Genomic DNA, 144,179 nt, shown 5'->3' with positions numbered 1-144,179 from the left:
AAATCCTTGTGGATTCCCCTTTATAAGTAAAGCAGGCATTCCTACTCTTAATGGTAAAGGCACCAAGGTGAGGTAGCGAGAGAAAACAGCTTCCATCGGCCTCCGTACCTTTAGAGGAGGCTACGGTGTAGGTGGCGGAGAAACATTGGAGGTGGAGGGGGCAGTGGCAAGGGCTCCTCCAAGCCCCCTGCCAGCCTCCCAAATGATAAACTGGGCCAGCTAAGTCCTGGTTCAGGCCTCTGCGCATGTACAGAGGCCATTTTTGTGACCTCTGTGAATGCACAGAGGCCATTTGCATCACCACAAATATAGTCTGGATTCCCATGTCTAGAATACTGCAGTGCAGGGAATATAGCTGAAAGCCTGACTAATGGAGCATGGTGAGGGCATGGGCGGGGGGCAGGGGAAAAGAAGAAAAACTGTGGATTTCTCAGTGCACATAGGAGGGAATCAATACATTTTTCAACTCCAAGAGGAAAAAAAGGAAGATGACCTTGAGAGCTATGCTAGTCCTATTTTCATTAGTTCCTTCCACCGTTCTGCTTTTGCTGTGAATCCTTTGATTTTTGTCACAAAGATGAATTATATTAGTGTCTCGCCCCTGCATGCTTATGCTGAGTCTGTTAGTTCACCAAATAAGTTTGCAAAGTAAGCTAGCTTGGCATTTCATTGGGGGCTTTGAAATAATCAGCAAATAAAAGATTTCCTCTCCACCAAAAAATTAGTTGATTCCATTTGCAGATCAAACACTCTTTTCAATACAGATCTACAAAAACCCCAGCATGCATAGGGGGGCTGTGGTACTCAGCTCACATTTCATTGCACAGAGCAGCAAAAATTTGTGATGGCTTTAGCTGGATTATTGATTATTATACTGCACTGAAGCAGGGATGCGCTTTCTTGCACTTGTAATTATGAGTGATATGAGAGATGAAGCCTTCAGAGCACTTTCACTTATTTTAATGCTAAGCGTAAACACCCCTTTCTGACAATTGAAGCTTTCAAGCTGACGTTCAAGGTATACAGTTGCTTTCCCAACCAAGCTTGCGTGCTTTGTTTCCAAGTATCTTTTTAACCAAGATAGGAACATAGGAAGCTGCCATATTCTGAGTCAGACCATTGGTCCATCTAGCTCAGTATTGTCTACACAGACTGGCAGCAGCTTCTCCAAGGTTGTAGGCAGGAATCTCTCTCCACCCTCTTGGAGAAGCCAGGGAGGGAACTTGGAACCTTCTGTTCTTCCCAGAGTGGCTCCATCCCCTAAGCGGAATATCTTACAGTGCTAGTTTTTGTCTTCTTCATATTCATTCAGACTATGCAACATGTTGTCATTGGTAGCACTAAAAGATGAATCCCTGACCCAGTCCTGGTCAATTTGTAGTGACCTTTCCATTTCACCAACATACATATTAAAGTGAGCAAGAAGCCCTGTGAGATGGCTACAAATTACCTCAGAAATGTCAGTTAATTCTGATGCACCATCATTGAAGTTGTTAGGCAACTTCCCACAAACATACAAATTTAAATGTTACCTTTATAAGGCAGGCTTCTACAGTCCTGGCTCACATAAAGAATCTGTTTTTCATGAGTAGTCTTATTGAAATCAATAGGCCAAGTTTCTTGTCCTGTGTTTAGTGGAAGTACTCATGAGCAACATTGTCTGTGAGCCCGTGACTATAGCTGTCTCATAAGTGTGTGTGTGTGTGTAGAATTATGCTAGCTTTGTGATAGTAGTGATGCATAAAGTACTTGGCTAACTCGCAAGTTTATAAAGATCCAGAAATAAGAAACAATATATTAATTTGTAACAGTGAAATACTTGGCTGAATCGCAAGCTTATAATCATCTAGAGATAAGAAACAATATACTAATTTGTAATAGCTCATTTCTGTAACCCTATGAGCCATGTGATCTTGACAAATTAAGAAACTTAGGTAGTGCTTACAAACAGTATGTATGGAGGAATGCATGAGGGAGCAACATCAAGTGTGCCCCAGCCCCTCTCTCTCTCGAACACGAACAATGTTGGGAAAGATGCCAAAGGCCTGAAGAATCGGTGAAAACCGGGGAGAACTGACAAAGACATTGTAAAGGAGAAAGAACTGGGAATAGAACAAAAAGATAAGATGAGTACATCTTGTGATCTGGGAAATGGAAGTGGACTGCAGATGTACTAGCCGGAGTGGAAATATCCCTTTACAAGTAAGGCAGGAAACCAGAAGATCCCTGAGAAGCATCACCACCCAGAGTGAGGCCTCCACGCTTCTTCCAACACCTCTTTCAAAGACTGATCATCTTTGGAGTGGGGCTGGTGAGTGTGTGTGTGTGTGTGTGTGTGTGTGTGTGAATTAGGAGCTAGCTTGCTGTTTGACTATAATAAACATGAATCATTGATTGACTAAAACCAGCTGGTGTCTGTGTCCGTTTTCCTGGGGCTACCTTGTTGTTGGGCCGTGCAGTGCTAGAGGACTTAAGAGTAAATGAAGGGTCCCACATGTGTGTGTGTGGTACCTAAGCTGAAGCTTTGTGACAGAAGGGATATATTTCAAAAAAGGTTGAATCTGTCTGTCCTTAAAGATCCATCTAGTGTACAAACCACTAAATAAATGAGCAAATGGGCTTTTTGCAGTTTACATTTCCCCCCCTTGTATTTACTTCCTGTATGCTCCCAGTGGCATCTGGTGGGCCACTGTGGAAAACAGGATGCTGGACTAGATGGGCCTTGGGCCTGATCCAGCAGGGCTGTTCTTATGATTCTGATCTACCTTCTTTCATTCTCCTCTCTCTCAGCTTCCTCTGTTCCTTCTGCCCTTGGCTCCCCTTCTCTGTCTGCTGACTATTACATCTACTGCTGACTATTACATCACAATCAGGAGAGGTTGGTCTCTCAGGGCTCCATCTTGTCTCTGATGTTGTTTAACATCTGCCAGTCTGTGAAGACAATACTGAGCTAGATAGACCAATGGTCTGACTCAGTATATGGCAGTTTCCTATGTACTTTCAGACCCTTCCGCCTCAACCCCTTTCTCTTGACCCTGCTTCCTTCTTTCCTAGAGTCTCAGCTGCTCCTGCTTTGGCTTTCCTTTCCTTACCCTCCATAGAGTTGCCAACTGCTTTTCACTGATCCTGCTCCCATGCCCTTTAAAGAGCAGCAGAGAGGGACAGCAGATTCTCATAAGCTCCCTGCCCAGTTTCAGATCCTATCTGAGCAGGGGCTCAGAAATTTTGGCTTATTTTATTTTTTTTACTTCTGTGGGAGAAAGTAAAGTGCTATATTTTGTGGTGAGTGATAAGCTTGTCCTCTATCCTAGACACTGGACGCTAATGGCAGTAACTGGACCCTCATTTATAGGAATCTGATTGGGGGTTGTAGTCTTTCTCTGTGCCTCCCAAGTGTCCTTGCAATATATAAAAAATCTCCTGCCACACACAGCTTGCCTGTCCTAGTGATAGGCTTTTTGCTAATATTCATTAACGCCAGATATGGCTTATACTATCAGGCAGGAGGGTTGTTGTAGAAGACTTGATAGAGATTATAAATGCTGAGGGAGGGCAGGATGCCTCCTTGCCTTAAGGAGGCAATCATTAGACCACTTCTGAAGAAGCCTATGCTGGATCCCTCAGAGTTAAGTAACTACAGGCCTGTCTCCAACCTTCTGTGGCTGGGCAAGGTAATTGAGAGGGTGGTGGCCTCCCAGCTCCAGACTGTATTGGAGGAAACATTATCTGGACCCATTTCAGACTGTCTTTAGGAAGGCTATGGGGTGAAACTGCCTTGGTCGGCCTAATTGATGATCTCCGCTTGGGAAGTGACAGAGGGAGTGTGACTCTGGTGGTCCTTTTGGATCTCTCAGAGATTTTAAATACTATTGGCCATAGTATCTTTTGGAGCATCTGAAGGAGTTGGGAGTGGGAGGCACTGCTCTGCAGTGATTCCGCTCCTACCTCAGGTTTCAGATGGTGTCCCTTAGAGACTCTTGTTCTTCAAAATCTGAACTTTTGTATGATGTCTCTCAGGGCTCCATCTTGTCTCTGATGTTGTTTAACATCTACATAAAACCACTGGGAGAGATTATCAGGAGATTCAACGCAGGGTGCTATCAGTATGCTGATGACACCCAATTTTTTTCTCTCCATGTCAACATCCTTGGGAAGGGGCATAACCTCCCTAAAGGTCTGCCTGGAGGCGGTGATGCGGCAGTTGGTCCAGAATGCGGTGGCCAAATTGGTCTCTAGCTCATATCCGAGAGACCAGATTACTCCCATATTGAGACCAGATTATTCCCATAATGGCTTAGGCCCTGGGTATTTAAGAGCATGTCTTATTTGCCATGAATCCCACCGCCCATTGAGATAATCAGGAGAGGTTGGTCTGCAGTTGCCACCTGCTCATCTGGTGGCTGCTCAGGGATGTGCCTTCTCCACTGATGCCCCAAAGTTTTGGAATGTGATCCCTGCTGAAATAAGACCCTCCCCATCTCTGACAACCTTTCAAAAGTCCTTAAAGACACATCTGTCACCCAGGCTTCTAATTAAATACTGTTTTAATAGTTTTTAACATTGTTTTAAAATTTAAAATTGTTTTAATGCTTTAACTTTTTCTGTTGTCATTTGTGTTGTGATGCAAATTTTGTGATGCAATTTTTGTGATGCACATTTGTGATGCAAATTTTGGGCAGTATAAAAATATGTTAGTCAAATAAATAAATAAATAAATACATAAATACATAAATACATAAATAAATAAATAAATAGTGCCAGCAAGCCTACAGTGTCTTGGTTGCCAGCTAAGAACTGACTTCATGTGAACAATAGGTTGGACCTTAGAGAACAAGTAGAGTGGATTTATTATACTAGAAGCAGGGAAACCCAGGTTCAAATCCCAACTCATCCATGATGCTCCTTGGTAACCTTGGGCCATTCACTATCTCTCATAATAACCTACCACACAGGTAGGTCATTCACACAATAAAAAATTGTGTTCTATCTGAGTTTGGGAGCTGTGTGTGCTCCCAGTTTTCGGTTGTGTGGAAGCAAGATAAGAGGAAAACCTGGGTAGAAGTGATTGTGTGGAAACAAGGTAGGAAGAAAAGCTACCCAGGTTTTCCTTCTACTGTGCTTCCACACAGTCAGTTCTACCCAGGTTTTCCTCCTACCTTGCTTCCACACAATCAGAAATTGGGAGCACACACAGCTCCCAAATCTGGGTAGAACACAGTTTTTGATTGTGTGAATGACCTCACTGTTATGTGGATAAAATTGGGGGAGTGAGATAACTTTGTATGCCACCCTGATATCCTCAGAAGAAAGCTAGAATAGAAATGTAAGAACAATATCAATTATATGAAAGTGACATGTAAACTAAATTAGGGAAAGGTGCAAGTTTTTGCCTATTAAATGGGCAGATATATATAAAGTGAGGCAGTAATGACTATTTGTTTATTTAGGTGTAAGCTTTATTCTAATTGTTCAGTGCCAGAAACTTGATGGATCACCTAATTTGTGGTTTAACATCACATCTGGGAATAATGTCAAGCGGTTATTGTAGCAACTTGTCAAGATTAACAGACTCAAATAACATTTTTTGTATCAAGCCATAATTCATTCCCTTGAATTATGTTCATATAAAACGTGAATAGAACGGGATGAGAAAATTTATTTTGTATATATACTTACATGTCACTTACAAAGTAACAATGATACTTAGTATTTATATAGTGCTTTAGTGTTCCAAAGTGCTCCACGTATATTCAGATATGGAACTGTAATAGGGCGGATGGTATCAAAGAACCTGAGCCTCCCAGTTCCTGGGGAATGTCTGATGCACCCTTCCCCACAAACTCCAGCTGGTCCTCATTCCCCAGCCATGTTTGTTGCTGGGTGCGCGAACAAAATGTGCACCCAGCTCCAGAGGGCTCGCATTACCCTTCTGGGGCGCTGACCATGCCCCCTTGCATGTGATTTGCACATAAGGGTGTCTCTGGTATGTGCATGCTGTGCAACCCCCCCCCCCAAAAAAACACCCAACAGGACCACCGGGGATTAACATGAGCCTCCATTCCCCGACTATGCCACTGATACTATTGTAAGGTATTTTCCATTATGGACTTGGACATCCCATGGGAAACCATTTGTGACAATTCTGTTTCTCTTTATTAGTCAGAATACTAGACTTCCAGATTTCTTCAGTAAATTTTCAATGTTGCCCATATTTGTAACTCTTTGGTTCATGAGGGATACCTCTGATGATGCCTCCCTTGTCCTTTCCCTAGTGTTCACACTGCAAATTCGTGACATTCTTTCCCTTAGCTAGTAGTGCAGTTGCTGTCAGAAAAGTGTGCATAACATGATTGTATAGATGGTCCTAGGGATCTTTGGGTTACTGCTCATGACATGCCTGACAAGAAGAAGAAAAATTATATTTGGGGGATCCCCATCCCACATTCCTACTGACTTATCACTGTAACATTTAACAGAAGTTTCTTAATTCAGGGTTTCTTAACCTTGGGCCTCCAGATGTTATTGGACTACAACTCCCATCATCCCCAAACATGGCCTTTGTGACTGAGGATGATGGAAATTGTAGTCCAACAACATCTGGGGGCCCAAGGTTAAGAAACCCTGCCTTAATTTATTCCCAATGTTGTGCCATTGGTGAGTGGAGAACCTGAAAAGCTTTTGAGAACCTTTGTCAAAAGGTTTTAAAAAGTGGGGCAAAATGTCTAAATGGTGGGGCATTCTCTCTCTCTCTCTCTCTCTCTCTCTCTCTCTCTCTCTCTCTCTCTGTGCGCACACGCACGCACACAATTTGAATGAAGTGGTTGATGACTATGTGTTCTTAGTCTCTACCAAACACTGAGGCTATTCTCACGATTGCAGGAAAGCAGGCTAAGGGAGCCCAGCCCACTTTCCTGCGGTCGTGGGAACTGCTGGGAGCCATGTGGCTCCCAGCGGTTAGCCTGCTTAAGTTCCCTCCCCTTAAACGAAGTTAGTGGAGTGAGCGCACCACTAACCCCATTCTACTGATTGTGGCTACAACCAGGCGGCTACAAGCAGCCTCTTGGCCTCAGGGGTCTCCCCAGAATGCCCTGTGCACTCACACAGGGCATCCTGGGACTTCTGCTGCCCCTACCGGCTCAGTGACGGAGCTGGTAGTCATGTGGGTGGCCAATCTGGCCACCCAGGGATGGCTCCCAGATCATCTGTGGGGAGAGTAGGCTAAGCCTGCTTTCTCCGCAGAGTCTGGTAAGGCTCTCCACACTGCTCATGTGGAGAGCCTCACTGAGTTCTTACTGTAGCCCTTTAAACTCTCTTAAATGGGGTTACACTTACACACATGCATGTGCATGCACACACATACACACACCCATGCCCTGCCTTTTTAGAAACTTTGCCCTGACTTCTTTTACCTTTCCAAAACTTTCCTCAGAAGGCCTTTATTTCCCCTGCAGGAAACAGAAGTGCTTGTCTTTCCAAATGACCAAAAACGAACAAAACCCCACCAAAACCCCTGACAAGTTAGCCCAGCAAGCATCTCCTTCACACAGGGGTTCCCAGCCTTGGGTCCCCAGATGTTGTTGGGCTACAACTCTCATCAACCCTAGTCACAATGACCAAAGCTAATATGGCTGAGTAAGATTGGAGTTGCAGTCCAGTATTACCTGGGAACCCACATGTGGGAACACCTGTCCTAGCACGTGAAGAAAGATTACTACCTAATAGTAATAATAATGCTTAACACTCGTATAGCATTTTTGAGTGTTCAAAGTTCTGCACACATATTTTGTTGTTATCCTTACAGCAATCCTGTAAAGCAAGAAACTGCTATTGGATCTGTATTGGGCTACTGTGAATAAAATGCATAGAGAAAGAACAGGGTTGATATTTTTGTTTGCTGCCTGGATTATGGAGAATGCTAGGAGTATGTGTTTCTGAGGTGCAGAGAGCTCTTCTTCAGGTGTAGATATTCAAAACAAAAATATAATAAGTAAAGTGTTGGTGTTATGTAGCAGGTGATGCTAACCTGGTACTGTTGAGTGTTTTTCAAACCAAGAAAAAGTAAGGCTGAACAGTCTTTTCAACCAGCTTACATATTATCTTGGAAGGATCCATTTATTGGAAGGGTCAGGTTATACCTCATCCACTAACAATCTAGCAAAAGATGATAACCAAATTATTCTTCTTTTTATGTAGTACGCATACAGAGAAACATCCCAGCAAGGTCAAGTTACTAGATTGCACAACATCTGTCCATCTCCTGGACTATCTAGACATCAGAATGTCACTAAGACATTTTTCTCCATGAAATACATTGAGATTGGATCTTGTTTCTAGAAGATGCCAAATCCTAAACAGGGCTGCACTTATGAAGCACATGAAAAGCAGAGAATATATGCATATCACTTTATTTATATAGAATACAATTAATGTATCAGGGGACATGAAAAGGTAAAACTCAGGACTGGGTCTCACGATCCGTGAGACCCAGTTTGGGGTGATGAGCGGGAAGGGAGCCCTGGGCGGCCGGCTTGGCCGCCCACACGATTGCCAGCTCTGAGACGGAGCCAGCAGGACTGAGGAGCTCGGGGGCTGCACGGCCCCCGGAAGCCCCAGTATGCCCTGCGCGAGCACACAGGGCATACTGGGGAGACCCCCTGGAGCTGGGAGGTGGCTTTTTGTCTCCCCTCCGGGGGTCTACTCATGAGTAGGCATGGCACGAAGCCGCATTGCAGCTACTCACAATTACAAAAATCAGGTTTGCGGAGTGCTCGCTCCGCACACCTGGTTTGGGGGCAGGGGTTCTTGAGCGGGTTACCCGCTCCAGAGCTATTGGGCTCGCAGCCGAGCCCGGTGGTTCTGACGATCGGGAAAATTCGGGCTAGGCTTTCCTAGCCCAATTTTCCCCGATCGTGGGAATAGCCCCACAACGTAAGTAGCATACTTGTATATATTATTTATGATAACATGACAGTAGAGAGAGGCATAAGCTGTCCTTGTAAAATTGTCTTTAGCCAGGGCCAAAAAATGCAAGAAGCAACACTTTCCAGGCCCAAAGGTCAAGGTCTCTGCTGCAAGCCTTTAATCATGAGGAAGAAGATAGAGCTAAATTGTAGACCCTGCTTGATAATGTTATTCCTATTGTCAGACTCCCAGGGGACAGGGTGGGTTCCTAGCCCTTCGAACTCCAGAATGACTGGAGCACCCCAAAAAAGGTCAGCCTCAGGAACAGCCAGGGGAGGAGGTTAGCTTGTCACCTGAGTGCTCCTCCTAGCTTGCTACGTTGAGCCAGTTCCCTCTCCTGGAGTACTCCCGGCACCCATACTCAGAAGTAGCTCCTCATCGGCAGCTGCCTTGTCTTTAAATAGTAAATACCCCAGTGCAGAGCTGACAGGGCTTAAAGCCTACTTCCAGCCCTGCCCACTTCCTGATCTTGCTTCCTGTTTCCTGCCACACCTAACCCAGCTGTCTCCCTAGAGCTATTTCCTGCAGCTCTCCCTGCCTGGCCCTCTCAACCTCACTGGGATCCAACCAGCCTGGGCCCTTCTCATTCCTATTGCCCCCTGAAGGAATTGGAAGCCTCACAGGAGGAATGCTACATCCTTCTCCAGACTCCACAGGGCCACCCCAGCAACCAGGTAACATGGCATCCCGACACCTTTTCCCCTGTAACCATATGAGCTGTCCAGATCTTCTGAGATGCACTAGAGCCAATCAGAAGCAACAGTAGAAAAGAACAAGCAACATTCTGAACCGTGCACTGATGGCTCAGGGACAGAGAGAGGGTGAATATGTATGCTTGTATAGAAAATTCTAGGACCGGCAATTTTAGAGAAAGAGGTGTTCCTCCCTATGGCACATGCTCTCTACAAGTCCCAGAGTTCCTTTGGGCATTTCCTCTTACAGGCAAAAGGAGCCAAGACAGTTTGACTTCTGACTGGCTTCAGGAGGCAGGGCAAGCACTGTCATAATCGTGGACATTGAGATCCTAAGGGACACTGAGCACCCGTGCTGATAATAGGCCCTGTCCTATGTCATATCAATGCAGCTTCTGATCTTCAGAGTGCGTAGCAGAACCGACACTCTCAGGGTTAGGAAACAGTCTAAAGGGCAGTGGTCACTTGTGTATAATTAATATACATATTGTACATGCTCTACTGACATGTCTGGCTATGCATATAAAGCAGGCAGCCACAAACATAAGGAGCTTTAAGCAAGGGAGCCAAACAAGCTAAGGACACCAGTCAAGCTTTCAGTCTTTCAAAACAGACAAGGCCTTCTGTGGTTGGCGGTGTGCCAGGCCCAGAAAAATGTGTGCCTCAGCCTCTTCCCCGGAGACTTTAGTGCCAGCTTTTGGTTTTTGTGGAGCAGCAAGTTCCCCCACTAGAATTAGCCACAGGAGCATAGCCACCGCTGTTAACATTTGTTCTGCGAACACCGGCTGCCGCATCACCAGGAGCCACTGCTGCCTCCTCCACAGGGGTGTAGCTATAATTGAGCGGATGGGTTCAAAGAACCCGGCCTCCCAGCTCCCTATTTTCTTCATTATCTCCCTCACTCCAAGAGGCTGCATAGGGGATCCTCTCCCCTAGCTATGCCCCTGCTCCTCCCCCTGGCCTCCGCGGGCCCTCTTTGCTATTGCCACTGCTGCCGTCACCGCCTCCTTCCACCGCCACCTCCTTCCTCCTCTTGCTGCCCTGCAGCCATTAAGCTGCTTGCTGTTACAGGGCACCCGAGGTTTCCTCTCTCACGCCAACGGGGAAACCTCTCATCACCTCACTGATCATCTCACTGGTGGTGAGTGAGGGGAGAAGATGGGCGCTCCCAGTGGGCTCTTAAAGTATCCAGTGAGGGGACGGGAGGTTTACTCCCTGGCGTGAGAGAGGGAAACTTGCATGACTGAAACAGCAGGCAGCAGCAAGGCAAGGCATGGGGCGGCACATCCCATATACAAGCAGCGAGAGGGTAAGCAGGGGAAATCATAGGGTTTGCTATGCCCCTGAGTAGCTAATCCAAAGCATTAGCCTTGCTTGTTAAGAAATGTTTGCTCACTCATTTTTATGTGGAAAATTTCAGTGAAGATGGTACTGTTCTCCCAGCCTACTTAGTCTTCTTTCAATGATTCATGGTCAATTAGATATTTCTCCTCACCTATGAATCTGCCTTTAAACACTAATTATTAGTATTACTCTGTACTGTGGTGTGCAAAGAAAAACAATCTATCTACCACTCTGAAAAATAACTGGATTTGAGTTGTACTCAGGGGGATATTGTTTCAGAGACAGAGTGCAATAGCTCCAAATTAGTTTCTACAACCTTGTTTTTATCTCAATAGTATTCTTATTGATGATATTTTTTAAATGCAAACATCTGTGATTATTCCCTTGCGCTCAGCAGGAAGGTAGCTTGTAGCACAATATTGTTCTAAAATTATAAGAATAAAACCAATGTTTTTTATTTATTGGTAACTTTAAGGGAGTATTTTTCAGAGGAATGTTCCACTCAAGTAATGAATCTAAAGGAAAATGCTTCAGATGCCAGGATACAATCATAAGAGAAAGACACAGAGAAAGAGAGAGAGAGAGAGAGAGAGAGAGAGAGAGAAATTCCAACAGAAAGAGATTATGCCTTACTTCAAAGAAATGACAGAAACATTTTGAATAAAAGAAAATTGCATTTGGGAAATTCTGGGGCAACAGTAAAATCTTCATGCTCTGAATATCAGCTGTCAAATTATTATTTATTTCAGTCATGTTTCCAGCATACAAATTGCTTTACTATTATGCTGTATTTATTCCCAGAAAAATTCTGTGAGATGTGACAAGAAGGCAGATAGGTCTAGTGCTTGAAAACAGCTTGAGAAAGCAGAGGAGGCCTTGTTCTCAAAGCTAAATGACATAAGCAGACTAAACACTTTGGCTGACATAACAGGCAACCCTTTGAAGGCAGAGCAAGAGTTCATCCTCACAAGGAACCTAATAATAACAATTTCCATGAAAAAGCCCTTTTTATTGCCAGGAATATGTCCCTGAAGGTTATGCAGTCATATTCCATATATCTTCCAGGACATATTCCTCACAACGAAAAGGGCTTTTCTAGGGAGGGAGCAAAAATAATCTCACAAGCTCTCTCCTCCTGTGCTGCAAGGCAAACCTTACCCATAGCTAGTTTTCAGTAGGGGTGTGCGCAAAACCACCTGGCCTGGTTTGGTTTGAGTTCAAACTGGACCTGGACCAGACCAGACCAGTTTGGTTTGCCCCCCATCGACCCCCCCCCCCGTTTGGCTCGGTTTGGCAGGGTTCAGCAAACATTTCTTAAAAAAAAAAAGGTTCCCCCCTTTTTTAACTTACCCGCTCTGGGGGGCTTCTCCAAGGTGGCAGTGGGGTCTGTGGAGGTTTTTTGGGCCTATTCCCCATTGCAATGGCCACTTTGGAGGCTGCCACACCTGTGCAGTGGGACAGTGAAACTCAGTGTCATGACCTGACCGTGGCAGCCTCCAAAATGGCCACCACAGCGGGGAATAGACCCAGAAAGGGCCAAAGATGCCTGAACCTGGCAATTTTTACAAAAACTCAGAGCTCTGTCATAAAAAATTATCAACCCTACTCCATTTAAATGGAAAGAAGTCAATACAGTTCTATTTTGAAAGTTTCCATTCCTTTTGTATCAGATAGTTCTGTGTATTTTTATAGTTGCCCTCAAAGTGATCTTTTTAGTTGTTATTGCTTAAGGTTCTTGATTTACCCAAAGGTTTGGTCTTTCTAGGAACCGTAGAGTGGGGGAAAACAATCTCAAGGCTCCACAAACATTTTCTTTTGTCAAGCGGTAATAAATACCTAATAGTTATATAATGATAATCTCTCTGTGGAATACTTCTCCGGGGTCAGGTGGGGGGAGAACAAATGTGAACTTTTGTGGGAAGAAACAGTCTGACTGAGAGCCACCTAGAAAAAGAAGCACTGTTATTGCATGCAAATCAGACACAGGTAGTGTTCATCTACATCAGGGGTGGGGAACCTTGGCCATCCAGGTGTTGTTGAACTACAACTCCCATCACCCCTAGCCACAATTATTGTGGCTGGGGATGGTGGGAGTTAAAAACCAGCTGGAAGGACGAGGTTCCCCCCACCCCTGATCTACATACTCAGAGGGCTTACAAAAGAACCATGGGAGTTGGATTAAGTAGCAGTGGACTGATTGAGTTGTAATTTTTGTTTTAGAAAATTGTGTTAGGGATTTTGGAATGTGGCCCCACTTTCTGGAGAGGGATCTGTCTGAGGAAGACCCCAAGTCAGGGGCGTAGCAAGGTTGGAGTGGGCCCAGAGACAAGATTTTAAAATGGGCCCCTCCCCACACTGAAGCTCAGCTCATGAAGTAAAGAAATCTTAAATAAGGCTGAATAGTGGTAACAAAAAGCAGAGTAAAATTTGATCTGTGTGTGTGTGTGTGTGTGTGTGTGTGTGTGTGCCACAATAGAACATCATCCTAAATTATTATTTTTTAAAAAAATATTGTAAATTGTGGATGATGCAAGTCATTTAATGGTACTAGAGAAAGGTAGCTCCAGGTCTTAAAACTCACATCAGTTTCAGATGATAAATACAACTGAAGGAAGCCCGGGCGGGTGCGTGGCTGGGGGAGTCAGTCATGTGACTTGCTTCTGGGGGGGCCCCAAGGCAGTGGGCCCCCAGACAACTGTCTCCCCTTGCCCTATGATAGTTACGCCCCTGCCCCAAGTACTTCCACATAAGCTGAACTAAATATTATTGAAAGGATTTATTCTTAGCTCACAGACCTACTTGTAGAGTAAGGTATAAGAATTATTAGTCTGGGAAGTAAATAACTCTTCACAGAAGATTCAGTGAGCTTATCATTGATTTTTCAAGAGCCACTAATAGATGCTAGTCAAACTGCTGACAGAGTAAAGATGGATGGTGGAAGACAGCTCAATTGGAACTGTCTCTGGAAAACAAAAAAAAGTTCTGAGACTTTTATTCTTAAAAAAAAACCTATAGCCTGGTTCATACAGTCCTCAAAACCAGGGTACAAACTGGGCTGCTCACATTTTAAACCTCTCCTTAGGTGTAAATTGCATTTAGAATGCAATTAGTCTGGTTGCAATCAGAACTAGTTCTTTGTTAGAAATTACAATAAACCATGTTTCACGTCAAGTCCATCTTTATTACGGTCAGTGACCAGCAAGGCAATACAATAAAGGCTTGACTTAACTTGACAGTAAACCATGTTTCACAATAAGCTTTCAGAGTTCTCGAATTACATTTGGAAATAGGCTAGTCAAGCTTTAGCTTGGGTTTTGTGCTCTAAGTCAATGACACCTTTTACAACTTCCAAATACAATTCACCATTTGAAAAGTGCTTGGAGAAAATAATGGAGGTGTTACGAAAAGGGCACAAATTCTATTGAACCATCTTATTCTCAATATTTTTCCCCCAAGGAGTATTTCATAAATGAGCAAAATGTTGAAGCACTTCAAGGTTGAATCTAATTTCTTAGCTGATGAAATTCTGAAGAATGTGGTACCCTTTGGCCCTTCTCAATGGTATACTTCTTTATGAGCCAGACTGTCTAAGAAAACAACTCTTCATTCTATTCTGGAAGTTCAGAAGGTGTTGAAATATCAATAATCCAGAGTCCTCCCTTAGGCATGGTCAAGCACTTGGAAAGCAACCATGCTCAAACACAGACTGTTTTTGAAACTTGCACTTGTAGTCCAGAAGAATGGTAAGAGAAGGTACAAATAATTGTTATAAAGTTGAAAATTAGCATATAGATAAAGCACTAATACCATTATTATTTTTTTTTTAAATCTCATTAAATCCCAATGGATCCTAATGTGATATTCCAGTGACTAACAGTTCTTATAATATTTGGTTGGTTGTTTTCATGACACCCTAGACATGTGAATTAAGCCAATACAATAGCAATTAATACTGAAGAAACCCTTTTTAAATAATCTGACTGTGTACCTGTAGTGACCAGCCTCTCCTCCCTCTTTAGCGTTAACAGGGAGTGAACCCTTGTCTTGACTGACATGCTGGTGAACTCCAGGGCAGCCAATCAGTACACCAGGTGCGTGGGACCTGGAGAGCGGTTGTGGGGAATTTTGGGAACAGGAAGTGCAGTCTTTGTTGAAGAGAAGGCATGCGGAAAGGCTTAGTGAGGGGCAATGGAGTTTGCTCCTTCATGGTCAAAGCCAGCATGGAGGTTTCTCTCAGGGAATAAATCTGTAGATCCTTAAAAGAAAGAGTTGCAGGAAGCTTGATTCTCCTCCAGAATTGGGTGAGGAAAAGGGAATTCAGCATAGGAAAAATTTTGTTTAGTCAGATTTTGTATTAGAAGTTATATTTCTTTGGTGTGTGTGCTTTTGCATATTCCTGATACTGTTTTATTATAGTTTACCTGCAACATAATTGAAATAAGAAACACTAGCCTATGCCCACCCTACCTAGGGCATTGCAAAAGACTATATAAACATTTAAACATGTCTAAGGCAACCTATTTTTGTAATCTACTAAGTATTCTTAACTGTAATTAAGAAAGCTAGAAAGTCTCAGACAGAAGCACTATGTAGTAATTGAATAAACTTGGGTTTTTTAGTTCTTTTCTTTTTACAAGCCTCTCTGGTTGGTTTTTAACTCAGGAAAAAGGTGGGCAGAACTGGGATTTTTCTCTGGTGCAAACACATCCTCAGGTGTTTAGCAGCTATCTGTTTTCTCACCACATGTAGACTTGAACGTGGAAGATTTTTCATACTTGTCCAAGAGTCAAATTAAGAGAGATTCTTTTCTTTCTCGGTTATCCCACCCAAAGCCCAGAGAGTTTCTGTAAATGAAAGGGAGGTGGCGGCAGCCTTTAAACCTACCGATAATACAGAAGAGTTTTAGGAGAAGCCTAGTTAAGCAGCTCAGCAGGGATGATTCAGGATTTCTTTCCCTCGCGTGAGCTTGCTCTGTGACATAGGCTTTAATCCGCTACAGTACCACTATGCTTATTATGTTTAAGTAAGGACAGGAGACTAAGTATTTGACAATTATGAGTTCTCATAAAATATTTTGGGCAACTGTAAATATCAAATGAGTTGGGGGAAAAGTTAGGTTTGCGAGACAAGAAATTTGCTAGTCTTTAAGGTCCCACAAGACTCTTAGTTGTTTTAACAAGTATTAGTGATTGTTGCATGTTGAATTTATTTTGAAATTTATTTGAAAAAAAATGTATTTGGATTTTATTTGAAATGTATTTATACAAGTCTTGTATGTACCTTTCAGAACAACCCTGTGAGATAGATTGGATTGAGAAATAACTGGTCCAAGGTCACCTAGAGAGTTTCATGACTGAATAGGGGTTCAGTGGGGGCCGGTGAGGGCTGTGCTGGCAAGGCCATGAGAGGTCCTTTTAGAAAGTGATTACCGCTGGTACCTCTGGCAGCTGCAAGTTTGCTGGCATCCCGCACAGCAGTTGCCATGACTGCTGGTGGGCATCTAGTGGGCCGCTGTATGAAACAGGATGATGGACTAGATAGGCCTTGGGGCTGATCCAGCATGGCTATGCTTATGTTTTCCGGCACTCACCTTGCCTCTGTGCATGAGCAGAGGCCATTTGTGTGGTCAGTATGGTGTCTCACCATGTAAATGGCCTCTGTACACACAGAAGCCAGGTGAGTCATGTTGGAGCCATGGCAGTCACCGCTAGGGGTGTGCACAGAACCGGCTAGCCTGATTTGGTTTGAGTCTGAACTGGATCAGGCCAGTTCGGTCTGGCACCCCCTCAACCCACCCACCCACCCCCGGGAGTTTCTTGTCTGGGGAAGTTCATGGACCTTTTACTAAAAAAACTTTTAATATTTTTAAAAAACTTACCCCCCTCTGGGGGGCTTCGCCGAGGCTAGAGGTTCACCCTTCCCCCCACTGGCCTCTCAAAAACAGCCCCATTCTGGCATTCTTTGGCCTGTTTGGGCCTTTCCCCTGGCATGGTGGCCATTTTGGAGTCTGGTCATATTCAGGCCAGGCAGAGCCTCATTGCGCAGGTGCAGCGGGTGGGGGGAAAGGCAGAAGAATGCCCGAATGGGGCCGTATTTGAGAGAAGGAAGGCCAGCGGGGGAGGGGGAACCTTCGCTGACCGCTCCGCTGCCTCGGAGAAGCCCCCTGGAGGGGGTAAGTTTAAAAAAAGCTTTTAAAAAATCTTTTTAATAAAAGGTCTGCAACACCTCCCCCCCCCGAATGGGCCAGGGTGGTGGTGGTTTCAGTCTGGGGTCAAGCTGCACTAGGGGTGGTTAGGCTTGACCCTGAGCCTTCGAACTAAGCTGGTTAAACTTTGAACCAGTTTGGTTCTTAACCTGATTGCACATCCCTAGCCACCGCATGAGATGCCAGGCAAGGTACCGGTGCTCGTGGAGGCTTGCAGGTGCTGGCGGTACCGCCCCCACCCCACCCCCCAGTGCATCCCTCACTGGCCGCCACTGTAAGTTTGGCACTCTAACCACTATACCACTCTGGCACTTCAGTGGCTATGAGCTGAACTTTCTTATCTTGTCTGGGCTTTTGTGATAGCTTTTTAATAGCTTTTATTCATATAGCGACCTCATTATACAGCGGATCTGAGAATTTGAGTACATGTCGAGATTATAATCTAGATTTTTTTAAAAAAAGGATAATACACATATGGAGCTGGATATAACTTGATGGTTTGATAATTATTATCTTCCAAATCTGCTGCCAGTAAATGTGTTTTGTTCCTCAAAAAAGAATGCAAAAAAAAGAATGTTCCTCAAAAAAGAATGTTACTAATAAGAAAGCTTTGTGTTGTATATTAACTTTTGTCTCTGTTTTGCACTCAGAGGAGTTTAATGGGTGTCATTTAAGCATTTTACAATACAGTGGTGTTCTCCTACTGATGTTGCTTTCATATGATTTTTACAGTCATCCAACAAAGATTTTATGAGAACTTATTTGGGCAACGTGCTGAACTTTGACTTGACACCTGTCTGAGGTTTATGTCCTCTGTTTGATTTATGCCTATATTGGTGCTCTCTCTTCTTCAGTGCTGGCCTTTGGTCTGATCCAGCAGGGTTCTTATCCTTGTGTGCAACAATGGGCTTTTGTGTAACCACAGGCAACAATCTGTGTTCACAGACTGAAGTGCTAAAGGAGCACTCACAACAACAGTGCTGGTCAGGAGGGGATGGATTCAGTCTCCAGAAAAAGTGCTTGAAGGATCAAGTGATCACTTTTTCAGGTTGAAAAGCAGTATATAAATAATAATAATAATACTCAACACCATAAGGGCCACAGAAATCACCACCAGCCAATTACAAAAAACCAACAGCCTATATTTTGCGATGATATCTATAATAATAACAATATTGATAACTCAAACCAATCCCCAGGGACTCTGTTCTGCTCTGATGCTTTTAATTGGTTCTTTGTGGACAAAATCTCCTGTATTCGGGCTGACTTGGGCTCCACTGTTTCTGCAGAATCTATTAAGGTGGTGTCCAGCAATCCCTCTTGCAGTATTAGATTGGATCAGTTTCAATCTGTGATGCCTGATGACGTGGGCAAGCTGCTTGGGGTGGTGCGGCCTACCACTTGTTCTCTGGAACCTTGCCCGACTTGGCTGCTTTTATCTAGCAGGGAAATTGTTGGGGATGGCTTAGTTAATATCATTAACTCATTGCTGAGGGAAGGTAGGATGCCTCCTTGTTTGAAGGAGGCAATTATTAGACCACTTCTTAAGATGCCTTCCCTAGATCTCTCAGTGATGGACAGTTATAGGCCGGTCTCCAATCTCCCATGGTTGGGTAAGGTGATTGAGAGAGTGGTGGCTAACCAGCTCCAGGCGGTTTTGGAGGAAACCAATTATCTAGACCCATTTCAAACTGGCTTTAGAGCGGGCTATGGGGTTGAGTCTGCCTTGGTCGGCCTGATGGATGACCTTTACCGGGGAATCGACAGAGGGAGTGTGACTCTGTTGGTTCTTTTGGATCTCTCAGTGGTGTTCGATACCATCAACCATGGTGTCCTTCGGGATCGGCTGGGGAAATTGGGGATAGGAGGCACTTCTTTGCAGTGGTTCCGCTCCTATCTCTCAGGCAGATGGTGGAGGTTGGTGACAGTTCCTCTTTAAAATGGGAGCTATTATATGGAGTCCCTCAGGGCTCCATTTTGTCACCAATGCTTTTTAATATTTACATGAAACCGCTGGGTGAGGTCATCAGGAGATTTGGTGCAGGGTGTTATCAGTATGCTGATGACACCCAAATCTATTTCTCCTTATCATCATCTTCATAATCAGGAAATGGCATTTACTCTCTAAATGCCTGCCTACAGGCACTAATTGGCTGGATGAGGGATAACAAATTGAAGCTGAATCCAAGCAAGATGGAGGTGCTCATTGTGGGGGATCGGAATTTAAGGGATGAGTTAGATCTTCCTGTGCTGGATGGGGTTACACTCCCCCAGAAGGAATAGGTTTGCAGCTTGGGAGTGCTCTTGGATCCAGACCTCACCATGGTATCTCAGGTGGAGGCTATGGCCAGGAGCACTTTCTATCAGCTTCGGCTGATTCAACAGCTGCGCCCATTCCTTGAAAAGAATGTTCTAAAAAAGGTGGTGCTTCAGCTGGTAACCTCCAGGCTCGACTACTGCAATGCGCTCTACATGGGGCTGCCTTTGTACATAGTTCGGAAACTTCCGTTAGTTCAAAATACAGCAGCCAGATTGGTCTCTAGGGTAACCTGGAGAGACCATAATATCCTTGTCTTAAAACAGCTGCACTGGCTGCCAATATATTTCTGGGTGAAATACAAAGTGCTGGTTATTACATTTAAAGCTCTGAACAGCTTGAGTCCGGGTTACCTTAGAGAGCGCCTTCTTCAGTATGATCCCCATCGCTCATTGAGGTAATCTGGAGTGGTCCATCTCCAGTTACACCGGTACATCTGGTGGCAACTTGGAACCGGGCCTTTTCTGTAGCTGCTCCTGGTCTATGGTATGCACTCCCGGCAGTTTAGGCTCGCTGTCGGCCTTTAAGAGAGCCCTAAAACCCTATTTATTTGGCCTCGCCTTCCAAGGCTTGTAAAGTGTTGTTGTTTTTAAATGTATTTTAATTGGTTTTAAATAGTTTAAATCATTTTTGAATTGTTTTTATATTGTTTTTAGCATTGTTTGAATTGTGGGTTTTAAAAAAGTTGTACACCACCCAGAGCCTCTGGATGGGGGCAGTTTAAAAATGAAAGAAATGAAATGAATAAATAAATAAATAAATATTCTGGCATCTCAGGTCCTTGGGAAGGACTCGATGTCTGGATAAAACGAACCAGTCAATAACACCTGTCTGACTGTGCAAACAACAACAACAATAATAATAAATAGTTAAGGACCAACTGATGCATCATTTGACATAATGCATGCTCACATATACATATCTCATAGCAATTTCATACAATTAAATGTCCAATTGTAAGTAATTTTTCACTGATAACTCTGGAGGATTTTTCCTTTCCTTCATAGATCTCGTTTGGATTGCTTTGCATTCAGCTCTCGACTGTCCTACTCTCTCTTTCTCCTGAATGACAAAATGACCATGCACTCTCCCTTCACTTCTTGCTAGCTGATTACCAAAAGAGCTGCTTTGTTTTGAGCAGGTAATAGTGTTGCCAAGAGCCCCTAAACCAGGCGTCCCCAAACTGCAGCCCTCCAGATGTTGCTAAACTACAACCCCCAGAATACCCAGCCACAATAAATTGTGGCTCGGGATGCTGGGAGTTGTAGTTCAGCAACATCTGGAGGGCTGCAGTTTGGGGACGCCTGCCCTAAACAGACAATTCTAAGAGACTGAATGAGATAGATGAACGGAGATATCTAGTGCAAACTTTTTCATCTTTTTTGATTTTTTAAAGCACATTTTGTGGAAATCTGATACAGATCGAAATCCAGTATGTTCTTCAACATTCTGTCTGGACTTATTGTCTGTAAAAGTATATGAGAAAACTGCCAAAGTTTGTCAGAAGCCATCATTTCCCATGCATTTCCAATAGGGGAAAATGCATTTTCTGGAGGAAATTGATGACCCCCCCCCCCCGATTTTTTTTCCTGGGAGTGTAGGTTAGGTCTAGAACCTACTTGAGAAATGACATGTTTCCATCTTTCATGGCTTGGTCCAGGAATTTCATCTTAGTGAGTGAGTGAGACCCAGGTAGCCTTATATGTAGATTTATAAAAATACAATTAGTGTCATCATGGTCATATTTCTGATGAGCTGAATCCATGTGTGTAACATTCAGGGTAGGGAGATCATCTACAGTAGTGGTCTGGTGATGTTACATATGGGTCAACCCAAAGAATTCAAAAATACATATACAAAGAATTTAGATTCTGGGTTTCATGGTGTGATCACAGCTATGGAGATGCCTAGACTCTTTGGAAACCAGCCTTTTCTGATTTTAGGGGTTACAAGGTTCTCCTCAGCCTTAACCGTCTCTATCTTATTATTTGAACTTAACACACATGTGAGCTTCCACTGGCATACATAGAGGATTGTAAACTGCTTAGAGGCATCAAATCGCTAGGTAACTACATTGGGTATGTTTACCATTTAAGAGGCACTCAACTGACAGCTGTGGTTGTTACAATAAATGTAAAATAAGTGCTTACCAAAGTGGGTTTTTATACCCTTCTTCTCTCTTAAGGGAGTGGCTATATTTTAAATTGCCCTCTTTATTTTTAATCACTTGTTCTGGACCATTATTTTGATAGAAGCTTGGATGTTTGTGCTTCCCACTGCTTAGAAAATGTGTAGGATGCATGAGACTGAGGAGATGCTAAACAGAGGGTGTACTTCTTTGTTCAAAACAAGACAGAATAAACATGATTCTTTCATCTTCTGATCTTGCACAGTTTAAACCTATGCAGCCTAATGCCAAGAGAAAATAAAACACTGAAAATGGAGATTACTCCTTGTTGCCTCAACTCACTGAGCTGCCAAACTTGGTTAAAGAAATGGAGGCTGTCTGATAAAATAATGTTTCTCTGTCTGACCTTCTCCTATGGTATGTTCAGTGAAACTGTAGAAATGTCTGTCACAACAACTTCATAGGCCTCATCCCTTCTTTATCCCACCCATTCTGCTGCATGTAGAAGAAAATCAAATCCTTATGGAACTTGGTTTGGCACTAACTATAACTGGAATATTGATCCTGACTGCAGAGTAGATAGCATAATAAGGTCAGTCCGCAATGTCAGCCCTAAACCTAGTTTATTCTCTACCAAAGCTCTGAGCTTGATAATTCTCCCTTCCCCACCAGAGTAATTTGACAACAGTCAAAGAAGATGGGATGGCACTGTACACAGTGTTGGTTACAACTGTGTAGCATTTAGGCACAATGAATTAACTGGGCATTGTCCCCTTAAGTGCAACCTAGCCACCAGCCTTCTTACTCCACTTGACCTACAAGAAACTCTGCTGCAGGACTGTTAATAAGCCTCTTTAGTAACCAACATCTGTGTAGGGCCTGAACAACAGTCAAGGCAGTGGTTAACAGATAACACAAGGCTCTCCAGTGGTTAATTAGAAGAGGTGCTAGACTCTATTATGAGTGGAAGCCATGGCCCCCTATCTCAGATGTGTCAGGGTGGATAGTGTTTACTTAGCTGTGCAAGAAATGCATAGTGAACATATTCAGAGTAGGGTTGTCAGTTCAAACTGGAGGAAAGGTATGTGATGTGACCAGTTGAGGAGCAGGGTCAGTGTGAGGTGCTACAGCTGCATGCTCTTTTCCTGAGGCGCTGAGATGTTAAAGAAGTAGACAGGATCCCTTGATTGTGACTTGGTCCATCTAGTTCAGAAGCATTTCTTCATAATTATTATTCACATGTATCAGAGTCAAATTTTGCCAGAAACATGTCCTACAACTGACTGAAGATTAAGCTAGGTGTGACCTGGACAATCTAGGGCAGGATCCCCTTTAATAATTACTTTAAAAGCAATCAAGGGGTTACAATACTGGAGCCCACACCACACAGTAAGCTTATGGGGGTGGCCAGGAAGGCATGAGAGCTCCTACCCTATCTCCTCCAGAAGAGTAGAACCTCCATTTGGATTTGTGGACTCACAAAACTTATCAAGGTAGCCATAGCATACATTACTCAGTTTGGGAGCTTTAAGCTCCACCCCACCATGGAAGGTCCTCCGATGGCCCCTCAGCTTTCCCAGCATGCTTTGCCACCAACAGAAAAGGGAAACCTCATTACATCAACAACTGCCCTCTGATTGGCCATGGAGGAGCAGGAGGTGAACCTAGCACTGCTGAAGCTGCTGCAGACTGGATCATAGAGTGTGCTTTGCAAAGTGACACTTCCATGGCAGGAGTCTCTGTAGTTACAGCTCTCTATTGTTGCCATGGCTGCAAAGCCCTGATAGCTGGGTACAAATTGTGAGTGAGTTCAGCCAACCAGCAGAGGAAGGTAGGAGGGTTCTCTTTTTGTCCTACCTTGGTTAAGAACAGGGTAGAAAATCTGGGTTACTCTGGTTTGTGCAACCTGGGCTGAAGGGATTTTTGTGAGTTCACACAAGCATTGTGAACTTACAAAATGTGGGTAGCCTTTTAATTTGCATTTGATAATTGTATGAACCAGCCGATTATGTTCAAAGCACACACAATCTGTGTACAGTGTAGTCACATACAGTTATTCACACACTAGCCCTACTCACTTGTTATGTTCAATGCATATACAATCTGAGTACAGTATATGCACATAAAGATCTGTATGCACACACAGTTATTCATGTATTATGTTGACTGCACATAAAGCAGTACACTCTCTATCTGATTTCAGGGGGCCAGTACCCAGGTTTACATTTCAAATGAATGCACCTAGAGTCATTAACCTAAAAACATGTACATGTGTACAGACACCTGAATGCACATATAAGATATGTCTGAATAGGGCTGCTACGTTCAATAAACATGCAGTAGTACATTGCCTGTCTGTACGTTGCATTTGTGAAGGCTATATCCAGGTTCAGTTTTCAAATGAACGCATGTACACTCATTCACAGAAAAACATGTATACAGACATTCAGCACAATGTATGAATAAGGGTTCATATCTCCCCCTTTGGGGAGGTAAGCCAATTTCCTAATGTTACTCCCTCTTGAAGTTGCTATTTGCCCTTGGTGGGGTGTGGGGGAGAGCATGCAAGTGCAATACAGGCATCCAGACAAGGTTACTCAATAGTGCTACTCAGGAGTTACTCTAAAGGACTACTTAATTTCAATAGGACTTCCACTTAGCAATTTAGTCAGGATGCAAGTCAGTAAGGCAATTCTCACAGGCAGCAGAAACTGAGCTAAGGGGGTCCAGACCAGTTTCTGCTGCTTGTGTGCAACAATAGGAGCCATGAGGTTCCTGGCGGCACCGCAGCAGCAAGCCCACTTAAATATCCTCCCCCTTAAATGAGGTTAATGGAGTGAGCACTGCATTAATTCCCTTTTCCTGATTGTGTTCAGCTGAGGCTGCTTGCAGCCACAGCGGACACACTCGGGGAGGGGGGGAAGCAGACCCCAGGAATCTACTGCACACTTGCAGCGGTGCTTCCCTTTGCCTGGCCCCTGGAGGTGCTGGGCAAGCCACGGCCGGGCACGGGAGCACCGGAACCAAGCTGCCGCTCATCTGGGCAGGCGATCTGCCCACCCGAGGAGGGGTGATTGATCGTCTGCGGGGAGAGCGGTCAAGCCCGCTCTTCCCTCGGAACCCCTTTCAGCTCTACACATGATCAGTTACACTATAGCAGTTTACTATAGCAGCTTCTGCTATAGGGGAAACTTTGCTGGAGTGAGTTAATTTCAGAAAACAGTACAAGAGTACAAGTCAACAGTCATTGCCATGGTCCCAATCTGAATCAGTGTCCTTTGGCTGCTTATAAACAAACAAATGGTGGGAAGTTTTGTTCATGGCTCTTTCATGTAACATTTACTTTGACCCTCAAACTAAGCTTTGAAGATCTCTAACCAGAACTTTCCTGCTTAATAGTTTGCCAATTTTCCCCCAGCAGGCTCCTGAATTTTTACTTGCATGACACACAGATTCAACAGATTATCCTGTTCTGATTACTGCATCTCCATGTCAGGAAATGATTCAGTTGCTTTAAAAACTGCTGTTAAGCAGGTATTCATGCATTGCATTTTATTTGAATATTCATATATCTATTTGGTGAATTTGGGAGACCGACAAACTCTGAAAACTAAGGACAAGGACTTAAATGCATTTGTCATTACTGCTGTAACCTCAGCTACATAATAAAATGTATTTGAAAATGGTTTCCCCAGAACTGTACTATTTTTTTAAGAATCTAAAAAATCTAAACTGCAAGACTCAATTGATACATTTATAAGCACTATATTTTCCGCTCCTTAACTGACATGCTTTTGATTTGACAAACAGTATTTCTAGCAGTGAAAGCAGTTTTATTGTCTATAATGTTCACAGGAAACAACCCAACCCCAAGAACATGAAATAAATCTCTACCGTGCAGCCATCATTTCTCAGTGAATGAATGAATGAGCGTTCATGCATTTAAGCCAATGACTACTGGAATAAAATCAGTAGCAGTCAGTTTGAGTAATAATGGAGTACATGAAAAATCCTGTTTTAGCCTGAGAGTTCATGTAGCAGAGAATCAGAATTCTTTTCAGAAATAATAATATAGTACAAAAGGAAAAAGGAAGTTGCAGTGGTTTCCTAAGCAGAAACAAATTAAAGCTGAGCATGTCATTCTTCATGATATACATGATATTTTAGAAAGCACAGACTGTGGGCAGGGTAGGGTGAGGTGGGGTTGAGACTTGGAGGGGTGGAGTGGGAGATTTGATCAAATGACTATGCTATAGAAAGGGCCTCAGAACTAGAACTGTTTTCAAGGCACCCAAACATGACTCAGCTGTTGACTCAGGTTGCTGAAAGACACTAACTTCAGTCTAGGATTGAAACAAATGAGTGTATCTGGATAACTACAAGCAGTCTTTTGAAATATAGAAGAAGGAAAAAGAAAGAATGCTAGACTAGAATGTTGCAAATTCCATTCTCTGTTGGTTCGTAATCCCAGGTGGTACAGAGGATCAGGATGCTGTGTCAAGAAAAGTTTCCCTTCTATGTGAGTCATGGGTCTCGGCAGCTATTTAAAGGCTGATGAAGAAAATCCAAGCAAATCAAGCTGCAGGGTGATCCAAAAGTACATTCCAGCCAATGGCTAGGGTCCAGAATTTGGTCTAGATGGAGCAAGACAGGAATCGAAGCCAGAGGAACTGGACAGAAGCAATAAGCTGGAAGACACCAAGGGTAGAAGCAAGGAGGAGTGGTCCCAGGAATGGACAGCAAGATCTGTAGGCAGAGGATAATTCTGTTGTTCTGGCAAATTGTAGAAGAGACCCAGAACCCTAATGCTGCCAAAGTCCTAAAACTGATTTGTAAGAAATTACTGGAACTGAGAACACATCTTATGGTGATTTGCTTCAATTCCAGTGATTTCTTACCAATCAGTGATGGGCACCTCTGCTGTTAGCCTAGGCAGACACTAGTTTTGTAAAGATGGGCCTACAGAATCAATTTTTGCATCGGCAGCCAGAGAAGAACAAGAAAGGAAGGAAGCATTTTAATGATACATCTGAATGTTATATTACAAACTTACAAAGCTGTTATATACCAAGTCAGACCCTTTCGCCCAGTATTGCCTAATCTAGCAGAGTTTATTCCAAGGCTTTAGGCAGAGGTCTTTTAAAAACCAGCTTCCTCAAACCCTTTAACTTGAGATCCCAGGAATTAAAGCACACCTGTATTACTAAGCTATAAACTCTGCCAATATAGCAAGCTTGTATACTGCTTGAGGTAACTTTACAAAATATTGCAGCTGAAGTTAACCAAGGTTTTTACACAGTTATAGTGAAGAATGAATGTTAACAGTTCCTGCACATGATAAATAATACACTGTTTATTTGAAGACAAAAATTGTAGTTATAGTAATAACAAAAACATCAAAGAAAGGAGTTGCATAAAATTAGAGTTATAGTAAGAATTATAAAAACAACAAAGAAAGGGGTTGTATAGAGTCATATTTGCTGCTTGAAAACTGAATTCATGTTCAATGAATCATGTTCAATGAATCTATTGTACTTATTGACACTGGTGATCCAAACACTATCAATTTTTGTTTACTCTAGTACCATCTGGTACCAAAACAAAGTATACATTAAAGAGTTTTAGGTGAGTCATTTTTAACAAGTGTTTTACTATAAGGATATTTGGTATGAACAAGAATAATAATGACTGTGGTGAGTTTAGCTATGACGAATACAAGGGGCTGGTGTGTGGATTCAGCTACCTGATGGGCCTTCTGTGTGATTACGTACATGCAGCTCTTAATCAAATATAATGCTGACATGTTAATTATGTCCTAGTCCAAACAAAAATGATGTCGTTAATCCCTTACGTAATCAGGGGCGTTACTAGGGGAGAGGGTGTTCATCCCTCTCTCTGGTGGCCCCCCAGAGTGAGGGAGATAATGAAGAAAACAGAGAGGAGTGGACCTGGAGGGCCCTCAGGAGCTGGGGGCCCGTGTTCTTTGAACCCTTTCGCTCAATGATAGCTACGCCCCTGTATGTAATGTAATGCCATTAAAGAATGTTTTCACAACCAGAGAAGACAAGAACAATGAACTGAGCTGGAAGTTATTCATCAACTGTCTTCTATTTCTTTCTGTTAAGTTGTGCTGCCAGCCTTGTTTCAAAGACAAAGACAAACTAATCCATGTGGTGTCATTAATCATACTTCAGTTCACTGCTCTTTCCTAATGGACTTAGCTCTGTGCATTTTGAAATTCTCTGTGGTTTTCTTAGTTCATTATATGCAATGGCATTAACTACAGAAATTGTGTGTCTCTTCAGAGCTGTCCCAGGAACACTGCACTGGTGGTTTGTTGGTTTGTTTTGCAAGAGTATAGAAATGCCATAGTTCACAAACTATTTCTTGTATGAACTCCACACCAGCTTGATTTCTGTCTCGGTTGATTATGAACAATTCTTCCAGTTATGATTAGTGCTACAGTTGCATCTGAACTTGAGCATCTGAACTTTTAGACTGTGCTATTTCTTCATGTGATAATGTGGTGGTAATGAATGGCATTTTACTAGTGTTACGTAAACACAGAGTAAAATTGACTGATATGCATCATACCTTATCCATTAAAAAGTCAGTTCAAACAACAGCAACAACAGAAGTCTCACAGCATTTTTGAAGAATGTTTATGTTCAGACTTCCAGTGGGAAAGAGTTCCACAATTGTGGAGGAACCACTATTGTAGTCTAAGCTGTCTATCAGAAAGAAATGCCTATGATATTGTATTTTAAGAGCAATCATGGGTTCTTCACCTTTGCTGGCATGTTATTTGTATGTCATATAAAAAGCATACCAGCAAGTTAAATGTTGGTTCTGCCCTCATTCTTGCTTCTGCCCTCATGTTCTCTATCTAATTTTTTTTAAAGGGAAAAATAAATAACACAGTATGCAAACTTTAAAAAAAAACCAGGTTGGAAACCTGCTCTGATTATTTGAGAGCACAGATGTTAGCCAATAAGCACCTTCCACAGATGGCTTTCCCACAGTTTAAGCAGAACTGTGGTGCAGCTGTGCAGAATTGGTTTTTCCGTGCTCATTTTGGAGGAAAAGTTACTGTATGTTTGTACTGAGTATAGTGCATATGCTTCCAAAGCAGTCTCATTGTTCTAAAATAATAAAATGGTCTCCACCCTTGTTGAAAATCCAGTCCTTTTCCTTCATTCCTGTGTAGTCAAAGGATTAAAGTGTGCTGATCTTCATGGTATGGATTGCAATTTTCCTACCAAACAAATGAAACATGTCTTGCCAATAACAAAAACTTGAAACTTCTTAACTTTCACATCATTCCTATTTGAGACAAAAATTGTTTGTCACCAGATGTCTCTTCAAATTCCTGAAAGCTTTGGATTCGTAATCTTGCACTAGTGCATCTGCTCTGTTTATTTTAACACCATTCAGTAATATAGACAATAGAATCCAACATTCTGTACAGGGAGGACATATTTGGAAATGGATTCTTCGGGAGGGGAGAAAATGATAGTGGTGTACTATGACAGATAGCATTAGCATCCCTAACTCCAGGCAGGTAGCTCCAAAGGCATGGAAAGGGAAGGAAAGATGGTGAAGTCTCTTGAGTGTGTGTGAAGTCTCTTGTTGAGTATAAGTAGCTATATTACAGGTATTACAGAGCCAAGCCAAAGCTAATGAACTAATTTGCAAAAGATGAGAGCGGGAGACCCAAACCTTATGAATTTTCATAGCATCTCTCCTTTGCGGATAGGCCTTCAATATTCACACACACTATAGAAAGTCCTGAGAAATCAGTCTCATGCGAGTTTAATAAGCTGTTCCCACAGTCCTTTCTACCACTATATCAGGCTGGGAATAGCTTCCTGTCTCTGACTATTCTGGACTTAGCTTTAAATTTATTTAATTCTTGTTGACAGTTATTATGACAGCTTGCAACTAAAGAAAATGAAATGTCTGCATTCAATTACAGTGTTCTTGTTGTAATTTGTGATTGTTTAGCAAAGCACCAAGAAGAAGCTGTCCACTCCTGTTACGAAGTAGTGCAGAGCCTTATTGTTGAACAAGCATGGAGATTGTAGTGCAGTATAAAGTAAATAAGGTTTATTAGGTTAAGTACATTTGAGATAGGAAGACCTGTCATAACTATGAGCTGCATCCTAACGATGAGATACATATCTCTACCCCGGCCAAACAGGTGATGTTGTTCATGTGCTGGTTCAGTGCCTAGAGGCTGTCAGGACCTGGATGGGCCAAAACAAGACCGAGTTGCTCTTGTTCAGTTTGCAAACTGGCCAATTGCCGTGTGTGAGTTTATCTCTTGACGGGGTCAGAGAGGAGAGCTGGTCTTGTGGTAGCAAGCATGACTTGTCCCCATAGTTAAGCAGGGTCTGCCCTGGTTGCATATGAATGGGAGATGATGTGTGAGCACTGCAAGATATTCCCCTCAGGGGATGAAGCCACTCTGGGAAGAGCAGAAGGTTTCAAGTTCCCTCCCTGGCTTCTCCAAGATAGGGCTGAGAGAGATTCCTGCCTGCAAACTTGGAGGAGCCGCTGCCAGTCTGTGAAGACAATACTGAGCTAGATAGACCAATGGTCTGACTCAGTATATGGCAGTTTCCTATGTTCCTATGGGGTTGCACTTCCCTTGAGAGAGATAGTTCGTGATCTGGGGTCTTCTTGGACTCACAGCTGGGGTCTTGCTTGAACACTATAGCAGGTGGAGGCCGTGGCCAGGGGTGCATTTGCCTAGCTTTGGCTGGTTCACCAGTTATGGCCTTTCCTTGACCGGAAGGCCCTAGCAACAGTAACTCATGCCTTTGTTACCTCTCGTTTGGATTACTGTAATGAGCTCTTCCTAGGGCTGCCTTTGAAAATGATTCCGAAGTTTCAACAAATGCAGCTACACGCCTCCTCATGGGTGGCCATAGGTTTGATAGTGTCACACCTCTTTTGCGGTCGCTGCACTGGTTGCCTGTTTGCTTCCAGGTCCAATTCAAGGTGCTGGTTCTCACCTACAAAACCCTTATGGGCTTAGCACCTATATATCTCTGGGATCACCTCTCTCGGCCAGTTGTATCCTGTCCTGTGAGGTCTTCTCAGCTGGCCCTCCTTAGTGTCCCGGGCCCTGGTGTAGCGTGTGGTGCCTGGGCCTGTAGGAGGGACTTCTCTGTGGCTGCCCCTCTTCTTTGGAACACTCTTACTCCTCAGATTCATTCAGCCCCCTGCCTGGCTGATTTTAAGGCCCTTCTTAAGACACACCTGTTTTGCCAGGTGTTTGCCCTTTAATAATTTTTAAAAAAATGATTGTTGTTTATTTCTGTTGTTCATCACCTCGAGTCTTTGGAGGAGGTGGTATATAAGAAGTTTCAATTAAAAAATAAAAATAAAAATAAAAAATAAAATAATGAATAGGAGGGGGAAGAGAGAGAGGCTCCCATCAGCTCTCCAAGAAGAAAGAAAGTAGAACTGACTCGCTACAGGAAATACCTGAGGAGTCAAGGCAGGGGTCATAGGGTAGAGGCAAAGCAGGTACAGGTAAGGGGACCCTGACCAACTACCTCTACTCCCAATGCCCCTAGTGGTCATTAGGATAGTTGGTGCAAAATGTTGATGCACTGGAACTCCATGTCCACAGTTCTTAGGAAAGTATTAAGTGATAACCTTTCATAGTATAACTTGAAAATAGAAACAATCTTCTTTTCAAGACTTGCTTGACCTTGTAAAGAAAACTCAAAGGGCTAACGCATTTGATGTCAGTTGGGATGAAGAAAGACTTTGATAACAGCACCACAAACTTTGTCACTCCAGAGAATGTGTAATATATCCTGATAAATTGAAAGACTCAATCACACATGCACATTCCTAATTTGTTTTTTTCAATATTTCATGACTTGCAACTGACTGTCAATGGTCTCCATATATCTGAAATGATGATATGAAAGTTCTTCCTCTACCATTTGATCTGGAACAACTCATTCAGTCAGCCCAGTGAATTTCAGAACTTGTACAGCAGAGCACTAATTTAAAATAATGGCTTACATTCAGAGGTGTAACTGTAATTAGGCAGCTGCATTCCAAGACATTGGCTGTTTCAAGCCCCACTCTACAGAAGGGGGCCACCAAGGGAGGCCCTTCCCCTCCTCCTCCTGCTACCACCATTTCCCTCACACATGGGGCCAGGACAAGGGGAGCCTCTCACTCACCCTAGTTGGTGTTGGCAAAACTGACAAGGATTAATGACGTCACCTCCTGGCTTGTGTTGCTGGGCACTGATGTCATTAGCCCTAGTCGACGTTCCCAGCACCAATAAGGGCAGATGGACAGCTCTTCCAGCCCTGATCCTATGCATGTTGGCTGTGAAATGGTGGTGGCAGTGGTGGGAGGGGGAGGGGGAGGGGAGGGATAACAGAGGGAGGGAGGCAGGCAGGCACATGTGGGTGGGTGAACAGAATGCTGGTTGGTTGGTTGGCAGCAGCAGTGGCAGAAGGAGCAGCCAAAAAAGGTAAGTCTTAAGTTTTAAAGTCCCTTTAAAAAATGGCCTATGGCATTACAAAAAGAAAAAAGAATGGGAGGAAAGTTAATATTCAGTTATGGAACACAGACCCCTTCACAACCACTCTGCTATATCACCACTTTCATTCTCTGCAGGGCTAAGGCAACAGAAGTAGCCCTGTGGAAACTCAAAAAGAATGATGCTTAAGTGTGCTCCAGTCTTCCTGGAAGTCACGTAATCCTCAGAGACAGATTCCTGCATGTGAAAACTCAATCTGGAGGCAGAAGAGCACAGCAAGAAATTGCACCATCGCATTCTGCTTCCACTGGGGTTGTGGAGGAAGATTGTAATTTCCAGTTTTTTCTGTGTCTCCCCAGTGCTACTTCTGTTGTGTAGACAGACAGAGAATGCAAGCCAGTAAATGAAAAACAAACAAACAAACAAACAACTACTCTACTCTACTGCCACTGCTGTTATTGAACTAGTATAGAATGAAGATGGATAGAGGTTAATATGACTGTAATGGTTCCATAGGCCATCTCCTTCCTTGTGAGAGAAAGCAATAGTCAACATTCTGCCTGCACTGAAGCTCAATTGCCCTATCTATGGAATTCTTTGCCATGCAATTTGGTGATGGCCACCAGCTTGGATGGCTTTAAAAATGGATTAGACAACTTCATGGTGGACGGGTCTATCAGTGACTACAAGTCTGGTGGCTGTGGTCCACCCTCAGCCTCAGAGGCATGATGCCTTTCAATACCAGTTGCAGGGGAGCAACAGCAGGAGAGAGGGCATGCACGTACCTCTTGCCTGTGGGCTCCCCAGAGGCATCTGGTGGGCCACTTTGTGGAACAGGATGCTGGACTAGATGGGCCTTGTGCCTGATCCAGCAAGGCTGTTCGTATGTTCTTATATCTGATCTGAATAACAATGATGAGCAAGTTTGCCAAGGCCTTATTTGAGCAAAAGGGATCAGTGGGCTTGGTAATGGGAACTGTGTTCATTGTTATTAAATAATCATCAGTTTGGAGATCAGTGAAGCCTACTTCTAAGTAAATCATTTTAGGACTGGAGGACTAAACTGGAATCCTGAGCACACCTGCTTTGAAAAAAGTTCCATTTAAACGAATGACATGTATGAAGAAATATGTCAGGATTGTTAAGGTCCAGAAAACTGTTTAAACATTATCTAAAAAGATGCTAATGGCCCAATCCTATGCGTGTTTGCTCTGAAGTAAGTCCTTTGAGTTCAGTGCAGCTTGAATAGTTGTGCATTAGACTGCTACCTTAACACTTTATTCTTAATACTTAAAGGTAGGTAGAATGTGCTTAATAGTAAACTGAGTTGGGAGTACTGAACATTTAAAATCCAAAGTGCCATTGTTGTTTGAAATCCGATAGGTGAATCTGTTCCTCTTTTATTTATCCTGTTTCGCACAGTGGCCCACCAGATGCTGCTGGAAACCATTCCTGCCTGTGGCTTCCAGCGGCATCTGAAGGTCCACTGTGTGAAACAGGATGCTGGACTAAAGGGGCCTTGGGCCTAATCCAGCAGGGCTGTTCTTATATTCTTAATTAAATAGCTGAGCACTGGCTAGTGGGACAACAATGTGTCATATACTAGAAACAGAAATGTATTTATGCACAATCTGTTTCATGACAACCAAACAATGGCATAAAATCTATCCTAGTCCACGTACTTTCCCCCACAACTACTTCATAAAGTTATCAACTGCAGAATCTCCTATTAAATTGATAAGAGAGATTCAAAATATTTATTAGCTCTCAGAACGTTAAAAATATTCTCAGGGAATGGAGGGAATAAGATTACATATAAAAATAAACATGAATAGATATGCTCTAGGCTGATTCCATGTGAAGTCTAGGGTTAAAGAAAGTTCTTGAAGATTTTAAAAAAAAAAAAAAAACCACCCAGAAACTTATACTCAACAGGAAAGCGATTTTTGTTTAGTTTAGTTTATTTCAAACAGACCTTTGGGGATTCAAAAGGCAATCCTGAAACATTTATACTTTATTATGTGACTCTTTTCCAGATGATGTCATCTCCCAGGTAGGTCAAAACATCATTTAAATCTGATTTACAAGTTGAACATGAATCCATCATTCACATATTTGAAAATCTGTGCTGGAAAGATACCAAAGGCATTTAAATATTTCCCTTTTTTCCTTAGGAGCTTTGAAATATCTGACTCAGTAAAGCTAAGAAGACCCCTCACATAGTTAGAAATTATAGCTGCTTCACTCAGGCACAAAGAAATCTTATGCAGAATGAATGGATAGCTTTATTATGATCATTGATAAGTTACATATGCAAACAATTGATACTACATTCAGATAAGAAGTAAATCATACAGAATATACCAACATAGAAGCCTCATGTAACAACGTCTAAAAAGAAGAGCTGGAGGTTAGCTGTTGATGGATCTTAACAGCAGCTGCACAACATTTGGCAACCTTGTAGGTAGTAGAAGATTTCTTATCTGCAAGAAGGAATTTGGTGTAGAATTCAGCAGTCCGGCTGGGAAAGCATGATAGCAAGGGAGAAATAAGACTGCACCGGCCATCATTATCGCTTCTCGGGCTTTTGACTAAGATCAAGTGTAGTGCAGTACGAAGATTTAACTAAAGGTTTATTCAGAAACAACTGGCAATGCATTTCTGGCAAAAGAAATGCAAGGTGACAATAAGGGAGGTGAAAAGAGAGTTTGAGGAACAATTAGCTAAAAGCATCAGGGGGAATAACAAAAACTTTTTAAAATACATCAGAAGCAGGAAACCTGACAACGAGGCAGTTGGACCATTAGATGAGGCAGTGAAAGGGATTATTAAGGAGGAAAAGCTAAATGAGTTCTTTGTGTCCGTCTTTATGGCAGAGGATACTGAGCATATACCTGTTCCTGTACCAGGCTTTTCAGGGACGGAGGCTAAAGAACTGAGTTAGATAGAAGTGACAAGAGATGGAGCCAGGTCTCACGATCAGTGAGACCCGGTTTCTGCAGCAGAGCGGGAGCCCTGGGCAGCTGGATTGGCCGCCCACTCGATTGCTGGCTCCGTGACGGAGCTGGAGGGAGCTCGGGGGCCATGCAGCCCTCGGAAGCTCCAGTATGCTCTGCGTGGGCATGCAGGGCATACTGGGGAGACCCCTGGAGACAGGAGGCAGCTTTTCGTCTCCCCTCCTGGGGTCTACTTGTGAGAAGCCGCGCCGTGGAGTCGCGCCATGGCTACTCACGATTGGGAAGCTTAGGGGAGGGCTACAAAAGTGGGCTAGTCGCTTGTAAGTCTCCGGGCTCGCCTGCAAGCCCGGTGGTTTACACGAGCAGCAAAAATTGGGCTAGGCTCTCCTAACCCAATTTTTGCTGCTTGTGAGAATAGCCCCATGATGTTCTAAACGGTCTGGAAAAATTAAAAATGATCAAATCACCAGGGCCAGATGGCATCCATCCAAGAGTCCTTAAAGAACTCAAATGTGAACATTGCTAAATATAAAAGGCTAACTTCCAGGAAGCTACATAGCAGCAAATACAAGACTTCTGAATGAAATTATAAGCCAATGTTTATAATGTTTCCCTCCAAACTCTTAAGAAGCATGTACATGTAAGAGAACAAGGATAAAAGAAGTTTCATAATGAGGTCAGTGGCCTGTCTTGGTCATGAAGAACAACAGAGATGTTCAGGATGTGCTCACTACTGTGCCAAGTGAGATGAGGGCAGCCTGTACATTTATCATGATGACAAATGTGTTCATCATTGAAGGTGTCACCTTAAAGAAACAGCAAATGCCTGTGTAAATGTCATGGGTGCTGCTGTTGTGTTCATCATGCAACAATCAAATGATAACCAGAGCATGGCCATGTTGCAAAGCATGTCAGATGAGACATTCATTGTCACTGGCCCTCTCTTCCATGTCTGGAAGAGAGTTACACAAGAGCAGTGAGTGCCCCACTGCTGTGACAGAGCCAATCAGCCTCTTGATATACGGAGTCAAAGATGAAAAGGAATCTAAGGAACAATGAGATTACTGTGGATTCACTGACACACAAGGAGAACATGGTAGGCAGCTGTCTGCTTGTATGACCTATTAAAGCAGTGATACTTTGTCATGGTCATTCCTGCTGATCTTAAGAAGCTGAATTATTTACTCAGACTAACTTTTCTTAAAGACATCTCAGTGGTAGTGCTGAACTGCTTTATTCTCTTATCTTGTTTGTCCTAACTTCAGTTATGTGAGGATGAGTCTTTTAAAGAAGGAGGAATGAAATCGTGGTTTGCCTGAAGCCACACAGGGAGTCCCTAATTGAGTGTAGATTTGGTTTCCAGGGCAGAGTCCAGATCACTGTGCTTTTCTTTCTGCATTTTCTTTCAGAGCAAAGATGTTCCCATGTTTTATGAGTTCCCCATAAATGTCATTGTTATCTACATAAAATCAAGTAGCAACAGTGCCATGGCTCTTAAATAGTGTGGAATGTTTTATTGACTATTAGGAATGTGTTAAGTGATTTACAGAGCAAACAGGAAGACAGTATCTAATCTAGAAGCAGACATGATGCAATAAATGGTAAATGACAAAGTAGAGAGAGATGGGGTTAGAGAGGAATGCGCTTTACAAGAGGCCTCCCTTTTACTCTCATCTTCTGTTGCTGGGTTTTCTGAGTAATTCTGCATTTGGAAGGCCAATCTCTTGTGGCAAAAGCAACGTAAGTTGGAAATAGTGGCAAAAATACAGAGAATAATATAACTAATTCTGTGCACCCAGTGCCATGCCTTTCTTCTTTTCTTTTTTCTTTTTACATTGCAGCATCTCAGTCCAGATGTCAAATGCCTGTGAAGCATGGAAGTGTATCTAAAGTACATTGTTGGGTCAGTGCAGTGGAGCAGGAAACTGCTGTTGAAAGAGAAAAAAGTTCCAGTGGCTAAGTTCAAATCCTTTAGGTACATCTCTTAAATGGCTTAAAAAAATTGTAGCAATTGACAGGAAATTGTACAATTCCCTATAGAAATGATTTCTTCTATAGGCGTGATTCTGTTGCTCTGGCCATTTGAAGCTATCAGGTCTGCAGGCGCTTTGGCATGTTGTACTTTGATAGATCTGTACTCTCCTTGTAGCAGGCAGACACCCTGTGGTTTGTAATGGGTGGCTTACCTGTTATAAGGGCAAGAGCTCAGACCCAGAACATGTGAAGTAATATTCAAATAGAAAGATTCTTGTGGGGCCTTAAAGTGTCATAGATTTATTGTGGCTGTAGGAGTTAGTAGCAAGACCCTCTGGATATTAAGTCTGCAGCTGCAGTCTTACCACAGGACTACAGAACACAATTCGAGTTCTCTCCAGAAGTTCTGCCCAGAGAATAACTCTCACACACGAAGTATAAAGTAAAATTTGTAATATTGATTGCATCACATTCATTCAGTAAAAAGTAAGCCGTATGCAGAGACAAAATAGGCTGCAACTCCGAACAGTAATGACTGACAGACAGACAGTATGCTAAGTGAAACAGCCAACCAGTATATGATGGAAACTTATGAGAAACAGCACGCTAAAGTAGCATGGGTACACTTTTTATAAACCCACCTCACAGGAATCCAAGACCATATTCTGTAATGTGTTTTATTTTTGTTATGTTATGATTGCCTCCTTATCTGACCAGGTAGCTCTTCCTTGTATCTACCACTGATCCACCTCATAATTCATCCATGCCTCCCTTCACATAGATCCTTTCCTTGATGTTGTCTTATGACTTAATTCTCTTTCCCCTCTCCCAGTTATGAAGCATCTTTTGTGGTGAAGTTGTTTGTTCTTTATCTCTTTTACTCATCCTGAGGTTTCTCTCCTATTCTTGCTAAACCTCGTTCTCTGTGGTCAGCTAGCTTGATTCACCCAATTGCATGAAAAGTGTTCTTCACCAGGGTAAACACAGGTCAAAGTCCTAGCTGTACTTGTATGTTGATTCCTTTCAACCCATCATACTTGATTAGCATGTATTGATTAAGCTGTGCACAGATCAAATCCTTCATGGCATATTAGATCGAATTCCTTCATGGCATATTATTGTGGCAAGCCTTCATAGACCAGAGCCCCATTCAGAAGACTAGAGCCCCATTCATAATATACACAATGGAAACAGAAAAAAGATATGTAAGTTATATAGTACTAGGACTGTAGAGTTCAAATTTATAAAAGATAAGAACAGTGACTCATTCACAACAGCAATAATTGGTGGTAATACTATCTTGCTAGTGATTCTGTGGTTATTTAATACTCATAGTCCCCTGCTAATTGAGCAGAGGCACCTTTAAAAAGTGGTGATTCTCTTTATTAAGCAGGGGGAGAGCAACCGGCCCTATCCATCCCCAGCACAGCACCCCTCTAGTTGCTGTTGCTGATGTCTGTTTTATGTTTCTTTTTTAGGTTGTGAGCCCTTTGAGGACAGGGAGTCTATCTGTCTACACTGCTTCTGAAACTTTTGTTGAAAAGTGGTATATAAATATTTGTCGTATTTGTAGTGTGATGTGGGGAGTGGTTTAAACCCAAATGGAATAGAATCAAACTTGCAGATGAATTCTTGCTCAGTATTTTCACACTGGAGTTGCTCCTTCCCCTAATAATCTCCTTTAGTGACCATTGTATTTCATCATTATTAAGGTGTGCTTGACAGAATTATTCCTTACTGCCCCTTTATCCTAACTGCTTTTGATAGTATATTAAGATTATAATTGATTCAAACAAATTAATATTTTTCTCAAAAGAGATACTACCTCAATATCAAGTACTTAGCAGACAGAATCTCAGGATCAGAATGAACTAGCAACTTCCACATATACCCAACAAAATGGTGTGTCTGGGGGGTGGGGTCAGTGTGCTTTTAAAAAAAAATGTAAGTGTGCCTTGGGATGAAAAAGTTTGGGAAGCACTGGGTTAAGCCCTCATCCCTCTCCCATGTAATAGCTCCATTAGAAACTGGGCATCCCTACAGATACTTTTTTTCAAAAAAAAAACCCCAAGTTATTCTAGTAAGAACTATTCAGCCTCCTTTCCTTTCACTGTCTCTTCAACTGGACTAAATTTGGTTCAAATCGAGGACCGCAAGCTAGATCTCTTGCACCTCAAATGTTCATGCATTCGCCATCTTGGATCGGGGTGGATGACATCATTACAAACTACACCATTGAGGTGTCCCTGTATGTCACTAACTACAACTGTACCAAATTTGGTTCAAATCGGTTAGGCAGTCCCCCAGTTAGTGCACTTGCACCCCAAAAGTTCACATGTCCACCATCTTGGATTGGGGTGGATGACATCATCACAAACGACACTATTGGGGCACCTACACTACACTACACTATAGTTGTACACCTACAACTACAGTATTGGAGCACTATTGGGGCAAATTTGGTTAAAATTGGTTAGACTGTCCACAAACTAGTGCACTTGAGCCTCAAAAGTTTACATGTCTGCCATCTTGAACGGGACTTGATGACATCGTCACAATCTATGCCATTCAGGTGGCCCTATGTGTCCCTACAGCTGTAGCAAATTTGGTTCAAATGGGTTAAGCAGTTCACGTTAGCCCAAAGCTTATGCATCTGCCATCTTGAATTGGTGTGGATGACATCATCACAAACTATGCCATTGAGGTGTCCCTGTGTGTCACTCACTGCAACTGTACCCAATTTGGTTCAAATCATTTAGACAGTCCTCAAGTTAGCCAGCTTGTGCCTCAGACGTTCACACGACCACCATCTTGGATTGGGATGGATGACATCATCACAAACTATGCTGTTGAGGTGTTCCTATGTGTCCCAACAACTGTATCAAATTTGGTTCAAATCAGTTAAGCAGTTTACATGGTAGCCCACTTGAGCCTCAAAAGTTTACGCATCCACATAATGGCATTCACCATCTTGGACTGGGGTGGATGACATCATCACAAACATGCTGTTGAGCTGTCACTACAACTGTACCCATTTTGGTTCTTATTTATTTATTTATCACATTTCTATACCGCCCAAACTTTTGTCTCTGGGCCGTTAACATAAAACAATTAAAACACATATAAAAAGTTAAAACAATTCAACAATTTAAAATCAATCACAAAATTAAAACCAACAAATTTTAAAAGGCTGAGAAAGCTTGGTTAAAACGATGGGTTTTCAGATGTTTTTAAAAAATTGCCAGAGAATATTGGTCCAGGCGTTGTGAAGTTGATACGGGAGACACATGGACACACACACGAACACACACACAGAATGCTGGGTGATCTCATAAGCCTACTGGAAAGTAGGCTAAAAAGATATTGGAAGCCTAATCACGGAACAGTCATGTCAAGGCCTTGTTTGGACTTGTCCTGTCTTATATTGAACATAGTAAATGACATAAAGAATCTGGACTGGTGCAGTAAATGTCTCTGAATGAAATTATGTTGTGTTTTCAGTGAATAGGCTATATATTGATCCTAAATTTTAAAACCTTTTAGTATCCTAATCTTTCTTTTAGTAAAGGTACTTAATCAGATTTCCTCTCCCCTCAATGAGTTGATCTGGTTCAGCTAATTAAATCTTTCTGCTTTTTTTCTTTTCTTTTCCTGACACTGCCATGCAAGTTCTTTTGCTTTTCAGTCATTATTTGTTTCAAGAAAACAGGATGAGTCATTGTATACAGAGTGAAAATCAATTCCTACTTGTCTCTATAAGAGGCCTGTGTGTGTTTAGCATCTACTAATCCTGTTTAGTTCTGGAATGTAGCTGAAAGACAGCCACAGATACTGTTTTTTGGGGTGGGGGTGGGGGGACAGTTTGCCAGTACAATACTCAGAGCACAATCTTGTGCATGTTTACGTAAAAGTATATTTCATTGACGTCAGTGAATTTGCTCCTAAATAAGTATGCACAGGATTACGTCCTTAAAATCTAGCACTGAAAGTACTTGAAAGTTTGTGGAAAACAATTTGGGTTCCAATGGGAAGCCAATCCTTGTGCCAAGCTGGAGGACTATGGCGAAGAGGAGATGTGAGGAGCACCTGGCTGATCCTTTTCTGGTTCATGGGCAGGAAATGCTTCTTTGCTTCCATTTGCTAGGTGGAGGGCTTTTAGTTGACTAATAGGAAAAAGTTGGGAGAGCCAACCAAGTAGAGGTAGATCTGCTCTGTTCAATATATTCAGGACTCTTGCCTGATGTGGGCCAGTTTTGTCCCTGTGTTTATAATGATAAACTAGCTGGGCTGGGTACAGAACATCTGCGCATCTAGCCTCCCCCCACTGCCTTCTTCCCTTGCCAGCCCACCTGCTGCCTTTTTCCTTCTTGCCCATCCACCTCCACCACTTTCTGGCTGGCTGCCGGCTTCTTCTCCCACCCACCCGCCGCTTTCTGACTGGCCGGCCGGCCGGCTTCTTCTCTTGCCCGCCCGCCGCTTTCTGGCCGGCCAGCGGCTGGCTTCTTCTTGGCCAGCGGCTGGCTTCTTCCTGCCTGCCTGTGCTGCTTTCTGGCTGGCCGGCAACTATTTTCTTCAGCCAGCTGGCTGCCGCTACTGCCGCCATTTTCTTTTCCCCATCCATCCCTTGGCTATCTGGCAGCTCTCTGAACTCTCGTGAGAGCTGCCACAAATGAGATTAGCCACGAGTATGCCTTAGGGAATTCTATATAAAGAAGATGACGACAAGATGACTAGTACTGTATGACAAAACTGGTCTAGAAATGGTTATTCTTAACCAGGTTTATTTCCAGCTTTGCATAACTACAATTGGCTATAGAAAAGTGCAAAGCTCACGTCTAGTACACATACATATACAAAGGCAGCGGTTCCCAACCTGGGGGCCTCCAGATATTGATGAACTACAACTCCCATCAGCCCCAGATAAAATTTATGGTGACTGGGGATGATGGGAATTGTAGTTCATCAACATCTGGAGGCCCTCAGGCTGGGAACCACCGTATTAGGGCATATCTATACTCCAAACTAAAATACATTTTGAATATATGAAGCTACATTATACTGAGTTGGGCCATTGGTCCATCTAGCTCAATATTGTCTACTGGCACCAGCTGTCCTGGTTCTCCGATAAGGGTCTTTTCCAGATGTGGGACATAAATGTCCATATGTGGTGCAAAAAGTAGCCTGTTGATGCCAAGGAATGAATCTGGGTCTTCCTATATGCAAAGCACAAGCTCTGTCACTGAGTTATGGCCACGTATCCTAAACTAATTTACACTAACTGAACTATTGTAGCGTCCCCCACCCCAATCGCTGTAGTTAAGTGAAGGTTCTGAAAATTCTGTTCGAAATTCCTAACCTCCACTCACAAAATTACAGTTGTTTAGACTCAGAGGAGAGAAGGATCTATGAAACCATTTTAAGTATGTGGTATACAGCAGGGATTCTCAACGTTGGGTCCCCAGATGTTATTGGACTTCAACTCCCACAATCCCTAACCAAAGGCCACTGGGGCTGGGGATTATGGAAGCTGAAGTCTAATAACATCTGGGGACCCAACGTTGAGATTCCCTGGTATACAGTATCTACAGTATGCCCTGAGCAATTAATGATGCAAATTTAATTTAATCTTAGAACATATCCACTAGGGTTGTACGATGTCTCACACATTCATTCAGAATTCTTAATCTCAAAAGCCACAGGGTAACCATGTCAACCCTGTAATGATTCTCTAGAAGTCTATACAAAAAAAATCAGGAAAACTGGAGTCAATATGTAAAAGGATACTGAGGAACTCGGTAAATGGTGCATTTGTCCTGTGTGTCCTCTCACACATCCAACCAGGCACTTATGCCCTGAATCAAGAATGCTGAAGGTTCCTGAATAGACATGACCATAAGCTAAAAGCCAATGGCTTCATGCCCAAGTGAAAGCTAATCTAATTGATTGTTCAGTTTTTAAAAATCAGATTAAGATTTAAGCTTTTAATTTAAGGTTTCTAATTAAAAGGTGGGCAACTTGCCCAATTTTTGAATAAGATGTGAGCATAACTGGAAATTCTCCTCAGTCTTATAAATTGCAGCATGTAGAAGAGTAATTTTAAGCCTTGCAAAAGCTTTTGGGCTTGTTACTTATAACAAAAAGAAGACATAAACATTATTAATCTGTCTTCATCACTCAATGCTGAGATGAGGATGAAAAACATATATTACTAGGGAATGCCATCAGCCACCAGGCTGCTTTCTGAAGCTGCCTTGCCTGATTTTCTAACCACTGATTCTAGCAATGCTGAGAAGTAGCATCTAGCAATGCTGAGAAGTCTTTACTAATACTGGTTGTTCCTTAGATAACTCCTCCAAGTCAGAGGATGACACGGGGATGCTTCCTGGGACTGTGATGTAGATGCAGGCTTGGGTTCCCCTGGTTCCATGGGCATCTGGGGGAGGGCAAGGTGAGACACACACCCCCAGATCGAGCCAGTTCCATCATCATCATCATTACTTATTATTATTAATTCAATTTCTTTACTGCCCTTCCAAAAATGGATGAGGGTGGTTTACATAGAGAAATAATAAATAAATAAATGAGATGGTTCCCTGTCCCCGAAGGGATCACAATCTAAAAAGAAACATAAGTCACCAGCAACAGTCACTGGAGGTACTGTGCTGGGGATGGATAGGGCCAGTTACTCTCCCCCTGATATATAAAGAGAATCACCACGTTAAAAGGTGCCTCTTTCCCCAGTTAGCAGGGGTTACATTTAATGGGGCTTAATCCCAGGTAAGTGGGTATAGAAATGCAGCCTTTACACATGTATGTGTGTGCACACACATGGAAAATGTCCTGTGGACACTCATTCCTAGTTCTTCTGGTATGAGGAGGACCTAGAAGCATGATGTCACCCAGGGTCAAAGGTTCTTCCCACTGTGTCTCATCTCCTAAGCTCTGCATCAACTCCCAAGTGTGGAATTTCCCCTCCCTCACCCCCCAATCTGGGATCAACCAGCCACATTGGGGGAAAATGAGAGCTGTGAGAAAGCATTATTTGGTTCTTATTAATTCCAGTGGGATTTTCTAATGCATAATGTCATGATTTAATATGTACCTGGATCATCAGAGCCAGCATGGGGTAGTGGTTAGAATGCTAGACTAGGACTGGGGAGACCCGAGTTCAAATCCCCATTCAGCCATGATGCTAGCTGGGTGACTCTGGGCCAGTCACTTCTCTCTCAGCCTAACCTACTTCACAGAGTTGTTGTGAGGAGAAATTCAAGTACATAGTACACTGCTCTGGGCTCCTTGGAGGAAGAGCGGGATATAAAATGTAGTTCATCATCATCATCATCATCATCATCATCATCTAAAAATCCAAGGAACATTTTAAAAAGTCAAAAGCATATTTTAGATGCATGCATAAAGGTAAAGTATGCTGTTGAATCGGTGTCGACTCCTGGCGACCACAGAGCCCTGTGGTTGTCTTTGGTAGAATTTTCCATTGCCATCTCCCACGCAGTATGAGATTATGCCTTTCAGCATCTTCCTGTATCGCTGCTGCAGTTTATAGGTATTCCCCACAGTCTGGGAAACATACCAGCAGGTATTCGAACTGGCAACCTCTGACTTGCTAATCAAGTCAATTCCCTGCTGTGCCATTAGGTGGCAGATGTGTGTATAGCTTTCCCTTAATATAAATATAAATAGTATAAATATTTGCTTCTAAAGAGACTGGGGCACTTCTCACGAGCAGTGGGAAGCGCCAAGAGGAGGTTTGTGGGGATTTGCCTACTCTCCCCGCAGATGATCAAGAGGCAGCCCTGGGCAGCTGGATCGGATTCGGCCGCCCACACGACTGCCAGCTCCATCACAGAGCCGCCGCCGGCTGCGGGGATCAGGGGCCATGTGGCCCCCAGAAGTTCCAGGATGCCTTGCACGAGCATGCAGTGCATCCTGGAGAAACTCACGAGCCCGGGAGGCTGCTTGCAGCCTCCTGGCAGGAATCTCCTTGTGTGTTACTGTGACACGGAGACGCACCATGGCAGCACATGCTCGAAACCTGGGTTAACGGAGCACTCACTCTGCTTACCTGGGCTAAGCGGGGGGCTACTTTGGTGGGCTAGCCATCAGAGAACCACCGGGCTTGCCCGCTGGTTCTCATGATAGGGAAAAACCGGGCTGGGCTTCTTTAGCCCAGTTTTTCCCCATTGTGAGAATAGCCTCACTGTGTTACTTCTGTAATGTGTGGTCCCTGGGCCATTGCTTCTACCAAACACTTTTTAAAGAGGAGCAGAAGACGTCAGACACAGGGCTCCCTTGCTGTGGTCCCTGTGGTGCCAAAAGAAAAGACAGCGCCTCAAAATGATGCTCAAAGAGGGAAAGTATATTGGAGAATACAATGTGTCCAATTTATTTTGCTATATATATATTTTTAAGAGATTTCCATTCCACTTATTGCATGAATCCATTCCAAGATGTCTCGTGGATCCTTGTTCAATAAATTGTTTCAAAACCCTTCTTCTGACAAAAGCCAATTTCCCACTACATGTTCCCATTTATTATTTTGAAGCTTTGCCTCCTTGTGGAGCTTCCTGAGAATGCCAGAGCTATCCCTAGCAGGGTGCAGGGCTGTAGGCAAGTCAGCTTGTGCACGGCCTCCTTAATGTTTCAATATAATATACATTATATGTAAAACATACACACAAACATACACATTTTCACACATGTGCATAGTTTTCATTACAAAACTGAATTCTCTTGCAATAAAAATCTTATGTTGAAGGAAGACATCTGGATTCCCAACATGACTGTACATTTATTGTGAGGGGCAGGTATTATTTGGACAAGGCACTCCACACTTTTGCATGGAGGCAGAATGAATGCAATCCTCCCTCCCTCATTAAAGGTCAAGGGGGAACAACTCTGTTATTTAAAGGATGGAGCAAAACAACTCTGCACCAATTGTTCAGTGGATGACATTCCTTCTACTTAAGAGGACCCATCTTCCAACATGATGATGGGCAGAAAGGCATCTAGTCATTTGGAACATGTTTCTTTCCTCCTGCAGAGGAAGGCAATCTGCACTTGCTTGAAGACACCATTTTATCTTTTTATAGCCAATTTTCAGGGTTGTTTAAATATTGGAAATGTGTTTCAGAGTTGATACGTAGCTTATATTAAGCTTGATTTTGTACATACAGTTTTACCCCACCCCTCTTTTTTGTGTGTGTGGTTAATTTGCACCAAATATACCTAAACACATACAAGGAGCTCAGGCTATAGGATTCAGGCAAGATACAAGAAAGCTACATAGTCATGCACTCACTGAACAGAAAATAAATCTTTCAGTGTGTGCTCATGTATAGAGTGAGATGCTCAATAGCATGTACATTATATATGCAAGACTGGAAGCAAAATGGTGGTGGTCATCTCAGGTTGCTTCGCCCAGAGCAAAATGAGGCGATCTCTAGCTGTTCTCCCATGTCTGCTATCAGACTTGCAGCACTGAATCTTCAGCAGTTTGGGCTAACTTTCCAAACAGCCCCTGAAGTTTTATCTTTAACAGTGACGTGGGCAGGAAGGAAAGATGGGGCAATGTTCATTTTGGAGGGAGGGCAAGGTTTGCTCCATGAGCCACATGTTATGTTTTTGAAAGATAATGTGCTCCTACTGAACATACTGAAATGAGCCCATGGGCACCCACTCTTTATAGGGAGTGCAATTGTCCCCATCACGAGGAGAGCTGATCTTGTGGTAGCAAGCATGACTTGTCCCCTTAGCTAAGCAGGGTTGACCCTGGTTGCATATGAATGGGAGACTTGATGTGTAAGCACGATAAGATATTCCCCTCGGGATGAAGCTGCTCTGGGAAGAGCAGAAGGTTTCAAGTTCCCTCCCTGGCATCTCCAAGACAGGACTGAGAAATATCCCTGCCTGCAACCTTCGAGAAGCCGCTGCCAGTCTGTGTAGACAATACTGAGCTAGATGGACCTATGGTCTGACTCAGTATATGGCAGCTGCCTATGTTTCTATGTCCACCCCCCCCCCCCCCCGTGGCTCCTCCAGTCCACTCCTACTCCAAGCAGCTGTTCAGCTCCAGTGGTGGGGGAAGACAGAGCCAGCCCGCACCACCTCAGGCTGCTTTCTCCGTTCTGTGAGAGAGTGGAGAAAGTAGCCAAAGTTGGTGGGGGCTGGGGAGAGAGTGTGCACACACCTTCAGTCATGGGCTTCTTCTCCATGTGGCTGGCAGCTGCTCTCTGTGCTCTGCTCTGGCAACAAGAAAAAGAGCTGCTGCACTGCCAGTTGAAGAGGAGACAGAGCAGGGAAGGTGGTTTGGCCAGTGCGCCAAGTGCAGGGTCTGTCCGAGTACAGGGCTGAGGGCAATCAATCGCCATGGTCACCCCACCCTCAGGACGGCCCTGGAGAGTGCTGACGCCATTTTCCTCCCTGCCTTTTGATGCTCAGGTTTTCATGGACCTTGGCTAACATTATGTAGTTAAAGTAGTGTGGGAGCTTGATGAAGGTCCTCGTCCTTTTAGGAGGATGGGGCTGTGGCTTGGTGGTAGAGCATCTGCTTTGCATACAGAAGGTCCTAGGTTCAATCCCTGGCATCTCCCGGTAGAGCTGGGAAAGCCCCCTTCCTGAAACCTTGGAGAGCCGCTGCCCATCGGAATAGATAATACTGAGCTAGATGGGCCAATGGCCTGACTCAGTAGAAGGCAACTTCCTATGTTTCTGGGGATCCTTTGAAGCACCTGCAGTTCCGCACCTGAAGGTGAGCGTGCAGAACTGCACCTTCTCTGACCGTGTGCACACACAACTGGCTGCATCACCTCTCATTTTGCACTCATATGTTCAGAAAGGATGCGTAGTTAAGCATGCTCATTTTCAACAGGTGCTCACCTTCAACATGCTGGCACTTCAGGGGATCCACAGAGTAAGCTTTTCCTGAAGCAGGAGGTGCTGCTGTTAACAGTCTGCTACTCCCTCCTGCTTCATGATTATGTAGAGCAGCTGAGCTCATTCAGTAAAAAGTAAGCAATAGACACAGGAGATCCAGCTCGCAACACATTTTTCTGCCATTATCTGTTCAAAGTTATTTTCATACAGCAAGGTCCAGGTTGGGGGTGGGGTTTAAAAAAAGGCTAGGTGAACAGCACTCTAAATTGATATATTATTGGAGCTGCCAGTTTCAATTATTTCTGCATTTTCTAGGTGGCAGCAGGACTAGATATCTTGAAGAGTAGGTGTTCTGTTCACCATGTTCACCAATAATAACAGCCTATTTGTGGAGCTAGTTTTCAGCATAATGGGGACATTTAACAGACGAAGAAGACTCCTTTGCCAGGTGAATGATAGACACCAGTCCCTGTATTCTGTCTAGTGGTAGTTATTCTTTATCATATTATCTGGAATAAAAGTATGTGGTGCAAAAAGTATCATGTATCCCAAAATGCATGCAACTGAATGGGAATTGCCCATAATCATTCATCTGATAAGCTCTTCTTAGTTAGACCTTCTCAAGCTTGTTTGTGATCGATCTCCTTTCCCCCCAAGATGTTTTCAGGGGCTCATCCCAGTCTTGATTTTCTTTTCAGCCTATTTACTTTTAACTCATACCTGAACATATAATGTGCCATTGAGAAAGAGTCTTTGGAATATGAGCTAATCAATAATGGAAGCATGTGGAAAGCCTATAAAATAGATCTTGAGTTTTAGATGGGATCATTTTACAAGTTGCACATCTAAATGAGATGTACCCGTATTTACCCAAATGGAAGACGACTCTGAATTGAAGACAATCCCCTTTAAAAGTAGAGGTTAAATACAAGTTATACCTGCACTTACTTGAAAGAAACAGGACTCTGAATTTAAGATGACCTCCCGATTTCTAATATCAAAACACTTGGGGGAAAAACTATTCACATGTGTGTGCTATTCACAAGAGGAACTATTGTGAACTATTCACAAGAGGCTATTCACATGTGTGTGCAAAACTGGGTGGAGGGAACCCAACCCAGATTAGCATGCGTGTGTGAACCATCCGGATCGGGCCTGATCACAGCAGCAACACAGCGGCAAAACCACCTATGTAGCCACCCTTGAAAATGAGGTTAAGGGAGTGAGTGCTCCCTTAACCCCATTTTCTTGATCGTGTGGCAAACATGGCTGCTTGCAGCCGTGGCTGCCACACTACGGGGAGCCTGGGGATGGGGGATCCCCATGATGCACCGCACACTAGTGTTGGAAGTGAAGGACTCTGCGCTGGCTCATGCCTCAGTGACAGTGGGGGACTGATTAGTGAGTCAGAGGACTAGAGGGGTCAAGACACTGGTCATCCCTTCTCTACTGCTCTGACACTATCCCTTTGATATGTAGATTGCTACTCTAAGGGACTTCCTGCCTGCCTTGTCTCTTCCTCTTCCCTTTCTTCTCCCTTGCAACACGCACGCTCCTCTCTCCCTGCACCATGTGTGCAGAGATGCAGAAACCATCCTTCTGTATCCAGCTAGCTAGCTAGATTAGAGATCCTATCTCTCCACTTTCCTATCTAGAATGGAGTTCACCAACAAAGACTCCTTATATTGATTTGAAACTATGAACTGGCTCCAAGTTTCCTTTATTCTCAGCATACGCACATGCCTAGACAGACTGCGCTGTGTTGTGCCTCAGTGCACTCTGCTGTAATAGAAGGATATCTCTTACCAGAGAGAATTCCCAACAACTAGCACAGTGTATCCTGGTAGTTCCAGGGGCCGGGGTGACACATCCCAGCCCCTGACCATCGGCACTACCTCGGCATGTGGGGAATCGTCTAGACGTGCGGGGAGCCAGCAATGCAAGCGCGATCATCTGTGGGGAGGGTAAGTTTAACCCGATCTCCCCTCAGCCCGCTCTGGAGCCCTCCTCCATAATCGTGAGGCTCCTAGTTTTGGATTCAGGTAAATACAGTAATGATACAATATAGATGCCAAATCTGATTTTGTGAGAAAATGTATAATACGATCACTTTTATTATCACCAATATTTATACACTACGTTTCAACAAAAAGGTTCTCAAAGCAGCTTACATAGAAAAAGAAATGCTATGGTTTCCTGTCCAAAAAGTTCACAATCTAAACAGAAACATAAAGTAGACACCAGCAACAACCACTGGAGGGATGTGTTAATTTATCATGCATATAGTAACACAGATGGATTGGCAGCAGAACTGCGACAAAGATAATGCTTCTTCACACAACATTAATTAATTTATGGAAATCACTGCCATAAAATCTGGTGATGGCTTAGATGACTTTAAAGGGGGACTAGACAAATCTTAGAGGAGAGCTCTGTCTACAGCTATTAGTCAGCTACTAAAAGGAACTGACAAATTGCATGGGAAGAAATGGCTGAGGAGCCCAGCCGCCTTCATGCCCTGCTTGCGGGCTTCTTAGAAGTATCTGGCGGGCTGGCCGGCCAGCCGTGATTGGAAGCAGAAACCTGGGGGAAATTGACCCATGCATTGATCCAACAGAATTCTTATACTGTCCCGCCATCCACAGAAGCATTGCTTCTGGGCAAAGTTCTGGATTTGGAAGGTTTGGATTATGCTTTTGAAATATGATGATAAACATACAGGCTGACATCCAGAGTAGCAATGTACCTGTTCAAAGGCATAATGCTAATGTAAGGCTGTAGTGCTGGCTGTTGCATTAGGTAGTTGCACTAAGTCTGAGCTTCCATTCCAGACTAATGTGCTAGCACAAACATGTCTATACATGTGCAACAAGGTGTCCAACCTGTTATGTTTTGCAGGGAATGTTTGCACATATTCTCAAGATGCAGTTTTGAGCATCCTTCTGACATAGCAAAGTCTTCTGACAAGTGCTTCATTCATCTGGATATCAGCTACTGCCTGCCTTTTGGTTTTTGGTTGTCTCTCTGTTACTAAATCCTGTGCTTGCTCTCTTCTTTTGAGTCTCAGTTGACATTTTTGGTCATCTGCAGATTGTACCATAGAATGGGATTCTATAGGATTCACAGCCAGGATCCAAAAAGCAACTTCAGGTTCATTCAAGGGTTTGGATACGCTCAGTGGGGTTTTCAATTTTTTTTCTTAAAAATTGTGGTTAATCACAAACTGGTTTTTAAAATAATCTGGTTTTTAAAACAATCAGTTTCACAACCCTCACAAGAGGGTTGCCATGTGACATGGGGAGAACTGATGTTTGAGAAGCACAAGGACAAACCAGTCCATTTTGCTCCCTCTTAGATGAAGATGCTAATATGATGTTAGAATCAACAGCCACATTCTCCATTCCTTATCATGACTTTGTTGGCCTGGTGTCATCATCAGCAACCATTTTGTAGAAGACAGGCTTTTGATGCCTTATTTATTGTACTTGTTTATCATATTTGTATACCACCTGATATGCATATCTCTAGGTGGTGTACAAAATTTAAAATATTTAAAAGTCACAAATTAAAATCCATGACAATAAAAATAATATAATAAAATTATTAAAACAAGTTTTTAAAATTATTAAAATTAATTCTAATTAAAGGCCTGAGAGAACAAGAGGGTCTTGAGGTTCTTCCTGAAAACAAACAGAGAAGGAGATGTTCTTATTTCAGCAGGAAGTTTATTCCAAAGCCTTGGGGCAGCTACAGAGAAAGCCCGGTCCTGGGTCTCCACCAAACGAGCTGGTGATAACCGTAACCAGACCTCTCCAGAAGACTGTAACAGGCGGCAGGGATTATGACAAAGGAGGTGCTCTCTCAAATAGCCTGGACCCAAGCCGTTAAGGGATTTATAGGTAATAACCAGCACTTTGTATTTCACCCGGAAACATATTGGCAGCCAGTGTAGGTTTTTTTTAGAACCGGTGTTATGTGGTCCCTTCGTGTTGTCCCAGAGTCCAATCTGGCTGCTGCATTCTGTACCAATTGTAGTTTCCAGACTACGTACAAAGCCAGCCCCACATAGAGAGCATTACTGTAGTCAAGCCTGGAAGTTACCAGCATATGTACCATTGTTTTAAGGTCATTCACCTCTAGAAATAGACGTAGCTGACGTATCAACTGAAGCTGATAAAAAGCGCTCCTGGCCACCGCCACCACCTGAGAAACCAGGGAAAGCTTTGGGTCCAAGAGCACTCCCAAGCTACGTACCTGATCTTTCAGGGGGAGTGTAACCCCATCCAGAACAGGCAGATATAAACCATCTCTTGGGTCCTGGTCCCCCACAGTCAGTACCTCCATCTTATTTGGATTCAACTTCAGTTTGTTACCCCTCATCCAGCCCATTACTGCTTCCAAGCAGGCATTTAGGGAATATATGCCATTTCCTGATGAGGTCGGCATAGAGAAGTAAATCTGGGTGTCATCAGCATATTGATGACACCCAGCACCAAACCTCCTGATAATCTCTCCCAGGGGTTTCATGTAGATGTTGGAAAACATTGGAGACATTATGGAGCCTTGTGGGACTCCACCCTTCAGTTCTGGCTTAGTAGAACAACAGTCTCCAAGCAACACCATCTGGAATCTGCCAGAGAGGTAGGCACGGAACCACTGTAAAACAGTGTCACCCAATCCCACCTCCCTCAGGTGGTCCAGAAGGATACCATGGTTGATGGTATCGAAAGCTGCAGGGAGATCCAAAAGGATCAGCAGAGTCACACTTCCTCTGTCAATAGCCAGTTGGAGATCATCCGTTGAGCCAACCAAGGCAGTCTCGACCTCATAGCCCACACATAAGCCAGTTTGAAATGGGTCTAGATAATCTGCATCATCCAAAACTGCCTGAGCTGAGAGGCCACCACCCACTCAACCACCTTGCCCAATCATGGAAGATTAGAACTAGGTCTGTAATTAGCTAACTCTGAGGGATCCAGTGTTATTTGACTTCTGTCCACTTTGCATTGCTGCTTTGTAAAAATGAACGTATGTGGTATTGATTTTATTTACTCTCTGACTACCACAGCAGCACTGTGTTGATGCAATAGTGGCTGACATCTAGATTAATTCTATGACATTGCATGAGAAGAGAGGGGCAATTTTCTATGATCTTCGCTTCCCTCTGAAGCTACTATGCATCCCAGAAATATGATCCTGGGAGCTGTGCACAGGTACCAATTGGGAAAGTAGGATTACATTTGGAAGCACCACTGGGAAATAGTTCTAGTCGTATAGATGAGATGTAAAACATTGTTTTACATGTTGTGGTCCTTGTTTTACAGCCAGTTTACACTCCTGCTTTTTAAAATCATCAATATTTTCCTGCAATCCCCTCCTTGGAATCTACCACTTCCGATATGACAACTGCTGGCAAGGTTGTCCCTGGTGTACAATAGGATGCTATACTAAATGTGTACAGAGTTGAGCTACATTTTCATAAGCTCACTAAGAACAATAGCAGTCCAACTAAGAATGTGCTCCTGGGTCTGCATACCAGAGAGCATGCTAGTCCTCAAGATGGGACTACTGGCACTGTGTGGCACACTAGGCATATTGGTTGAGAAGTAAGCCTCATGGAGCTCAGTAGCATGCCTTCACCTCTTGCCTGTGGGATTCAGAGGCATCTGGTAGGCCACGGTGGGAAACATGATGTTGGACTAGATGGGCCCGGGCCTGATCCAGCAGGGCTGTTCTTACAATGCACACTTCCAAGTACTGTAAACATGCATAGGACTTTGCTGTCACCATGGTAAAAACTTAGCTAGTCAACATATAGCTAACAATATCACATGCTTCTGAAATAGTTTCTAACCACTCAAGCATTCAAGACCTGGCCCTGGATTTACCTCTCCTGCTGAAAATTGAAATGGCACTTCTAAACGTGCGTAAGAAGAATTGGCCATACTGGCTGACATACTGACTAACGAAGCGCTTGCATAATGAGCAACATTGTGCTAGCACAAGAAGATTGCACTAAAAAGAACAGAGATTTGCCGAATTGCTCAAAATTTCCATGTAAAACAAAGGAGACATGTCGCAGTTGCACACTGTTATGCAAAGCTTGCATCACTAGTCTGGGACTCAAGCTCCGGAGTTTGTGCTACATCCTTCCTCAAGCGCTTTGTTAGGATGTCAGCCATTATCTATGTCTTCCATTGCATTAGCTTAAAAAGACTTAGCAGAGCAAATGCTGGAGTGTAATTATCACAGTAAAATGCAAACACACAATGTAACTGTTTTCAAATGAAATAAAAAAGGAAGCCTTTTTTTTCCAACCCTAGAGGGGTTGAAATAGATTGTTCCACAGCAGTGATTTTAAAAGTTCTTGTAGTACAGCATGATATGGGAGATTAGCAGCATATAGAGAATATTAAGTTGAAAATACAGATAAGAGCTTATTGCACAGCACCAATAAACCAAATTGTTGATAATTCACAGGCTCCCTATGCAGTTTGTCACCAACTGCTGAAGAAGTACTAAGAAAGAGTTTTGAAAATGTATCATAGTGTGGGTTGTTAATAGAGCATTGCTGATTTAGTCACTGTGTATGAATATAGTCAAAGAGGTGTAGAAAGATCTCCATGTATGTTTTAATTTAAATTTTATCTTTATGCATTTCAGAGTAAAATTCAATGCAAAAACAATGTAAATACAAATACAGTCCTCATAAACCCTGTGGAGTCAAAAACAACAACAAAACCCCCTCACTGTACATGCTTACATGTTCAAAACTGATCTGGCAGTCCTGCCCTAGCACGCCACTCACCCTTTTTAATATTAATAAATATTTTTAGCCTACTTTCCAGTAGGCTTATGAGATCACCCGGCATTCTGTGTGTGTGTGTCCGTGTGTCCCCCCGCATCAACTTTCCAACACCTGGACCGGGACCAATATGAACCAAATCAGGTACAGTTGTAGCAACACATAGGGACACCTCAAGGGCATAGTCTGTGATGATGTTATCCAATTCAATTCAAGATGGCGGACATGTAACCTTTTGAGGTGCATGTAGCCTAACTTGTAAACCACTTAACTGATTTGAACCAAATTTGGTACAGCTGTAGGGACACATAGGGAGACATCAACAGTGTAGTTTGTGATGATGTCATCCACCCCAATCCAAGATGGTGGTCACGTGAACATCTGAGGTGCAAGCCAGCTAATTTGTGGACTGTCTAACCCATTTGAACCAAATCGGGTACAGTTGCAGTGAGTGACACACAGGCACACCTCAATGGCATAGTTTGTGATGATGTTATCCACACCGATTCAAGATGGTGGATGCATAAACTTTTGAAGCGCAAGTGGGTTAACTTGTGAACTGCTTAACCGATTTGAACCAAATTTGCTGCAGCTGTAGGGACACATAGGCACACCTCAATGGCATAGTTTGTGATGATGCCATCTACCTCAATCCAAGATGGCAGACGCATGAACATTTGAGGCGCAAGTGGGCTAACTTGTGGACTAACTGATTTGAACCAAAGTAGGTACAGTTGTAGTGAGTGACACACAAGGACACTTCATTGGTATAGTTTGTCATAATGTCATCCACCCTGATTCAAGATGGTGGAACCATAAAACTTTGAGTCACAAGTGAGCAAACTTGTAAACCACTTAACTAATTTGAATCAGATTTGTTAAAGCTGTAGGGACACATAGGGAAATCTAAATGGTGAAGATTGTGATGATGTCATCCACCCCAGTTCAAGATGGCAGACACATAAACCTTTGAGGCAAAAGTGCACTAACTTGTGGACAGTCTAACCGATTTGAACCAAATTTGCTACAGCTGTATGGACACATAGGGATGCCCAAATGGCATGGGGTGTGGTGATGTCATCCACTCCAATTCAAGATGCCAGCTGCGTGGACATCTGAGGCACAAGCAGGCTAATTTGTGGACAGAGCCAATTTTAATCAAACTTGATGCGGCTGTAGGGACACATAGGGACACCTCAGTTTGTGATGATGTCATCCACCCCGATCCAAAATGGTGGACGTGTGAACTTTTGAGGCACAAGTGCACTAACTTGAGGACTGTCTAAGTGATTTCAACCAGATTAGGTACGGTTGTAGTGAGTGACACACAGGGATACCTCAGTGGTGTAGTTTGTAATGATATCATCCACTCCAATCCAAGATGGCAGACACATGAACATTTGAGGTGCAAGAAATCTAACTTGTGGACCTCATAGAGCCAAATTTAGTCCAGTTGTAGAGACAGTGAAAGGAAAGTAGGCTGATTAGTTCTTATAAGAACAACTTGTTTCAATATTTATATACCCCCGTTTCAGTGACTTCTTCAGCTTAGAAGGCTTCAAGTGGCTTTAGATATTACAATGAGATGAAAGGAGGCAAAAAATATAAAAGGAGATGAAAGTACAAGGGCCAGGCATTTCCTGTTCCTTTACATCATCACAATGTCCAAAGTAGATCCTTAGCATCTCACTTAGTGGGAGAAATGCAAAAATCATTTCTGCATTAGGATCTTGTACCTCTCCTTTCTATGCAGATACAAAAACTATATGGATGAACAGGAAATGAGAAGCACTTGTGTTTCCTGTTCCCTTCAGAACAGCATAACATCTGAAACAGAGATAAGGCAGGAAGAATGTCGGTATGGTTCTCTAACACCTGTAAGGGAGTGTCCTAAGAGAAGAATGGAATTGATGTAAACCGTACATGATATACATATGGAGGCCAATAGATAGCCAGGTCTTGCCGCAGTACAACTTGGAGGTTATATCTGCTTCTTTAACAGATTTGCAGCTGCAAATAACATTGAGGCATGTCATCTTCTCTGGTCCTTCCCAGTTCCATTGCCCACTCATCACTCCTGTCTCTTGTGGGGCAACACAGGAGTTTTCCTTGCTCCAGTAGAAAGGAAAGATGGGCAATGGGTCAAGGAAAGAAGTAGGGCAGGAGAAGCTACTGTTACATCCTCTTTTGTAGCTGTAGATCTGTTACAGGAACAAATGTAATCTCCAGGTTGTGCCTTGGCAGTTCTATCCACATTCCTAACCAAGTAATGTTTATAAGCTTGGGCATCCGTCTTAAGATATGCATCTCTAAAAAGTAAGCAGTTCTGATAAGATAAAAGAAGCCAAAACAAACTAGCAACTTCTTTTCTTTTCACAATTGTTTTATCTGAGCAGAGCTTCTGAATGTTGAATGTCCTTTAAATGCTGTTTCTTCTCTAACAAAGATCATGGCATTAATCTGAATAGTTGATAATGTTTTACAAAATATTGATGCCACTATCTAATATCCAAACTAAAGGTTTTCAGAGTTTAAATTAGTGTTTGAATTTATATATGGTTTATCTGACTTTTCGTGTCATGCTTATAAAAAGCCATCCACTGAGGAAATCATGATACTCCTTCACAAACTATTTCACCCATTATTACAAGATGTTCTTGAATATTCCACATTAGACACACTTAATGACCCTTTGTTTCCCAACCCATACATCTGGAACAGTTTAATTAACTCCCAGATACTGGTGACCAATTGCCATTTAACCATGTAGTATAATTGTTCTGAAATTAAACAAAAACAGAAGTTAAGAGCCTGACAGAAGTTTTATATTTATACTTTATACTGCTATTAGGAGCAACGGAACATATGAAGCTGCCATATACTGAGTCAGACCATTGTTCTATCTAGCTCAGTATTGTCTTCACAGACTGGCAGCAGCTTCTCCAAGGTTGCAGGCAGGAATTTCTCTCAGCCCTATCTTGTTGATGCCAGGGAGAGAACTTGGAACCTTTTACTCTTCCCAGAGTGGCTCCTAATGTGCTCACACAGCAAGTCTCCCATTCATATGTAACCAGGGTAGACCCTGCTTAGCAAAGGGGACAAGTCATGCTTGCTACCACAAGACCAGCTCTCCTTCTCCTTATACTGCTTTTCAACAAAGTTCACAAAGTGGTTTACACAGCAAAGAAGAAAATAAGAAATAAAAGAAAGTCTAAATCTAAATCTAAGAATCTAAAAAGAAACACAAGGTAGACAACAACAGCAGCCATTGGAGGGATGCTCTGCTGGGGTTAAATAAGGCCAGTTGCTCTCTCCCCACTAAATGTAAATTGCCACTTCGTAAGGTGTCTCTTTGCCCAGTTTGTGGGAACAAAAAAAGTACAATGATTTCATGGATTTGTTGGCAGATAGCTTTTAGGTTCATGAAACATAGTGGCTGAATTCAGATGTAACGTGAAACCGGAATTAAATAAGGCAGAGATTGGAACTCCTTTATGTCCAAATTCGTGCAACTGCCAAAAGTGACCTGTGGTTTGCCTTGCCAAGGCAAACTCCTATTTGAACCTTCAGCTTGCGGTAAGGTTTGCCGCCAAGAACTGAGGTTTGGCTGCTGAAACATTATGTTCAACCCCGGATGCTGCCATAACTGCAGTTTCATGCCAATATTGTAACTGCAGTCATAGAGATGGCAGTGCAGAACTGCCTGGGATCATGCCCTGCCCGATGCCTGCGGTGCTTCTCGCTGGCTGCCTCTCTGAACACCAGCCCCGCCGCTGCTGTCTCCGCGTCAGCAATGCAGTTACCTAGCAACAGGGACGCCATCACATCCCATTTGGGATGGGCCAAATTTGTCAGCCTGTCAAGTGGCAACGTAGCACAGGAACATGCCCTCATCCCACTGTGTCCCTTGTTTCCCCTTCCTGGCAAGCAGGGGGGAAAGAGGATGGAATAAGAGGACAAGCAATATATGTTTTGCTCCCCAAGAATAAAGTGACAATGATGTATGTTGACAAACACTTTGGAGACATTTGCACTCCCTAGGCTTACTCATGAGAAGGGCCAGGCAGAAGGAACAGCATGCCTCCAATGAAAGGAGAGATTCCTCCTATGCGTTGAGGACAGATGCTGATCCCAAGCAGACTGCTCACTCATGAGAGTGTTAGTCCATGGCGACACCCCCTAACAAATCATGAGAAGAACCGTCTGTGGTGACCAGGGTGTCAGGCAGAAACTCTAATAATGTTTGATGACAAAACAACCCCTTCACCCACGGACAGCTCTCTCATGAGAGTGTCAAGCCATGGGGGCTCTATACCAAGCCAGGCTGCTCTGTGCAGGAAAGCTGCTGAGAAGGGTACCCCAGACACTACTCTCCCTGTCTTGGCGACTGCCACCAGGTAGCTGTCACAGCATGCCCCTGCCAGCCCATCTACTCATGTGGACATATGCACTCTTGCTTGTGCCCCAAAATGATCACCTCACTTTCCTGGGGTCCCTGGAAACTGAGCTCCCCTCTCCCATGATTCCCTGCAGTGGCAGATCTGCATACGGCACAATGCCAGCCGGCCCCGCACTTAGGAACTTTTAACGGGATTAAAGATTCATCCCCGTACCTGGTGTTCCCTCATCTGTACACGCAGCTAGGCTCTGATACATGGGGCGGCACAATCCCCTTGGGGACTGTGCAAAGTTTCCCATGGGAGGAGGGGGTTGCAGTACAAATGTTCTATCTTTAACCAGAGAGAGTGGGGGCCCCATGCAAGCAACCCTTTATTAGGTTTACTCAACTCATAAGCACACAGTCCAATGGAAGATCTCGTGTGCTCGTCCCAATGGTCCTCCCCAGTAGACTGGCCCTCTCATGAGAGTGCTAGCCTGCCGGCATCAAGCTGCCAATGGAGCAGGTGTGTGGTTTGTTCTGCATGGACTGCTTTTCTGGGGTGAGCCCTCACAAGAGCAACCTAGTTTATGGCAGGACAGATACTCCCCAAGATCCTTTGCCCTTCCTCATGTACCTATCCCTTACTAGGAAGTCATCATGTTCCCTTTCCTTTCCTAACAGGGAAATAGTGTCCTCCCCGGAAAAAAAACCCCGAACACCCCAGGAATCATGCTTATGCATGATAGTTTTGTTGCAGGGATTTTAGGAGGCAGGTGGTGCAATCACTGTCAGAAGAAGCATTGGCATGGCATGGCATGGTGTTTATAGGGATTTAAATGCTCTTTCTATGCCGAGGGTGGGCAGACCTTTCTGAAAAAGTTAAATTGTTAAATTGTTTTTAGTATATGTTTTTAACTTGTTTTATGCTATTGTTAACCACCCAGAGATGAAAGTTTGGGGCGGTGTACAAATTCGATTAAATAAATAAATAAATAAATAAGGTGCAGTCACACTCGGCATGCCCCCTTCAAGATTGTGGCAAATTGATGCTGCTCTGGTGATATGCTGATGTCTGGCAATGGAGCTTTCTGGGATACAGCCTTGGCAGCAAGAAGGGGCCACCCTGCCCTGAAACTGGATGCTGCCGAACTGTAGTTGGATGAATGTCTTCAACGTGATTCATGGTTTCAAATTGAAACTGTGGGTTCATCAGCCTCTGGTCACGTGCCAATTCAGCAGTAAGTAAGATTACTATTTTTTGTGCTTGCGATTGGAATATAAAGAACTATAATCACACAGGAGTCAGGTGTACTATTCTGCTCTTACCATTCTTCCTTCTGTTGATATGGTTGAGCTAGAATCTTTATCCAGTTGAATTGCTTTGGTTGAGCTGGGGAAAAGGATTCAGCAGGCAAAGGCTGGTGCTAGCATCTGAATGACTTGGAACATTTGTCTGACTTTGCATCCTATCAAATTGTTGTTGAAAAACAGCAGGTGCCCCACTATTCAGAATGATCAGCTTATTTACACATTATTTTCTCTGGCAATCAACATGACCACTCTGTGAAACATCGTCTGCTTGGTTCCTTTTCATGCACTGATGCACCTTGGTTTTTTCCTCTTAAAAGCCAATGGCAACATATTCTGGATAGTCCATTATTAAGTGCAGAAGATTCTTCTCTGACATTGAGGGAAACCATTCTACCTACTAGTGCCAATTTCCCATCTCTGCCTCTGTACTAGTGTAGTAATTTATTTGGGCTAATATGGCAACAGTCCTATGCACAGTTACTGGAAGTCAGTCCTACTGAACAAAATGAGACTTATTTCTGAGTAAACAATAAGCATGTGTATGACTGAGCTGCATATGTTCTAATGTCCTAATTGTAACTTTTTTGTACTCATTGATTTCGATACAGCAATGGGTAGCACCAAATATTCCATTAAAAAGTGTTTAACAGAATTGATGCAGCATTCATGATTGAAAAGTAATTCAAACTATGTTTTAACATGCATTGGAATGAGCATGAAGAAAAAACACTGGAACTGACACGATCAAATAACTGAAGTACATAGTAGTCAATGCTGTTTCAGATTTTTATGTCCATAATAAAATACTAATTTGTGTGTCTACCGTTTTTCCTGGTGTAGGGATCACATTGCTCCTCATTCGAGGATAAGAACTGTAGAGATGTTTTTGGAGCAGTTAAAATAAATAGTCCAAAAAGCAGACCCTTGAAGCCCTGAACCATTGAAAAGTAAGGTGGTACTTAATGCTTCCACTTTACTGAAGCATAAAGTGTTTCTTTCGGTTTAAGTTTTATGGGAATTTTCTAGTCTATTAGCCTACACACTTCAGTACTGAAAATGTACTTCACCACTGCTGATTCAAAGTAGGACTGGGTCAAAATTTTAGGAATGAACCAATATGTTCCTGGGTATATAGTGTTAGATCATCCCTGAATTAATTACAATAAAAATTCAGTGATTTTCAGAGTAGGAGCTCAGTGTCTCTAAGAAAGTGTGAGCAGTTGCACAGGTAAGTGTTAGCTTTTGTCTACCTCAGGACAAAAGGACTGGTTACATTTTTTTTCTGTTTGGTGCTGGGCTTTAAGGGTAGACTGAGGATTGCATTAATTTATTGGCCACCACATTGTCTAACAGTCTCCATGTCTGAGTTGTCAGAGGTGGCTTTGGAGGCTTATTGTTCTGTGGGGCCTCAACAGTCATGCCAATGCTGCCTCGTCACAGCTGCCTCATCACTTGAGACGTTATGGCTACCATAACAGCATGCAAAACAGTAAGTGGAGACTATACTGCTGTTAAAGCTATTCGAGGTACCTTTCATTATAAATGTCTTTCCTATTGCACAGATTTCAGTTAGATATTAATTCAATAAAACTGCAGAATGGATATGCAATGAGTACTGAACAATATGCATGTTTCCACAACATTTCTTTTTAATAAAAAAATTTTTAAAATTTTTTTTCAGATATTCTAGTACAGGGATTCTCAAACTTGGGTCCTCAGGTATTATTGGACTTCAACTCCCATAATCCCCAGCCTCAGTGGCCTTTGGTTGGGGATTATAGGAGTTGAAGTCCAATAACACCTGAGGACCCAAGTTTGAGAATCACTGTGAATCTAGTATGTATGTAACTTAAATAAAAATAAAGATTTAAAAACTAGAAGATGTTTCAGTTCAGATACACTGAATCTATTAACAGGACACTGATGGCAGATTTCTGCTGTTGTATCAAATCTATATCGGGCTAATTGGATTGTTGAGGAAGTTCAGGATTTAATTGGAAGGAAACCGTGCAATAAATTGCTAGTTTTTTTAGCAGCTGAGCTCTAAGAAAACAGAGCTGGAAAATAGGGGTTTTGGAAAACAGGCCAATTCTGTTTCATATTTTTAGGCTCAATGTTTCAGACCAGAAAGTGTCGTTCACAAATAATATAAAACAAAAACAATCAATAAATGTATTATCTAGACCAGGCCTGCTCAACCTAGCCCCTCCAGGTATTTTTGAACTACAACTCCCATAATCCCCAGCCATACTGGCCAATAGCCAGGGATTATGGGAATTGTAGGCCAACATCTATAGGAAGGCAGAAGTTGAGCAGAGTACAAGGTCTGATATAGATCTTGTACTCTGTTCTTAAATCTAAATCATGGAGATTAGACTAATTGGAGCTATTCACATGATCGAGTGGGCAAGGGAGCGGGTGGGTGGAGGAAAGGCTGTGCAGTCCTTACTTTCCCCCCAGATGAGCGAACTATCCCTGCTGGAAGCGTTGACCATGTTCTTATATGACCTGATATCCAGAGGCTGGGATGACATGCCCTGGCCTCCAGATATCCCACAAGGCACCAAGCACTGGGGGATTCTAGCAGGGACAGGCGCTCTAGGTGCCTGTTTCTGTGTCAGCTCGGAGCCTGGGTTAATGGAGTGCTCGCTCCGTTAACCCCAGCTAAAATCCAGGCTTGAAAGCCGGGTTTAGTGCCATAGCAGCACCGGTATCCATGTAGATCCTGGCAGTTCTCACAGGCAGGATCCAACCTGGGCTTGGCTGCTCATGAGAACAGCCTGATTAAGTTCAATGTATAATGCTTTATAAAAATATTATATTCTATTATTTGGGGTCTTTTTTACATTAATGCCTAATTTCAATTGCTTTACAATATCTGATATATGAAATATAGACAGTAATACATGACTGAGCCTGAGCTCGGTGGAGGAAGGGCAAGATAAAAATGTGAAGAACAATATGAGACTTGAGACAAGATCAAGGAATGTGACCACAGCAGCTGTTTCCACTCTAGATCAAAGTGCTCTTGGTAGTGCATCGAAGTCAAGAGCTAATAAAAAGAAAGAGGGAGAAAGGTGAGGGGGATGGGACTGGGGAGGGGGAACCCTCAGAGGCGTATCTAGGGAAAATAGCGCCTAGGGAAAACACTGAAATTGCGCCCCCTGTCCAAGCATCTGACACCCATCTTTCAGATAACTTTACCATAATATCAGCTGAAAAATACAAGTCAAGCTCGTTAATCTTTTAATATTTCAAAAACTATTTAGCAGTGGACATAGCCAGACCAAAAGATGCTGGAAAACTACAAATTGCAGTATGTGGGGCTCATGAAATACCCAAATACTATGTGGAGATGTACTTGGAAAACTAAACAGAAGTGCCTGTCTAATTCTCTACTATGCATTGTAGCATCACCATTACATAAGTTTTAAAAATCAATGGAGAATTTGACTTTTCCCAGATACTCTGTTAATAATTAAAGGATATGCAGAGTAAACTGTGTCACTGCTTGGAATATATTCTAGTGTTTCAGAAAGACAGTTAAAATGAGAGAAAGAGAGCAAGAAACTCCCAGTGGGCCTTAATACTAAGGGTTTCACACTGATTCAAAGACAAACTCACCATTAATAGCCATATTAGCAAGACATCACATTTAACTCGCTTATCACAAGAAGCAAAGTAAGGGCAAATGAATACAATCCTAGCTCTTAAGCATCAGCTCCGTATTCACAAGCCCTGATTCTCTGTACATAGTGCCAATCTGAATATGTGTACAGTGTCTTATATTATATTTTATTATTATTATTTTTACCCGTAGCCCCTTTGGGGGGCTTCCTAAAGGCCATGGGGGGTTGCAAAGATTCTCCCTCACCCCGCTGGCCTCTAGGGCCTCGCAGGGACCATTTGAGCATGTGCAGTGGCTGTTTTTAAAAATAATCTTTTTTTTTAAAGGCCACTGAAAACAAAATGGCCACCGCGCATGCTCAAATGGCCTCTGCAAAGCCTGGCATGACCTAGAGCCTCACAGAGGCCATTGAACATGCACGGTGGCCATTTTGCTTTTGGCAGCCTTTTTAAAAAAATAATAATAATTTTACAAAATGGCGCCCCCCTTCAAGTGGCGCCCGGGGCACGTGCCATGCCTGCCCTACCCCAGATACGCCCCTGGGAATCTTTCATACAAAACACATACAAAATCTTGATTACAGCCACACCTTCTCAAAGGATGCTTATGTCACACAGCAAGATAACATGGTTGTATAGCATTTAGGAGAAATAACACAGAAATCTTAACCTACTGGGCATGCTCTTTCCATATCTCAATTAGATGTTTAGTTTTAAACTGATTTCATCATGTGCATGAAATGCTATATTGTTCCACCAAAAGGCAAGAAGCAGACATGTAGAACAAGATGGATGTTGATGGGGCTCTAACAAAATGCATACGACAGAGAGATATCAGAGCCTCTGTGTCAACCCCTTGAGTGGTATATCTAATCAGTGCAACTGAATGGTTCTATGATTGCTACAGAGTTGATATATGTCTTCCCTTCATTCTCTACCAAAAAAATTTCATCTATGCCATTAAACTGCCTCTAGTCCCTGGATTAAATGCAGCCATATGATTTACCTGGTACTTTTCATGTTTCTTTTTGCAAATATTCTTGGCAGTCTTGCAATGATGCTGTAACACAAAATACCACTGCTGTTTTTGGTGATACAAGACTTGTTTCCAAGACTTGGGCAAGTAATAGCACTTTTCTACTCAGATGTGTGTGTGGGGTGGGTGGGGGAATGGTCAGGGCACCATAGTTGAAAGGTGATAAAAAGATTCGAAAGAGAGATTTGTGAATGACAGAGGTTTGGGTCAAATTACATTTTATCCTAAATAATATAGCATTGGTCCTGACATGCTTGATCTTTTAAAAATTAAATAGCAGCTACTGCCCCTCCCCCCGATCTGAAGGAGGATGGTGGTGTGGGGCAGGAGGTTTTAACTGTTTAATCCCATACAAACTGCCCATCCTACAAAAGATCTGCAGTAGAATTAAGGAAATCTCTTGATCCACACAAGATCTGTTACATGCAAATAGCACATAGTCAATGAAAAAAATGAATGTTCATAAAATGGCAATGAGGAAAGCTAAGGCAGGCCTGAAAACTCTGCCCCAAAAGCAGGGATTCTCTCTTAGAAGAAACTCTGCCTGAGTTGGAGTGTTGACAACAACTTGTACTCAACATTGGGTTATTTTCCTTGGGTGAGCAGTATGGCAGCCTCTTAACTAGAGGTGAGAAAATCCCAGCATTTAGTAGCCAACTAATCCTTTAAAAAAATGGACTTGGCAAATGGCACCAGGGTTAATACAGGGGTCTGAAAAAAGAGCTCCTCTTATCCAACTCCTAGAAAAATCTAAGCAGCTCCTAAGATTTGTACTTTTCTTTTGCACCCATGCTCTTATACAATTTCTGCAGATGTGTGTAGGGGTGAGTGGGAGGTGAATCTATGGGAACTATTGTAACACCTTTGCAATTCTGCAAAACCCTTGGGACACTAGCACCCAACCCAACAAGAGTGATTTTTGCAGCTGTCTCAGGTAGACACTACGTTCAAACCCCACTCCTGCAAATAGATTAATTCATTAGACAGAGATCACTTACAATGCCCTCAGTTTGATCAGGAAGTAGCCACAGGTCCAATACCCATCCACGGTTCTGTACAGCAGCTTGCAGAGACCCAGCAGATGGCAACTCATTATGTCCTCAGCTGCTCCAGCAGCAACTCAAAAAATTCTTAGCTTGTCCCAACTGTTAACAGCTTTCTTCTCCAAGAAGGAATATGAAGCAATCACTATAGCCAGCATAATTCCAGAAGCACCTAGGTGATTCAAAGCTTTGCTGGCACCAGGAATGTTTGGGCATCTGCTGTGTGTAGTTGACATGCTATTGAGGATGGCTCGGAAAGAATACGTTTGGGTTAATTGTTTTAACTGTTTTAACTACAAGAGAAGACCCTTATCTCTGATGAAGACTTTTGGTCAAAACACATTGTGCAATTTACTAATTATGTTTTCAAGCACCAGCCTGAAACTTGTTTTTTCTTTGCTGTTCCAATCTATTTGAGGAACCAGCTCATCAAGTGAAGAATTGGTATGTGTGAGAGAAGAATATTGTACTGAATGATTATCATCCAGAAGGTCCTGGTACTGAATGCTGATGGAAGATAAAGCAGAGCAAATTGAAATGGAATGGAATCTGAGACAACAACTTTGATGGGAAAAGAGTACGGTTCTAAAAACACACCTCCACTTTAGCAAAAATGTCCTACCTCATCATAACAGGAGGGAATTTCAATAATTCATAAGGTATCAATTGTCTTGGCCCATCGTGAGGTACCAATGCTGGGGCTAGCAGGACTACACAGCTTCAACCCTCCGGTTGTTGTTAGACTACAACTCCCAAAATCCCTGACTGTGTGACTGGGGATGATGGGAGTTGTAGTCCAACAACAGCTGAAGAGAAAAAGTTGTGTATCCCTGGGTTATACAAAGTAACCAGAGTTCATCAATGCAAAGAAAGTCCTACTGAGCCTCTGTCATCTATGAATGTTGAATTTATGACTCTGAAGGATGTTTCATATGCTACTATTCTAAAAATGTGTACACCTAATGTGTTTCAAGAGTAGACTGGAAAATGCAGAGTGTAAACAAGTGAAGACATGTTTGCAAAGATCTCCTCCCTCTCCCCCACACACTTCCATCCCCCCTCCCCCCCTCTCTCTCCAGGATTAGTTATGGGTCTCTGTTGAATTTCAGTGACAAACCCAGGTTTGTCTTTGCTTAATAGGTGAAAAGGCTCTAAGTGTACATACACAACCATGCCCGCACATCTATATCTCATGGCTTCTATCACTCTATGTTATGCCTATCCTTTCCTTGCTGTTGTTTATGTATTATGGAAGTGGCGTAGGGGGATGATTGCCACTCATTTCTTGAGGATGGAAGCTGTAGCAAATGGTGATGGATATCTGAATCGCACGGCACATAGTTCCATGATAAGATTCACTGTGTTTTTCTATACTCTTGCCCTGGTTAAGCCTGCAGAGGCAATGTGAGTCAGCAGGATACAGTGCCAGTGGTTGATTTAAAGAGCCGGAATTGCCTCTCCATGACTTGGCCCTTTATCAAAATCACCTGCTTTCCTCCACACCACAAAAAACATATCTATAATATAAAGCTGCTTGGGCCTGGCTGATTGACTCACTGACATTCACATGTAATGTCAAGCTGTGGGTAGATGAACCCAAGGTTAATTTTTGTAACCATGAATTGCATCACAAACATTCGTCCAACCGTAGCCCAGCAACCGCCGGTTTCAGGGCAGTGGAGCCACTCCCTCATCCGGGTCCGCCAAAGCCTCATCCAGCAAGGTCTGTAGCGTTTGCATTGCCAGACTCTGGGCAAGGCATCAGAACATCTTCAGGGCAGCAGTCATTAGCAACGATCTTCAAGGAGCCATGCCGAGCATGATTGTGCCTTTTCAGAACGGACTGCCTACACACAGCAGCGAAAGGGCATTTAAATCCCTTTAAATGGCATTTAAGCCCTTCTCCTGACAGCAATAGCACTGCTGCCTCTGTAAGAACCCTGCAGCAAAACAGTCTGACACAAGCACAATTACTGGCAGTGGGGGGAATGCAGAGGGGCACTATTTTTCTGTTATTCCAGGAAGAGATCACCGCGACGTCCTAGGAGAGAATATATACATACACACCACTGAGCATATATGAGTGGAGAATTGTCAATCAAGTCCAGCACAGGTGTGTTGAACTTCAGAAGAGGAAACTTCTAAAAATGAGGGGACTGGTAAAAAGGAAGCTGAACGGGAAAGTCAGTAGGGTCAAATCATTCAAGAGAGCATATAACTTATTTAAAACCACAATACTAGAAGCTCACTTGGAATGCATACCAAGAAGGAGGAAAGGTACCACCAAGTTCAGAATGACACCAGTGTGGCTAACAAGCAGAGTCAGGGAAGCTATAAAAGGGAAGATGGCTTCCTTCAGAAAATGGAAGTCCTGCCCAAATGAAGAGAACAGGAAGGAACAGGGGCGTATGGTACAAGAGGCTAGGGGAGACAGTTGTCTCCCTACCCACTGCCTCAAAGGACCCCCCAAGAGAGAGGCCAGCCATACTGTGAGAGGCCCTGCACCAGCGGGCAGACACTTTGGGTGGGGAGGGGAAAGTCTTGCCTGCCCCTCCTTGCTCTGCTGCTGCTCCCCGCCAGCTCTCCACAGCCCAGTGCAAATACTGCTAAAGATCTGCTTGTAGCTAGCTGGGAACAGGAAGTTCCCTGTTCCCAGCATCCCGCGGGGGTGATGTTACACTGCAGATGCCATCTTGAGTGCTCAGGGCACTCAAGATGGCGTCCGCAGTATGAAGTTCCCCCACCTCACCACCACAGGATGCTGGGAACAGGGAACTTCCTGTTCCCAGCTAGCTACAAGCAGATCTTTACTGGCAGCAGCAGAGATGGTGTGGATGGCTCTGTGTGATGGTGCCAGGCCATGGAGAGGTGGTGGGGGGTAGCAGAAGAGCACAAGAGGGGCAAGTAAGACCTTCCCCTCCCCCATCTAAAGTGATGGAAACCCAAGGGTTTCCTATAAACATTTTGCATCCCTCAATCATTTTTGCTGCATACCATCCTGAGGTATAGACCAATTTGAAATTAAACCAGCTATGACGATTTATATTGAATTGTCAATTTATATTGAATTGCAGGGATCCTTCATGGCGGAGGATAGTGACCATATACCCTTTCTGGCACTGAGTTTTCAGGTTTAGAGGATAAAGAACTGGGCCAATTTGAAGTGGCAATGGAAGATGTTCTAAACTGGCTTGAAAAACTAAAAATTAACAAATCGCCAGGGCCAGATGGCATCCACCCAAGAGTTCTGAAGGAACTCAAATGTGAAATTGCTGATCTCCTAGCAAAAAATATGTAATTTGTCTCTACAATCAGGCTCTGTACCAGAGGACTAGAAAGTAGCCAATGTGACTCTGGTTTTCAGAAAGGGATCCGGCGGGGGGAGGGATCTGGAAAACTACAATCTAGTAAGCTTAACTTTGGTGCCGGGAAAATTAATGGAAAGCACATTTAAGGACAAAATTATTAAACATATAGAAGAAAAGGCCTTGCTGAAAGAGAATCCGCATGGCTTCTGCTTCTTGCCTCACTAACCTTTTGGAATTCTTGAGAGTGTTAACAGGCATGTGGATAAAGGTGATCTGGTTGGCATAGTATACTTGAACATCCAAAAAGCTTTTCACAAAGTTCCCCACCAAATGCTCTTGAGTAAACTTAGCAGTCATAGGATAAGGGGACAGGTTAATGTGTGGATCCGTAAAGGGCTGAAGGAGAGGAAACAGCAGGTAGGAATAAATGGACAGTTTCCACAATGGAGGGAAGTGGGGTTCCCCAAGGATTGGTACTGGGACCAGTGATCTGGGGTAAGAAGCAAAGTGGGCAAATTTGCAGCTGACACTAAACTATTTAGGATAGTGAAATCTACAACAGATTGTGAGGAGCTAAAAAATTTTTTGCCTTACATGCAAATGGGGTCTCAGGCTTTCACATGAAACTACCAGACAGAGGCGTATCTAGGGAAAATAGCACCTAGGGCAAGCATTGAAATTGCGCCCCCTGTCCAAACATCTGACACCCATCTTTCAGATAACTTTATCATAATATCAGCTGAAAAATACAAGTCAAGTTCGTTAATCTTTTAATATTTCAAAAATGATTTAGCAGTGGACGTAGCCAGACCAAAAATGCTGGGAAACTACAAATTTCAGTATACTGGGGCTCATGAAATACCCAAATACTATGTGGAGGTGTACCTGGAAAACTAAACAGAAGTGCCTGTCTAATTCTTTACTATGCATTGTAGCATCACTATTACAGAAGTTTTAAAAATAAATGGAAAATTTGACTTTTCCCAGATACTCTGAAAATAACGAAAGGATAAGCAGAGTAAACTGTGTCACTGCTTGGAATATATTCTAGTATTTCAGAAAGACAGTTAAAATGAGAGAGAGAGAGAGAGCGCGCAAGAAACTCCCAGTGGGCCTTAATACTAAGGATTTCACACTGATTCAAAGACAAACTCACCATTAATAGCCATATTATTTAACATTACATTTAACTTACTTATCACAAGAAGCAAAGTAAGAGCAAATGAATACAATCCTAGCTCATAAGCTTCAGCTCAGTATTCACAAGCCCTGATTCTCTGTACATAGTGCCAATCTGAATATGTGTACAGTGGCATATTATATTAAATTTTTTAAAAAACTCTTTTTTACCTGTAGACCCTTTGGGGGTCTTCCTAAAGGCCATGGGGGGTCTGCAAAGGTCCCCCCTCCCCCTGCTGGCCTCTAGGGCCTCACAGGGACCATTTGAGCATGTACGGTGGCCATTTTTTAAACTTATTTTTTAAAAAATGGCTGCTGAAAACAAAATGGCCACCATGCATGCTCAAATGGCCTCTGCAAGGCCTGGCATGGCCTAGGGTCTCACAGAGGCCATTTGAGCATGCACAGTGGCCATTTTGTTTTCGGTGGACATTTTTTAAAAAAAATTAATTTTTAAAAATTGCGCCCCCCTTCAAGTGGCGCCCGGAGCACGTGCCCTGCCTGCCCCCACCCTAGATACACCCCTGCAACCAACTAGACCTATAAATACAAGTTATACTGGCATATATATATTAAAAAAAATTAACTGTAGCCCCTTTGGGGGTCTTCCTAAAGGCTAGGGGGGTCTGCAAAGGTTCCTCCTCCCCCCACTGGCATCTAGGGCCTCACAGGGACCATTTGAGCATGTGCGGTGACCATTTTCTAATTTATTTTTTTTAATGGCCGCTGAAAACAAAATGGCCACCGTGCATACTCAAATGCCCTCTGCAACGCCTGGCATGGCTTAGGGTCTCACAGAGGTCATTTGAGCATGTGCAGTGGCCATTTTTAAAAATGTTTTAATTTTTAAAAATGGCGCCCCCCTTCAAGTGGCGCCCGGGGCACGTGCCCTTCCTGCCCCACCCTAGATATGCCCCTGCTCCCAGACCAAACCACAAAAGATAGAAATATGCCATTTTTGCAAGTAGATTCCAGATCTTGCCCAGACAACAAAAAACTCCCAAACCCTGGAAAAATTCATTCATGTACTGGAGAATCCTGGAAAAAACTCTCCCATTGAAACACATGGGGAATGAGAGCTTATAGAAAGAGAATAAGACTAGTGTCACAGATGCCATAAGAGTGTCACAAGATGTTACATGCTTGCAAATTGTAAGCCCTTTTACTAGTACCATAATAAAGTTCTCTAGGGGCAGCACTGCCACTTAAAGCTCACATACATACACACCAAAGAGAAAGTGGCTGCATCAGTTAGTGGGCCCATCTGAATGGTTTCAGTGAACCTGCGGCTCTCTTCACTGTCCCCCAACATGCTCCCTGAGAAGCCGTAGCTGTCCTTGCTGAGCCTGGAACAGGACAGAAACTGGCTGCATGAGATTTCTGTGACCCAGGATTGAAAGCCACACCAGCCAATTAACTTTAAGCAGCGGGAGGAACTTCCTGCCTTAACTCTGGTTTGGGCGAGTTGCCCAAACCAGATGACACACCCCAGCCTCTGGACTCTCGGTTTGGCAAGTAAACCTTACTTACAACCGAGGTTCATCTGGAGGCTGGGGGTAGGAATTGGAGCCACAGTTGGGTCCTAGAACTGTGGCTCCAACTATTCAGACATCACGAGGGACCAACCTGAGGTGAGCTTGCCTCCGCTTTCTCATGACATCCGAATGCGGTCCATGTCTCCTCAAATTGGTCTGACAGACCATGGATATGTGGAGCAGTCTGGAGACAGAATTTATGCATGTTAACCTAGACACAAGTTCCATTGAATTCACTGAATTACTTCCTAGTAATAGTGTGTAAGAAGTAGTAGTAAGCCTATTACAATCATAGACCAGCACATAAAATGTAGCAAACACAAATTAGTATCCTAGGCCTACACAATGGGAGCAAGATAAACTGCTTAGTTTGCATATACATCATCATCATCATCATCATCATCATCATCATCATCATCATCATATAGTATTAGTAATAGTGATAATAATGAGATATTATAATGATTAAAATAGGGCTACTTATTTATTTTATTTTTATTTATTTTAAATATTTCTATACTGCCTCAAACTTACATCTCTGAGTAGTTTACAATTAAAATCATTTAAAACACTATAAACATTTAAAACCCAATATTAAAAATATTAAAACTATAAATCTAATTAAAAGCCTGGGTGAATAAATGTGTCTTCAGTTGTCAGATATGGGGAGGCTCGTATTTCAATAGGAAGCGCATTCCAAAGTCCAGGGGCAACAACAGAGAAGGCTCGTTCCCGAGTAGCAGCCAGACAAGTTGGCGGCAACCACAGACGAACCTCTCCAGATGATCTTAACAGGCGGTGGGGCTCAATGAAAGAAGACGTTCTCTTAAATATCCAGGGCCTAAGCTTTTGGGGGCTTTATAGGTAATAACCAGCACCTTGTATATTGCCCGTAAACGTATCAGCAACCAGTGTAGTTCCTTCAGCACAGGAGTAATATGGTCTCTTCTAGATAACCCAGAGACCAACCTGGCTGCCGCATTCTGAACCAACTGCTGTTTCTGGACTACGTACAAAGGCAGCCCCACATCAAGTGCATTGTAGTAATCCTGTGTAGAGGTTACCAGAACATGTACTACTGTTTTGAGGTCATTCATCTCAAGAAACAGACACAGCTGGTGTATCAGCCAAAGCTGATAAAAGGCACCTCTTGCCACCGCCTCAACCTGGGACACAACGGAAAGGCTGGGATCCAGAAGCACCCCTAGACTACGTACCTGTTCCTTCCGAGGGAGTGTGATTCCATCCAGAACCGGCAGATCAAAATCATCTCCCGAATTCCAACCTCACACAAATAAGTACCTCTGTCTTATCTGGATTCAGCCTCAGTTTGTTATCCCTCATCCAGCCCATTACTGCCTCCAGGCAGGCATTTAGGGAGATTATGCTTTCTCCCGATGATGTTGACATGGAGATATAGATTTGGGTGTCATCAGCATATTGATAACACCCTGTACCAAATCTCTGGATAATCTCTCCCAGCGGTTTCATGTAGATGTTAAAAAACATCGGATACAATTTGGAGCCCTGAGGGACACCATAGGAAAGTTCAGATTTTGAAGAACAGTCTCCAAGAGACACCATCTGGAATCTGCCCATGAGGTAGGAGCGGAACCACTGCAAAGCAGTGCCTCCCGCCCCCAATCTCCTCAGACGTTCCAGAAGGATACTATGGTCAACAGTATTGAAAGCTGCCGAGAGATCCAAAAAGACCAACAGAGTCACACTCCCTCTGTCAGTTCCCAATTAGAGATCATCCATCAGCCTGACCAAGGCAGTCTCCATCCCATAGCCTGCCTGAAAGCCATTTTGAAATGGGTCTAGCTGATCAGTTTCCTCCCAGACCGCCTGGAGCTGGGAGACCACCACTTTCTCAATCATCTGGCCCAGCCATTGAAGGTTGGAGACAGGCCTGTAATTCCTTAACTCTTAGGGATCCAAGGCAGGATACTTAACCAACAATTTGTGACAGGCACAAACAGCTGCACAAAATTTGGCCACTTTATCTGTCATCTGTGACCTCTGATCAGAGAGAAGAGAAAAAAGATAAGATTTCTCTGTCCTACCTGGAATCTTTTGTGGAATGGGTGTAATAAAGGCTGAGGGCATATCACAAGAAAAAGGGCAATGTAAAAGGACATGCCCTACAGATTCCAGTCCCCCCCTCCCCATCACAAGGACGTATATGTTCATGATGAGGGACCCTCTGATATCTCCCCTCCAAAAGAGCAGAAGACTACACACTCAATCAGGCTAATGTAAACACCCTAAGAAATTTTTGAATTATTAAGTTGGTTAGGTAGCTAGCAGGTGCAAAAGCATTCCTAGTTGTCCCTAGGATGGGATATTTTGAAACTAAACTTAAATGTTTCTGTAATTCAGTGTCCCATATTCATTATTTCAGAATGGTTTTAGCTCTGCAGTATCCAAGGGCTATTAAAACACTAAGAGTAAACCCAGCGGCTGAACATTTCTTATCCAATGATTTCGTCCACATGGACTGAAAAGTGTCAGATAAGTTCAATGGTGCCTGTCCCACAGGGGAGGGGTGGGTGGGAATTAACCAGAAGTTAAATACAGAGATCCAGGCTCGAGCCTCTATAGAAATTATGCCCGGCTCTAGCTGCAAAGCAACATTGAGGACACAACAGAGAACTGGAAATATGGCTCTCAGAAATGTGCTCTGCACAAGTGCCATGGGATCACAATTACCATACACACCCAACTGGGAACCATACAGCATCTGAGCAACAAGTGTGTAAAATTTCAGCCTTGGACCATTTCCCTGCATGTCACTAAAAAGCAGCTCAAATTTGTCATCACTGGTGTTGTTTTACAGTGACTTGCTATTTTCTCAAATATGAAAAAAGCTCAGGAGGAAACTGCTCACACAGGAAACTTGTATTATCCACAGAATGGTACTACCCACTAATTTCCAGCATTTGGCAATTATTTTGCACTGAAGGGCAAGTTTAAATTGTTGCTGAATTTCCCTATGTACTCTGCCAGTATAACTTGTATTTATAGGTCTAGTTGGTTGCAGGGGTGTATCTAGGGTGGGGGCAGGCAGGGCACGTGCTCCGGGCGCCACTTGAAGGGGGGCGCAATTTTTAAAAATTAATTTTTTTAAAAAAATGTCCACCGAAAACAAAATGGCCACTGTGCATGCTCAAATGGCCTCTGTGAGACCCTAGGCCATGCCAGGCCTTGCAGAGGCCATTTGAGCATGCATGGTGGCCATTTTGTTTTCAGCAGCCATTTTTTAAAAAATAAGTTTAAAAAATGGCCACCGTACATGCTCAAATGGTCCCTGTGAGGCCCTAGAGGCCAGCAGGGGGAGGGGGGACCTTTGCAGACCCCCCATGGCCTTTAGGAAGACCCCCAAAGGGTCTACAGGTAAAAAAGAGTTTTTTAAAAAATTTAATATAATATGCCACTGTACACATATTCAGATTGGCACTATGTACAGAGAATCAGGGCTTGTGAATACTGAGCTGAAGCTTATGAGCTAGGATTGTATTCATTTGCTCTTACTTTGCTTCTTGTGATAAGTAAGTTAAATGTAATGTTAAATAATATGGCTATTAATGGTGAGTTTGTCTTTGAATCAGTGTGAAATCCTTAGTATTAAGGCCCACTGGGAGTTTCTTGCACGCTCTCTCTCTCTCTCTCATTTTAACTGTCTTTCTGAAATACTAGAATATATTCCAAGCAGTGACACAGTTTACTCTGCTTATCCTTTCATTATTTTCAGAGTATCTGGGAAAAGTCAAATTTTCCATTTATTTTTAAAACTTCTGTAATAGTGATGCTACAATGCACAGTAAAGAATTAGACAGGCACTTCTGTTTAGTTTTCCAGGTACACCTCCACATAGTATTTGGGTATTTCATGAGCCCCAGTATACTGAAATTTGTAGTTTCCCAGCATTTTTGGTCTGGCTACGTCCACTGCTAAATCGTTTTTGAAATATTAAAAGATTAACGAACTTGACTTGTATTTTTCAGCTGATATTATGATAAAGTTATCTGAAAGATGGGTGTCAGATGTTTGGACAGGGGGCGCAATTTCAATGCTTGCCCTATGTGCTATTTTCCCTAGATACGCCTCTGGTTGGTTGCTTTTCAAACTGCCGTATAAAATGTTGCTGACAGCCCTGTGCTTCATCAAAATGAAGCAATCTGTCATACACATTTTTAAAAATGCTGTCCTCAGAATTCTGTGCTTCTATAGATTACATCAGTTGTATTCCTTCTGAGTAGAAAATTAGTTTTATCCCTTCCATTCAGCATTTTTAAAGATAAGGTGAAGGAGGACTGAAATTTTGAGGAACTATCAAGTTAACATTTAAATTATTTTGGATATGAGCTTCATAAAAAGCCCTACAGATTATAGTTATGACAAAGCCACTATTCACTTCAGTGGCTAACATACTGCACAATAGTGCATCAGCCTAGTAACCTTGCATGCATGCAAGTTATGCAAATACAGAGGTCATTACACAAGCACAAGTCCATTGGAAATCATGGGTTTACTCTTGTGTATAATATCATTTGACACTTTTTACATTTGTACAACTTACATGCATGTGCTACTAACATGACATGTCATTGCACAATATGTCAGCCAAAGTGTTTTACACTTGTGGACATATCTAATATTTTTTATTCAGTACTATGAACTGAATTGATGCTGTAACTCAAAGCTGGAGCATATAGTAAGCTCCCAGGGAGTTGTTATGTGGGGTCCTATAAGGTTCAGCATTATCAACAATGTTGTTCAACCACTATTTGAAGCTGCTGATTGAGATCATCCATAGTTTTTGGATTATTATTAATTTATTATTATTATTATTATTATTTTATTTGTTTGTTTATTTTTTACATGTATATCCCACTTTTCCTCCAAGGAGCCCAGAGCGGTGTACTACATACTTGAGTTTCTCTTTTACAATAACCCTGTAAAGTAGGTTAGGCTGAGAGCGAAGTGACTGGCCCAGAGTCACCCAGCTAGTTTCATGGCTGAATGGAGATTTGAACTCGGGTCTCCCCGGTCCTAGTCCAGCACTCTAACCACTACACCATGCTGGCTCTCAAGCTGGATGATATTGGGTAATTGGTAATTTGTTGGGTGATATTGATAATTAGGTCTATCTTTCTTTTTAAAAGCATTCAGGAGCTAACCAGTGTTTGGAGGTTGTATTCAAGTGGAAGAGATAATAGGTTAAAACTAGTCCAGACAAATTGGAGGTCATGCTAATAGCGAATAGCCATGAACTGGAAATAATTTGCCTGTCTGAGATTGATGGTGTCTTTGTGGTCCTATCTGATCATGTAGAGAGCCTGGGAATACTCCAGGACCCAGCACTGCTTCTTGCTAAACAGTTGGCAGTGTAGCCATAGGTGTCTTCTTCCATCCTTGGCTAATCATAAGCTTCCAATGCTCTCTAAGATAGCTAAGACCTTGCCGCACTATACCATGCTCCTGTAACTTTCAAGCTTGATAGTAGTATAGAGACATACCTGCTGTCAAAAGCCATGTGCTTTTGTTTACAAACAAATGCACATGGCTGGAGGATGACTTCATAGTGACGTCACAGGGAGCGGGGCGTGCAGCTGTCAAAATGTGCTGCCGTCACCGGAAATACGTCAGTGGAAAGGGTCAGAGGAGACCCCGACGTGGCCGGAAAGGGTCAGAAGTAGGGGTACGCCCTCACCCCGGAAGTTTGGCCCCCACCTTCCATTCCTACCCCCCAGAATATGTCCAGACATGTCCCGAAGGTGGGCATGACACCTCTACAAACACGCCTAGCCACCCTGGACCAATGGGAACAGGTTTCAGACCCCGGAAAGGTCTGTGTGCGCAGGTGTGATAATGGTCAGGCGGCCATTTTGTGTACCTTTATTGGCTGAAACGAGGTCAAGTGTCCCCTCTTTGAACAAAACTCACCACCCAGGACCTATGAACAAGCCCCCACCACTTTGCCAGCATGGCTAACAAATAAAGCCAAGGAAGCTTAAGAGGGGAAGAAGACTTCCTTCAGAAATTGGAAGGCCTGCCCCAAATGAAGAGAACAGAAAAGCGACACAAACTCTGGTAAAATAAAATGCAAGGGGTAGGTGAATAGCCTGTGTCTCTCTGAGCCATCTTGTTTTTGCAGACTCACTGTCTGTGCGATCGTGGGGTCCCCAGAGAGATCACTGGAGCCAGCTTGTACCCCTGACAGTTGTAATCCTCAGCCCAAGAAAGCATTCTATTAGCACAAGTTCTGATGATGAGAAGTTTCCACCAAAGCCCACTAACTTCCTTTCTTCTCACAAATACGCACATGCACACTTTTAAAAAGCAAGACTTCTCTAGCTGTCTCACAATATAAACATTTCTGGGATATACAGTGGGTATTGAAAAGAATTACCCCCTTTGATAGACCTTAAATTCTAGTTCCCTTACATCCTGAAATGAAAACACAAAGAAAATTCCCTTCACCAGCTGTACTTATCCAATGCAACCTATAACACCCAACTGAAAAACATCACAATTACAGTCCAGAAAAAGTGTCAGAAATAAAAAACAAGAATTATTGAGATTGAAAAAGGATCACCCCCCCAATGTCAATATTTTGTTGAACCACCTTTTGCTTTAATAACAGCCTTGAGTCTGTTGGGATACTTCTCTATCAACCTTGCACATCTAGACGGAGCAATATTTGCCCACTCCTCCATACAGAACTGTTCAAGTTCGGTCACATTGGATGGTAGGTGTTGGTGGACTGCTATCTTCAAATCTCCCCACAGATTTTCTATGGGATTTAGGTCTGGGCTCTGACTGGGCCACATGAGGACGTTCACTTTTTCCCCCTTCAGCCACTGTGTGGTCAATTTTGCTGTGTGCTTCGGATCGTTGTCATGTTGAAAGGTGAATCTTCTGCCCATCCTCAACTGTCTGGCAGAGGGTAGCAGGAAATCTGACGGTATTTTGCCCCATCCATTTTTCCTTCTACCCTAACGAGAGCCCCAGTCCCTGAGGCAGAGAAACACCCCCACAACAGGATGCTGCCACCTCCATGCTTCACTGTAGGTATGGTGTGTTGTGGAAAAAATGTGGCTTGTTCGGGAGGGTTGCAAGGAGAAAGCCACTTCTCAAGAAAGGCCACATTAAAGCTCATTTGAGCTTTGCCAGAAGGCACCTTGAAGATTCTGATGCCAAATGGAAAAAGGTCTTATGGTCAGATGAGACCAAGATTGAACTATTTGGCCTCAACACCAAACAGTACACCTGGCATAAATCCAACGCAGCTCACCATCCACAACACACCATACCTACAGTGAAGCATGGAGGTGGCAGCATCCTGTTGTGGGGGTGTTTCTCTGCCTCAGGGACTGGGGCTCTCGTTAGAGTAGAAGGAAAAATGGATGGGGCAAAATACCGTCAGATTCTGGAAGAAAACCTGCTACCCTCTGCCAGACAGTTGAGGATGGGCAGAAGATTCACCTTTCAACACGACAACGATCCGAAGCACACAGCAAAATTGACCACACAGTGGCTGAAGGGGAAAAAAGTGAACGTTCTCATGTGGCCCAGTCAGAGCCCAGACCTAAATCCCATAGAAAATCTGTGGGGAGATTTGAAGATAGCAGTCCACCAACACCTACCATCCAATGTGACCGAACTTGAACAGTTCTGTATGGAGGAGTGGGCAAATATTGCTCCGTCTAGATGTGCAAGGTTGATAGAGAAGTATCCCAACAGACTCAAGGCTGTTATTAAAGCAAAAGGTGGTTCAACAAAATATTGACATTGGGGGGGTGATCCTTTTTCAATCTCAATAATTCTTGTTTTTTATTTCTGACACTTTTTCTGGACTGTAATTGTGATGTTTTTCAGTTGGGTGTTATAGGTTGCATTGGATAAGTACAGCTGGTGAAGGGAATTTTCTTTGTGTTTTCATTTCAGGATGTAAGGGAACTAGAATTTAAGGTCTATCAAAGGGGGTGATTCTTTTCAATACCCACTGTATATCCTTTGTTTGCAAACCTAAGCACACAACAGTTACCTGGGAGTAAGCCCTCATGGGTTCATTAAGGCTTTGACTTAGAAACTGTATAGAATGGTTGCGATCTGGGCTGCTATGATTTAAACCACTTCACAGAACTTAATTTTAATGATTTAAAGCTCAATTTAACCCACGATTTTCTAGTAAAAGTAAATTCTTGTTGTCTAATATAACCTTAGTACATATTCAGAGATATAATACATATTCAAAGATCATAATGCTCATTTGGGCAACCAGACCTTGCATTTCTTTGTTGCACTGTTTGCATTTTTGCACACATGTCTGACTTACCCACATGTAGAGAAACTTCATTAAAATATTCCCAAGTGAGGTCTCTTTTAAGCGTGCAACCCTTCTAAAATGGAGGATACACTTGGGAAAGCTTTTCTCCATGTTCCTGTTGCTTGCCCAGATCTATTCCAACCTCCCCAGATCCCCTTGGCCTTCTTTATCCCGATTCAGACACTATTCTGTGGAGGTGTACACAAGTTGGTGTGAATTACTGTACCTGGGTTCATTTTAAAATTCAAACCGGGATATAGGCCCTTCAAGTGCATGGTACAGATAGGAAGTATAATGTTGCACCTGTGCACAGATTTGTACCTGTGCATACACTCATTGTACAATTGTTGAACATAATGTGTGAATGGACCAACAAGTTCACTGAATATAATTAGGAGTTATGATTAATACTCATGTTCATGATATCTTTGACCTATGTTCTTTAAATAAATAAATAAATAAATAAATAAATAGGTTTATGAAAAAAATCCAATTTAAATTTAAAAATCTGGATTTTAAAAAAAAAAAATCATTGTTTTCTATCAACCCCAGCTGCAATTCTATGCAACATTTACTTTATCAGTTTCGAAAAGTTAAGCCATATAGATCACAGACCTGAGAGAGAATTTATGCTGAAGTTCTCTCCTTTCAATACTACTACAGTCACCAAAGTTTAAAAAAACAAAATAACCAGCCAACAGCAAAAAACAACAACAACAAAAACCCACAAAAAAACCTGGCATAATTAAGGACTATAGAGAGAGGTTCAGCTACTTGAACATTTTGGACTTGCCTGGTTTCTAAGCTGTACCTGTTAGGTTGGCTCATAAATAGAAGGCAAGAATGTCAGATTTCTTAAAAATTAAAAACAAGTATTTCTGTTTTAAAGACACATTTCAGACAAGATAGGTTTGAAATTATCCAATGAGTAATTTCAGTTAAAATATCATTATTATTTTTTAAACCACCCTCCCGAGAGGAGAGCTGAGGAAGCTAGCAACAGGCTTTTCTAGATCTCTGAAGGTTACTAAGATTTGCTAGTGAAATTTTAGAAGATGGGGGGGGAGGAAAGGAAAAGAGAAAAGCTCCCAGCAAAAGCTGGAGCCCCACCATAGCCACACAAACTGCAGGTCCTGGAGCAGTAAAGTTGAGAGACAGAGGGGTGCATATGTTACTGAATTCAAAAAGTGGGTAACATGCCATCTGCAGGTAGACAGTGCCCACTTTCCCCCCTGCATCCCTGGAGCCGTTATAAATGGGTGACAGACAACTTTACATTACCCTCGCCTGTAATGCTAGCAAGAACACTGGTGTGGCCTTTACTACCCAATTAGCAAGGCCCTGGGATATTCTTGGGGAATGGGACCAGTTGAGATACAGTGCCCACATAGCGGGGACACTGTTAAATCAGATACCCCCCTCAAATATGGGTGGGTGTTCTTCAGGAATGCCTGCTGATTCTTCGGATGAGAATGGTTGGGAACCCACTGCAGGGTCAACATCAAATGCCATACCTACTCGAGAGGCTCCATGTTGGGTAGCACACTCTTCGGTGTCGGCATTCTGAGGACCGGGGACACTATGTGACTCCTCTGATGGTTCAAACTCATCTGAAGAACCAGAAGCATTCCTATGCCCTCCTTGCTGGCTGATAGGTGTGTTCCCTCCGCTTTTGGGCCCCTACGAGTGTTCATGTCCGCCCTCCCACTCCCAATGTGTGGTGGTACAGGGATACATGTACTCATTTTTAACACTGGTTTGGCCTTTACTACCCAATTAGCAAGGCCGTGGGATCTTCCTGGGGAATGGGGAGTGGGACCGGTTGAGATACAGTGCCCACACAGCAGGGACACTGTTAAAGCAGATACCCCCTCTCGAATATGGGGGACCTGGGACTACACGTGAAGCCATATTAGTGTGAGATTCTGCAGAGATATCTGATCGAGAACCCATAGCAGGATTCAACAACGGAAAAGTACTTCTGTAGAAGGTCCATGACAGGTACCAACTGTTCATCAGCACCCCGTGGATCAGCAGATTGGTTTGATTGAGACACCTCTGAAGGTTCATCAGCAGATGGGGTGGATGGGGTTACTAAAGAACTAGCAGCAGAGGATGGCTTTTTGGCCCCGACGAGTGTGCATGTCCCCCCAATGTGTGGTGGTACAGGAATACATGTACTCATTTTTAATTAATTTCTGAAACTTGAAGGCCTCAGACAGATCATTATAGAGTTTCAGGACTGTCTTCTAGTAATCAGTAACTCCCACGGCTTGTTCAAAAATCTGCACAGCAACATTTTTAAAGACATAAAGAAAACTAGCCATCACCCTCAGCCATTCATCATAGTCTTTCCCACACACCACCAGATTTGGTGGAGCGTTAGCATTGCCTGGCTCCTCATCAGCGAGTTCTAAAAAGAAGAACATGATAGTTAGAAAACTATACATCAGCCCGCCCCACAAAGTGGTTGTAATTTATCTATTTAGATATGTATACTCCACCCCACCCCCACCCCTTCAGTACTCTACTGCTCGGGGATGGATCAGAGGCTCTTATTTCATCAGGGAGCACATTCCAAAGTCCAGGGGCTGCACCGGAGAAGTCCAGGGGCTGCACCCGTTCCCGAGTAGCTGCCAGAAGAGTTGGTGGCAGCCGCAGGCGAACAAAAACATTAATAAAATAGCTACAATGTAAAATAAGACTAATGAAGCTAAACAAATTAAATTAATCAAGTTAAAAGACCAGACTAAAACCACAATTTTAAAGCTTCAAATTGAAAGTCATTTAAAAAGCCAAAAAAATGAGAACTATCAAAACTACATCCTCTTTAAAAGTATGCGTTTTTAATTGGTTGCTAAAAACACCAAGTTTTTTTTTATTCTGAATGCTTTAAAACTAGTGCCCCAGGTGAGACACGAACTCACAACCATGGTGTTGTGCTTTTGCACAAATACCCTATGCTATCCATTGCGCATGTGGAAAAATTCTTTTTATTAATAACTTTCTAAAAGTCATCTTAAAAACCTGGGTTTTCAATTGTTGATGGAACACACATTTTAGAAATCTTCTACACACCAGTGAACAGCAATGAGAGTAAAAACTAACTAACTTTTTGATTGAGAATGTACATAGTATATTTGTCTGTAACCTTATTGTGTAACCCCATCTCCTTATGTTGTAAGTGTGATACTGCAACAGAGTTTGGGCTGTTCCAGATTACAGGCTGGTGAAGCAGTACCAGATGCATTAAAGCAGGACTGCATTCTGACAAAGGGCCAGAATCTAGCCACATTCTATTTGAGGGCCCCAGTTCTCACACACTCCCCAGGGGTCAGCATCCAGAGCAAATACGTTAAAACTGAGTTGCACCACACACACACACACACACACACACACCCTGGATTTTAACAAGAGCACTTTTGCACAAAAGTTTCCATTCAGACAGAGGTGGCATACCATTTTTGTGTGTGTGAGCAAATGTTGCACACAAAAACGGGCATTGCTCCATTCAGTAGCACAACAACTAATCTGGAGCACAAGCTCCAGACTTACAACCAGCTAGAACAGTCTGGCACGCAGATGCTTTGATGTCGGCCAGGGATGCAGTTTGATGAGTCTGCTTTTAAAACTAGAACCTGTTCACTTGGCTACAGAGATAGAGGCCTTGTAAAAATACTTAAGAACCTGGCAATGGAACAAGCTAGCTTTTGAACACAGGGCAGCTAGAGTTATTATATGCCTTTTCTGACACCACATTCACTGGAGAAAGTAATGAGTGGGTAACACAAAGGGTAAAGTTTCATGTAAAGTGACACTTACAACATAAAGAACATGAATGAATGCAGAGTTGTAACGTATTAAGAATATGATATTCTACGTAGAGTGTCAGACACTGTAGCGTATGTACTTCAGAAGGCACATTTCCATATCATGGTTTAGGGTTGTCCAAGACCATGGGTAGATTGTGTCTACATCTGAAAAAAACAAAGCAGCAATATAATGGATCAGTCGTTTCATAACTACCACTTAAGCCCCCCCAAAAGGGAGAGCTGTGCAGGTATGGCTTAGCGTACCTAATAGTCACAGCACATCTCCCTAAAACCCTGCTCCTCCAGAATAGGAAACTATAGTACTGCCATGTGGAACTTCTCAAGCGGCAGGCTGCCCCCAACACATGGCTGTTTTCTACACATGGCTGTTTCTACAGAAAAACAATATATAGTAGATTACTCTGCACCACTCTGTGGAGTTCTCTCTTTTGCCCTAAAGAATTAATCACTCCTTCAAAACAACACATTCATCATAAACTTTTGTGGACCAGAATCTCCTGCATCACAGGCATCTGATGTATGGGGTTGCTAATCCGCAACAGCTCATGCTGAAACTAGAAGATAAAACATGGCCCCACAGCAGTTTGGGAAAACTTTTGAAACCCACATGCCTAAAATTTAAACTAGCAAAATGAAAAATTATTTATTTGTTAAATTTCTATACCACCTTTCATTAAAATAATCTCAAGACGGTTCACCCAAAAAGTTAAAACAAGACTACAAAAATTACACAATTAAAATATTAACTAGAATATAAAAATACTGATCTGATTAAAAGATTAAAAAGAAAAACAATATAACCATAAAAGATACAAAGCAGCAGCAATGGAAACAATCATATAAAAGCCTGGGTAAATAAAAACTGCAGGCCTGAAATTGAAGCTATGGGAGGAAAAAATAAATCCAATACAGGGTTGGGGAAGCTCTCTTTACCTGAACCCCAGACTTTATATCCCAACACTTTCAAATATACAGGTTCAGTTTTTAACCTTGTCTAATTAGCTGTGTGTAGTGCGGTCACGGAATCCTCACCAACTGCAGACTACCGCCCCACTCAATTCCCAATACCTGAATATGCTATTTATTGGTAAATAAATATGCTATTTTATTGGTGAAGGTGAAGATACTCAGCGCAAAGCTCATGCTGAGGAGGAGTGCATGAACCTACAAAACTGGAGGCACTAGGGATTGAAGCTTTCATGGTCACCACTTACATTCTGAGATAAGCATATAAAAATGCAACACCCCCCAAATGACTCCTTTTTTATTTAGCTTATTAGAACTGCCTGGAAAAGGGCAGGGGTGGGGGCAAAGAGAATTCATGGTGGATTAAAGCAAAATTAAACACACACACACACACACACACACACACACCAATATCTATAGAAAATAGATGAAGACTACACTAAGTTTGAGATATATTAAAAGCAGCAATAAGACAAAAAAAAATGCACTGAGCTTTACAGTTAAGGTTGTAATCCTATTCAGACTTACTAGGGAGAAAATCTAATTGATATTGATGGTACTTACTTCTAAGTAGACATGCATAGAAGGATTTTGCATTATAAAGCAAAAAAAAAAAAAACACCCTTAAGGATGCAGACTGCAAAAGTGATAATTTTAAATTAATACAGGGGCTTATTATTATTTTTTACTGAGAATAGGAGATTTGCTACTTACTGCTTGCTGGAATTTCAGGAGAGAGAAAGAGGAAATCTTTCTGTGCCTAAGGTCCACATCCTTTCAGTTGCCTCAGCCTGGCCCATTAAGCTCAGTGTGGCTTACTTTCAAGTAAACATGCATAGGAGTGGGTTGCCTGGCTATGTTTGGTAGGGAGCTGCTGCCTTGGTGCTGGACTTAAATCTTATGGCTTTTGGCATGCTCTACTTCTATAAATCTGTGAACCTACTTTAGATAATAGTCATTGAACGCAATGGGATTTCTGAGTAAACATGTACGGGATTGTGCTGCCTCTTAGGAGTATGACCTAGTGCAACATTCATCGGATCGGGTTAAAGCTTACTTCCAAATAAGTGACTTACAGCCAAATAAGTGGCTGTAAGCTTGAATTTCAGGGTTCAGAGCTTTTGAAAACTGCCGACACTCATGAAACTCAATCGAACCACTCAATCGAACTTTTCATATTAATCAAAGAAGGCAACAGAGCCGCGCATTCCATTCCATTATGCTCTAGTAGTTTTGCCTAGGGACAGCTGCTAATCAAGCTGCTCCAGCTTCTGATCCCTAGTGGGTAACTCCTAGCATTGCCCACTCAAAGAACTAATAATTGGGTTGAATATACAGCTCGCGAAGCCAGAAATAATTGTATTTTTTTCCATCAGTTTTTCTACCACCTTGTGGGGGTGGGGCCAGGTAGGTGCCCCCTTGCAATTGGTCTGGCTGGAGCAGCTTGATGAGCAGGCTGTTTCAGCCAGTAAGAACAAAATAGGAAGTTAGGGGTTGGAGGGAGCTCTCTGATTGGGAGAGTTCACTGGGTGTTGTAAGTTTGATCTCCCTGTGCTTGTATTTGTTTGCAGACAGGCAGAGGGCAAGATGGTGGGGAGGGGACTGGATGGATGGCAAGGCTTGGTGAGAGAGAGAGAGAAAAGAAAAAGGAAAGATGGAAGGCTTGTTGTTGGGGGATTAGTGAGAGAAGGAGGCTTGAGAGAGAGAAAAGGCTTGGTGACAGTAAAAGGGGCTTGGTGAGAGAGAAGGGACTTGGTAGAGAGAAATAAGGGCTGGGGAGAGGGAGAGAGAAAAGAGGCTGGGTGGGCGATAGAGAGAGAGGCTTGTGGGGCATATGTGTGACAGGCAAGCTTGGTGAGAGATAAAAAGAGAGTCTTGGGTGGCAGGGGTGGCATAGCAAGACTGGGGTGGGAGAGAGAGAGGCCCAGAACTGGCTCCACCTCTCACTATTTCTGGCCCATCACCTGCCCTGCCTAGCATACCCCCTCCCCCACCCCCTGCTGCCGGGTCTCAGGAGCCACCACTGCCTGAGCCTATACACATTCTTGTTTTTGAGTGCTGCATTTATAGTGGGCTGCATTGTAGCCAAAGTAAGTTATTTTCTATCCCAAAGTTTGTATTGTAATCCTTGTAGCAAGTCTTACAACAGCATGGGAAAAGACAAACTTGCTTGGTCTTTGTAGTGGATTGAGTTTAGCCACCTTTGGCTTCCTTAGGCCAGCCCACATGCTCACTGGGCACTGACTTGGGGTTTTTCAATGGAAACCAAGGGCTCTTCTACTGCTAGGTAATTTTCCAGCAACCAGGTGGTGCTCTTTAAGTTCATCAGCTTATGCATATCATCCCCAACTGGGATCCTTGTCAAACAGTTAGTGCAGATCATTCCTGCAGGACCTGCAGGAATGCTGGTCTAGGAGAAGAGAGCTGATCTTGTGGTAGCAAGCATGACTAGGGATGTGTAAGGCTCTGAACCAGTCCGGTCAAAAAACACAGAGCCGGAGGGGGAAGAGCGGCGGGGGGGGGGGTAAGTACCACCCCCCGCCCTTAAAGCTACAACCCCCTCCGTGCCGAACCGCCGGACCGGCTCGAAACCGGACCGGTTCGGGCACATCCCTACACATGACTTGTCCCATTAGCTAAGCAGGGTCCACCCTGATTGCATTTGAATGGGAGACCACATGTGAGCACTGTAAGATATTCCCCTCAGGGGATGGAGCCACTCTGGGAAGAGCAGAAGGTTCCAAGTTCTCTCCCTGGTTTCTCCAAAATAGGGTTCAGAGAGATTCCTGCCTGCAACCTTGGAGAAGCTGCTGCCAGTCTGTGTAGACAATACTAAGCTAGATAGACCAATGATCTGACTCAGTATATGGCAGCTTCCTATGTTCCTAATGATCTGCATTAATTGTTGGACAATCAGTTTCTCCATGACTTTCCCCATCAATCACTGGTCTGAGCCACAAGATAGCAGTCTCCCATAGGTACCCTATTATGATCCATGGACTCACACCAGGAGGCTAAAGACCAAAATCTTTGCCAAAGTGAGGGAGGAAAGGTCGCTTTTCACTCTCTTCCCAGCCTTGTGGCTAAGATCAAATGTGTGAGAAGGGTTGGGAAATGCAGTCAGGGGGTCCTGGAAGCCAAATTTAGGCTGCTAGGTAGCATTTTGAAGTCCTGGACCCCCAGGGTAGCATTCTTTGAAGTGCTACTTGTTCCGTGCGCAGGGCCAGCAAGATAAGTGCAGGTGAAGGTTCTCAATGTGTGGAAGAGATGGTGGTGTCAGGTGGAGGGATTTAGAGTTGTTAGGCACTGGGATACATTTGGCGGTGAGTGAAGCCTGTACACAAGCAATGGGCACCACTTGAACCAACTGTTGTGAAAACATAAAAATTAACCAATTTCCAGGGCCAGATGGCATGCACCCAAGAGTTCTGAAAGAACTCAAATGTGAAATTACTGATAATTATGTAAGTTGTTCCTACAATCAGGCTCTGTACCACGAGCTAATGTAACTCCCATTTTCAAAAAGGGATCAGGGGGGATCTGGGAAACTACAGGCCAGTTCTGCGCGGAGTAAACTTTTGTGCTGGATAAATTGATGGAAAGCATACTTAAGGACAAAATTGTTAAATGTATAGAACAGGCCTTGCTGAAAGAGAACTAGCATGGCTTCTGCAAGGGCAGGTCTTGCCTCACTAACAGTTTGGGATTATTTGAGAGCATCAACAGGCATGTGGATAAAGGTCATCCGGTTGACATAGTATACTTGGACTTCCAAAAACCTTTTGACAAAGTTCCCCACCAAAGGCTCTTGAGTAAACTTAGCAGTCATGGGATAAGGGGTTCAACACAGGTTCAACTGTGGATTCATAACTGGTTGAAGGACAGGAAACAGAGGGTAGGAATAAATGGACAGTGTTCACAATGGAAGTAAGAAAGAAGTGGGGTCCCCCAAAGATCTGTACTGGGACCAGTGCTCCTTAACTTATTCATAAATGATCTAGAAGTTGTGTAAGCAGCCAAGTGGCCAAATTTGCAGATGGGAGTAAACTACTTAGGGTAGTGCAATCCATTTAGGGTAGTGAAATCCAAAATGGATTGTGAGGAGCTCTAAAAGGAACTCTCCACACTGGGTGAGTGGGCAACAAAATAACAAGTACAGTTCAGTGTAAGTAAATGTAAAGTGATGCACTTGGGGGCAAGAAATCCCCACTTCACATATACACTGATGTATATGTGACTGACCAGGAGTCAGTGACTGTCAGTGATCCGGCTGTCAGTGACTGACCAGGAGAGAGATTTTGGAGTCATGGTGGACAGCTCGATGAAAATGTCGGCTCAGTGTGCGACAGCTGTGAAAAAGGCCAATTCCATGCTAGGGATCATTAAGAAGGGGATTGAAAATAGAAATGCTAATATTATAATGCTGTTATACAAATCTATGGTGTAGCCATATTTGGAGTACTGCTTATATTGCTGGTTGCCGCATCTTATGGAGGACATTGTAGAACTAGAAAAAGTGCAGAAGAGGGCAACCAAGATGGTCAAGGGCCTGGAACACCTTCCTTACGTGAAATTTTTCTCCTTCTCTCATAGCACTAGAACCAGGGGTCATCCCATGAAACTGAAGACCAGGAAATTTGGGACCAAGAAAAGGAAGTACTTTTTCACATGATGGAATTCTCTGCCACAGGATGTGGTGATGGCCACTAGCTTAGATGGCTTTAAAGGGGGTTTAGACAAATTCATGGAGGACAGGTCTATCAATGGCTACTAGTCTGGTGGCTATAGCCCACACCCAGCCTCAGAAGCAAGATGCCTCTCAATACTAGTTGCACGGGAGCAACAGCAGGAGAGAGGGGATGCCTTCACCTCTTGCCTGTGGGCTTCCCAGCGGCATCTGGTGGGCCACTGTGTGAAACAGAACGCTGGACTAGCTAGGCCTTGGGCCTGATCCAGCAGGACTGTTCTTATGTCCTTACAAGATGTATTCATCCAATACCGCCTCCTGTAGGCAACCGTAATCTGTCACATCTCACACTGGCAGTGCTCAAATGACAGCTTGAGCCCTCCCCCTCCCCAAGAGGCATGTTACAAAGTTATGACCTCACCCACTACAACCCTCCACTGTTCTCTAATGTAAAGAAAAATGCCTTGATATCTTCAGGGGTCTTAGGAGCCTGGACATTGATTGGCAGCTGATGCAACTGGCACAGGACATGCTGACTATACATCCACCTCTACATGCCAGTTAAATGACATGTAGTAGCATTCTGTATGAATTTAAGCTTCTGAATAATCTTTAAAGGCAACCCTGCATAGAGCACATTGCAGTAATCAAGAGTAGTGATTGTGCAGGCATTTTTGTATGAATCGTTATATAAGAAATCTGCATACAATATCGTATTAATATTAATAAGATAGTATATTATATAGATTCAGCCCTTGAAGAGCACCCAGCTCTATATGCATAGGGCACTTAATTCCCTAATGTCTATGATATTTATCTGAAGCCAAATGTGGACACTCTATATGCATTCTATGGAGAGCATTCTACCCAGAAGGCTGCTGTGGGTGGTAACTCCAAGGTTAAAAATATTTTCTAAATGCATCATTTCATTGTGGATTTCAATGGAGGCAAATTATTTCCTCTGTCAGTAGATGTGAAATTATAGTGTCTATGAAATAGATGTCCGATATATTAAGGTTTGTTTTAGATATTGTTTTAAATTGTATGATACTTTTGGCACTGTCTGGTGGCACGGAATGCAGCCTTTCATTAAACAAATACATTACAAATGCAGAACTAAAATTTTTATTTAAAACTTTCCTGCCTATTTGGAATCTGTAGGATTCCAGATTAAATGAAACAAACCACATTGCCAATTATCACATCATTTTTGCCGTTTAAGGAAGAGTTACAAAGCTCTACATGTAGAAATGTTATCTTGTAATAATCCTATCACCAGGTTCTTATATCAAGATTATTTTATGTCTCTTTACAATGCAAGTACATAATAGCCTTGGGTAAAATAATATGTGACACAAATACCACCACACTTATCTGACTAGCATGAGAGACACATCAGAGTAGAAGCTTGGATAAATGGGCATGCTGATTTTTAAATAGAAAATATGGAAGAATAAGTAATATAGCATTTCTCTAAAAAGTATTTCTCTGATAGTCAAATTTGCAGAAAGTGTGTAGTGTCACGTTGTCATGGGCAGTGCTAAGCACATTCACTCAGAAATAAATCCTTCTGGGTTCAATGGAATGTATTCCCTAGTAAATATGTTTAAGTAAAATCTCAGTGCCAGTTCTAAAAAGTGAGCTTTGTACAGCCAGTGGCTGACATCCTGACTAATTTGCTCAAGAAAGTCCCATTGGAATTAAAAGGACAAGTTAGGCATGCTTAACTTGCACTTTTAATTTCATTGGGACGTTTGCAAGTAAATTTAGTCAGGATGTCAGCCAGTATTTACAAGGTATATACACTGAGAAAAGCTTTTGTCTCTTTATTGTTTCTTGTGCCTTTCCCCCACACAAGACTGTGGAAATTTTGGTACATAATCAAAGCAGAAATTTAGCAGACCAGATTGCAGATTGCAGTATACTCAATAGTATGTGTTTAAAATGCACTGTAGAAGTAACACAGCCAAACTAACATTAACTACATTCAAGAAACAAAATTATCAAACTATTTTTCTGAATCACATAAGCTTTATTTCACCTCTGGAAAAGATGGTCCTTTACTTCTTTATAGCATCTGGCTTGTAGTGTACCCTACTTGTGCAAGTATATAGTGCTGAATGTGCATCAACCACCTTTTTGTATACACCAAGGATCAAACTAGAAATTGCACATTTAAGCACAGGTTGGATTTTTCTCACCCTTTGCGCAGTGGGGAAATGACTTGACTAGCAAGCCAGAGGTTGCCGGTTCGAATCCCCACTGGTATGACTATGGGAAACACCTATATCAGGCAGCAGCGATATAGGAAGATGCTGAAAGTCATCATCTCATCCTGCACAGGAGGAGACAATGGTAAACCCCTCCTGTATTCTACCAAAGACAACCACCAGGCTCTGTGGACACCAGAAGCCGACACCAACTCAACGGCATGCTTTACCTTTTTACCTTTCAGTGCATGCCTTTGTGTGTTGCACTGTGTCAAATCCATGTCAATGATTGTGACTGCAGAACTTGGGAATGTTTGTTATGCTCAACTAATTAATCCGGTAGACAATAACATGATATTTGGGGGTTTCCATCAATGTATTAATAAGTACATTGGTGTAAAAGCAGAGTCTGAACAACAAATAAAAAAGCCCAGTGCCAGAAGGGAAAGTGCAGTGCCTCTTTCAACAGAATCTCTCTCTCTCTCATTATTTGGACCCTAAAGCAAGGAGTCTACCCTTCCGTTTATTCTCCTATTTCCCTTGACTTCTCTCTCAGCATCTTCCTGTCTGTTATCTGGTTCATTATCTCCTTTCCAGTCAGGGCTTCACCTACATTTTTTCTTTGCCGGTCAAAGCTTCATTGACATGTTTTCAAGATCCCTACTAGAATAGAAAACAGTTCTATGAAGGGTAGTGATAGTTTACCTCAGAATATTGTGCCACAAATTCCAATGAGGAGTGAAAGAGAGGTGGAGAATTAGGATCGAATGAGAAGGGCAGGAGCATCAACATGGCAAACTCCCCACCCACACCCCATTCTGACAGGGGTAAAAATAAATAAATAAATTAATTAATTAATTAAATAAATTTGACAAGTGAAGCAATGGGGGCATTTTGCCTGTTGCCTCACTAGCTTGTAACAGAGTAGAGCCCTTCTTCTATAAAAAGACAGCCATCCTGGTTAGTGAACAGTGCAAAAGTGAATTCCTACATTCATGCTCAACAGTGAGGTAGTTGCAACAAAGGTATGAACTTGCATTGTTATTAGTTCTTACCTATCAGACAACACGATGAAGCCGCTCTGGGAAGAGCAGAAGGTTTCAAGTCCCCTCCCTGGCTTCTCCTAAGATAGGGCTGAGAGAGATTCCTGCCTGCAACCTTGGAGAAGCCGCTGCCAGTCTGTGAAGACAGTACTGAACTAGATAGACCAATGATCTGACTCAGTATATGGCAGTTTCCTATGTTCCTACGATAGCAATAGTGCCTCCCAGCACGACAGAGACAAAGCTTTTCGATGGAGGTTATTAAATCAGTCCTTAACTCTAGGTGAAAAGGAGCCGAGTGGCGTCAAACCCTAAACTAACAACGAAATGGGAACCTCATTCTCCGAGGATAAATCAAACCTGAGGACAGGGCACCCGGGCTGGGTGCCAAACAAAGCGAGGAGCTTTGACGGAGGTGGTGGCATATAAAGAAAGGAGCGGGGTTTAAAGGAGGTGGCGGCGGGCTGGGGGGCGCTAGGGAGAGAAAGGGGGCGGGGTCAGGGTTAATCCCAGACCCAGAAGAGCAAGAAAGAAAAGACAGAGCGGGAACAACACGAAAGCAGACAGAGGCGTGCAGGGCGCCAAAAGAGAGGCATAAGGCGCAGCTCTCAGGCAGGGAACAGAGCGAGGCGGCGAGAAAACGGTGGAGGTGAGCGTGAAAGCGAACAGACTGGTTGGGGCTAATTTGAGGGCAGAAAAAGGGAAGGACAGTGAGGAAGGGTCTCGCTCTCTGGCCCCCGAGTCGAGAAGGAAGGGACTCGGTCAGCAAAAGAGAAGCGCGCTCGAGGCATTGAGAGAGACTATCAGGCGTCCTCCTCAGCGAGAGTGGAGTACTCCAGACCGAAGAGGAAAAGGCGGGAAAGCGGGAAAAGGAAGAGAGCGCGGGGAAAGCATCGCCATGCACTTCGGAGACACTCCTGGCAGTACCCCTTGGGCAGCTCCGTCGTCAGCCTGGAACAGGAGTCAGGGGCGGCTCAGGGAAGCGGAGGAAGCCGGCACCAGCGCGAAGCCGCCCTGGTCTAGCAGCAACTCCAGCGGGAACAACGACAATTACGGGCGGGACGAAGAACTGGCCAAGCTGGAGATCGCGGTGCTGGCCTTGACGTTCGCCTTGGCCGTGCTGGGCAACTCCTTCGTCCTGCTGGCGCTGCACCGCACGCCGAGAAAGAAGGTCTCCCGCATGGACCTCTTCATCCGGCACTTGAGCCTCGCCGACCTGGCGGTGGCTTTTTTCCAAACCTTGCCACAACTCTGCTGGGACGTGACTTACCGCTTCCACGGGACGGACGGCCTGTGCCGCGTGGTGAAGCACCTGCAGGTCTTCGGCATGTTCGCCTCGGCGTACATGCTGGTGGTGATGACGGCCGACCGCTACATCGCCGTGTGCCACCCGCTGAAGACGCTGCAGCAGCCCGCCAAGCGCTCGCACTGCATGATCGCGACTGCCTGGGCGCTCAGCTTCGTGCTCAGCATGCCGCAGTACTTCATCTTCTCGCTCACCGAGGTGGAGACCGGTTCGCGAGTCTACGACTGCTGGGGTCACTTCATCAAGCCCTGGGGGCTCCGCGCCTACGTCACTTGGATCACCGGCAGCATCTTCGTGGCGCCCGTCCTCATCTTGGCCATCTGCTACGGCTTCATCTGCTACCACATCTGGAGCAACGTCCGAGACAAGACCCGAAGGCAAAGGCGGCCTATGGTTCCTCCTCGAGGAGACGCCCTCCGCAAGGGGTTGCTTCTCACGCCCTGTGTTAGTAGTATCAAGAATATCTCTCGTGCCAAGATCCGCACAGTCAAGATGACCTTCGTGATCGTCTCCGCTTACATCATCTGCTGGGCGCCTTTCTTCACCGTCCAGATGTGGTCCGTCTGGGACGCCCACTTCTCGTGGGTTGGTAGGTATAGTGTGCTATTCCCCCGGCTCCACGCCTATGTATTCCGGAGTGACTCCGAATTTACCTGCTAGGCAAAACTACTAGAGCATAATGGAATGGAATGTGCGGCTCTGTTGCCTTCTTTGATTAATATAAAAAGTTCGATTGAGTGGTTCGATTGAGTTTCATGAAAGTCGGCAGTTTTCAAAAGCTCTGAACCCTGAAATTCAAGCTTACAGCCACTTATTTGGCTGTAAGTCACTTATTTGGAAGTAAGCTTTAACCCGATCCGATGAATGTTGCACTAGGTCATACTCCTAAGAGGCAGCACAATCCCGTACATGTTTACTCAGAAATCCCATTGCGTTCAATGACTATTATCTAAAGTAGGTTCACAGATTTATAGAAGTAGAGCATGCCAAAAGCCATAAGATTTAAGTCCAGCACCAAGGCAGCAGCTCCCTACCAAACATAGCCAGGCAACCCACTCCTATGCATGTTTACTTGAAAGTAAGCCACACTGAGCTTAACGGGATTTATGCCCAATAAAGTGTGCATAGAATGGCAGTGTAAAAGAGGTATATAAATAAATCAGTTATTTGAAATGAAAACTTTGTATTTGGAGAATGCTTTCTTTTGTATAAGCAAAAGAGCCAGTGAGAGCTTCTTTATAAACAATTTAATAATGAAAATACACAAGTCATGCCTCTAGTAGAAGGCAAAGAAAGATTCTGGTTTTTAGAGAATAAAGCTTGCTAACCATGTAGTTTTAAAATTGTTTAGAATAAACTATGAAAAATTGCACTTCATGACATGTTCATTGGGCAACATCCAGATTAATTAGTCATAATTAAAATGACCATTGAAATCAATAAGGCAATAAGCTAGTAATGACTAAGTTCAATTAATTTCTATGGAACTTGGTCATAACTAATTTATTCTGGATATTGCCCATTGGCTCTAAAACTTGGGGGGAGGTCCACAGTTCTTAATCTTTTCAGGCTCTGTACTAGCTCAAGTTGTTTGACTTATGACATATTTGTTGAATGACAAACAAAGCAGAACACAAACCAAACTAGGTAGTAATTCCAAAGTGTACTCAAAATATATCCAAAGCTTCATTTATTTACACAGTAAACATCCAAGTATAGAAAGGTACTTATAACTGTTTAATTTTACCTCTGGAAGCTGCCTGGAAGGCTCTACTGAGCTATATTTGCCATAGTCATAGTATACATTTTTTAAAATACATAAATCCAAAGTCTTATCCACTAAAACCATGAATTGTGTCAGTTACTTTGTCAGGTGTGTGGGAAACTAAGGGAATAGCCAAGCAGGAAACTTTTCATCCTTCTGTATTTTAACCAGCAGACTTAGGAATCTGCCTTCTACGGAGTCAGACCATTGGTCCATCTAGCTCATTATTGTCTACACAGACAGGCAGCGGCTTCTCCAAGGTTACAGGCAGGAGTCTTTCTTAGTCCAGCTTGGAGATGCCATGGAAGGAACTTGGAACCTTCAGCATGCAAGCCCAGAAGAAGCCCCATCCCCTAAGGGGAATATTTGTTGTGTGTGCTCACACATGTAGTCTCCCATTCACATGCAAACCAGGGTGGACTCTGCTTAGCAAAGGGGACAATTCATGTTTGCTAACACAAGACCAGATCTCCTCCCTTAGGAAGTCTCTCTCCAGCCCCACCATGTGTTCTTTTTGCAGGTATTAGGAATAAAGCTGGTCTTTTGGTAGCAAGCATGAATTGTCCCCTTTGCTAAGCAGAGTCCATCCTGGGTGCATTTGAATGGGAGACTACATGTGTGAGCATTGTAAGATATTCCTCTCAGGGAATGGGGCTGTTCCGGGAAGAGCACCTGCATGCTTACCTGCAGAAGGTTCCAAGTTCCCTCCCTGGTATCTCTAAGATAGGCCTTGGAGAAGCCGCTGCCAGTCTGTGCAGACAACAATGGTCTGACTTGGTATATAGCAGCTGCCTATGTTCCTAATGATCAGAAACACAGAGATTGGCTCTTTGTCATTTGTAGGACTGGCTCTTTTTAAAAACTTAAACCCATGAAAAGTTTTTACAGATCAGGAAGAGGTTTCTAGGGACAGGTCTTGTGAAATATACATGCTAATATGGGGTTTCTATTTCTTTTGCTAATGGAGACTGATATGAAATACCAGAAACAACAGAAATCCTACTTGACACCATTCCAATTGAAAGCAGATAATGAGCATTTCAGAAGCTCATAGGAGGGGAAAAGCAGACCAGCTGTAATGAACAAACATGTTTCCTGAATGTGCAGGATTAAACTGAGGACTTAGGGCTCTGCAGGTGTTGCTGGCTCCTTAATTGGAATTTTGCCCTTCTAAAATGGCAGCAGCAGTTATGTCAAGCAAAATGCAAGATGCATTCTTATTTTATGTTTGTGATTTATAGCTCACTTACCTACCAAAGCACTTGAGGCAGCATATGCATAATGCTAACATACAAAAATAATGGGGGGGGGGAAGCCAAGTGTCCTGAAAACCATCCAAATTATAAGGGGAAGCTGTGAGATATAATTAAAATTAAATTATAGATATTTTTATATGTGCATTAAAAGGCAAAAGGAATGAACCATTAGGGATAACAAGTCATTTTTTTTAAAGGTAATATATATAAAAATATTAAACAATTATAATTATAGTTATATATTCTATGGCAGTTGTGACAATGGAGCCTCTGGTCTCTGTCATTGATTGGCTGCAGTGTCAAGGAGAGTTCCCATCCATCAGAGCCTAGAAAAAGGTGGACTCTCACTCACTTGGTCTGACTTTGAAAGCACTTCAACAGCAGCAAGAAATCTCTCTGCTAGTTTCTGGAGTTGTCATGGTGCCAGGGAGAGTCCATATCCTTTAAGCTTGGGAGAAGGGAGGTTGCTTCCCCTGATGCCATGCTAAGCTTTAGAATAACTCAGAAGGCAATGAGACTTCTTACTGATAGAGGTGAGTGGTGAGGTAAGTGAGTGGTGAGGTGAATGAGTCACCCATTTCAGAGCTCGGCAAGAAGAAAGGGGCTCACTGCTACAGTCACATCATGCCAGATAAGACCCTATCTCCTCTCAGGAAAGGCAGGGGTATAGCAAGCACAAATTGGTGGACCCCTGTATCAGAAACTCTGTAGTACAGGTTCTTTGAAGGAAGTCGAGTTAGCCCTGCTAGCTGAGCAGAGAGGCACCTTTTAAAGTAGTGATTCTCTTATTTTTAGCAGGAGGAGAGCAACAGGCCCAATTCACCCCCAGCACAGCATCCCACCAGCGGCTGTTGCTGGTTTCTACCTTGTGTTCCTTTTAGCCTGTGCACCCTTTTGGAAGAGGGAACCATCTTTATTTTTCCTTTTAAAAAAAATGTAAACCACTTTGAGAACTTTTATTGATAAATGGTCTATAAATATTATTTGTTGTAGTAGTAGTAGTATAGAAGTGCCCTGGGGAAGGAGTGTCTCTTTGATACTCTCCCATGGTTAGTTTATCAGTGTTGCCAAGTTATGTGGCATGTACAAACTCAGCTCCATGCCCCCTTCAGGGAGGTTCCCTGGGCAATCACCCTGTTCACCCATCCTGAAGACTGGACCTGGACTAGGGAAGGAAACATGTCAATTTTATGGGGATTAAAATCTCTTCAGAGCTTAGGAATTGTTTGTTTGTTTGTTTTATTTCTATACAATATAGAAATCTCTGGGCGTGTACAAATTAAAACATAAAACAATATGAAATAGTTAAAATTCACAAAGCAGATAATATCTCAATAAAATAAAAACACATTAAAATTTAGATTTCAATTAAAAAATCAGTTGCCAGAAGCCTTGTAGGGAGGAGGAGGCTTTAACATCTGCTTCCCAGAGACAGTGGCTGCCCAGTGGTGAGAGCCTGAGTGGTTACTGTCTGCTGTTGTCAGCTTGCCAGACTGGGTGCCCCCATAGCTTGCGAGGCTGTGTCTGCCCTGCAGGTGCGTCTGTGAGGGATTGGGGCCAGAGGGGGTGAGTCAGCAGTTCCTGAGGGTCAGCTGCTCAGAGTAGACATTTTTCTGGGCTTATAAAAGGACTGCTACACTGTGGCAGTGGGGTCACCACCAAAGGGGGTTGCCATTTGGGGGAGCCACTTCAGGGGGCAACAAGGGTGAGGGCCTGGTGATATTTTTTGGCTTCTGTTGTTGTTTTTGGATCCTGGGTGTTTCAAGTGTGTCTTGGTTTGTCTGGGGATGGGGAGATGGGGGGGTGTCCACTTACTGTGGGATGGCTATTCCGGTGGTGATGGGGAATAGAGGAAGTAAAGTTGGTAGGTCAGTGCGTCGTTACAGGGGAAGGGAAGTCAGAAATCTATTAGCTGTTTTCCCTTCCGGCTGCCTTGCCAGTTCTTTGACCTTGGGGAGCAGTGCCAACCTCCCAAAGATTCTCACCTTGCTCCTCTGTAATGCCAGGTCTGTCCAGAATAAGTCGGAAATTATCCATGATTTGATTCTGGATGAAGGGGCAGACCTGGTATGTATTACAGAGACTTGGTTGGGGGAGGCTGGTGGCCCAGTCTGGTCCCAGCTTCTTCCTCCAGGGTATTCTGCTGAGGAACGGGTGCGGGGACATGGGCAGGGAGGTGGAGTGGCTGTGGTCTATAAGAATAACCTTTCCCTGACCAGGATCCCTGTGGAAGTGTCTGACCATATTGAATGTGTGTACCTAAGTTTGGGGACCAGGGATAGACTGGGACTTTTCTTGGTGTACCAATTGCCCCACTGCCCGATGGAGTCCCTAACTGAGCTGATAGACTTGGTCTAGGGTTTGGCGTTGGAGTCTCCCAAGCTTGTGATGCTGGGGGACTTCAGTGTCCACTATGGGAACAATTTGTCTCGGGCAGCTCAGGAGTTCATAGCGGCCATGACAACTATGGGCCTATCCCAAAGGGTCTCGAGACCGACACACATTGCAGGTCACACGCTTGATTTGGTCTTTCACTCTGATCAGGATGGTGTTCCGTGGGTCGGGATTCCTGTGATTTCCCCATTGTCATGGACGGACCACCATCTGGTTAAGGTTGGGCTCACAGTCACACCCCTCCTTCACAAGGGCAAGGGGCCCATTAGAATGGTCAGCCCAAGAAGGTTATTGGATCTAATAGGGTTCCAAGAAGGCTTGGAGGGATTTAGTGTTGGCTCTGCCGGTGATCTTGTTGATGGCCTGGTGGAGAACTGGAACAGCAAGCTCACCAGGGCAGTAGACATGATCTCACCTAGGTGTCCTCGTCGATCCGCTTCAAAATTGGCCCCTTAGTATACGGAAAAACTACAGGGGCTGAAGCGGCGAGGTAGATAACTGGAGTGCAAGTGGAGGAAGACTCGACTCAAATCTGACAGATTACAACACAGAGCACATTTGAAGGTCTATGCTCTGGCAATATGGGTGGCAAAGAAGCAATTCTTTTCGGCCCATATTGCATCCGCAAGTTCACATCCGGCGGAGTTTTCCCTGGTTTTGAGAGGACTAGTGACTGCTCCTCCTCCCTTGAATCAGAATTTGGAACCATCTATTACCCGCTGTGATGTGTTTAATGATTTCTTTGTGGATAAAATCATTCGTATTTGGGCTGACTTGGATTTAGACCCCACAATTACTGCAGTGTCTGAATCGGAGATGTCCAGTGACTCCTGTTATGTGGTTAGGCTTGATCAGTTTCAGTTTGTGACTCGTGAGGATGTAGACAAGCTGCTTGGAGCAATGCGGCCTACCACCTGTTCTCTTGACCCTTGTCCGACGTGTCTAATACTGTCTGGCAGGGGGGTTGTTGTAGAAGGCCTGGTAGAGATCATAAATGCTTCTCTGAGGGAGGGCAGGATGCCTCCTTGTCTTAAGGAGGTAATTATTAGACCACTTCTGAAGAAGCCTGCCCTGGATTCCTCAGAGTTGAGCAACTATAGGCCTGTCTCCAACCTTCCGTGGCTGGGCAAGGTAATTGAGAAGGTGGTGGCCTCCCAACTCCAGGCAGTCTTGGATGAAATTGATTATCTAGACCTGTTTTAGACTGGCTTTCGAGTGGGCTATGGGGTGGAGACTGCCTTGGTCAGCCTGATGGATGATCTCCAACTGGGAATCGACATAGGAAGTGTGACTCTGTTGGACCTTTTGGACCTCTTGGCAGCTTTCTATACTATCGACCATAGTATCCTTCTGGAGCGTCTGAGGGGGTTTGGAGTAAGAGGCACTGCTTTGCGGTAGTTCCACTCTTATCTCGGGCAGATTCCAGATGGTGTCTCTCGGGGATTGTTGTTCTTCAAAAACTGAACGTCAGTATGGTGTCCCTCCGGGCTCCATATTGTCTCCGATGTTGTTTAACTTCTACACGAAAACGCTGGGAGAGATCATCAAGAGATTTGGTGCAGGGTGTTATCAGTATGCTGTTGACACTCAAATCTGTTTTTCCATGTCAGCGTTATCAGAAGAAGGCATAACCCCCCTAAATGCCTGTTGGGAGGCAGTGATGGGCTGGATGAGAGGTAACAAGCGGAGACTGAATCCAGATTTATTTATTTATTTATTTATTTATGACATATTTTTATACTGCCCAAAACTTACGTCTCTGGGCGGTTTACAACAAGATAAAAACAACATTAAAACATTAGTTAAAAACAAAAAATTTAAAAAACACAACAATTTAAATGTTTAAAAAACAATATTCTAAAACAACATTAAAAACAATCAAAACAGTATCATTTAAAAGCCTGGGTGAACAGATGCGTCTTTAAAGACTTTTTTAAAAATGTCAGAGATGGGGAGGCTCTTGTCAGAGATGGGGAGGCACTCAGAGAATAGGCACTAGGGAGCCTATTCCAAAGCCTCGGGTCAGCAACAGAAAAGGCCTGTCCCTGAGTAGCCACCAGACGAGCCAGTGGCAAATGTAGATGGACCTCTCCTGATAATCTCAATGGGCAGTGAGGTTCATAATGAAGAAGACATTCTCTTAAATACCCAGGGCCCTTTATAGGTTATAAGTAACACCTTGTATTTTGCCCGGAAACATATCGGAAGCCAGTGTAACTCCTTCAATACAGGAGTAATATGGTCTCTCCTAGATGACCCAGAGACCAGCCTGGCTGCCGCATTCTGAACCAACTGTAGTTTCCGGACTACGTACAAGGGCAGCCCCACATAGAGCGCATTACAGTAATCTTGTCTGGAGGTTACCTGCAGAGGTCATCTGTTTCAAGAAACAGACGCAGCTGGCGTATCAGCCAAAGCTGATAGAAGGCACCTCTGGCCACTGCCTCAACCTGAGACACCAGGGAGAGACTTGGGTCCAGAAGCACCCCCAGACTGCATACCTGTTCCTTCTGGGGAAGTGTGACCCCATCCAGAACAGGCAGATCAAAATAATCTCCTGAGTTTCGACCTCACACAATGAGTACCTCCATCTTATCTGGATTTAGTCTCAGTTTGTTATCCCTCATTCAGCCCATTACCGACTCCAGACAGGCATTTAGGGAGGTTATGCCCTCTCCCGATGATGCTGACATGGGGAAATAGATTTGGGTGTCATAAGCATACTGATAGCACCCTGCACCAAATCTCCTGATGATCTCTCCCAGCGGTTTCATGTAGATGTTAGACAACATTGGAGACAATATGGAGCCCTGAGGGACACCATACAAAAGTTCAGTTTTTAAAGAACAACAGTCTCCAAGGGACACCATCTGTAACCTGCCCAAGAGGTAGGAGCAGAACCACTGCAGAGCAGTGCCTCTTACTCCCAACCCCCTCAGATGCTCCAGAAGGATACTATGGTCGATAGTATCTAAAGCCGCCGAGAGGTCCCAAAGGACCAACAGTCACACTTCCTCTGTCAATTCCCAGTTGGAGATCATCCATCAGGCCGACTAATGCAGTCTTCACTCCATAGCCAGCCCGGAAGCCAGTTTTAAATGGGTCTAGATAATCCAGATAAGACCAAGGTACTTATTGTGCGGGGTCGGGAGATTATTTTGATCTGCCTGTTCTGGATGGGGTCACACTTCCCCAGAAGGAACAGGTACGCAGTCAGGGGGTGCTTCTGGACACAAAACTCTCCCTGGTGTCCCAGGTTGAGGCAGTGGCCAGAGGTGCCTTTGATCAGCTTCGGCTGATACGCCAGCTGCGTCCGTTTCTTTAGATAAATGACCTCGGAACAGTAGTACATCTGCTGGTCACCTTCAGACTTGTCTACTGCAATGTGCTCTATGTGGGGCTGCCTTTGTACGTAGTTCAGAAACTGCAGTTAGTCCAGAATGTGGCAGCCAGATTGGTCTCTGGGTTATCTCGGAGAGACCATATCACTTCTATCTTAAAACATCTACACTGGCTGCCAGTAAGTTTCCAGGCAGAGGGGTTTTGGTTATAACCTATAAAGCCCCAAATAGCTTGTGCCCTGGGTATTTAAGAGAACGTCTTCTTCGCTATGAACCACACCGTCCATTGAGATCATCTGGAGAGGTTCGTCTGCAGTTGCCACCGGCTTGTCTGGTGGCTACTCAGGGACAGGCCTTCTCCATTGCTGCCCCAAGGCTTTGGAACACACTTCCTGCTGAAATAAGAGCCTCCCCATCTCTTACAACTTTTAAAAGGGCTGTCAAGACACATTTGTTCACCCAGGCTTTTAATTAGATACTGTTTTAATTGTGTTTTAATAGTTTTAACTTCTTAATTTCAATTGTTGAAATGTTTTAATCTTTTATTGGCTGTTTTTATTGTTTTGTAAACCGCCCAGAGAACTTGCGTTTTCGGCGGTATAGAAATGTAATAAATAAATAAAAGCTTGGGAAAACAGGTACATATTCAGGGTTCTCTTAAAAGCAAACAGAGAAGGAGATGCTCTTATTTCAGCAGAGAGTGCATTCCAAAACCCTGGGGCAGCCACAGAGAGGCCCAGTCCCGAGTTGCCACTAAACGAGTCAGCAGCAGCCATAACCAGACCTCTCCAGATGATCTTAATAGGCGACAGGGTTCACGACAGAGAAGGTGCTCTCTTAAGTACTCTGGACCCAAGCCATTAAGTGCTTTATAGGTAATAACCAGCACTTTGTATTTCGTTCGGAAACTTATTGGCAGCCAGTGCAGTTCTTTCAAAATCGATGTTATATGGTCCCTTTGGGTAAACCCACATATTGTTGGAAGTTAAAGGACTTTGCGCTGTCTCTTTGCCTCAGACAGTGGGGGACAGATTAGTAAGTCAGAGGGCTAGAGAGTCAAGACATTGGTCATCCCTTCTCCACTGCTCTGATGCTATCCCTTTGAAATGTAGATTGGTACCCTTAGGGGATTCAAACTTCCTTCCTCTCTCTCTCTTCCTACCTGGCTTCCTACCTTGCAACATGGCAAGCCTCTCTCCCTGCTCCATATGTGCAGAGAGGATGCAGAATCCATCTGCATCCAGCTAGATAGATAGATTAGAGATCCTAACTCCTCACTTTCCTATCTAGAATGGAGTTCCTTAATAAATGCCTTTTATATTGATTTGAAACTATGAATTGTCTCCAAGTTACTTTACTCTCAGGATACACGCATGCCTAACTAAACTACCGCTGTGTTCTGCCTCTGTGCACTCTGCTATAATGAGAAAGGAATTCTCTCACCACAGAGAATATCCAACACATATCAATCTGGCTGCTGCATTCTGTACCAATTATAGTTTCCGAACTATGTACAAAAGCAGCCCCACATAGAGTGCATTACAGTAGTCAAGCCTAGAGGTTACCAGTATTGTTTTAAAGTCATTTGTCTCCAGAAATGGATGCATCTAGTGTATTAGTGGAAGCCGATTAAAAAGCACTCCTGATCACTGCATTAACCTGAGAAACCAGGGAGAGTTTAGGATCCAGGAGCACTCCCAGATTACAGACCTTATCTTTTAGGGGGAGTGTAACCCCATCCAGAACAGGCAGATCAAAACCATCTCTTAGGTCCCAACCCCCTATAGATAGTACCTCAGTTTTATTTGGATTCAACTTCAGCTTGTTATCCCTCATCCAGCCCATTATCGCCTCCAGGCAGGCATTTAGGGGGGTCATGCCATTTCCTGATGAAGTTGGTATGGAGAAGTAGATCTGGGTGTCATCATAATATTGATAACATCCCAGAACAAACCTCCAGACCAAACCAGCGGTTTCATGTACATGTTAAAAAGCACTGGAGACAGTATGGAGCCTTGTGGTACTCCACATGTTAGCTCTCGCTTTGCAGAATACCAGTCTCCAAGAAACACCATCTGGAATCTGCCAGAGAGGTAGGAACAGAACCACTGTAGAACAGTGCCACCCAATCCCACCTCCTTCAAATGACTCAGCAGGATACTATGGTCAATGGTATCGAAAGCCGCCAAGAGGATAAGCAGGGTCACACTCCCTTGGTCAATAACCAATTGGAGATAATCCATCGGGCCGACCAAGGCAGTCTCAACCCCATAGTCCAACCGAAGGCCAGTATGGAATGGGTCTAGATAATTTGTGTCATTCAAAACTGCCTGGAGCTGAGAAGCTACCACTCGCTCCGTCACCTTGCCCAGCCAAGGAAGATTAGAAACAGGTATGCAATTAGCCAACTCTGAGGGGTCCAATCCAAGTTTCTTCTGATAAGGTCTAAATAGCCTCCTTAAGACAAGGATGCATCCTGTCCTCCTCAGAGAAGCATTTATGATATTTACCAGACCATCTCTAATAATGTGACTGCCAGATTAAATGAGCCAAGTTGGGCAAGGGTCAGGAGAGCAGGTGGTGGGACGTACAGTCTGAAGCAGTTTGTCCACATCTTCAGAAGCAACAAACTGAAAGTGATCCAATTCAATCCTACAAGAAGAATTGCTGGACACATCTACAGTAGACTCTGCAATAACTGTGCAATTTAGTTTTGCAATACAATGAATAGACACCACTTTGTGGCTTTTATGAAGAGATCCCAGGATATACGAAAGCTAAAGATCCGCGATCCTGGGAGCAAGGTAGCTGAAGGCAGGTTGCAAAGTAGCTAGCAGACTGAAGAAAATGAACCTGAGACTTGAGGGGAAAGGCAGAGGAGATGGGAATCTGTGCCAGCTCAGGCACAAGAAGGTACTGTGAAACAGGATGCTAGACTAGGTAGGCCTTGGGCATGATCCAGCGGGGCTGTTCTTATGTTCTTAACCTTGCTGTGCTTACACTCAGGTTGGATTATATGGCTAAACTGACAGGAATGCTAAAGTGACTGGATGGATAAAGGAATTGCAACAAAGCAGAATAGGAACAAAACCTTACATGGAGCCTGAGGACAGAAGATGATGTTCACTATTGGCAGGAAGGGACTAGACAGGAAAGGTTTTGAGAGTTCAAGACTATGGGCTGTGGCGCTAAGGGGGAGTGTTGCTAGGTCTAGACCCTTGTGTCCCTGTACATAAGAACAGCCGTGCTGGATCAGACCCAAGGCCTATCTAGTCCAGCATCCTGTTTCACACAGTGGCCCACCAGATGCCTCTGGGGAGCCCACAGGCAAAAGGTATGTGCATGCCCTCTCTCCTGCTGCTGCTCCCCTACAACTGGTATTGAGAGGCATTGTGCATCTGAGACTGGAGGTGGCCCATAGCCACCAGACTAGTAGCCATTGATAGACCTGTCCTCCATGAATTTGTCTAAGCCCCTTTTAAAACCATCCATGCTGGTGGCCATCACCACATCCCATGGCAAAAAATTCCATAGATTATGTGCTGTGTTAAGTACTTCCTCTTTTTGGCCCTAAATTTCCTGACTTTTAGTTTCATGGGGTGACCCCTGGTTCTAGTGTTGTAAGAGGGAGAAAAATTTCTCTCTGTCCATTCTCTCCACTCCATGCATAAAGTTATACCCCTCGATCATGTCTCCCCTTAGTTGCCTCTTTTCCAAGGTAAAAAGCCTCAGATGCTGTAGCCTAGCCTCATAAGAAAGGTGCTCAAGACCCCTGATCATCTTGGTTGCCCTCTTATGCACCTTTTCCAGTTCTACAGTATTCTTCTTAAGATATGGTGATCAAAGCTGTACGCAGTATTCCTGATGTGGCCACATAATAGATTTGTATAAGGGCATTATAATACTAGCATTTTTATTTTCAATCCCCTTCCTAATTATTCCTAGCATGGATTTCACTACAATAAATAGATTAGTGTCATCTGCAAATTTGGCCACTTCACTGGTTATACCAACTTCTAGATCACTTATGAACAAGCAGAAGAGCACTGGTCCCAGTACCGATCCCTGGGGGGCCCCAATTCCTACCTACATTAGGAAAACTATCCATTTATTCCTACCCTCTGCTTCCTGTCCTTCAACCACTACCAATCCACACATGAACCTGGCCACTTATTCCATGACTGTTAAGCTTACGCAAGAGCCTTTGGTGGGGAACTTTGTCAAAAGCTTTTTAGAAATCCAAGTATACTATGCCAACTGGATCACCTTTATCCACATGCCTATTGACACTCTGAACTCCAAAAGGATAGTGAAGTAAGACTTTCTCTTACAGAAGCCATGCTTGTTCTTCTTCAGCAAGGCCTATTCTTCTATATGTTTAACAATTTTGTCCTTAAGTATGCTTTCCATCAATTTACCCAGCACTGAAGTTAAGCTGACCGGCCTGTAATTTCCTAGATCACCCCTGAATCGCTTTTTGAAAATCGGAGTTACAGTGGCTACTTTCCAGTCCTCTGGTACAGAGCCTGATTGTAGGGACAAGTTACATATTTTTGCTAGTTGATCAGCAATTTCACATTGGAGTTCCTTCAGAACTCTTGGGTGGATGCCATCTGGCCCTGGCAATTTGTTAATTTTTAATTTTTCAAGACAGTTTAGAACATCTTCCCTTGTCACCTCACATTGGCCCAGTTCTTCAGCTGCTAAACCTGAAAAGCTAAATTCTGGAGAGGGTATATGATCAGTATCCTCTGCCGTGCAGACAGATGCAAAGACCTCATTCAGCTTTTCTGCAATCTCCTTATCCTCTTTAATAAACTCTCTCACACCCTCATCATCTAAGGGTCCAACCACCTCCCTGGCAGGTTTTCTACTTCTGATATATTTGAAGAAGTTTTTATTTCCCTTGACACTTGTAGCTATATCTTCCTCAAACTCTCTTTTTGCATCCCTGATTGTCTCCTTGCATTTCTTTTGCCAGAGTTTATGTTCCTTTCTGTTATCTTCATTATGGCAGGACTTCCATTTTCTAAAGGAAGTCTTCTTCCTTTTTATAGCTTCCCTGGCTCTACTTGTTAGCCACGCTGGCGTCCTCATTCTTGTACCTTTCCTCCTTCTTGGTATATATTCCAACTGAACTTCTAGTATTGTGTTTTTAAATGTTTCATGCTTTCTGGAATGATTTGACCCTCCTGTCTTTCCCGTTCAACTTCCTTTTTACCAGCCCCCTCATTTTTTAGAAGTTTCCTCTTCTGAAGTCCAACACATCTGTGTTGGACTTCCTTGACAATTCTCCACTTACATATATGCTGAATTGGATCACACTATGGTCACTGTTTCCCAATGGTTCTGCAACTCTGACATCAGGGCACTTTCAAGAATAGACCCTACAACAGGGTCAGGACAATTCTCGGAAGTGTGCTTCCACACTTCCTTCGTCGTGACACCGTAGTCCCTATGCAGTACCTATGCGGACAGCAGGGTGCCGTTCACATTGCCAATGCCTTGTAAATTTAATCGCTGCAATATAGAGCAAGGACGTCATATATCCAGCATGAAAAAGTTGCTGTTTTTCCAGGTCTTCGCATCTGTCTGCTGTTTACTTTTTGAATGTGACTTGCCCGAACGGATGCATTTTGCTGATGATGAGCAGCTAGTCTGGAAAGCGCCCAGGTCCTGTGCACCACTCAGGATTAAGTAAAGGATTAAGTACCTTTGAGAGTTGCATAGAAGAGGAATTTTGCCATTTGCAACTTCTGTTGTTACTGCAGCATTGTAGTTTGGCCACTGAAAGGAAGCAACAAGGGCCAAGATGCATTGGGAGGAAAGAGGCTGAATGTTACATGTTAATTTGAACCAAGTAGCCAGTTATTTGCCTGCAAAGCTCTGACAGAAGACAAATAGCCAAAGGAGTAACTCATGAAATATATTCATAGTAAACAAGGCTAGAATTCTGCAAGAACAATAGGCAAGGGCTGAAATTCTGATGATTTCTGAAGATGGTGCTTGTTCAAGCTTTTATCAGCTTTTGAATGGCAAGAATAAAAAGGATTTTACAATTGTTTTCTAAAAGTTTGTAGGTATGAGCTCAAGTGTAGTATTTGGTAATGACTACAAAAGTAGTGATGTTTATGAAAAATTCCCCTGCTGAATAATGCCAAAATTTGTGTTTTCCCCATATTTATATTTCTAGAATTTGTGCTATAAGTAATGATTAATGGACTTCTATAGGAAAGAAAAAAGTCATTAAGTAAGTTCTTAAGATGATGCGGGGTGGGGGAGGTCTTTTTTATTTTCTTTTACAGAAGTCAAGTGTTTTTTGTATTGCTTTTATTTTGAAGATTTTATTGTGTGTTGAAATGTAGGCTCAGTTGGTACAGAACTGAAAAAATGTAGAAATGAAAAACTGTAGAAAGAAAATGTATTGTTTTGGGGAAGGGCTTCTAAAATTTTATTTATATTTATGCAGTTTTAAAAAATCTAGTGGTGTGCTGATATAGAAATACAGAATAAATACAATGGAAGAAAAGTTTTCTTATGCGGAAGTAGAGGTTTAATTTGGGGGGGTGCATATATTATATAGAGCACATGGGGGTGACTCTGCTGCAGAGGGTCTTGGATGGCATACAAGGGTGCACATGATGCGCAGCATAACAGTTCCATAACACTTTGGCCCGGTGCTACTGCAGACTCAGAAAGCAGCTCCAATGCTGTTAAGAATGGGCAGTTACGTTAGCAGCACTTCCACAGTTTTCCTCATTGTCGTGGAAACTGCAGGGGGGAACTACAGAAGATTGTTAGCACAACCACTCATTCTCAACAGCATCAGTGTTGCTGATCAGTGTTATTGGTGTCACCAGTGCAGAAAAGAGTAGATGATTACTTCTCATGCTCTAGTCTAGATAAACCCTATGCTTCCATTGATGCAGCCAAAGACTGCATTCACATTTTTAGTAGCTGCATCAAACGGCTGGTTCATATGCATCTTGTCTGCCTGGACACCTAGGCCCCTTTCATATGTACTGCTGCCAAGCCAGGCCCCGCGTCCTGTAGTTGCATATTTTATTTTTCTTGACCATATACAGGGTTTTACTTTTGTCTCTGTTGAACATCATCTTGTTGGTTTTGGCCCAATATTCAAGCCTCTCCAGATCAGATTGAATCTTGATTCTGTCTTCTAAGGTGTTAGCTATCCCCACCCCCAGCTTTGTGTCATCCCCAAATTTGATAAGCATCCTCTCTGCTCCCTCCTCCAAGCCACTTATGAAAATCTTGAACAGCACAGAGCCCTGTGGCACTTGCCTCCAGGATGAATGTCCCAGGATTAAGTGGTGCCATTAGTTTAGCAGCATCTCATAAAGCAGTTTTCACAGCACAGGATTGGGAGATTGAGTGACATGGTGTGGTGGGACTAGAACTGGGTTGGGAATGGACTGTAGTTAAGTTGCAGAGTACATGTTTTGTGTGTAGAATGTCTCAGGTCTAGTCAATGGCATCTTCAAGTAGGACTAAAGATCCCTTTCTGAAGCTCAGGAGATTTGCAGCCAGCCAGAGTAGACAAGACCAGGCTGGAAGGACCGATAGTCTGACTCTATATAAAGCACATACCGTATATACTCGAGTTTAAGCCGAATTTTTCAGCACCCAAAATGTGCTGAAAAAATCAGCCTCGGCTTATACTCGAGTCATCTATCTGCTGGTGCTAAAATGTCCCCCTGTAATAAAGTACATACTGGTCACAATATATCCCACTGTTGTCTCAATTAATGTAATTTTATTGGCATTTATTTTGATTATTGAAACTCACCAGTAGCTGCTGCATTTCCCACCCTAGGCTTATACTCGAGTCAATCAGTTTTTTGGTTTCTTAGGTAAAATTAGGTACCTCGGCTTATATTCAGATCGGCTTATACTCGAGTATATACGGTAATCCTATAAGGATTTTAGGCACTACAGAATTAGCTATGTCAGTGTTACTCTACACACCATTCAGTTACTTCTGAAAGGCAGCATAGTAGGTAGATTTGTTACTATTGGCTGACATCCTGCTTAAAGTGAGGATACAGCAGGAGACTGTTCTTAACACAGCCAGAGGCTTTCCCACTTCCTGTCATGCACCAGGATATGCAGGAGCGGTGATAACTCACGGAGGTCCACGTGGCAGGATGCCAAAGGCACAATCTGGGAGCAGAGACCAGTTCATGGGAGTCAAATTCCAGGAGCAGGAACAGAGGCTGAAAAGGCTGAAGGCGGTCACAAGGGTTGATATACAGGTGCAGGGAGTCAAGAGACTGCAGGTCTCTGTGTTGGAGCTGATTTCTAGCACAACGGTCCATGAGCAGGTGCTCTAAAAGAGCTGTTGTTTCCAGCAAGGTTTCCAAGATAAGAAATGGCTTAAATGGGCTAGGAAACCGCCAGATCCTTGCTTGCTTGCCTGCCGGCCATAAGACAAACCCTCCTCACCAGTAGGTCTTCAGAACTGCTACACCTCTTGAGAAGAACCATCAGCAGATAGGTCTCCTGCTGCAAGATAGGCAATTCTGCACCTGACCTGAAGGCGTTCTCTGTTCCGATGGCATCTGTGAGTCAGCGGGCATGTAGAGGTCTTTCTGGGAGTCTGCAGTGTGGGAGTTTGTATTTTAGGGATCTCAGTATTGAAAGGTGTCTGGGATCTCATAATAGCTATATCCTCCTCAGAAGTTCCTGGTACCCTGGGGATACCAGAGGGTTCTGGTATTTCTATTGGTGGGGCTGGTTCCTCCCCTGGGACAGTTCCTCCCCTGGGGTGCCCCCAGAACTGGAGTCATTTGGGGGGTTCCTGAGGTAGTGTGATGAATCTCCACTGAGTCTTTGAGCTCTACATGAGTGGGGATGCTTTCCTTGGGTTCCCTGAGCAGAGGTTCCTCATCTGATGACATCCCCATATCCTCTGGCTGAGAATTATCTCCCTATCCTGGGGTAGGTCCCGACATGTCCCCAGTGTGCACACATGATGGGGCGGGGGGACAGCAATATTTGCTGATCTTCCCTGCCTCTGGAAGTGCTCTATGCCTTCAAAGATATGTCCGCAAAATAAGAAAGCTATGCAATTATTTATTTATTATCCTCCTCCTCCTCCTCCACATGTTCCACAGTATTATACAGGCATTTCAAATCAACTAAAGCTGCTGTGGGCCTCTAAGGAAGAGTTGGTGGTCTTGCACAAGTGTGCAAATACTTAAAGTTGCACATCTGCACTTCAGGAGCACAGCTTATATTGAAAACAATATAAGTTGCTCTCTCTAAGTGCCAACACGCAACTTTAAGTATTTGCACTCTTATGCAAGACCATCAAGGCTTCCTGAGATGCCCGCAGCAGCATGGACTGATCAGAAATCTGCAACAAGTGGGCCATTATGGGAGCCAGCGTGGTGTAGTGGCTAGAGTGCTGGACTAGGACCGGGGAGACCCGAGTTCAAATCCCTATTCAGCCATGAAACTAGCTGGGTGACTCTGGGCCAGTCGCTCTCTCTCAGCCTAATCTACTTTACAGGGTTGTTGTTGTGAGGAGAAGCCTAAGTATGTAGTACACCGCTCTGGGCTCCTTGGAGGAAGAGCGGGATATAAAATGTAAAAATAGATAAAATAAATTATTATTATTATTATTATTATTAATGACTGACATGCTGCACAGCCTTAGGAAGGCATAGCAAGAGCGGCATCATCTCAAATGGCTGCAGCATAGCTCATCTAAAGGCTTTTGCAGCCAAGTGTGTGCGGAGAGGGAGGTTTTGCTGCTCCCCGTCCCTCCTAAAGTCCTTTTCACTTCCTGAAATATGTCTCTGAAAGACAATGTATAAAATCCATATATTTGAAGTGTTGACTTTAATATTAAAAAAACCAACAAGGGATAATACATTGAAGCTGAATCCAAACAAGACGAAGATACTAATGGTGAGGGGTCATAATTCGAGGGATGTGATAAAACCTCCTGTTCTGTATGGGGTTGCATTCCCCCTACAGGAGCAGGTATGTAGCTTGGGAGTGTTTCTGGACCCAGGCCTCACCCTGGAGTTTCAGGTGGAGGCTATGGCCAGGAGCGCTTTCTATCAACTTCAGCTGATACGACAGCTGCGTCTGTTCCTTGAAAATAATGGTCTCAAAACTGGTGCATGAACTGGTAACTTCTCAGCTTGACTACTGCAATGCACTGTATGTGGAGCGGCCTTTGTCATTCAGAAACTTCAATTAGTTCAAAATGCAGCAGTCAGATTGGTGTCTAGGATTTCTCGGGAGAGACCAGTTTATGCCTGTTTTAGAACAGGTGCACTGGCTGCCAATATGTTTACAGGCAGAATACAATGTTCTAGTACTTGCCTTTAAACTCCTCAGTGGCTTAGGACTGGATTACCTTGGAGTGTGCCTTCTTCATTATGATTCCCACTGCACTTTAAGGTGATCAGGAGAGGTCCGTCTCTGGCTGCCACCAGCTCACCTGGCGGTGACTCAGATCGGGCCTTCTCTGTAGCTGTTCCTGGGCTCTGGAATGCACTTTCTGTGAATAATAGAAGCTTAAGAGTTTTAGGGCTTTAAAGGAGCCCTAAAAATATATCTTTTTAGCTGGGCCTTTAGTGGCTACTGAAATGATTTTAAAATGGTTTTAATGAGTTATTTGTTTCTTATCTGTTTTTATATTTGTGAACCACCTAGAGCCATCTGGGTAAGGAGGTATAAAAATCTAACAAATAAATAAACAATATACAACAACGCAGAGAATGAGCAGGAGATGGCAGATAATACAAAATCCAATGATTAACTAAAGAATAAAAGCCCACTTAAACAAGAAAAGTATTTAAAAGACAATTGAAAGGCAGCAAAGAGTGTGACAGATAGATCTCACAGAGCAGTGAGTTCCATAGTCTGATTGCTGCCACTGAGAAGGCCTCTCACACATTCTCACTAAATGAACAACTCAGTATTCAACAATATTTACTTCCAAACACAGGACGTTCCTATAGCAATATTCATGGAAACCACTCTGTCCCAGACTGGGTTGTTAGCCCCAACCAATTCTGAAAATATTTTAATATACCACTAAGTATTGTAATTCATTACCACCATTGTTTTCTTTTTAAGGAAGAAAAAATCAATAAAGTTGCCATCAAGATCTAGAGATTCAGAAGTGTTGTTTACATTTATGTTTGTTAAAAATTTCCAGAGAGAACACAGCAAATCCTTACTCTTACTCTCTGTTTTACTGCTACCATGGCGGCTGCTGCTACTGTACTAAGATTCCATTAGTGTAATTAACAAACATATTATGCAAACATTGCAGAACTGACACGGTTATATTTTGATAATTATTGCAATCTATTATTATTAACTTTGTAAAATACAAAGTGCTGGTTATTACCTTTAAAGCCCTGAATGGCCTAGGTCCGAGTTATCTAAGAGAGTGCCTTCTTTTACATGATCCCCACCGCACCTTAAGATCATCTGAGGAGGTCTGTCTCCAGTTGCCACCGGTTCATCTGGTGGCGACGCAGAGGTGGGCCTTCTCTGTAGCTGCTCCTGGGCTGTGGAATGCACTCCCAGCAGAAATTCGTAATTTGAGATCATTGCCATCCTTCAGGAGAGCCCTTAAAACCTACCTATTTGGCCTGGCCTTCCAGGGTTTTAAATGATTAACTGTTTTAAATTGTTTTAAACTATTGTCCTGATTTTCAGGGCTTTTAGCTGTTTTATTGGTTTTATTGTGTTTTAATAGTTTTTAATTGTTAATTTGTTTTAATTGTTTTCATCATGCTGTGAACCACCCTGAGCCATTTTGGAAGGGCGGTATGTAAATCTAATAAATACATAAACATTAACTTGCAGACAGGTGTTGTCAAACAGATGTATTGTCTTTTGGTGCCTAGTCTGCTTTAGCTGATTATTCCCAGATTTCAACTGCCTCAATGGCAAACTGCTCAGATTTCTAGTTTTATAGTATATCTAGACTAGATATTACGATATAGCTGAGTAGCAAATGATATCCTCCTGAATATATTATCTACTGATATATGCCCTATAGCATCCTAAATAACAAACTTTTCACATATCATGAAACTTTTGTAACCGTCATTTCTGATCAAACTATCAAGAGGTATTAAAGGAATTACCCAAATGAATATCTTTGAAAATTTGATTTGCCTAGGGGCAAAATCATGCATTATATGACACAAATACTGGGTGTTCTTTTCAAAATAGGACTGAGGAATAACTATTTCTTTTGTTTTAAAAACCCTTGATTTTTTAACAGTTGTATCCTTGGCCTACTGGAACTTCTGTTTAAGTACTCTGCTAAATTGAGCACTTATATTGCTAAGCTGAAAATGCCTCAATGTTTTTTCTAAGAAAAATATATTTATAATATTAGGGGATTGTGAAATGATAAGCTTAATTAATACCTGCTGTTCTTCTTTAATATATTTATATCATATAATATACATTATATAAAGCAATGAAAAACACAAGTTTATAAGCAAGACACAATTAGGTATCATACATATTAGGAATATGCCCCAGTTCAAAGCGTGGTTCAGGCAGAGTTTGGAAGTGGTGTGGAGAGCTTTAAGAAAGAGAACAGGATCTTACCTGCTCTCTGCCACCCCATGCAGCTTCTTGATGGGGTGGCACTTGGTCCAAATACCCCCATACAGCACCAGCACACACATGGCACCCATGCATGCACAGGCACCATTTGCATGGTCAGCACCACCACATGTGCTTGGGCCGAGCTCCGGCCCAGTAGGAAATTGCATGGGGCGGCGGAGAGCAGGAAAGGATCTGCTCTCCTCTTTCTTAAAGCTATCCCAGGCCGCTTCCGAACTGTGCTTGAACCACACTTCAAACTGCGGTTTAGGCACGTCCATCTTTGTAATTAGAACTATAACAATAAACCAGAAGAATCTAAACCTTTAGTCTAGGAACTGTGTAGATTGTTTCTAGCAAGCTAAATAAATAAGCAAACAACACAGGGGACAAAATCTGCTATGAAGGGCAATACTGTCATAAGTGGTCAAACACCCACTATTTATGTTATGCAATAATGCACTGATAGAGAACTCACGCAGCTAGTCTGTGTCTGATAGATGAAATAGATGTTTCCACTTCCTTTGCATTTGTAGTACAAGGCTCTGTATAGACTTTCACGATTTCTTGCGTACAAAACCCAGCTATTCTGTTTCAAATTTTAGTCCTTGCTCATTTGTTAAAGACTCAGAATTAAAAATAAATGGTTTATGGCACTGCAGAGTGTTGCTAAGCAATGTTTTCTTTTGACAGAGTCTGAAGACACTGTAGTTACAGTCACTGCCCTTCTGTCCAGCTTGAATAGTTGTTGCAATCCATGGATCTACATGTTCTTCAGTGGGCACCTCTTGCAAGATTTCTTACAAAGCTTCATGTGCTGTCAAAAAGTAAAGCAAAGGCTGAATAAAGAAGACTCTGAGAGCATCAGCAGAAGACAGTCTTCTTTCACTAATAACAGAAGTCCAACACACAGTTTGGACACATGGAGAGAATCTCCAAATTTGTCACAATCTATGAAGTTCATTCCCATTTCTTCCTGAACCATTTATTTAAAAAACCACACCTGATGAATCCTTGAGTACCAGAACAGCACTTTATAAAGGCACTTTAGCTGGTCATAGCTATCAGTTATCCTATTTGTATAAATATGATGGGTCTGCATTAATGTAAATAAAGGCTGTAAATTAGACTAGAAAAGGTTTACGAATGTGTATTCAGGGAGAAAAACAGTAACATATAATATTTTTCTAAGAAGGCAGCTTTAAATATCTTTTTGCTCTTATCATAATTAATATAGAGGTAAGATTAAATGCAGTTGTTGCAACACCACAATAAGAATACTTGTCCAGATCTTCCTTTGAAGTGTAATCCTGTGCAGTTTCGATACAGCTCTCATAGAAATGAGTGAGAATAACATGCTTGTAACTGAGCACAGGGCTGCAATTTCAGTGTATTAACCTCATGATCAGTGCTATTGAATGATGAACTGTGTATAGCAATGCAAATGCGGTTCTAAACTGGAAATATAGGAAAGGAATTAGAAGTTGCTGGTTGAGAAACATTCTGCAACCTCTAAACACCACCCTAAACTTCAAAATTACTAAAAGATTTTAAACATAATTTTAATGTCCATGGCTAACGTTTTACACAAACTGGAATGTATGAGATCTAAGTGAATCGGCCCAATCTAGAGCTGCTTGGGTGATCCACACAGAATTTCATGTCAGTACTGGCTTCCCCATTTGCTACAAAGTTGGAGAAAGCTCTACCGAATGGAGAGAAATGTAAAATGTTATCTGCTGGAGTGCATGGCGAAGCTGTTGTATGTATTATACTGGGGTGTACATCAGAACTTCTCATGCCTTCAAACTGTGGTAATCGTATTTATATTTGAGTAGGATTACATCTCTGCAAGGGTTTGGTTCCTGAGCTTTGATTATCATCTTAATGTTCTAAGAGAAGGGGCCATTGCTGCTTTAACAACAACAAATCATCTTTTTTATATTAAATAAAGAGTTGCCAATTAACTCATCCTCCGCTCCTGCCCAGAGGAGGTGGTGATTTTAGCCATTTCACGTGGGTGGTTGAAATCAGACCGTGCTTTGAAGGGGTTTGAAAAGGTCCAAAGGGACCCTGGTGTATGGCAGTTACAGTGTGTGCCTGCTGTGCTCTTGCTGATTGGGTACTTCCTGCTCCCATGTTGACATTGGTCTGGTAGCCTGATTCAGACATGATGCTAAATTATGATTTAGTGCTATGAGGATGTGAAGCTGTTCTCACGTGCAGCCTAACCTGGACTAGGGATGGCCAGCCTGTATTAGGCTGTGCCCCGATCCTGGCGGGCCAGCACCATGTAGTCCAGTTTTTAAGCCCAGCTGTTAGCTGAGGTACAGGGAACAAGTGCTCCCTTAACCCTGCTTATGTGTGAGCACAGGCTGGTTCCAGCCTGGCTGCACACAGAGACATGTGCCTAGAATGCCTGTATCTTGGGGGAATCCCCCAATGCAGTGCGTGTGTCGCACGGTGCATTGTGGGCTTCACAGAGGCTGGGACAATGATTCCCAGCCTCAGATCAATCCGCCCTGCTCTGCACTGCATGGAGCAGCGCCGACTATATGGGAGTGCCTCTGCGCTCCCATCAGCTGAACAGTAATTGTCAGGTGGGGGGGAGGCAAGGTTTGGGAAGCCTTCCCCTCACCCACCCAATAGGTCTTGTGAATGGCCACTTTGTCTCCATAAGCCAGAGGCTCACACTCCTTCCCCCCTCTCCTCCTTTCTCAAGCATGAAAGGAGGGTATTTAAAGCTTCTGCATTCATTTTAGAACAAATGGCAGTTCTGTTTCATGTATAATTTGGTAGAGCGTGGTTTGTTTTAACTATATTATTAAATTAAAACAAACCAGAATCAAACTGTTTCTGGTATAACTATATTTAGAGGAAAGCCACAGTTCCCTACGTTTGTTTGTATGTAATGCAGAACTGTGGCTTGTTCTAAAATGGATGTGGAAGCTTTAGATCAGGAGTGCACAACTACATGCATAACTACATTAAAATTAATTATTTGAAATATGAAAGTGAGGTGGCAGAGGTTTGGAGTTGTGGGGAGAAGCAAGAGACAAGAGCAATGATCATGTCAGCTGGCTCTGACCCAGGGATATCTGGTCTTAAATGGCCAGTTGCAATGAGCTGCTGTTGCCGGTAGGCAGGGCAGGCCAAAAGCTCTTTGTTGCTCCTCCTGCTGTTGCTGCAGGCCAGAAAAAAAAGCCCCTGTGGGCTGGGGCTGGCTCCTGGCCTTTCTTTTGTGCAGGTCTGCTTTAGATCTATTTTGTGCTTAGTAGAGGAGATGGGAGGGGAAAGCTGAGACTCATTCTTGTAGTTCTAAACCATAATTTAGCATTATGCCTGCACTGGGCCTCTGTGTCGGTGGTGCAGTTCAGAGGTCCTGATCCAGAACAGGAAGGTGAGGCTGGCTTGGTCTCTAGTTTACTGGTTCTCATTACAATTTCTTTTCACTTAATTTTCTTATCTAAGGTAACACCATATGTTTGTCCTCCCTGAATTGATTCTTGTTGGTTCTAAAATGTAAAATTTCAGTAATGACTTTATAAAATTTCCAAGTACAGAACATGTAAGTTTCTTTGTTGATTTGTGGCACAATGCTGTCAGACAACTGAGTTAACAGAAACAATACAAAAGAGTTTTCTAGATAACTATGCAGACTTAAGAGTGTAACTGACGTTTATAGTACTTTCCCATTTTACTAGCCACCATGGAATGTAGTCAGTGGTGTCATTTTGCTATTAATAATGTATAAAGATGTACACTCATGACAAGCATTTGAGTTCTTCTCAGTGTATCTGTCTTTCTCACTTGGACAATCTCATATTATAGCCTGGAGTCTCTTCCACCATGAATATAAACATATATACCCATACAGAGGAACAATCAGCAACCCTTTCCCTTTCTTAAAACGTGGACTTTATTGGCCTGAGAGAGTTTTAGTGAATATCCATGTTATGTATCTGAGAGATAAGCCCTCAACTCTAACAAAACATATGCATACAAACACACAGAAGTAATTTTATGGCTGTGTAGTCAGCTTGAACTGAAAGAAACTTTCTTACTATATATTAATATGTCACTATTCTATTATTATTCTGGCATAGACTAAGGCTAATAAAGATAAGGGTGTGACCTGGAGAAAACAATCCAGATGGGATGTCCTTGTCATAATGCATTGGGTTTCTTTTGTTGATATGCAATCGTAAGATATTATGGACATGTTTATGTTGTTACTGTTTTGGAGTGCTTGTATACTCCAACTCTTCAGCTGCTAGCTGTATAGCATATTAATACTGTGATATACAAGCTGTTTAACCCATTTTAAACGTTCATAGAATGGGCTTTAATTGAAATCAATTAGCTAATGGGGCTGTAGCAATTTAAATTCAGGTATATTGGCTCAAGCATATTGCCACTTTCATTTGGCCACAATGTAAATTGCCATTCCTGTACCATCAAGCCACTTTAGTAATCTTGTACTAAATATATTTCATGAGAACTGGGTTTTTAAATCCCTAAAGAGTTTTTAAAATCCCTTTATAACCTCTTGCAAAGGAAGAGGAAAGACTGATGAGCCTAAAAGTAAATTTACCATTTTAGACTTTGCTTTACAGACATACATTTCATGGGTCACCCTCTCCTTCCTCCCATTTTAAATTAAGGACTACTGATCCCTTATTCACAGGTTGCAAAAAGTTTATATGATAAATGCTGGTATTGTAAGAAATCAACTTTCATACATGCATGGTAGATATGATCAAAACTACCTTACTTTGGTGGTTTGTTCAATTATGCCAGTGACCAAATATGAAGTTTGCAATAATCCAACCCCTTAACCTAATATTCTGTTGGGTTATATGGATTAATTGTTAAAATTTGCTGAGATTGTACACATGAAAGGGAAGAAAGGTTACACTTTTATATTGTGTGTTTTGGTGTATTAAACAGGGATACAATCTCAGTTTAAACTAGTATAAGTATAGGTGTTTCACGTTACCTTGAGAGTTGTAGATCTTTGTTTGATTTTCCATCTAAGTATACTTTTCATTTGTATCGTGACTTCCCATTTATACATGTACAAATGCTCACATTTTAACTGTCTGTAAATAAAGATAATGTATATATTTAATAAAAAGATTAAATAAAACAGAATAAAAGTTATTGGACAAATCTGTTCAAATTTATTTGAATGGTACAAAGTGTTTTCAAGAAGCAAAGCATTTTAAAAAAACCCAGGGAACACACTACAGTATGCAGTTCTGTTGAAGATAATGGAATTGTACTCAGGAGCCTAATGGCCTTGTTTGTGCTTTGTGCACCAGAAACTAAACGAGCAGCAGTAAACAGAAGTCTCAAGAGAATAAATAATCCCAAAATGAAATTTGAGTGGAAAAACTAGCCAATGGAAAAGTTAAGTAATAATGGGACAGCAATAAAATAGATTAAAAGTGAAATTGGTAACAATGTGTTATTAGATTTGTTGTTTTCATTTGACAGCACTACTGGGGGGCTATTGCAAAAAATAAGGTTCTGCTGTGTTTCAGATATATACTACAGTTGCCAGTGTTACAGGGTTGGATGAAATCAAGGCTCTTGATTTAATTAAGATCTTAAGAAGTTCCTAATGTTCCCACACTCATGCAGTCAGAAAATCAATGTTGATTTTTCATAGCAGTACTGCAATATAGTGTTGGTTTATCTCCTTCCAACAACTACAACTATTTATATACCACCAAAGAAAGAATCACCACGTTAAAAAGATCCCTTCATGCCCAGTTAGCTGGTTTAATCATTCTGAAGAACTATGTTTCACTACCGCAGGTCATGTTTTATAAAAAGACTGTGTGAATGCAGCCTTAATCACGCCAATCCTGATTAAAAGGTTAACCACGATTGCTGAGCCTGTGGAGCAGATTGTGAGGACCCAGAATTTCTGGGCAATCGTGGTCAAATTGCTGTGTTTAACTCACATTTAACCAGGATAGATAATCAGAATCTGATCCTGGTAGCAGAGTATTACACAACTATGGTGACATTACTGAGAAGACCCTCTCCCCAGTACCAGCCAACTGTACTTGCAACAGAAATGGACCAACAAGTAGGGCCTCCCACACCAGTCTTAAAAACTTGAGCAAGTTTATAGACATGAATGCAGTATTTTAGGTAACCTATGCCGTTAAGAGCCTTGCTTACAAACCACAGCTGGTGCTGAATAGCAATAATTCTTATCTATACAATCATTCTGAAAGTGATAAGCAACTTCAGAATGGCTTAGTGGATATGTTCAGTCCCGCAATAAAAAAGTTAGATACTTTATTGAAATAAAAAGAAAATCAACTTAATTGGTTTTTCTATAACTTTTGGCACACACTGTTCTTAACTGAGTGGTGACATATGACCTTACTATTGCCATTAAAAATATGTGCTCAGAAGAAAAATGCCAATTTGATCCTGCCATTAAAATGATTAGTCTGTCAATTTCAATGGCTAACAAATTGTTCTCAAGAGCAAGATTCATTATACTGTATCACCAAACCGTTCATTTATGTCAAAGGGGATGCCAATCAGTTCACACCATTCAGGAAAGGGAATCTTGGCAAGAGGAAAGGTAAGTAACTGAATGAAACAATCATGTATGGAAGGAAAAGTGGTCAAATGAGGCTTTGAATCCAGTTTTGCCTGGCCCAGGTCCACTCCAAATCCAGCACTCTAAACATTATACCACATTAGCTCTCAACAGCAACAATTTTCTGGGTCAGTCCTTGATGGACCATACATGATCATCCATGAGTATGCATGCAGTGGCTAATAGGCTCATGACTGTTGGAGATCATATAGAGGTCAGTTCTTTGAACCAGGGCCTCCATATGGACCTATTCATACAGCCACTGCAATCTCATCTGGAATTTTCCTATAATGTTGTTCCCTCCCTAATACTGTCAGAGTCAGGAAGCTAAATAAAAATCCATGATGTATTGTCCCATTACAGTAAGAGGATCCTCTTAGTATAGTATATTCTCTGCTCCTCAAACCATGGGAGGTAGCTGTATGAATGGCTGAAGCTCTCAGTCATATTATAGAAGGGATTCTCAAGCAAAAGTAGTACTGATGGACTGCAATGTGGGTAGGCTATTGCTCTTTCAGGCACATAACCTGAAATCACTCAACAAAGCAGTGTCTTATATAGTGCCAATAGCAACGTATCCAACATTTTAATTTCCCATAGCATTTCAGCATTTTCATCCAGGGCAATGACTTTAGCAATTAACTCCAGGCAGAAGAGGGAGGAGCTCGATTAGTTGTGCTTCCTTTTGCAGATCTTTTTGACACTTGAAGGGTTGGAGCTTAGTTGTAGAGCCCATGATTTGGCATGCAGTGTGCAGAAGATGTCAGGTATAATAAGCCTAGGAGCTCAGGTATCTCCAAATCGGCCTTGGAGCAAACAACACCCCCCCCATCTAAGACAATACTGCCAGTCAATAGACAATACCCAACTTGACGGACAAACAGTCTGATTCCTTATAAACTGATCAGCTTTTTAAGTTTAAATATGTTCACCTGAGAACATATCTGGTGAGATATGAACAGATGAGGTGAGCTCAGAACAGAACTGACTGTTCTGAAAGCACCCGAATATGACTTGCTTATTCCTGCTGTGTTCCATTTGTAGAATGGTATGCTCTATTAGCAATTTGTAGGAAATGAATATACAAAAGATTGTGGTTTGAGCCAGCGGGGGATGACGCTTTTTAGGGGCCTTCTGACATTGTGATTCTATGATACTTCCAAGGATATCAAACTATTAACCATAGTTAACAGCATGCAATACAAGTACAACAAGCTAAATGTCCATGCTTGATGGCAACTCACAGAAAAACCTATTAAGTCATAAGTAATAGCTTCATGTACCTATTTAAAACCACTCTTTTATACTCTTTCAACATGAGCCTTTTATGAGATTCTACTGCTTCTGACAACTTTGGCTCTGATAATATATGATGTCTCATTAAGCGACATGACATTTCACGTATCCAGTACTTGATGGATGAGTTCTTCCTAAAGCTTTCACTGCAGCAAAGCAACGGAATTAAACCTGGCATCGCAACATTCTCCTTGAGGTCCTTGTGCATTTGACACAATCTCTTGCTTAGAAACAACTGCACTGGCACATTGGTGAAGCCTCCACACAGCCAGGAGTGCTCACTCACAGTCTACTAGGGGATGCTGCTGAGGTCACAATGCTGAGGCTGCCAGGGGAGGTCCCAGGTCAGTGTAGAGGTTCAATCAGGACTACCTGATTGAAGGCAGATACTGGGTGACAGCAGCAGGATCTGGAACCTGGTAGTGTGTGGAGCAAGGCTGCAAGAGATTACAGGGAGTTTGAGCTGAGGCCTGAAGGTCTCTCCTGCTAGCTGGGTTCAGAAGCAACAGGGGCTGGAGACAAGGCCAACAAGAGCTGTGATTCCAGCAGTGAGCAGGCTAGACTGAGCAGCTTCAAAGGCTGAAGCTTGGAAAGCAGAGCCTAATGAGTCATTGGTCACAGCTGGGGCTGCCTGCTGGCTGCAAAGTAGAACTCTTTTTCACAAGGAGACACTTTTCCTTGCTCACAAGTAACCTTCAACCCAAGTTCCTTTCTAGAAGTCAGGCCGGCACTTTGCCTACATTTGCAGAGGGCTTCACAGGCCTTCCTCCGGTGCTGTTTGATTGGATGGGAAGGCTCCTCCTCAAGTCCACAGAGGGTCTCGAGGGGACCTCCCCACCATGCACACAATGTTCCAGGTATGCGGGTCTCCCTCTCGGAGACCCCCATTCTGTGGCATCCCTGACTCCAATGCCTTGAGAGGGGCTTTAGATGGGTCTCCACTCCCTGGTTCGGTGGTCTCCACACCAGCTGGGGCTTCACTAGGCATGTCTGGGACTCATGGTTCATTGGTTCTAGCCCCCTCCTGATCATGTTCAGACTCACTTCTGAGGCCCCCGCTCATGAACTGGTTCCCTGACTACCTCGTGATTGGATTCCTCCAAATTTTACTTCGGTCAGTGGTCCGTGGCAATCCCTGACACAGGTCCAGATAGAGGAGGTTAAAGCATCCTAACTTTGCAGGAAAACTGCTGTTTGAAACACCTGATTCATATATTAACATATACAGGACTAATTGTAAAGTGCCTTGTAAAGTGCCTCATGCTTTTATCCTAATAAAAGCATGATGCATTTTGTGCTGAAATTACTACACATTTTTGACCATGAGATCAGTCAAATACAGTGGATTTTCTGGGTATAAATTGCAAAAAGAATATCATAGGAGTGTGCACAAAACCGGATTTGGTGGTTTGGTTTGAGTTAGAACTGGGCCTGAACCAGGTCCCACCGGCTCAAGTTCCAGTTTGGTCAAACTGGCCAATGGTTCGGTTCGAGCCAAGGCACCCCTGCTTAAACCACAGAGTGGAACAAACAAGTGGAACTCTTGGCCAGAGGCGTATCTAGGGAAAATAGCGCCTAGGGCAAGCATTGAAATTGCGCCCCCTGTCCAAACATCTGACACCCATCTTTCAGATAACTTTACCATAATATCAGCTCAAAAATACAAGTCAAGCTCATTATTCTTTTAATATTTCAAAAACTATTTAGCAGTGGACGTAGCCAGACCAAAAAAATGCTGGGAAACTACAAATTTCAGTATGTTGGGGCTCATGAAATACCCATATACTATGTGGAAGTATACTTGGAAAACTAAACAGAAGTGCCTGTCTAATTTTCTACTCTGCATTGTAGCATCACTATTACATAAGTTTTAAAAATAAATGGAGAATTTGACTTTTCCCAGATACTCTGAAAATAATTAAAGGATATGCAGAGTAAACTGTGTCACCACTTGGAATATATTCTAGTCTTTCAGAAAGACAGTTAAAATGAGAGAAAGAGAGCAAGAAACTCCCAGTGGGTCTTATACTAAGGATTTCACACTGATTCAAAGACAAACTCACCATTCCCCCTCCCCCCACTTGCCTTTTAATTCACCGCCACAGCCCGTCCCGGGCTGATTTTCGGGCCTGTTCAGGCCTGCAAAGATCGGCTTGGTGGCCATTTTGGAAGCTGCAATGCATGCTCAAATGGCCTCTGTGAGGCCTGGCAAGGCCTTTTGAGCACATGCAGTGGCCCATTTAATTTTTTTAAAAAAATGGCCTCAGAAAACAAAATGGCCACTGCACATGCTCAAATGGCCTCTGTGAGGCCTAACATGGCCTAGGGCCTCTTAGAAGCCATTTGAGCATGCATGGTGGCCATTTTGTTTTTGGCGGCCATTTTTTTAATTTTAAGAAATGGCGCCCCCCTTCAAGAGGCGCCCGGGGCACGTGCCCTGCCTGCCCCACCCTAAATACGCCCCTGCTCTTGGCGCTGCCAGAGATGCCATGCTGCTGGACTGGGAAGAGGAGGAAGGGAATCTACCACTGCTGCTGGGTGTGGAACACGCACTAGAAGTAGGTGCACCAGCACCCTTGTCCTGGTTCCTATTGAGCCTCTCTGCTCCGCCTATTTAACTTGCTCAACAAGGAGTTCCCTCCACCTGGGCAGGGGTGACAGTGTTGCCCTTCATAATTGGGGCACATAGGTAAGCAAAGACATGGCCTGCCGAGCAACCCAATTTCTTGCATAGCCTCTCCACCGCCCCAGTCCTCAGCCTACCTGCCAGGGCTTTGCCATCCCTAGTGGTCAGCAAGGTCTGGATTTTGTCCATCACCTTCTCCAGGAGACGCATGCCTGGCAAAGCTTGGCTCAGAGGTGTTGCCTCGGCACACCAACTCTTTGTGGCAAACAGTTGTGCCGAGGCAGACTCAGAGAAGAGCTTCCACTCTAAGTTGGAGAGGTTGCACACCCGCAAGTCACACCTCCTGGCCAGGTTGTGGATGGCCTCCTCTTGCTCCTGCAGGCACTGCAGCAACAAAAAGGTGGAGCTTCATAGGTTCTAACCATCCCCAGAGAAGAGGTGTCGAGGGGGGCCAAGTTCTCTCTGCAGCTTACAAAGCAAGCGCCTACCCTTCTTGGTCTGGTGCAAATAGGCTGCAGTCTTGCAGCACCTCTCCACAAGTGCAGCAGTGAAAGCAAAAGGAACTGTATGTGTGATGCCCCACTCCCTGGACACCTTGGCTTCCTTGAGACCAAGGGCATCCACACCACCACCAGGTGCAGAATGTAGGCCATACAGTGTATGGACACACACTGCAGCTGCTGGACTGCCTTAGTGATTTTGGCTCCATTGTCAGTGACAATGAAGCCCCGCCTGAGGTTTGGCTTCCTGGATAGTCATTCCTCAGTATGGTGGCCAATGACAGCCGCCAGCTCATCCACTGTGTGCTGAATGTCCATTGCCTCCACACGCAGCACAGCCCACTTGGCCCACACTGCATGGGAGGGGCTGGCCATGGCAGCAGCAGTAGTGGATGTCCCCTCTCTCTCCTGTCCCCTCCCCACCAGTGAGCAGTAAGGGACAGGAAAGCAGTATGCATTCCACTGACACTGTTCCACAGGTCAGTTGTGAAATGCATGCTCGCTGCCCCGACAAGAATTCCCTACACACCCAGTACAGGGAGGGGACCACCCTCCAACTGAAGGTAGTCATTGCAGGGACCTGATAGTCGGGGGCAAGCATCTGGAGTAGCTGGCAGAAGCTGACGTTCTCCACAAACTGGCAAGGCTGGTCATCCAGAGCCATCATCTCTGGGTGACGAGATGTGGGTCTGGGCGACCAGGACGCTTGCCTGATGACTTGACAGGCAACGTCCCCTGCTTCAGAAAAGCTGGTGCACGTCCCTTGCCAGCACTAGTTGAAGGCATACAACTAGGCTCACAAGCATTGTCAGCAGCAGAAAGGATGCCAAGGTGATGCCGCTGGATGTGTCTCCACATCAAGGCCTTATTCCTATGCTTGATGTCCTTCTCCCTGGTCACTTGTGCCTTGCAGTGGACATGGTGGCATGTGTGGGTTCTCTCTGACAGGTGTAAAGGTGCCACCACACACCTCTGGCAGTGGTTTTTGACCACTTGGGTGATGGTGGTTCTACTGGGCCTGCTGGCTATCTACCACCACCACCACTGCCCTCTATCTGGGGACGAGAAGGGCTAGGCTCAGCAGTATCCTCCTCAGTCCCAGACTCACCAGCGAGGGTCTCATTGAGGGGCAGGATCAGAGGAAAGGCAGATCAAGAGAGGCGTCTGGCTGTGCTAGAAGTCGTCAAGCCCTCTCGGTCCACTCCTGTCACTGAAACATCAGCTTCCCTGGCAGGGGAGCGCTCCCCCCACCAGCAGATGCATAGCCAGGCTCTTCTAGATAGGAGAGCCTGCGTGCCACTTTACTGGGGTGGAAGATGTGGGGATTGGGAGGCTGCCCCTCCTGCCTGCCTCATACCCAGCCCCCAGCCCCACCAGCAGGTAGACCCCTCCTTCTGACTGCCACTCTGGTCCAAGCTTTGCTTGTCACCTAATGACTGTCAGCCAACACCCTGAGCTTAGGGACGTTTAGGGGCTTTAAATGTTTTTAAAAACCTAGCACCTGTTGGAAGTTAAAGGACTTTGCGCTGTCTCTTGTCTCAGACAGTGGAGGACAGACTAGTGAGTCAGAGGGCTAGAGGGTCAAGACATTGGTCATCCCTTCTCCACTGCTCTGACACTATCCCTTTGAAATGTAGATTGGTACTCTTAGGGATTAAATTACTTCCTCTCTCTCTTCCCTACCTGCCCTGCTACCTTGCAACATGGCAAGCTTCTCTCCCTGCACCATGTGTGCAGAGAAGATGCAGAATCCATCTGCATCCAGCTAGATAGATAGATTAGAGATCCCAACTCCTCACTTTCCTATCTAGAATGGCGTTCCTTAATAAATGCCTTATATATTGATTTGAAACTATGAATTGGCTCCAAGTTACTTTACTCTCAGCATATATGCATGCCTAAGCAAATTCCGCTGTGTTGTGCCTCTGTGCACTCTGCTATAATGAAAAAGGGATTCTCTCACCACAGAGAATTTCCAACAGCACCTACCTAAACACCACAACACATAGCAACCAGAAACCCTCCCCACCAAACCAAGTAAGTCCTATTGATGGATGGATGGATGGATGGATTGCATTTCTATACTGTCTCATATAGAAATCTCTAGGCGGTGTACAGATTAAAACATAATATAAAACAAAACATTTAAAATTCATAAAAACAGATTAAAATCACAATAGATAAAAACACACATTAAAATTTAAAATTTCAGTTTCAATTAAAAGTCTAGGTATGTCTTCAAGGTCCTCCTAAAAGCAAACAGAGAAGGAGATGCTCTTTTTTCAGCAGGGAGCATGCTCCAAAGCCCTGGGGCAGCCACAGAGAAGGGGCAGCCCCAAGTTGCCACCAAACGAGTTGGCGGAAACCATAACCGGACCTCTCCAGATGATCTTAATAGGTGCAGGGTTCACGACGGAGAAGGTGCTCTCTTAAGTACGCTGGACCTCAGCCGTTAAGGGCTCTATAGGTAATAACCGGTACTTTGTATTTCGTTTGGAAACGTATCAGCAGCCAGTGCAGTTCTTTTAGAATCGGTGTTATATGGTCCCTGCAGGTAAACCCAGAGACCAATCCGGCTGCCTCACTCTGTACATATTGTAGTTTCCGAACTACAAGCCTAGAGGTTACCAGCATATGTACCACCGGTTTAAAAACCAAAGGTGGGCAAGAGGTTTTTTTTTTTAAGTACTCACCCTCCGGCGCCTTCTCTTTCCAAAGTCTTCAACAGCTGAAGTCCCAGAGGCCAGAAGCTGCAGGCTCGGCACTCACTCAGAGCCAGCGGTAGGGGTGTGTCCGAACCGGTCCGGTGGCCATTCTAAGGAATGGCCGAACTGCCGGACCGGTTCGGCCCTTGCTGGTTCGGGTCCTGGTGGGGGTATAACTTTAAGGGCGGGAGGGCTTTCTTACCCCTCCCGCCTCTTCACCCCCTCCAGCGCCCGTATTTAACTGAATAACGGGGCGCTGGAAACCAGCCGCCCCCGCCGCTCCCCCCAGCAGATTCACATACAAAGGTGGCCATACCCCTGCCGCCGTCGCCCGCCCGCCCGCCCGCCAGCCAGCCCTCCCTCCCTCCCTCCCAGCTGCCCGCCCACCCGAGTCCTTACCCAGCTGCAGGAGAAAACGAGAGGAGCTCCCGGACAGAGCTCCTCTCGTTAGAAAGGCCTGCTGCAGAATGAAGACGCTTTGCGCGCGCGCGCATGCACGCACCGCAAAGGATGCTGGAGGCCCGGTCTACCCGCCGGGAAAAGGCCGGGTAGACCGGGCCTCCAGCGATCGGAGGCCCGGTCTACCCGGCCTTTTCCCGGCGGGTAGACCGGGCCTCCGGTGTCCTTTGTGGTGCGCGCATGCGCGCGCGCACAAAGCGCCTTCATTCTGCAGCAGGCCTTTCTAACGAGAGGAGCTCTGTCCGGGAGCTCCTCTCGTTTTCTCCTGCAGCTAGGTAAGGACTCGGGCGGGCGGGCAGCTGGGAGGGAGGGAGGGAGGGCTGGCTGGCTGGCGGGCGAGCGGGCGGGCGACGGCGGCAGGGGTATGGCCACCTTTGTATGTGAATCTGCTGGGGGGGGCGGCGGCGGGGGCGGCTGGTTTCCAGCGCCCCGATATTCAGTTAAATACGGGCGCTGGAGGGGGTGAAGAGGCGGGAGGGGTAAGAAAGCCCTCCCGCCCTAAAAGAAAGGGCCCCCCTTCGGTGCCGGTCCGGACTGGTCCAGACCGTGCACATCTCTAGCCAGCGGGGAGGGCAGATTGGGCCCAGCAGAGTCATCCACACACCCAAACCACAGAAATAAAACACTGATTCAAAGCCAATTTAAAAAGCCAACAACGCCAAATAAGAAAGGGCCTCTCTCTGTCTCAAAGCCCAGTGCAGTTCAAAAGAGTAAATAAACTGCAGCAGAGCAGGGCCCAAGGCCCAAGAAGAGGGCCTAGAAGGGCCCAGGCCCAGAGCCTGGCAGGTTGGGTAGGCAGCAGGAGCCAGGCACAGCTGCAATCTTTCCTCTGCTTTAAAAATAAAAGTGGCCATCCAGGGTGGGGGCGGGGCGGGGCGGGGCGGGGCGGGGGGTCCAAAATAAGAATCCAAGGGAAGGCAGGCAAATCTCTGAGCAGACACTCCACTTAGCATATCAGGGCAGGCCAGCCAGGCAACTCTCTCAGTGATCTCTCCAGGCCACTCTGAGAAGCAGTGATTTTGCTAGGCCAAGGCCTGGCCTAGCACACACCCCTCATCCCTCCCCCTACAACCAATGGGAGCACAGTTGCCCCTACAACACAATGATTAGCAGGGTCGCAAGCCAATCGGGGGAGATGACACAGCTGTCAGAAGTCAGTGGCAGGACTGGGCATAGCGACAGAAATGACACAAAATGACCACCATCACTGTGAAATGTCCACCTGGCACTCTAATGGCTCGAGCAATTCGAGGCAATTTGAACCAGCTCGATTAAATTTGGACTCGTATCGGTTCAAACTTGGACCTGTCAAACTGGGTAGGTTTGACATTGAACCCAGTTCGAATTGAGCCGGTCTGCACACTCCTAGAATATCATTCATTGGGTTGGCAGAAAGTGGTGTTTTATGTCAGAGATTACTATTGTTTTTAGTTACATGGCTGATGAAGTGCAGAGGCCCCGGTAAAACTTTAAAAGTCCCTGGTTCCAAACACACCCGTTTTAACAGTTGGCCAAAGAAAGGTTTTCAAAGCTAGAAGACATGGATTATAAACAAATGTCTCTGTAATGAAAATGTGCATGAATGCTAAGCTAGTTCAAAACAATTTCCTATAAAAAGAAAAGGACATAATGTACATTTTTAAATATTTGGCAAGGGAGGAAAAAGGAAATATAGCTAACAATACTCATGGGACATGCCTGAACATGGGAAGTTCTATTTCATATAAAAACAGGCATAGAGCTCCTATTGGCACCAAGAGACACTTTTATTCCAGAGCAAGCAGTATTACTACTTGCATGGATATTTATATACTGCTTTTCAGCAAAAGTGCTCAAAGCAGTTTAGATATAAAAATAAATAAATACATGCACACAAATAAATAAATAAGATGGTTCCCTGTCCCAAAAGGGACCACAGTCTGAAAGGAAACATAAGATAGACAGCAGCAACAGCCACTGGAGGGATGCTGTGCTGGGGCTGGATAGGCAGACTTGCTCTCCACACTGCTAAAAAAAAGAGACCACCACTTTAAAAGGTGCCTCTTTGCTCAGTAATCAAGAATACATACAGCAGTACATAAAGGGCCTGGGAGTCCCTCAATCACATTGGGACAATAGCAGAGGGTCGAGTTCTAGCTCCCAATCTGTATCACTCCCTGCCCCATCACATGTACTGTTTACATGGGGTGGGGATAGGGGGGAAGCAAGCACAACAGGATCAATGATGTTATATCCAGTTTGGCTCCTTAGTAATGTGACTCAAGCTCTTCTGAATCAGAATTTCCTTAGTTTGAACTGGAGCTAGTAAACAAATAGTGATTAAGTACTTCTACGAACACACACAACAGCTCCGCTGGCCAATGGTGCACAATACACATGTAAAGTAGAGTATGGTATGCAAACTATATTACCAATAAATAGATCATTCTTATATGGTATTTATTTATTTAGTTAGTTAGTTTATATACTGCCCTATACAAAACAGTTCAAAATATAAAAACATTAAAATGATTAAAACAATTTAAAATACAATAAAAACCTCTAAAAACTGAAACTTTAAACTAAAAGTCTGACTAAACAGGTATGTATTTAGTTCCTTCTTAAAAACATTCAGAGAAGGGGAAACTCTAATTTCATTAGGAAGCGAGTCCCAGAATTCCAGGGCAACTCGAGAAAAGGCCCGGTTGCAAGTTGCCAACAATCCAGCTAGTGGCAACTTCAACCGGACCTCCCCAGATGATTTTGAGAGGCAGTGGAGCTGATGAATAAAAGGGTGTTCTCTTAAATACCTCGGACCCAAGCCATTTAGGGCTTTATAGGTAATGGCCAGCACTTTGTATTTCACCCAGAAACTTATTGGCAGCCAGTGTTGTTCTTTCAAAATGGTAATATGATCTCTTCGGGCAACCTTTGAGACCAACCTGGTTGCTGCATTCTGTACTAACTGCAGTTTCTGAACTATGTACTACTTTTCTTCTTAATGAAAGAAGAAAAATGGGGAGAGGAGCCCAAAGAGGAGAGCACTGCCTCTCTGAACTCTGACTCCAGAGGAGTCTCATAAAGGACAATTAAGAGAGACTTAATTGAGAGACTGCTCCAGTAGCTCTCAGTAAAGCTAAACCAGTGACTGCACCCCAAACTCTGACTTCAGAGGAGTACCATAAGGGACAAAGGGCACGGAAAGGCAAATAAGGAAAAACTGTTAGGAGCTAACAGTAACACAGAAATAGCAACTGCCAAAAATAAACAGAGCACAAAAACAAACAAACAAAGCCAAGTAAAAAGAGAAGCAGGCAGGGAGATGAGGAGGAAGGGGACAAGGAGAAAGAGAAAGCATTGCAAAGGGGGCGGAGCACGAGGGGGGCCTGGCTAAGGGTGGCTGCTCGGCTCCAGGCAACTGAGGCCTGCTGGTTGGGGCTGCCTCGTGCTCCTCCTCCCTCACCCAAGACTTGCACTGGTGCAGCCTGAATGGCAGGCGGACGTGGCTGTCTGCTCAGCAGCCTCTCGCCTGTTCAGCAACAGAACCTCCGCCTGCACTGAGCCTGGCTGGATCAGGCTGTAGGCGGGCACTTCCCCACTTAGCTTTGGACATGGGAGTCGCACTTGCAGCAGAGAGAACATGCCAGGCAGGGGGAAAGAGGGCAATAGAAGCAGCCATCCCAGCATAGGGGGAGATTGTGCGGCGGCTGGAATTGGCTGAGCGGTGAGCTAAGTTCTTGTGCATGTGCGCTCAGCTGCACAGCTTAGAGGAAACAGTGAGTGTGACCCCTTCTAGAACAGGCAGCTCTAAACCACTTCCTAAGTCTTGATCTCCTACAATGAGTACCTCTGTCTTGCTTGGATTCAGCCTCAGTTTGTTCTCCCTCATCCAGCCCATTACCACCTCCAGGCAGGCATTTAGGGAAGTTAGGTCATTTCCTGATGAAGCTGACATGGAAAACTAGATTTAGGTGTCATCAGCATATTGATAACACCCTGCACCAAATTCCCTGATGATCTCTCCCAGCAGTTTCATATATGTGTTAAAAAGTATTGGAGACAGTATAGAGCCTTGTGGGACACCATACCGGAGCTCTTGTTTTGAAGGGCAACAGTCTCCAAGCGACACCATCTGGAACCTACCTGAGAGGTAGGAGCAGAACCACTGCAGAGCCGTGCCTCCCACTCCCAACCCCTTCAAGCGTCCCAGAAGGATTCCATGGCTGGTGTTATTGAAAGCCCCCCAGAGATCCAAAAGGATCAAAAGAGTCACACTCTCCCTGTCAATTCCTAATTGGAGATCATCCAACAGGCTAACCAAGGCTGTCTCAACCCCATTGCCTGCCTGGAAGCCTGTTTGAAATGGATCCAGATAATCCGCTTCCTCCAAGACAGCCTAGAACTGAGACGCCACCTCCCTCTCAATCACCTTGCCCACGCATGGGAGGTTGGAGACAGGCCTATAATTGCCTAATTCTGAGGGATCTAATGCAAGCCTCTTCAAGAGTGATCTAATAATTGCCTCCTTAAGATAAGGAGGCATCCTGCCCTCCCTCAGAGAAGCGTTAATGATCTTAACAAGACCCTCTCCAATAACCTCACTGCTAGATTGTCTAAGTCATGTTGGGCAAGAGTCAAGAGGACAGGTGGTAAGGCTCAGTGTTTCAAGTATCTTGTCCTCATCCTCAGGAGTCACAAACTGAAATTGATCCAATTTAACCACACGAGGAGCTGCTGGACACCTCCACAGTAGACTCTGCAAGAACTGTAGAGTCTAATGCAGCTTGAATATGAGAGATTTTATCTGTGAAAACTCATTTTAAAAGTTATAGCGGGTAACTGATGGATCCAAATACTCATTCTGGGGAAGAAGGACATGTACTAGCCCTCTCACAAACAGGGGCAGAGCTACCATTGTGTGAATGGGTTCAAAGAACCCAGGTCATCAATAGGAAAGGACACTGAAGCTCACAGGGGTGTGTGGATTGGGTTTCGTAAAAGCCCTGAGAGAACTCCCCCCGCCGCCACCCAGACTCCGACGAGCCCTGAGCAAGCTCTGCCCTGTCATTTCAGGCAGCGTTTGGTGCCTGAAAGCCTCTATTTCCTTTTCTCTCCTTCCATCTAGGGAGAGAAAGGGAAATAGCTGCTTCCAGGCAGCAAGCACTGCCTAAAGTGACAGGGCAAAGCTTGCTTGGGCAATCTGGAGCTTGAGGCCACGCCCCCTTTGGGTGTGACATCATATGCAAAGGGGGCGTGGCCTCGAGCTCTGGAGAGCCCGAGCAAGTTTATATAGTAATAGGTACTAGAATGCAATGGATAAAATGAAATTATCCAAGGAAAAGGGTTTCCCCATACTCACCCATTGTATAGATCAAAGAGAATACTCAAATATTACTGGATATGGGTGGACAACTTTCAGTTCAGAATCATATGAGTTAATGTGTTAACCTTATGTATATATAATGCTCTAAACAATGATTTGAAATGTTTAAAACTGCCCTGCCACTTCCCACATGAGAACATTAAGTACTTCTATAGTAATGACCGTGAAACTAGGGTGCCTTCAGTGAGCATTAAACTCTACTGAAGTAGTTAAGTGGATGATAGTGCATATCATGCACTATTTGGGTTGCTAAAATGAGCATCTCGGAAGTTTTCACAGTGCAATCTTGTACAAATAAGTCCCAGTTAATTCAATGGCACTTACTCTCAAGTAAGTGCACATAGGATCAGGGGTGCAGACAGAGAGAGCTTGAGGAGCAGCTCCTCACTTAAACTTGTGGGGGGGGGATGAGGAATATTTTTGTTGGGAGATGAGTTATAAGGGTGGGAGAGGGAGCTCAGTAAAATTAGCGGGGGGATTTGTCAAATGCTAGGGATATCTGCACCATACAAAGGATTGCAGTCGCCGTGTCTTAATTGTTTCATCATAGCATTTAAATATAGGAGAAGTGTATGCTGTTGAGTTGCTACAGTATATATTCAAAGACAAATATTCCTATAAACATCATTTCCAGGCAAAGATTGAAACAAGGCAGCAGCAAAAGAATATATGGATGCTTCTGATCCATCTGAATATTCCCTCTATTTCTTAAACAATTTTGCATGTTCTCTACATATGAATGCTTTACCAGTCACAATATTTTCACTGCATAACAAGATGAAAATCACTTTCAGGCTCCTATTTTTGTCCTGGCATTCCCTCCCCTCCCTATCCATCTTTGATGTTGGCATGCAAATCATGAAGCAGAGAAGCAGCTGGAAGAACCATTACAAGATGAGCTTTTACTTTGATGTAATCCCTTTGCAAAATTACTACTGCTGTGAGGAGGCACTTTATATTTCCAGGCACCAAAACCATACAAAATGAAATCAGTGGATGTTGACTCCTGGAGGTGAAATAAAATGAGCAAAAATCTATATTTTGTCTAATCAATATTGCACAAGTGTGTGTGTGTGTGTGTGTGTGTGTGTGTGTGTGTGTGTGTGTGTGTGAATGTACTGTATTTGATGCTTTCACAGTGTATCCCACAAAGAAGAGGCCATAGGGAAGATGTGGAAGACTCCAACCGGGTAACATGGGGGAAACTAGAAAAGGCTGCTATAATGCCAAGCTCTAAATTCCTTTCCCTATGTCCTGCTCTTTGTCCCCAATTTTCTTTGCTAGCTGTTTCGAGAACATAAATCTTGAAAATGATTTCTGTTTATAAACGCTCTGCTTTGGCATATTCCCTGATAAACATAACAGTTATACCATCCACATCGCTTCAAAAACCTTAGAGAATTTTTCCTTGCATTATATCCTTTTGCAATAGCAGAGCGGTTAAAACAGGCAGAGGTGGTTCGAGTCATCTATGTGCCTGAGGCAAAGCACCAAATGCTGCCCTCCCTTGTGCACACCCACTTTCTTTCTCTCTTTTTAAAATGGGAAGTGGGAAGGAATCTTACTGCTTTGCTGGCTCCCCAGTAATCTGCTGCCCAAGGCCACCGCTTCGCCTCTCTTCTCCTCGCCTCATGGAAGGGTCGCCTCTGAACATGGATATGAAGTATCCAAATATTTGTATCCTATAATTTATTTTATAGAGTAGTCTGGATTAGATAATCCACTGATTTCATTCTAACTCTCATAAATAATAGCTGATATGATGCACAGTCTTCCATCTCTGGAATGTTCTGCCCTGGGGCTGCTGCAGACTCATAAGCAGCCCCAACACTGTAGAGAATGGTCAGCTGTACGAGCAGTGCTGCTGCACTTTCTTACATTTGTGACAATGGGAGAAACTGTGGTAGCACTCGTTGTGTGATCGTCTGTTCTCTACAGCGTCAGGGCTGCTTACACGTCTCCAACAGCTCCAGAGCAGAGCATTCCAGAGATGGTAAGCTGTGCATCATGTCAGCCAATATATTTATGTTTATATCTTAATCTATTAAGAGGGTGGCCCCTCTCTGAGTATATTCCAGCATCGGCTGAAGATATTTCTTTTCCGGCAAGCATTCTCTCCTATTGTCTGAGAAGTCTTTTGTGGTTTTAACTCTCTCTGAGGCAATTCACACAAGCAGTCCTACCCGTGCTTGTATAGCCCTACCAGGGTAGGGCTGTGTGCATGAAGTGCTGGGATCATGGCCAGTCCTGGAGCTGCCCTGTAGGCAGCTGGAGCAGACACAGAGCCGAGTGCCTAGAGTGGTCAGCTGAGGGGAAATCCCTCAATGCACCACACTCCTCACACGGTGCATTTAGGGATATCTGGTGGCCGGGCTGTGTTTTCCTGGCCTCCAGGACACCTGCGCTGCCAGAAGCAGCACAAATTGTGTGGCCACACAGGCCACAAAGAACATTATATAATGGGATGTGTGTGTGGAGGTAGGAGCGCTCCTGCCTCCCACCCCAGCCCTCCCCCCCAGCTAAAAAAAATGTGTGAATGAGCTTCCAATTAGTCATGCGCAATAGTTTTGTTGTTTCTTTTGAGTTGTATTTTTTCATTTCTGTTTTTACTTTTTGGATGAAATAAACCACTTTGAAAGAAATGTTATGAAAAAGTGTGTGTGTGTGTGTGTGTGTGTGTGTGTGTGTGTGTGTGTGTGACATCTGCAAAAGTTACAGATGAAGCTGTCATTTGTCAATGGTTCTACGTGCTGGAAAACTTCTTAAGCTGCTCATTTGGTACCAAACTTGAAGTGCTAGGAAAGTACATTTTAAAAAAGGAAAGCACTATGTGCCCAGCAGAGGAGAGAGGAAGAGTCCATCTGCTCCCGCTTCAGTGGTGCTCGGGGAGGGAGACTGAGGGTGTGCTTTTGGCTTCTTCTGCTGCTAACTGCCTGCTTCTGCTTCCTACTGTGAGATGGCAGTCTGCTGCCTCTGGATAACATCTGCGGAGTGTGTGCAGGACTGGGGCCATGGGTGGGTGACTCAGCAGTTCCTGGGGTCAGCTGCCCAGCTCTTGGCCTTTATAGGAACACTGCCTGTCACCTCTTGGGGGAGCCACTTCGGGGGGGATAATGAGGGTGAGGGCCAGGCTGTTTGGCTCAGGAGCCCTCATGGTGTGTGAATCTCTGTTGCCAGATTTGGCTTTTCTAAAGCCAAATTTTGGGTTACGGCCCATTTGACTCACGAGTATACCCCTTAGGTTCTTAGGGTGGGTATTTTAATTTGGCTTCTGTCTGAAATCCTGGGTGAGTTGAGTTTTAATGTTCTGTCCAGGTTCTGTCTGGAGATGGGGAGACAGGTGGTGCATCCACTGATTATGAGACAGCTTTTCCAGAGGTGGTGGAGAATAGAAGAAATAACATTGACAGGTCAGCAGGCCATTTCAAACTTATTTGATGTTTCCCCTTCTGGCTGTCCTGCCTGCTCTTTGACTTGGGAAAGCAATGCTAACCACCCACAGAGCCTTGTCTTGCTCCTTTGTAATGCCAGATCAGTCCAGAATAAACCTGAAATCATTGATTATCTAATTCTGGATGAAGGGGCTGATCTAGTATGTATTACAGAGACTTGGTTGGGGGAGGCTGATGACCCAGTCTGGTCCCAGCTTCTCCCTCCAGGGTACTTTGTTGAGGAGCAGGGTAGGGGACGTTGGCGGGGATGTGGAATGGCTGTGCTCTATAAGAACAATATCTCTCTTGCCAGGATCCCTGTCGAAGTGTCTGACCATATTGAATGTGTGTACCTAAGTTTGGGGACCAGGGATAGATTGGGACTTCTGTTGGTGTACCAATCGCCCCACTGCCCAATGGAGTCCCTAACTGACAGACTTGGTCTCAGGGTTGGTGTTGGAGTCTCCCAGGCTTGTGGTGCTTGGGGACTTCAATGTTCAGTTTGGGACCAATTTATCCAGGGCAGCTCAGGAGTTCATAGCAGCCATGACATGTGCCTATTCCAAGTGGTCATGTGCCATGTGCCTATTCCAAGTGGTCTCAGGACCGACACATATTGCTGGTCAAATGTTAGATCTGGTCAGGCGCGTAACAATGATAGGGCAAGGGGAGACAGTTGTCTGGGGGCCCCACTGCCTGGAGGGGCACCCCAGAGGCACCTCATGTGACTCCCCATTGCCCCCTGCCCAGCCCCATAGCCTCTCAGCCACTTGCCCTCTTCGCCGTCTCTCCTGCTTGTTCTGCTGGCCGCAATCGAAGCAGCAGGCAAGCTGCAAAGAGCTCCTTTTCTCCCGCCTCTCAGCTGATCGGTGGGTGGGCGGGGCTTCCACGGAGGCCTCCGTGTAGGCCGCAGTAAAGCCTGAACTTGAGTAGGGCCCAAACAAGCCCGGAAGGAGGAGGCAGTCAGAGTGTTCTCTGTGGCAGAAGACCCCTTGCTGCCCTGCTTAACCCAGACCAGCATTTGCCAGGTAGAGTGTGAACTCCTTTTTGTGGTTACCTTTCCCGCCCCCCCCCCCATATATAGGGATCTGCTTGCCATAGGGCTTGGATATGGGGGGGGGAGGGACCGAGAAGTCTCTGAATATTTATTTTGAAACAGCTTGGAAAATTTGCTGACTTAAAAAAAACTATCTAAAAAGTCCTATAAGTGGCTTGTTTCATGGCAGAAAATTGCAAAAACTTCTGGAACAGTATTTTATTAATTTTATTTATTCATTCATTCATTTATAAATGCACTTATGTTCAAGTTGTTTTGCAACCCAGAAGGTCTGAGTGAGAACTGTGAACCATGTGTGGTGCTTTTATTTTATTTTTCGTGTGTGTGAACTGCTCCCCAATAACTTGCAGGGACTTCAGGGTAAATCTGGCCAACATGTGAATGCAGCTCCTCCATTCCAGAGGAGATGTGTCTTAAAGGGCTTTAAAAGCCTCCTGTGAAAAACCTCCTGCAATCAAACTTGACTGAATTTGTTCAGAATTCTGAGAAAACAAACATAGGTTCACCCTGCATGGTTGAAAGTCTCCTTTGCTAATCTGCAGCGAGGGGCCCATTTTAATAATTCATCTTTCTAGTGTGTTCTAGGCATTAAAAGTAATACAAATGTATAGTACTCAATGTATATCACTATATATTGTGACGTGTGTGTGTGTATTCAGTGAAATGTATTTGCAGGCAGCATACTTATTTTGGAATATCAGACTTAAATCCTTGGGGGCCTGGGGTGTGCGGAGGCCCTGGACTTGGGGGGGGGTGCATTTAAAATCTTGTCTCTGGGCCCACTCCAACCTTGCTACGCCCCTGGATCTGGTCCTTTACTCTGAGCAGGGTGTCCCAGGTTGAGGTGGTGGCCAGAGGTTCTTTTTATTGGCTTTGGCTGATACACCAGTTGCACCCATTTCTTGAGATGAACGACCTCAAAACGGTGGTACATAAGCTGGTAACCTATAGGCTGGATTACTGCAATGCAATCTATGTGGGGTTGCCTTTGTACATAGTCCGGAAACTGCAGTTGGTCCAGAATGCGGCAGCCAGGTTGGTCTCTGGGTCATCTCGGAGAGACCATATTACTCCTGTTTTGAAAGAACTACACTGGCTGCCGATACGTTTCCGGGCAAAATACATGGTGCTGGTTATTACCTATAAAGCCCTAAACAGCTTAGGGCCTGGGTATTTAAGAGAACATTTTCTTCGCTATGAGCACCACCGCCTGTTAAGATCATCTGGAGAGGTTCATCTGTGGTTGCTGCCAACTCGTCTGGCGGCTACTCAGGAACGGGCCTTCTCCGTTGCAGCCCCTGGACTTTGGAATGAGCTCCCTGTTGAAATAAGTCTCCCCATTTCTGGCAACGTTTAAAAAGGTACTGAAGACACACTTATTCACCCAGGCTTTTAATTAGATGTATAGTTTTAAAAATTTCAGTACTGGGTTTTAAATGTGTTTAATGTTTAACCCCTGCTAACTGGGCAAAGAGGCACCTTTTACCGTGGTGATTCTCTTTATTTAGCAGGGGGAGAGTAACTGGCCCTATCCACCCCCAGCACAGTACTTCCAGTGACTGTTGCTGGTGTGTGTCTTATGTTTCTTTTTAGAATGTGAGCTCTTTGGGGACAGGGAGCCATCTTATTTGTTTTATTTCTCTTTGTAAACCTCCCGGAGCCATTTTTGGAAGGGCGGTATAGAAATTGAATTATTAATAATAATGATGATGATGTTTTAAATGATTTTAATTGTCAATTGATTTGATATTTTAAAAGATTTTAATTGTAAACCATCCAGAGATGCAAGTTTTGGGTGGTATCGAAATATTTTAAACTAGTTTAACTCACACAGAGCATCTGCACGCTAGTACCTGATTGCTCCCCTCACTTCCCGCCTCAGCCCCCTCACCTCAGAGATCTTTTCACCCTCACCTGAGTTGTGTTCCTGCTCCTCCTCCTCCTCCTCCATCCCATTGCTTCCCTTTCCCTCACCCCTCTTGGTAGCTCCTCCATCCCATTGCTCCATCCCCCTCAACCTTCTTGGTCACGGCTGCAGCATCTCAGGCACCTGTTGGCCAAGCCACAGCCCCCTAACCCCAGAGACCTTCCCACCTTCACCCCACTCCTGCTCCTCCCTGCAGAAGCAGCGGTGGCGGTGGCAGACCGGGCCCTTCCTCACTGCCACTGTCATGGTCGCTCATTCCTCTCAGATAACTGACAGGCATAGGCCTATCCCTCACCCTTCCTTCTCTCTCTCTCTCTCTCTCTCTCTCTCTCTCTGTCTCTCTCTCTCTCTCTCTCTCCCTTCCTGACTTAACAGGTCTTGATCCCACTCACACAGAGCCTTAAAATAGCACTGTGCCAACCTAGTATGTATAGTAAAGTTTTGTTCTGTTGTTGTTTGTTTGTTATTAGATTTCTATATCAACCTTCCAAAAATGGCTCAGGGCGGTTTACACAGAGAATAATAAATAAATATGGATCCCTGTCCCCAAAGGGCTCACAATCTAAAAAGAAACATAAGACAGACACCAGCAACAGTCACTGGAAGTTTCAGACAGTCTACTGATTATAGATTATTTCAAAAATAAACCACTAGCACCACATTGTGGATGTTAATACTGTTACAAAAAATCCTTCCAGGAATTGGAAGTTATCAATTACATGAAAGTATGTAAATTTAAGCCAAGTTGGGCTGCAAGCCTAAGAACTTACTAGGAAGTCCCACTGAACTCAGCAGAACTTGCTGAAAGAAAACGTGTTAAATAATAAAATATGCTGGGCTAATTGAGTATGTGTGTTTTAGCACAACAGTTTAGCTTGTGAAAGAGACTGAGAAAGCTGTATTTTTTTACTAGAGGTAAATGCAAACAGGGGCGTAATTATAATCGGGCAAAGGGAGGCGGTTGTCTAGGGGCCTCCTGCCTGCCCCCCCCGACATGTCACATGCCTCCCCCACCCAGCACCCACCCAAGCTTCCTTGAATGACTTTATTTCAACCCCCCCCATCCTTCCTTGTTCCGCGGGACCTCTGTATTATTTCATTGTCTCTCCTCCCTTCCCCCTCCCCATTGCCACCCTTTTGCCTCGTGGCTGTGGGCTCCTCCTCCTTCCCCATCCATTGGCTGGCGGCGCAGCACCTGCATTCAGTTCGGCGGCTGCTGTCTGGACCATGCGCGCCGAGCAAGGAAGAGAGTGACACCATCCCAGCCTGTGCCGCCAAATTCTGAATCTAGCTCGTTGTTAGTGACTAACCAGAGTTGAGACAACACAAGCAAACTTAAGACATGAGCAGCAGGACTCAGGAGCCCTCAGGTTAGCTGACTGTTGTTCGCCCACAGGTGACTGTCTCCTCCCACCCTGACCTGATTCTTCCCTCGCCCGCATGGGCATGATGGCCTGCTTCTCCCGACTTCCCCCCTCCCTGCCCTGCCCACCCACATGGCTAGGCATGGCCCACTTCTCCCCCCGCCTCCCCAAAGCCCCCAACTGACTGAGAGAGGCTAGAAGAGCAGCAAGATGGAGGAGCCCCAATTAAAAAAAGATGCGGGCATGAGGGGAGACTTAGATGTTTGCGGGCAGCAGTGGGATGAAAAGGCAGGGAGCAGTGGCTGCGGAATGCGTGGTGGGGAATTGTCTTTGGCTCCCTGCCAGGCGCTGGCTGGTCGGTTCCACTGTTCCTCCGCGGCAGGCGTGGGTGCCAGGCTCACCGCCAGGCTCATCACCACACACACACACCCACCGGGTGCCCCGTGCTGCAGAACCATGGCCAGTCCCTGCCGCCCGCCCACGCGCGACTCACACACACTTAGTTGTTGTTTGCAGCTTGCGAAGAACATCCCTGAGCCTTTTCATTCAAGTCTTCTTCACGCGTGAAGAAGACTTGAATGAAGAGGCTCAGGCACGTTCTTTGCAAGTTGCAAACAACAACTAAGTGTGTGTGAGTCGTGTGCCTAAGGGAGGCTTCCCCCCCCCCCCCCAAATGTGACTGACATGATGTGACGCGTAGCCTTCCGAGTTGTTGCAGAGCATGGACGGCAGTGAGGCTCTAGGGGTTTGAACTTGCTTCTGCAAAGCACCCCCAGCCACTACATCTTTCCTCCTTCCACCTGGCGCCTTCTCTCTTTCTCTCCTCCGTCTCCCTTCTCCACTTCCTTTGCAGTGCTAAAGATAACG

The 144,179-nt window shown here is 43.8% G+C and overlaps 1 protein-coding gene, 2 long non-coding RNA genes and 1 pseudogene across 4 annotated transcripts; 1 reads left to right on the top strand and 3 right to left on the bottom strand.

Moving 5' to 3' along the window:
* Positions 1-82,467: 82,467 nt before the first annotated feature.
* LOC128327267 (uncharacterized) lies at positions 82,468-95,015 on the bottom strand. The gene is made up of 3 exons (XR_008308555.1): positions 94,554-95,015; positions 84,367-84,521; positions 82,468-82,957 (listed from the first exon to the last, which is right to left on the bottom strand). It is a non-coding gene; the product is annotated as an uncharacterized LOC128327267 (long non-coding RNA).
* On the bottom strand, positions 84,181-84,340 carry LOC128328605 (uncharacterized; annotated as a pseudogene).
* On the top strand, positions 93,771-121,099 carry AVPR1A (arginine vasopressin receptor 1A). Of its 2 annotated transcripts, XM_053255836.1 has the most exons (3): positions 93,771-95,178; positions 116,651-116,774; positions 120,957-121,099. In XM_053255836.1, the coding sequence occupies exons 1-3, from the start codon at positions 94,182-94,184 to the stop codon at positions 121,063-121,065; spliced, it is 1,230 nt and encodes a 409-aa protein (XP_053111811.1). In that variant the 5' UTR covers positions 93,771-94,181; the 3' UTR covers positions 121,066-121,099. The 2 variants fall into 2 exon arrangements, with proteins under 2 accessions (XP_053111811.1, XP_053111810.1); XM_053255835.1 differs by having other exon boundaries at positions 116,651-121,099.
* Positions 115,771-129,918, bottom strand: LOC128327266 (uncharacterized). The gene is made up of 3 exons (XR_008308554.1): positions 129,701-129,918; positions 120,957-121,059; positions 115,771-116,774 (listed from the first exon to the last, which is right to left on the bottom strand). It is a non-coding gene; the product is annotated as an uncharacterized LOC128327266 (long non-coding RNA).
* Between the last annotated feature and the right edge of the window lie 14,261 nt (positions 129,919-144,179).

The sequence above is a fragment of the Hemicordylus capensis genome, chromosome 5 (genome assembly GCF_027244095.1).
Source record: "Hemicordylus capensis ecotype Gifberg chromosome 5, rHemCap1.1.pri, whole genome shotgun sequence".
Lineage (NCBI taxonomy): Eukaryota > Metazoa > Chordata > Lepidosauria > Squamata > Cordylidae > Hemicordylus > Hemicordylus capensis.
This window is presented reverse-complemented; position numbering and strand designations above follow the sequence as displayed.

What these genes read in the sequence shown, in the direction of transcription:
- AVPR1A (XM_053255835.1), top strand. Translation starts at nt 94,182, where the DNA reads ATGCACTTCGGAGACACTCCTGGCAGTACCCCTTGGGCAGCTCCGTCG. An exon ending in CGCCCACTTCTCGTGGGTTG is followed by an intron (nt 95,179 to 116,650) that starts GTAGGTATAGTG and finishes TTCTTTTGACAG; the next exon opens with AGTCTGAAGACACTGTAGTT.